Consider the following 123,036-nt stretch of genomic DNA (forward strand, 5'->3'; position numbering starts at 1 on the left):
AGTTGTCTCCACTTCATCCTGTCTAGCGCTTGATCCAGGTATATAAGATGTGTTATATACTTGTAACAACAGCATGTCGGTGACATGTGACAAAAAGTGCTCAAAGCTGTTAAAGAAGTTTATTTCACTTTAAAAAACTTTTGTTTGTCTGTAAAGATGGTTTACGGATGATAGTTTTACGTGATAGCGTCATAAAGAAACATTTATGAAAAATTGCTATTGTTTATGAATTGAATTGAATTACAGTCAAAACCGTTTACTGCGACATCGTTTAGAACAACATGCCGGTTATAATAACCTAGAACAAAGGTCCCGGCTGAATGCCATATGACAATTTCAATGTAGTCCAGTTCTGATAATGGCATCCATGTGAAAACCAATAAGTCTTAAGCTTGCATTAAGTACGTGCACGACATATAGATGAATAATTCAATAACTCAATATCACGCCAACCGATTTCGATGATTATTGTTTTTAGTGTACATTCATTTGTTATGAAATATCTTTTTTTGACGTGACAACGTTTTATAATTCGATGGAGCCGGCTGCACGCACGAAAAAACATGACTCATGCGGCGTTACTTCGCTCTGAGGCGTTCCATTTAAGGCTTGAAGTGCAAGCGAAAGCGCGCAATGAGCGACAAAGAGGCACAATCGGCCTCCGCGCTTGGCAGCGTTCGACATCCGCTCTTTTGAAAAAAGAAACCATTCCATCAGTATTTTCTTATGACGTTGTCACGTTCAACTATCGTCAGTAAACCGACTTTACAGAAAACCGAGTTTTTTCTATTTGAAGTTGGTTTTTGTTAAAGCATGTCTATTTACAATTATTTTGTATAATACAAAGAGGGAGTCAATTGAAAAACACATTTTTTTTCAATAAATTGACACTGGGGCCGATCGCTTGTTCCGCGCTCTCGCTCGCACGCTCAGGCTCGGGCGGAACGTGACACTTTTTCGTGCGTGCAGCCGGTATTCATCGAAGTATAAGACGTTGTCACGTCAAAAAATAAACAAAAAAAAGCTTCCATTTATTTATTTATTGTTAGCTTTTGTGTTTCGTTTGAAACGCCATGTAAATATTCTTTTTAATGACATCTTCATCGTCGCTGTAACTCGAATCGCGTGCTATGTTATTAATGTTTTTACTATCATAGCTTCGTCTTTGCACGCCAAACAATTGCCTTTCGTGTCTTAAGTGGTCGTGTAAATTAATTTTCAGCAATTCCTCATCGCTTTCGTATGATTCGTAAAAAATATTAGCGATTTTCTTCGGGATTACATTGTTAGCGTCGCTTTTTGATGGCGCCAATGACTTTGACGTATGTTTTCTCCCGAATTTGGTAGTTATAATTGGAATGGTAGTTTTCCGTTTCCAATTATCTTCGATCGCGTTATACTGCAGCGTATTATCGGAAGATAAACTGATGTCTGCCGCCATTTTGACTTTTTCATATTTTTGCGAATACAATTCATTTCTCATTTTCTTAATGGCGTTTTTTAATGGATTCACGGATTTCTTTGAGCGTTTTGTTTCGCGTTTAGTTATTAGCCCAATTGTGTTATCTGAGAACATAACGATTATTATCTATATATTAATACGTGAAGGAAAAACTTTGTATCCCTTTTTACGAAAATTGCGCGGACGGAGGAGCATGAAATTTCTCACACTTATAGAGAATATAGAGAAGGAGTGCAAAATGTTAATATTTTTTTAAATTATGCTTAAAAAATACATTAAATCAATAAATAAGAACATTACACACACTACCATGTATTTGACGCACACACGCATGCATACTTTTTGTCTATTGTCAAACTTTTCTTATTGTTTAAAGTCTGTGGTCAAATTGAGAATAGATTAAATATTGTTTGTCTTTATTAATATTTTTCTATAGTCCAGTCTTGGTGAAATCTGTGATTACAGAAGAATAGTAGTATTTGACAATAGAATCATAACAGTATACAAACATGTAATTTCTATGAATTATAGTCGAATTTCGACTACAGGGGACCACTAGTTAAGGTAACAAGATTACGTATTAAGGCTCCGATTGTCGCGAGTCATAGATGACTTTGAAGTCGTCCCAGCCTTACTTACGGTGCGTTCGTATCGAGCGAATCGTGCCGATCCCCGAATGCCGAATCCCACAGACAGTTACCAATTGTTCTAATCAGATACGTATGTGGTTTGTTATTTGTATTCTCGGGATATTATGCTCCGAACACATAAAAGTCAAACACACCAATTCAACAATAATATAATATTATGTGTACAATGTTCTAATAAAAAGTAAAAAAGAGAAAACAAGTTGCTAGGCACTACAAGACACCAATTAAAACTAAAAATTATAATACGTTTTAAAATCAACTTAAATCGACGCGCGCGAATCTCGCAGTGTGACGTCACGGGACACCTGCGCGTTCGGGAAATCCGATCGCGACCGATGACGCCCGAGTACAACCGAATGTTGCACGCTACATCAGCCCCCCCGGAGACCGTTACGGTCGATAAAAATCGGGAAAGCGTACTTGACGTCCAGATTTCGTTCTTTGCACTGAACGTGAAATGCTTGGAGATGAATCAGCAAAGTGAGATTCCGAGTCGCTTAAGATGTACGCCGGCTTCAATCTGTCTAATGACACCGTGGCAGGCTTTCCTTTGATATCTATTTTGTAATATTTATCTCGACGTTCTAGTACCGTATAGGGTCCTGTGTATAGCGGCTGCAGAGGTTTTCTAATAGCGTCTTGGCGGAGAAAAACTTGATTTGAAGATGATAGCTGTTTACTTATGAAAACTGGAGAAGTACCATGATGTATCACAGGCGTTGGTTTGATCTTTCGGATGTAGGCTCTTAGACGGGAAAGAAAATCATTATGGTCTACGACTTCTGTTGTCGAGGTGTTGAAAAATGTACCCGGTAATCGTAGGGGCTCTCCATACACCAACTCTGCAGATGACGAACCAACATCTTCCTTCCATGCCGAACGTATTCCAAGCAGTACCCAAGGTAGAACCTCATACCATTCATCGTTCTCGTGGCACATAATTGCCGATTTGAGCTGGCGGTGGAATCTTTCGACCATACCATTTGCGGCTGGATGGTACGCTGTTGTTTGAATATGATGGGTTCCTGTTAATCTAGAAAGTTCTTTAAACAAATGTGCATCGAACTGTTTACCTCTGTCCGTCGTAATTTTCTCTGGGCAGCCAAAACGTGATATCCAGCCCGTAACGAAAGCTCTTGCCACTGTCTCAGCTTTGATATCATAGAGCGGCATAACCTCTGGCCAACGTGTAAATCTGTCCACTACTGTAAGACAGTATTTAAAATCGTGTGAAGCTGGCAGAGGTCCAATGAGATCTATATGTACGTGACTAAATCTATTAGATGGAGGAATAAACGCATGTACCGGAGACTGTATATGCCGTGTGATTTTTGCGCGCTGGCACGGGAGACAGGTGCACCCAGTTGCTGCAGTCCTTCTTAATGCTAGGCCAGACATATTTCTGTGTCATCAATCTTACAGTAGCTCTTACTCCTGGATGACTCAACCCGTGAATATTATCGAACGCTTGTTTACGAAACTGTGACGTCAGATAAAGTCGAGGAGAAGCGCTACGAGTATCACAATATAAGCTCTCACCCGAACCAGAAATGTTGATTTTCTGTAGGTCAAGTGAAGAGCCGCATTCTAGCAGTTTTTGAAGTTCTTGGTCGTCTTTTTGCGAAGATGCTAAAGCATGCATATCAAGCTCACTCGTAATTGCTTCTGTGCGGGAAAAAGCGTCTGCCACTACGTTTTGGTCTCCTGAAATATGTCGTACATCGGTTGTAAATTGTGACACAAAATCAAAATAGCGAAATTGCCGCGGAGAACAGTTTTCTGATGCTTTTTTGAATGCTGAGACTATTGGTTTATGATCTGTAAGCACAGTGAAAACTCTGCCTTCCACCATATGTCTAAAGTGCTTTACTGCTTCATAGATAGCTAACAACTCTCTATCGAATGGGCTATACTTTCTTTGAGCTTTATTCAATTTTTTTGAAAAAAATCCGAGTGGTTGCTGTCCTTCATCTGTCTTTTTCTGTAGTACGGCACCGATTGCATTATCAGAAGCATCCGTACAGAGTATCAAAGCTGCCGATGGGTTAGGATGAGCTAGCAATGTCGCTTCAGCTAAACTTTTCTTACAAGCGATAAAGGCTTCCAGCAGTTCAGCTGACCAGGTAATAGGCGGACGGGGTTTTAAAGCTGGGCCGGATAAAACATTATGGAGCGGAGCTTGGATATTTGCAGCTTTAGGCATGAAACGTCTATAGAAATTAACCATACCCAGAAATCTTCGTAATTCTTTAATAGTTTTCGGCTGCGGGAAGTTCTGGATCGCCTCCACTTTCTGAAGAAGCGGTCTGGTGCCCGAAGATGATACGGCGTAGCCTAAAAAATCTACCTGGGGCTCACCAAACACGCATTTCGAAACATTAATAACAACGCCGTGGTCCTGGAGACGTTGAAATACTTTCTTCAGATGTTCCAGGTGCAATGTCTCGTTCTGGCTCCCTATTAAAATATCATCGATATAAGGATAACAAAAGTCAAGGTCTCTCAAGATTTCATCCATGAAGCGTTGAAATGTTTGAGCTGCGTTGCAAAGACCGAAGATCATAAACGGAAATTCAAATAATCCGAAAGGAGTCGTAACAGCTGTTTTCGCTATATTTGCTGGGTTTACTGGTAATTGATTATAAGCTCGGATCAAATCGATCTTGCTGTAGACGTTACACCCAAAAAGGTTATGTGAAAAGTCGCCTATATGGCGGACCGGGTATCGGTCAGGTATTGTACGCGCATTTAATGCCCGATAGTCGCCACAGACGCGCCACTCATTATTTTTCTTCGGAACTAAGTGTAATGGCGATGACCATGGACTGTCTGATCTTACTGCAATACCTGCTCTTACCATATCCTCGAACTCACGGGTGGCTATTCGGAGTCGATCCGGTGCTAGACGACGAGGACGACTGAATACTGGTGGCCCTGGAGTGGTACGGATGTGGTGAAACGTATTATGTTTAATTTTACGCTTAGACAGGTCCCCAGCCGGACGAGTGATGTCCGGAAACTGAGAAAGCAAATCATGATAGCATGAAGTACCTGTAACAGACTTAATTTGATACAAATCGGTTGACGCAGGCTGAGCGTGAGCACTGAGCGACGTTATATTGTCTATCAAACGGTGATGTCTAGCATCCACTAATAAGTTATAATGCGACAAAAAATCTATGCCTATAATAGGCTTGCCGACGTCCGCTATAACGAAACGCCAAAAGAATGCACGTCTAAGTCCAAAATCTAAAGAAATGTTTATCCAACCGAACGTGTTTATGGTTGAACCGTTTGCTGCATACAGTTTATAGTCTGTTTTCACACATTGTCGATTTTGTACGCACTTATACGGGTAAACACATAAGTCTGAACCGGTGTCAACTAAATATTGCACTTTTGTCTTACGATCGGTTACAAAAACACGGCCAGCTGTCACACTACCGCAGTCAGGAGTCGCCGTCTTCACTGACTGCTTGTTTCGTTTCCCTCTCTGAAGGAACACGGCTCCCGGCACTTCGTAGATTTGTTACCAAAACGTCGATGGTACCAGCAGAGCCTTGTATCTACGCTGGAGCGGCTTCGGGATCGTTGACGCCAGCGCGGGGACTGTGCTCGAGTTCTCGAGCGCGAATGGGAAATAGCCGACAGCTCATCCATCTTCTTTGCGAGATCATCAATGCGGCGTGTCAGTTGTTCCATAGTAAACGTAGAAGAAGAAACTTCGGTTGTGGGAACTGCCGTAGACGTTGCAGCCACTTGATTGTGAGGTTGGATGGTAATCTCATGAATTTTGTCAACAATTTGAGCGACTGAGTCTAGAGGGAGATCGACTTGCGCTGCTATAATTGCTTGTACGTGACTAGGTAAACGACTCGTCCATAATGACCGAACGAACTCGTCAGGTACATCTGATCCAGCTAGATTTCGTAAGTGTCGCAGGAATTGTGACGGTTTTCTGTCACCCAACTCTTCATGTGTAAGAAGCTGTCTCACTCGTTGTTCTTGGGACGCAGATAACCGCGAAATCAACTCCGTTTTTATCTTCTCGTATTTGTTTTCCGTTGGCGGATTAGTTATAATGTCTTTAACTTCACACACGTATTTATAATCTAGATTTGCCAAGACGTGGTAAAATTTTGTCGCATCAACCGTGATATTTGAAAGCGCGAACTGTCCTTCCAATTGTACGAACCACAACGCGGGCTCATTAGGCCAAAATGGCGGGACTTTAACGCCAACACGACAAACCTCGCTCGCATTTTCCATCTTGTCACTATTTGAAGTCATCACTAAGTCTTTCTTGTTAATACAACGATTTACTATATTTATAACTTGTACACTGGATCACGTCGGGGTCACCACTGTGGTTTGTTATTTGTATTCTCGGGATATTATGCTCCGAACACATAAAAGTCAAACACACCAATTCAACAATAATATAATAATATAATATTATGTGTACAATGTTCTAATAAAAAGTAAAAAAGAGAAAACAAGTTGCTATGCACTACAAGACACCAATTAAAACTAAAAATTATAATACGTTTTAAAATCAACTTAAATCGACGCGCGCGAATCTCGCAGTGTGACGTCACGGGACACCTGCGCGTTCGGGAAATCCGATCGCGACCGATGACGCCCGAGTACAACCGAATGTTGCACGCTACACGTACCTTACTGACTGTACCTGACAAATGTTCACGATTGAATTCCACGGTGAAGGAATAACGTCGCGTAATAAATGAAGACTTGAGTGGATGGAAGGGGTGTTAGGTACCATTTTTAAGATTTTTGAGTTTTTACATTGAATGAAGGTGTTCTGTACCTATAAACCATATTAGACTTTAAAACTCCGGGCTTAAGGGCTATTTTTAGAATTTGCGTCTGATGAAGGAGTTATGTACGAAGAAAAAGTATAAGTAATAAAAGTATCAACATACTTTCTCAAAATTAACAAATTGTATCATATTCCCTTCACCCACTCATGTCTTCAAATATCAAAACCACAAAAAATATAATTTGCTTAATTACTGGTGGTAGGACCTCTTGTGAGTCCACACGAACCATCTTTATAGTATTTTTTCCAATGATAAAAAAGGGATAAGGGACGTTAGTAATATATAATAGGCAGGGCTGGATGTTGGATAATCCAGGAGAAAGTTATTTACCCTCAGCATTGAGAATTATCAACGCAAGGCAGATGAGGACATTGAAAAAACACAAGACTAAATCCTAAAATTGTTTTTTACACGATAACTAGGTAAAACTCAGAACTATCTGAAATAGCATTAGTTAAAGTTATTCACGCGCCAATGTGTTACGATGAATTGACGCCATGATTTCAAAATGGCCACCCGTTCCTGCCACTTTAGCGCCATAACTTCGCTCACCTCTATTCCTCGCTGTGTACAATCTTCTACCTGGAAAATTATCTTCTATCTGTTTATTGATATTATCGAATAGAATTTGCCTTTTCTCTGTGTTTCCTAATTTTCGGTACGGAAGCAATATGGCTTGCGTCGTTTCGTCCATTATCGATTTGGTTGTTTTATTGTTGTGCGGATACTTGGCTATGTCTTCTAAGGCCTAGAATTTGATTAATATGACGTTTAGCACGTTGGTTGTGGAAAGTAAAATCGTAAACGTTCTTCCCAGGTGCGGCGGTGGGTCGAAATGTGCTCTTAACGATATTCCCACCGGTCCGTGGCAAGTCTTTCTCGACCCACCAGCACTAGGGTAGGTTAAAATGCTATTCGCTTGTTCTTTTCGTTCGCACCTTCGTTCGACCTCTTCCGCTGTGAACGTGCTAACTTCAAGACGGTAGACGACGCGATGAGCATCCAAAGAAATAGGAACTTGTTGCTGGTGGTAGGACGTCTTGCGAATCCGCATGGGTAGGTACCACCGCCCTGCCTATTTCTGCCGTGAAGCAGTAATGCGTTTCGGTTTGAAGGGTGGGGCAGCCGTTGTAACTATACTGTGACCTTAGAATTTATATTTCAAGGCGCATTTACGTTGTTGATGTCTATGGGCTCCAGTAACCATTTAACACCAGGCGGGCTGTGAGCTCGTCCACCCAACTAGCAATAAAAAAAAACAGCTCCTGACCATTCTCCGGTAAAACCTTTGATCGCTTCAAGACCTCTTCGAAATGAGATGAGGGTAGTTTTCTAATAAAAACACTAGTAATATGGGTGGGTATATTCAAGTAATTACTAAAAACCAAGTTCATGACAACTTGAACGTATAATGATTAGGTAAATTATGAATGTTGCGAGTTTAATTCGCATTGCCCGATGTTAATGCTTTATAAACATAAGTTTTTTTTTATTGCTTAGGTGAGTGAATGAGCTCACAGCCCATCTGGTAAGTGGTTACTGGAGCCCATAGACATCCACAACGTAAATGCGCCACCCAGTAGAAACTCAGTAGGTTGTGTCAATAGGCTAGCTAGTCCACAGGTCGAAAATCGACGAGCTTCGCGAGGGCGGTGACCGGTGCTTGAAAGCCCTAATAGCTGCTAGAGCGAATCGGACAAGACATGTTTCGGGCGACGACGGCTTAGTAGGATATGACCACATTCCACTGGCCGTCTTATCATCTAAACCATGAATATTATAAAAAGTTGGACTTTAAATAACTGTTTCCCGTCATTCTCTTCATAAAGTGAGTCCGCGTAATCAATTATCGCGTTGACTTCATCGGTCGCCGTAACGCCTCTGTTCACTAAATAGTTATAAGTGAGAGCGGCGTAGCCTGAAAACGAAAAATGATTTGGACTTCAGTTAATAAATAGACAAAGACCTTACTAGACAAGAACTTTACTTATACATATAATATGTATAGGCTGATCCTGAAACCGTGTTAAATGTTTACAGTACCCGAGTACAGAACATCGAGTTTTAGAAAGAGACAGTTATATTTCGCCTTTGTAGAGCGCTATCTCTGTTGCACATTGCCTGTGTGACAGTTTTCAGTCGTTGTTCGATTGCTGTTTTGATAGATATCGGCCTGTTAGTGTTCCTCGCGACAGAGATAACATTCTACAAAATTGATATTTAGCCGACTGTCTAATTCTTATCTTCGATGTGCGTCATTTATTGCCAAGTCAATTGAAGTCGTCGTGGCCTAACGAATATGACGTCCGGTCCATTCGTGTTGAGCGATGCACCGGGTGTTCGAATCTCAGGCGAGTACCAATTTTTCTAATGAAATACGTACTCAACAAATGTTCACGATTGATTTCCACGGTGAAGGAATAACATCGTGTAATAAAAATCAAACCCGCAAAATTATAATTTGCGTAATTACTGGTGGTACGACCTCTTGTGAGTCCACGCAGGTGGGTACCACCACCCTGCCTATTTCTGCCGTGAAGCAGTAATGCGTTTCGGTTAGAAGGGTGGGGCAGCCGTTGTAACTTACTTGAGACCTTAGAACTTATATCTCAAGGTGGGTGGCGCATTTACGTTGTGGATGTCTATGGGCTCCAGTAACCACTTAACACCAGGTGGGCTGTGAGGTCGTCCACCCATCTAAGCAATAAAAATAAATAAATAAAGTACTGTAATGTCATCGGAACTGGGAAAAGGATAAATTAATATAGTCGCTCCGAAGTTCCGGTTGTATGAAGGGGGATGAATTCAGTAATTTCCTTGGTTTTCGCCGTTCGAAATTAAAATTAAATAATTAAAATTACTATTCTTGAACTAGTGTTTTTTCTTTATCATATTTAAATTTAAATGCTTCCTTTAAAGTAGTGACCCAGCGCACGAATCACGCATTTAGTGAGGAAGCTCACGACAACGGTAATGTTGCTTACGAGAATCCTCCTTAATACATGAGGTCGAAGGATCAATTATATAGCAACTTTGCCACGCTTCAAAACGGAAATAATAACTATTTTGCGACAGAAATAGGGGAAAAGGTGGGAAGATAATAATCAAGTCAATTCAGTAAAAAAAAATTGCTTTTTTAAATAATAACTTTTCCCGGTTATTCTAGTTAAGATAAAGAAAGTTCTATCTTTGTCTGGTGGTTCAAATTTCAAGTTAACCGGACGTCTTGTTGTCTTCGTGGCAGACGGGCACATAGCTCATCATCATCATCAGCCTGGGGCAGTCCACTGCTGGACTTGGCCTCCCCCAAAGAACGCCACTGAACCCGATCTTCGAGCATGCGCATATGGCTCATCTTACATTAACCAGTCAATGTGGCTCGTGCACTTCAGCAATGCCAGGGGCACAGCCAAGTTGCTGCCTGCCATTGAGTACTCTTCGCAAGCCTCGTTTAAAGAAAGACATGTCATAGCGCTCGGAAAACATTGTGGCGGGAAGCTCATACCAAAGCCGGATGGTACGTAGTAAACAAGATCTGTGGAAACGCACTGTGGATAAACGCAGTGGTTACTAGGTAGAGTGAACTGTGCTCCCGTAGTAGGAGGCGGCGATGGTGAAAACCAGATGATAGCATCATCATACCAAACAATTCCTCAGAGCACTGTGGAGTTCGTGAGAATTATATTACAAGATGCGCGCATATGGAAACTCACTTTGTACAACGTCAATTGGGGATCCGACCATCATGTGGACGTTTTTTAGTAATTTAGAGTGGAGGGGCTCGCCGAATCCTAGCAGCTGTCTAGTTTCATATAACCTAGAAACGAAGAGAATCAGTTGTATCGTCCCGACAATCTCTTTGCTTGCACATTAGCAAAAATTCGCGGCAGATGCAGACGACTTGAAATCTGTCAAGTGGTACGCTCAAATCCTATCGGACCTTTTACACCAAAATTAAAAATCTTCGGTAACGAAGTCGTTAATAAAAAAAAGAACAATCAATCGTCTAGAACAAGAAAATTTGTCTTCCATTTTAAACGAGAAAAGTGTGGTGACGTAATAAATAAACGTATCCTGCGAAGTACCTAAACCGGACCGTGACCAGTACCGGACAGTAACCAGGCCGTGAGAGCAGATCGAGGTGAGTGCCACTTGCTTAACTGGCGTGTTTTGGATGTAAATTGTAAAAAACAAAATAGTTTTTTCCCTTATGTGCTGATCGTACACCAGTACTTTAGTGAGCTTTGTTAATTCGTTTAATTCGTCGTGTACTGAAGGTACGACTCCAGTATACTCGTGTCCCGTAGCTTCAGCATACGACGTAGCGTGGTTAGGTCTCCCACAAGATGGACCGACATCCTATTGAGGTTGGCGGGGATCCGCTGGATGGAAGCAGCGCAGGACCGATCCTTATGGCGAGGCTTGGTGGAGCCCTATGGCATTTCTTGTTAATTTATATTATTTTAATACACGTACTTATATTACTAACATAATTTAAGCTAACTTACTAACAAAAGTCATATTTGTTGTTTAATGTAATATTATAATCCACCTAAGACTGTAAAACCAGAAATAAAAAGTCTTATTATTATTAAGCTATTGCATAGCTTTTATCGCGGGCTTTGAGCGCGGCGACCGAATCAAGAAATTCCGTAACGAAAATAAAACCTAACACTTCCCACTCCGCCTTCCATGTAGCTCGCGTTCAACACATTCACACGTTGCGCTTGTGTAGTGTTTGTAATAAACGCGCGGCGTGATATCGCACTGCATGCGCATCATAAAATGTCTGCCCACCTCTCTCTCGCGCGGTCTAGCTTATGATTGTGAAGGGCACAGTTAATCTTTTACTTTTGTTTATAGTTTATAAATATAGCGTGGTCTTATTTTACTATTGTTTTAATATTAAATTATTATTTTTTAATTACAATTGCATAAGTCGATAAAAAATGCTATGCAATAGCTTTACCGCGGCAGTCCCCTAGTGCCACACGTTGTTTTTATTATTATTATTATGCAAGCAATGTGACCGGTTTTTGAATCCCGCAGGCAGATATTCCTTATGAAAGACTTCGAGACCTGGCTACATTAACCAGCATCAGGTAAACCGTGTTCACGTGTTTATGCGAAAGCTAGAACTGCGTGGATCGAAAGCTTAAGGTCGGCTGTTTACAGTTCAGGAGCTGGACCTCTCACCCGTCGATTGCGGCGGCGAAAGCAAGCACTAATGGCAGTGCATCCTCCCTCCGCCTGGAAGCGACTATTTCGAAGAATTTCAGCAAGAAGGTTGTCAGATATCCGTTGTGCTTAGTTTTCATCTCGCCGTACAGCTCCGAGATAAATGGATTCTGTGTTGTTGTCTTGGGTTTTACGATGTCTGAAATAATATGATCATAAAAATATTGGACTGGATTAAGAGAGAGTTATTGTATGATTAACTTAGATTTAATAGTTATCACTTCTGTCGGAGGTCTCGAGAGGCACATTTTTTTTTATTAGCGGGTAATACTTTAGATGGGTGGACGAGCTCACAGCCCACCTGGTGTTAAGTGGTTACTGGAGCCCATAGACATCTACAACGTAAATGCGCCACCCACATTGAGATATAAGTTCTAAGGTCTCAGTATGGTTACAACGGCTGCCCCACCCTTCAAACCGAAACGCATTACTGCTTCACGGCAGAAATAGGCAGGGTGGTGGTACCTACCCGTGCGGACTCACAAGAGGTCCTACCACCAGTAACGCCAGTAACTTGGCTCTGACTCCGGCATTGCTGACATCCATGAGCGACATCAAGTGGACTGTAGGCTCGTCTGCCTACAAGGGTAACAAGAAGAAACAATTCATCGCTTGGCATAAGCACAGCGGGTCTTATTCGGATGCGCCATTTATATCTTCATCATCAGAATATTTAATTTATTATGGCGGTAGGTACGCACCACCACCCTGCCTATTTACCGTGGGGCAGTAATGCGTTCGGGTCTGAAGTGTGAGGCAACCATGGTATGGGCTTCGGTAACCTTTAAAAAAAAGTAGGCGTGGGTGTGTTATGGACACGGCCGTTTGTTGTATGTGAATACGTCATTATATATATTTTTTTTATATATATTTTTTAACACCTTATTAGATTCACAATCACAGCTTTCACAATTCAACTACAGTATTAGCTATAGAGTAAACTTAATTGAAGTTAAATTAAAAACATCGAACTGTTAATGCTAATCTATACAAATAAATAAAATGGGAGTGTCTGTTTGTAATAATAAAATAACCACTTTTTACTAAATGAGTAAGTCAAGGTATATATACCAAAATAACATATATTTTTTTTATTTTTGTCTATCTGTCTGTCTGATTGTTCCGGCTCACCTCTGGAACGGCCGGACCGATTTTGACGGGACTTTCACTGTTAGGTGACCTGTGAATCTAACACCTTATTATATTCACAGTCACCATTTGTTACTAATGTTATTATATATAGAATTGATAGATTTTGATGAGAGCTGACGATTAAAACTTAAATGAACATCGTAGTTTCAGCGAATCGAAAGTTATACTAAACGGAAATCTCCCCCACGCGCGATTTGTTACAGTCCTTACTTATCGTTCTTTGATTCTTTAGCTATCCAGTGATATCATTGGAATTTGGGTGGGGATGATAGATATATAGCTACAACACGAAACTGTATCCCCTGATTTTGTTATCATTCGTTTCTTTGAATTGCGTCCCTATGTAAGCAATTTTAAAGACGCATTCACGTCAAAATAAACAATACTCACGATGTAAAAGGCTGCCGATTTCATAGTTCGTATCGGTTGCTGTCTGGTTTGCGACTGGTGAATTGGGCTCTCCTTTCGGTCCGTCTGGATGCCCAGGTGGCAACGGCAAGTCAGGAACGATGGGAACTCCGTATGGGTGGTAAGAATTCGGATGTGGAATAAATGGGCTCGGTGCTTTGGGTGCATTCGAATATCCCGGAGGCACTGGTCTCATATTGGGCGAACCCAGTTGTGGAACAGGGGGGGTCGTGGTCAGATCTGGATTTGCGAAATTTAGTTGGTCCGGCCTGGGTGATTCGCTTCGAGAACTGTTTTCGGTTCGATTATCCAGTGCCTTAGGTTTGTTTTCTGTTAAATTCAAATTTCTCCCAGACAGAGTTCCGTAGAGAGCTTTAGTTTGGACACTATTATTAACTGTTGTCGAATTATAACCCGGAATATTGGCAATACCGAACTTTTTGACGAAATTCTCCATTGTTGCGTTCAAATCTAGGTTGCTGGTACCGGTTCGGCCTTCTGAATTGATGAAGAGATCCCTCATCTTTTTATATTCTTTCATAGCATCAGTACCGTTCACAGACAAAGCGTCGTAAGTTTTAACTTTGTTCGTATGACAATTTTTATTGTTTCTGGAGTTCGTACCGGTCTTTATATGTCTTGTTGGGCTAAGTTTATGCGAATCAATATTCTTATTGGTTTTTTTATTGGATTTGAAGTCTCTATTGTAGTCTGTGCCGAATACGTCTCTGAAATCCCACGGACTGAAGTCTGCGAGATACGCAGCTTCATTGTTTTTATACAAATGAATTGTTCCCTCTGAAATATAAATGTATATTGACGCGTGAAAGCCTATTTAGTTTAAGCAACATTTTCGCTACTTCACAGGAGAGCCATTTAAAGTTTAAGCATTTGTAAAGAATATCAAATAAACTATACGTGAAGCAAAAACTTTGTGCCCATTTTTACGAAAATTGCGCGGACGGCGGAGTATGAAATTTCCCACACTTATAAAGAACTAGCGACCCGCCCTCGCTTCGCTTCGGAAACATTAAAACAGACATGAAACAAACAAAAAAAAAAAATTATAAAAAGTAGCCCATGTTCATCAGGGACAATGTCGGCTTCTAATGGTAAAAGAATTTTTCAAATCGGTCCAGTAGTTTCGGCTTCGATCAACAATAGTAACATTGTTGATCGAAGAGTTTCGGAGCCTATTCGAAACAAACAAACAAACAAATCTTTCCTCTTTATAATATTAGTATAGATATATAGAGGGAGTGCAGAAAGCTAATATTAAAAAAAATAAAGCATTATTAATACGTTAAATCAATAAAAAAAACATTACATACACTACCATGTATTTGGCACAACACATACATATAAATATACTTGTTGTTTATTGTCAAACTTTTGTTTTTTAAAGTTGAGAATAGATTATTTAATATTATTTATCTATAGTGTAGTTTTGGCGAAATCGGCGATTATATTCTATAAGTACAATAGTGTTTGACAATAGAACCATAATAATGTTTGCACATAAATTTTCAATTAATTATAGTCGAACTTCGACTACTGTGGGACCACTAGTAACAAATAAAACTTTTTTTTTTTTTTTTTTTTTATGATTGAAAGTTTACTGGTGGCCCGAAGGCCTTTCCAGTTTCACCAGGACAGGTGGGCGAGCAAAGGCTCAGCCAAGAGGGGTGGGATTTGCTAACAACTGCCCGAGCGCCTCCGAAGGAGACCTAACAACTCAAGAGCAATTGTTTCGCGAATGAATCTACTACCGGATCGGAATCGCGACCCGCTGAGAAGATCCGGCGAGAAACTCAGCGGGCTGATGCGTGGGTTAGGTTGCACGTCGACCTCTTTGTCGAGTTCGACGAGTACGGTTACCGGGGTCCCTAAGCCTGCCCCTAGTATTAGAGCTGAAGGCATCTAATGCAAAGGTTATTGGATCTGATGGATCCGTAAGGACGTGGAAATAAAACTTCTTCGGCTACAGTATTAGCTATAGAGTAAACGTAATTAAAGTTCAATTAAAAACATCGGACTGCTAATGCTAATCTATACAAATAAATAAAATTGGTGTGTCTGTTTGTAATAATAAAATAACCACTTTTTACTAAATGACTAAGTGTGTATACACAGTACATATACCAAAACAACATTTCTTTTTATTTTTGTCTGACTGTTTATCTGTCTGTTTGTTTGTTCCGGCTAATCCCTGGAACGGCTGGACTGATTTTGACGGGACTTTCACTGATAGGTAGCTGATGAATATTTAGGATAATTTAATTCATAATAGAACCACAGTAGAAGTTAAGAGAGTTTTTTTTTTAAGTCATAAAATCTCCGTGGTACGCGATATACCCAATTCAGTTCGCCTTCAAACGAGCCGGTCTCGCTGCTGACGTCCAGCTTAGACGGGCGACTGTAGTTAAATAAGACCAGAAGATCAGTCACAAGGTCCGTGTCCTCGTCAGCCAACCACGATCCTGGAAATCAAAGCACTCACCGATAATGAAACAATTTCGCAAAAAGAAAGTGAGTGCCGTGATCGAAATATGAAAAATTCGTTTTAAAATCATTCTCCAGAGTGCGGACTACATTAGTTCCGCGAATCGAACTGTAGAGCGTTTAATGGCATTGAAATCAATTATTTACAATAAACTGCATTTCGTGCGTAAACATATTACATTGCTCGGTCAATGTATGTATAGTTGTGAGTCCCTGTGACCGCTTTTTCTCTAGACCTGTTCTTTAGTCTATCACTGGTAGTAGGACCTCTTGTGAGTCCGCGCGGGTGGGTACCACCGCCCTGCCTATTTCTGCCGTGAAGCACTAATGCGGTTTGAAGGGCGGGGCAGCCGTTGTAACTATACTGTGACCTTAGAATTTATATTTCAAGGTGTGTGGCGCATTTACGTTGTTGATGTCTATAGGCTCCAGTAACCATTTAACACCAGGTGGGCTGTGAGCTCGTCCACCCATCTAAGGAATAAAAAATAAAAAAAGACTGCGGAAGTCGCGAAGCTCATTACGGGCTTACGAAATTCGATGGTAACAAAATGATGCATAGTTTTTCCTATGAACATTAGTTTTGGTTTAGTTAGAAGCAGAACGGGGACTACGAATGGAACTTCAATTCCCTCTGTATATTGTAACGTATGTTCCATGGGGAGTGCTCTGAGGAATTGTTTGAGATGACACCATCATCTCGTTTTTACCATCGCACCGCCCACCACTGGAGTAGAGTTCATCCATACTACCTGGAGCCACTGCGTTCATCCACAGTGCGTTTCCAGAGATCTTTTTTGCCATCCGGCTTTGGAATGAGCTCCCCTTCACGGTGTCGCCTGAGCGCTATGAAATGTCCCTTAAACGAAGCTTGTGGAGAGTATTAAACGGTAGGCAGCGGACTCGCTTTGCTGACGTCGATGGGCGACGGTAGCCACTGACCATCAGGTAGGCCACATGCTCATCTACCTACAAGGACAATAAAAAAGAATGTTATTCTATTTTTGAATTCAGAAGCGGTTAAAAGTACTGGAAGCTAGTCTTTGTTAAGTCATACTACGTCACGGCCTGTGTGTACGTGTTCTGCGCGCTTAATAGCCGGAGTCCGTGGACATCACCACGTGGATGTCACCGCCCAGCTTGAAACAACGACTGTGCTTGACTATAACACACTACAGAATCAGCAGCAGAATAGGCAGCACGGCGACATCCACTAAAATTTGCTTCAATTTGTTATTCTACACGCTCCATTCATTTTTTATATCTAATCTGTACATTTTAGAAGTTTTTGAATTTACAAATGTAACAGTTACACAATACACAGAACGGACTTTCGAAGGAAATAAAATTCTATCAAAATACAAAAATAAAACTTAAAGTAAATTAAACAAAAGCATATATTTCTTTGCGAAATATTCACGTACGATCTTTCAAATCCAGCATCGTTTTCGATATGGAAGTTAATATTTCGTTCGAATTCCACTGGACAACGTAAGGTAGTATGTACATTAAACTGTTAAAGAAAACTGTATTTGAGTACATCGAAATAAAGTCCTTTATCGCATAATTACGAATACGTGTTTGTTACATTATGAGTCGAATTTTTTATTTTATTTCTCAGCACTAAAACGAAAATAAATCAAAGAATTCCAAACAATATGTTGCTGATGGTGTATGTTATATTTCAAATTTTCGGTAAAATTATTCATAAATCTATTTTATTTCGAAAAAGCACTGGTCTAATGCTCATTTGATGTTAAGTGACTGTGAATTACAAGTTTATCTTTACTTACTTATACAATTCAGTTGAGACTTCAACTTTGTATGTCAAGGTGACGTCATGATGTCCAAGGGCTACAATAGCCTCTTACGAGGAGATCAACGACCAATCACACTCACTGAGCTCGGATGGCGCAAAGCTTTTATATCGAAAAGCTCTTTACGGTAATTTAATGTAGTGTGGTATTTTCTCGTGGAGAATACTTAACGGTAGGCAGGGGTTTGGCTCTGCCCCTGGCATTGCTGACGTTCATTGGCGACGGTAACCACTCATCAGGTGGGTCACATGGTCGTCTGTCTAAAATCGCAATAAAAATATGTACATATATCTAACTAAAACCAAAAAATTTTTGTTTATAGCAAACGTGGTCACCATCAAACCAAAGACTTTGAATCTTGCCATCGAAACAATCATACAAATGGACAACAGCGACAAACAGACAAACCTACAGATCATAGAAAACCTTCAGAGGTTCCTAAATAAAATACGAACCGCCATAGACGGTAAGCAGAGCAGGCGAAACGCGGGAAAAGATTTCTTACTCACAAAATATCTACAAGAAATCATAAGGTTCTTGAAGGAAATCGACAAGGATGACTTAGAAGACATCATTATTATACTGAATGATAAAGTTCGTGAAACTAATTCCAATGATGAAATACCCGATGAGGCAGCGAGAAAGTATTGGAGGAGTGTTCTGAATAGAATAAAGAGTTGGAATGTCGAATACCTGCGTGAACAACTCGAGGCTGCTGCCGTTTTGTTAGAAAATCCCAATAACAACGTCGAATTAAGGAATCTTTTTAATTTCGCCAATGACGCTTACAAAAACGCGTCCGCTGACGACTTCTACAAAGTTTTGGATCAGTTAAGATTAAACCCACGAAAGAAGTCAACCACGGAACTAGCTAAAAACATTAACGAATGTATTAACATTGTTATTGGTCATTACAAGAGTATGCCTAAGAAAACTAAGAATAAATTCGAGAAGAAATTTAAGAAATTTATCGAGTTTAATCATGACGCTATGGATGATAAGGGTAAAAAATTATATATCACCACAGAAACAATACATGTTTTCCGTAAAAATCCTAAAGTCATCAGCGCGGACAATGCGAATAATATCTCTCTAGCTACCGTAGACTTGAGTGATTATTCTGACATCAACAACAATGATATTAACGATAAGCACGCCAATCGAATCTCGCTCGAAGGTTCATCCAATCACGACAGTGATATATCCAATGACAGCAAAGAATCAACGCATAAGGTAGCTCACGACAACAGCCGTGAAAAAAATTATTTAAATAACAAAAATCGAGTTTTACAACGTAATTTAAAAAGAAACAAAGATAGCGTCATTCACAAACGTGATTCTGAAAACGAAATTATTGCTACAAACTCTAAACATAAAGTCAAAGCAACAAAACACATTTCTTTCACCAAAAATAATACTAAGCCCTACATAGACTTAAAGACGTTTGATAAAGGAATGTCTGAATTATTACACCACAGGAAAAGTCGTGGAAAAAAATATATTAAAAGGTATGTTCGTATTATAGAAAATATCTCGACTAGTACGAGCCTGTAACGATACAATACCAGTGAGGGAAGTTGATTCATAATAAAAATCAAAGAATCTTCAGGTCGGCTTTCGAAAAAGAGTTTAGCAGCGATCCTGGTGATTTAGCTGTTTCAAAATCACTTCATCCTGTCTAGCGGTTGTTCCTTAACCTCGCTCCAGGTCAAGCCGGCAGTCCTTAGGGTGCGTCGCCAAATGTGTACAGGGCGACCAGGTGTTCTCCTCCAATCTTACACGCATTTAATCAAATTTTCGTTTAAAAATTCGTTTAACTATTTTATACTGACTCTTTAGTTTTTTTATTTAATCATTACTTAATACAAACACCAAAAAGGTATGATAAATGGAACTCCAACTAGGTGTCCATAAGATCTCTCTTTTCCTTCATAACGTGATTATTTCCTATGAATCCTGGAGTTTCCTTGGATCCTCCCATCCTTGAAAATTCCTGCCTTAATAATTCGCAGGTTGATATTTGAAAACCTGAATAAGACCAAGGGTTCTTACGTCTGCCTTGCATAATGAAGCTGAAATTTATATTGCTCACATAAAATCCTTCACAGGAGCCAGCACGGAAGTAAAACAACTGAGAAACTTAAAAGGAGAAGCCAATTAAATAGAAATCACAACAGAGAACTTAACGTAACAAAGGTAATGGATGAAGATTTAGCAAGAAATATAGTCCACAATGCCACTATCGATCGAACTTATAAAATTAATCGCATTAACACACCAGACAATTTCAATGAAGACTCATCAAAACTCAGGAACACTACGAAAACAATTACGAATAGCTCCGTTATGACTATTACGACAGTAGCAGAACATAAAAACGCCAGAATAAATACATTGATTGCAGAGCATGCAAATAGCACGAAAACAATTAATGAAACCAATGTTGAATTCGTAATGAATAGCGAACAGAAACTATTGAACAACACTAAAAAAGTTGACCTCGCTAAGGTCACTACAATAAAAACCACAGCTCCCATCAGAAATGATAACCAGAAGACCACATCTAAAGTCTCCAAGTTCACCTTAAACTTAGATGAAATATTCAAGGACAGCGACGTAGGAGACGGCAAATCGAGTGTTATAAAAATGAAGATGCTAAAAGACATGGACGATATATTGAATCCAACGACAGAGATGCCGACAACTAAACAGTTCATGGACCCTTTCGAAGACATCAATGAGGACATTGAGTAATTTCTTCTTCTTCTATATTTTTTGGCCCGGTACGGTTTGTGCATTAGCCAGCGTCAAGTAATAAGATTTTTATAATTCGCTGTTTTAATTAATTACAGTTTATGAATAATAAAAAACAAAAGAAATTAATCGCGACATAACATAAATCATAAAAAACGAATAACATGTGATGAAATGAAATGATACGGGATGAAATATAATCTCAATAAAATGGTGGTCACAAACTGAGGCTTTTTAGTGGACTTTTTGGAGGATCCCAAGAAATTACGTTCAACGGTTCTATTTCATATTCCCACTAAACAATTAATAAACCATCGTTATTACACATTTAAACCTGAAGAAACACTAAATAGACAAATTAAAACAAATCATACAACTTCAGTTTTTGCGTTCCCGCCCAAAAGTCCCATTGAGTAATTTAAAAATTCAATTACGAAGGATGCAAAATTCCTGTAAACACAGTTTCTTCAAGTAATCTAGATGGCGTTGGTAGCATTTTCCAATAAATACATTTTTTTTTTCGTGTTGATTTATTGATTTATTAGTCAAACATTTTATTCGTCGAAGCAAACATAACAGTGCGTCAGTACCGTCGGTTGTTGGGTTAAAAAAATAATTGGTTTTCTGTAAAGTCGTTTTACGGACTATAGGTTTATGTAATAGCGTGAATAGTTTTATTGGCGGTAGGACCGGGACGGATAGGTACCACCACCCCGCCTATTTCTGCCGTAAAGCAGTAATGATTTTCGGTTTGAAGAGTGGGGCAGCTGTTGTAACTGAGAGACCTTAGAACTCATATCTCAAGGTGGGTGGCCGCAATTACGCTGTAGATCTCTATGGGCTCCTGTAACCACTTAACACCAGGTGGGCCGCGAGCTCGTCCATCCATATAAGCAATAAAAAAATGTTATATATACGAATAAAATGTAAAATAATTATCAAACTTTGTATCGCTATGATCTTTACTAAAACCTACAATAATTACCCTCTTCCCGAAATTTTACATTCGTCTCATTATCTTGAAGTCAAAATTTTTGAAGGTTTCACTTCTACCACGTGTGAATTGCACACATGTTTTTCGTCATTTACTTTTCCATACAAACTGCTCTTCTTCTTCTTCGTGTCCTTACCCAAGATGACGTGGAGTCAGCGCATTAAGTCCTCTTATCATGCTCCGTAGGGACTTGCCATAAGTTATACGACCAGCCAATGTCAACCCTCCTCAGGTTATATCTCCAGTAGTAAATCCATCCTAAGACTTGGCTAAACTGTATAAAAGCGAATATCCGAGAGAAGAGTGTGAGTGCAGAAATGTCGTACCATAGATTTGAATGGAAAAAAGAAGAAAATCACATAGAAGATGAAGAAGTATTAGTGTCTGTACGCTATTTGTCCCCCACCAAGAGAAACTTTCACTTGAACTACTTTTTGACTCGACACTCCGATCAGATACGTCTTCAAGCGAAGTATACACCTTCTTATATCCTTAGTAATTCGATCGAGTAATTAAACAGTATTAAAAACAGTACGTTCAATCAAAAACAGATTTTAACACGGCAAGGATGTGCGCAATTAGACGCGACCTTATAAATAGCAGTGTTGTAGGAGTGTTTGATTCAATCAGGAGTCATGTTACGTGAGACAGCGGCTTTTCTGTTGACGGTGAGCCTCGCGTACTGTGCCTTCTACGACACGTACTCAGGAGAGCTCATAAGCGATCGGAGAGCGGCCGCGTTGGGCGAACGAGGATTAGTGCCGTGAGTATGACGAGAGTTTGCTAAAACTGGCCCTAACGAGAGCAGTGCTTCACTGAAAGTACCATCGGATCGGAATCGCGACCCATTGAGAAGAACCGGCCAGAAACTCAGAGAGCTGTGTCCAAAATAAGTCGGATTTTTGTGAAAAAAAAAAACAAGTAATTAGCTGGATCAAAACTCCTTAAAAGATTTTTTCGTGCACGAAAGTTACGAAATATGCGTTAGATTGTGAAAATTACGCGTTTTTACCTTGAACACAAACTAATTAGGTAAGATAATTGTTTACCGTCTCACGAAAAAACCGATAATCGTTTAGTATCGATTCTGTTATTTCTTTATCAATAGCTTGATGGATTTTTGAAGATTTATCACAAAGGGGAAATTTTCAGGCGAGCTCCTGAAATTGCTCGAGAGAATTTTATAGTCCCAGAACTTTGTATACATGCTAATTTGTCTTGATATTGTTGTTGAAGAGATTCAAACATCTGTCAAATAACTATAGAATTGTATTCGTAGCGCATAAAAGAAAACTATTTCCGGTCCTCCTCCGTCCAAAAGAAAACCGTCCTCGCCGAACCCGTCGCTTGCGACGAAGGGCTCGACGAGTAAATTAACCCATAGACACAGAGTCCACTAAGTTTTTCGCCGGATCTTCTCAGTAGGTCGCGTTTCCGATCCGGTGGTAGATTCTGCGAAGCACTGCTCTTGCTAGGGCCAGTGTAAGCAACATTTCCGGCTTGAGCCCCGTGAGGTCACCTACACGTTAGGGTCAAGCTGAAATAATCTCTCAAGGCTATCTGCACAGGTAGAAAAAAAAACTCACTGTTGCACTTTTATTGTTCTCTTCCAAAATCTTCTAATAATATAATATAACTGGAAAAATATGTCGGTGTTTTAATGTTTTCTCTCATTGTTACACTTTTCTCGCTCTAGCCCGAGTCTGGGTCTGCGAACAAAATGCGCGATGTAGTTCGCTCCAAAAAACTGTATTTCCGTTAGATGGTGTGCTATCGAAGTGGACGCTTGTAATCCACACGAAGGACGGCGGACGGATGCTTCCTGCAACAATTTGAGGCGGCCTTCGAGGGGAGCGTCGCTGACTCCCTACTACAGGATGCTGCCCGCACAATACGGTGCTGAGGGTAGACCAAGGGTGGCCAAGTCAGGTCGGCCCCTCCCCGACGTCAGGACTCTCAGGGTTTCCATAATGTCTGACGGTAGAGTCGGTAAGAATAAAAAAAATTATTAATTTCCGCATGGTTAGATAATGTACCTTCGTGCCAAATTTTAGTCTCCTTGTAAACTCGGAAGATTGTGTCGCTTTACAGGTCTATGTTCCAATGTCATTCTTCAGGATGTTACTTAAATCTGTATTTATAATAGTTTTATTTATGTTATTTATTTATTTATTGTTAACATAGAAGTAGAAATACAATCTTTAACACTACAAGTCCGACTGGCGGGCTTTTGTGAGTTTTCGTGAGTTCGTTGTTCCGGGCTGTTGGCGAAGATGATATAGAAATAATGTTTACGCCGATTTGGTATGAGGTTTTAATATAAAAGCGACACAATAACTAAAATAAAATACAAAATGAGTTGAGAATCGTACACTTAAACTAAGACTCGCAATATCTTACTGGTCGTCGTCGCGCGCGCTGAGGGCGTGTGTTTTCGCGCTCAGAGAGCTCTGTCTCAGCGGGCGGTAAGGCGGCGGCGGGGGCGGTATCGCACGTTCGGAAATTACGTTCCGTTATATCCTCCCCCTCCGAGTCACTAGAACGCCTCGTTAGTGGCTCGGCAGAAACAACAAGACGGGGCCGTCCACGCAGGCGTCGAGGCTGTACTGGAGCTGAGACCTGACCGGTTTGATTATGATACGGCTTCAAATGAGAAGCATGAAATTTCCCTAAAACCTGCGAATTCAAATCAGTAATCTCATAGGTAGTAGGACTAACGATATTACTAATCTGGTAGGGTCCGTCACGCTTAGGCATAAACTTCTTCGTTCTACCTTTGGCGGCATCACTTAACAAGTGCGTTGAGAGAAGGACTAGATCACCTACTTGGTAACTGGGACCAGATAACTGAATTTTGTCGGTTTGCTACTTCCTATCATCCTGATGATGTTCAGCGTAAATCATTGGGGCTCCCCCTGGTCTGAAGACATCCTCGTTGCACTGCAGAAGAGAAGCTAGGCGGTTAACGCTCTGGAGGACACAGCATAGTTCCCTCGTCTTCTCTTAAGAAATCAGCAGCAGAACAAGGCGTGAGGTCACTGGGGTACTCGAACTCCAATGGAAAAACTCGTTCAGAACCATGGTAGCGCCATGTCGAAGTATGGAAGTCGATGGCTAAACCAGCTGCTACTAAAAAGTCTACACCCAATAATGTGTCATTATCCTGGGCGTCCGGGAATACGACGAATTCTATGGGAATTATCTTATACGGTAATAACTTCACGTCAAGTGTCGTTGTCAGCATTTGTCGTGTTAGCATTGAACCATCGGCGAGCTTAACACGCATAGAATTACGCACAAAAGGTTGATTATGCTGTTGCAATAGGGCGTAGAGTGAAGAACCGGCAACAGTTCGCTTGGCTGCGGTGTCGATTAAACCCCTACCTCGGATTCCTAAAATCTCTATACCTAAAATAGGTCGTCGCGCGTTGCAATTTTGCGAAGAAGTTACAGACGAAAAGGTGACAAAACTATCACAATTAAAATTTGTGGTCCCCTTAACCGGTGCATAAATTCCTAGTTTTTGTCCTGAAAAAATTTTGGTCACCCTTCTTTTAATATCAAATTCCTGGTTTTGTCCTGAAAAAATCATGGTCGCCCTAGTTGGTAACGGACCACGTGATGGACACTGACGTGAACGTTTCGTTTTCCATTTATGTCTATTATTTACGACGCACTGATTAACACAAAATTCCCTAGGAGATACTGATTTCAATTCGCTAGGTACATGAGTGCGGTTAAAACACTCCCCCTGCTTAACAGGACGAGATAAGTATGTAAACAAAGGCGTATCGTCGGAACGCGGCAAATTTGAAATAATTTGTTTATCAACACGTTTATGGGACGAGTTTACATTACATTTACGGGCAAAATTATTATTTACGGGGGGTGTACTTACATTATTAAGTGATACCAAACTTATCTGAGCAGTGTGTAGCGATGAATTAACATAATTTGGGCGCTCGGTATGAACACTACTGGATAAAAACAAGTCAGGTACAGCCCCAGTAAAAACCATAGGTAAACTTGCCAAATTACTCACCTGGGCGGACGGCTTACCAACAGCTGATGTCTCAGCGGTCGTTGTACTTCGCGATCGTGTTCGCGGTATTTGAATAAAATCGACCGCGCTAAAATTTGAACTACATTTGGAACAATTAGAACGTATGACTCCGCTCGCGCCGCAACCGTAACATTTAATATTATTTACTTTATTACTAATTACGTTGTCATTACTGTCATTCGCGGTTTGTTTTAATAACAATTTACGACACTGATCACGCGTATGACCGTAACTTTTACAATAAACACAGTATCGACGTTTCTCGAGTTTTTCGGCGGTCGGAGTGGCGTCGGCGTTATCGCCTGACGAACGTTGGCGCGGGGAAACTTCTACAGTGGCCGTAGGTACACGCTGCGTTGTAGGCCGCGGCGGCTCGAGTCGAGCGCGGGCGGCGGCGGCACCCTTTGATGTCTCGGCGACGGCGTTTGAAGTATGCGCTTCTTTCGTAGAATCCTCAATACTTCGTGCTTTTTGCAGGAGAACATTGAAACTGGTGATTTCCTCTCTACGAAGGCGTTTACGAATTTTATGATGCAGTAATCCGTATATCATATCAAGCTCCACTTTTTCACATAGGTCGCCTCGAGGTAGCTTCGCGAGGAGTGCTCGAGCCCTGGCGACAAACAGATCGGTTTTCTCCATAGGCTGCTGGCCGTCTGCGAATAGGTCGACATAAATTCTGTGGGGTGGGCGGCGATCACCAAAAGCACTTCGTAGATTTGAGATGACGTCTTCCCATGTAGAAACTTGATGCTTGATACCCTGCCACCAGGTAGCGGCGGTGTGTGTTAGCAACATGGAAATACCTTTTACGGCTACGTCATCGGGAACATTGGCGGCGTCTCTGTACGATTCTATTGCGTCGATAAAACCTTCTACTGACTCGTCTGCGCGTCCGCTGAATACAGATTTGCAGCGGCTGAAGTTGTTGGCGGGCCGATGGTCGAATGTAGGAGTCGCCGACTGCCTGACGCTATCTAACAGCTCCCGGAACGCGTCTAGCTGCGTTCGTTGAAGGGTGTCGATCAGCATGGTGATGTCTTCCGAGCGGAAGCAAACACTGGCGGGCGGCGCGTCACTCGACGGCGCGTGGGGCGGCGACGCGGCTCTCGCGTCGCGCTCCTCGGAATTCGGCATCTTCTTTGGCGGCATTATTTGACGACGGTTTAGTCGGTAAAGTCAGGAAAACACAAATCGTTCATGTAGGCACAATAATTTCATATATCACTTCACAGCTAAACGTTCGGGCGCCATTTTTAACACTACAAGTCCGACTGGCGGGCTTTTGTGAGTTTTCGTGAGTTCGTTGTTCCGGGCTGTTGGCGAAGATGATATAGAAATAATGTTTACGCCGATTTGGTATGAGGTTTTAATATAAAAGCGACACAATAACTAAAATAAAATACAAAATGAGTTGAGAATCGTACACTTAAACTAAGACTCGCAATATCTTACTGGTCGTCGTCGCGCGCGCTGAGGGCGTGTGTTTTCGCGCTCAGAGAGCTCTCTCTCAGCGGGCGGTAAGGCGGCGGCGGGGGCGGTATCGCACGTTCGGAAATTACGTTCCGTTATAAATCATAATTTGCATCTCTGCTTGAACTAGGTGATAAAACATGTAATCTCAAGCAGCAGTGCTCTTCGTCCAAAGAATACAGCAGCTTTACTTCAGACCTTACATTATAATATTTCATTATTACGTGTTATATTATGTTTTATTTTATATTAAGCAGTATGGCTTATCCTTGTTATTTCAAAGGCTAGCGAATAATTATCAGACCCATGAACTGTTGCAATTTTTTTTGTCATTTACCCCAAATCTTTTTTAAGCGTATATGTTCCAGCACATCCTCATTTGACGCAAATGGTGACCAACTACAACGTTTTCATCGCCGGAGACGTGACTTCAGTTCACGACACAGTGAACTATGTGGCTGTCACGACAGCTTGCTGCTCACCAGGTAAAGAGGTCTTTGAGGTCTTCTATCATGAGCTATGGCGTGCTATTTCATTGTGTATTACTAGTAACTTCGAGGTTGCTAGCTTCGCCGTATGGGTTTACGGGACTCAGCCTGAAAAACTGAATCCTCAAAGACTGTTACTGGTGGTAGATTTGTAACTGTAACTAAACTTGAGACCTTAGAACTTATGTCTCAAGGTAGGTGGCGCATTTACGTTGTAGATGTTTATGGGCTCTAGTAATCACTTAACATCAGGTTGGCTGTGAGCTCATCCACTCGTCTAAGGAATAAAAAATGCTTTCGGATATGCAAGCGGCATATCCTTTGACGTTTAATAACCGTAACAATTTATATCTATCTTTATTAGTTATTTTATTATTTATCTTTATTAGTTTATTATCTATCTTTATATCTTTATTATTTATGTGAGTAATAAGCACAGGAGAGTATACAATAGAAAATATATTATACAAGTTAACTCGATTTGTCCGTACGTATTGTTACACCGGTAAGAGTAACGCCATCTATCAACGAATAGCCGAACGACTATCGAAGGATCTATTAGCATCTAGAACGCTCGAGAAGTAAAGCGCTATCTATTGCCAGATAGCGGAAACACACAATACACGACTTTTGCGGAATATTCTCGATAATTGTAGGGATGTCGTACCGACTATAAAAGCGTTGCAGAGATGGCACGCAGTCAGTCAGTAATCACCTGAAGCGAAGTGGAAGAAGCGAATTAAGAACTTTAAAGCGTTTGTCAAGTGTTTTAGGTGCTTTAAATGCTAATACGGTGTTAATTTGTACTTTGGTGGAACTTTTTGTTTATCCCAAACCCCAACGCGTAACCGTATGATAACTTCTTAGGAGGCTTAGGAGGTTTAGTTAAAAAGAAATCAAAACCATACTGTCGTATTTTTAAATTCCGAAACATATTCAACAATGGGTAAGGATACGCAAAGGTAGTACCAACCAGCCTGTTTCTACCGCAAAGCAGTAATGGGTTTTCCAAAAGTGAGGCAGCTGTTGTATTGTAAAATTTACCTAACGAGTTCGTGTCTGAAGCTGGATGGTAACATTTAGATTGTTATTGTTTACAGGCCACTTAGAACCAGGTGAGACGCCGATATTAATCTAATTTTAAGTTTGGGAACTACCCGTCAAAACGACCATTTTTCAAAGTCAAACTTTTTCTAACTACCCGATAGTTGAGCGCCGAATAAAAGCTCCCAGTTAAAAGCTCTACACGCAAGCCAGTTTTTTTCAGGTGGAGAGGCAGACCCGAGATGCCTACCGATCAGAGTGCCCGATGATGATGTGCATCTTCGTAGAAGCAACGTGAGATGTCTGAATTTGACACGTGCCATCACGTATCAGCGTCTGGGCTGTGTATCCAATAATGTGCCTGGAGAACGGGTCAGTTTTGTTCTAAGTCACAACCAGGGCATTGGCTCTCAAACTTTTTCGCAGCGCGCACCTTTAATGATGTAAATTTACAGCACAAATAACCTGAAAGAGGTTTTGGAGAAACGAAGGAAAGCCATGCGAATTTATCATTCGGTTAGTTGTCTTTTAATGAGACGAACGAAACTGTATGGATCATCCAATTTCTCATTATTTTCTTAAATTTTACGTAATGTTTAATTTAATGTTACCCGCAAATCGCCAAACAAATATCTTAATGTATTTTTTTAACAATTTAAAACATTTTGCCGACTCCCTTGATTGTTGCTGCTGGCTATTTGGGAAGTATTTTTATTTATTTTTATTGCCCTTGTAGGCAGACGAGCATACGGCCTACCTGATGATGAGCGATTACCGTCGCCCATGGGCTTCAACAATGCCAGGGGCAGAGCCAAGCCGCTGCCTACCGCTTAATACTATCCACAAGCCTCGTTTGAAGAAGGACATGTCATAGCGCTCGGGAAACACCGTGGAGGGGAGCTCATTCCAAAGCCGGATGGAACGTGGCAAAAAAGCTTTCTGGAAGCGCATTGTGGATGTTCCTAAATATCAGAATGGCTTTACGTGCCATTACTGGTGGTAGGACATCTTGTGAGTCTGCACGGGTAGGTAACACCACCCTGCTTATTTCTGCCGTGAAGCAGTAATGAGTTTCGGTTTGAAGGGCGGGGCAGCCGTTTTAACTATACTTGAGACCTTAGAACTTACGTCTCAGGAAGGGTGGCGCATTTACGTTGTGGATGTCTATGGGATCCAGTAACCGCTTAACACCAGGTGGGCTGTAAGATCGTCCAGCCATCTGAGCTATTATTAAAAAAAAAAAAAAACGTGCCCATGCGGGATTCTACCTACCCACTTCCTTCTACTGAGCTAACTGAGACAACATTCCACAGATCAACACAGCAACGCCCATGCTCGATCTCTCGATCGTGTACGGCAACAACGCTATGGCTGCAGCCCGAGGAAGGCAGTACGAGGGTGGTAGACTCCGTGCTGACATATTGAAAGGCAAGGACTGGCCACCTTCAGGGTCGGCATTCTGCATCAACAACGAAGCCAATGAGACAAGATGCCACGACGCTCGTAAGTTAACGGCGAGGCAAGATTTAACGCCTTCCAGTAACCACTTAACACCATAAAAAATAAAAATAACCTCTTAACAGACTACGGCCTCCGCAAGGGACAGTTTTAACAATGCATGTACGTACCCATTTAGAGTCCTTGAACTCCTGCGTCGTCTTATACTAAGACATTCAGAAGAGAATGATACGCTGGTATAAACCAGCGTATTGCAATGGCCAAGTGGCTTTTTTTGGCGTTGGGGTACATTATCCTACCTCTTTCTGCCACGAAGCAGTTCTGAGTTGAAGGGTAGGACACCTTTAGTGCAATGCGACAGTGGCACTCACGATTTTCGTGTTCTTTTCCAGCGACGAACGGCGCCAATTCGCTTTTGGGCATCAACATGTTGTTCCTCTGGCTGTACCGGAACCACAATTCTATAGCCAGACGGCTTCAGACCCTGAACCGATGCTGGGACGACGATAGAATCTTCTTCACCGCTAAAGAAATCAACATAGCCATGTATTTGCAAATCCTGTACTATGAACTCATGCCTGTAGTTTTAGGTGAGAATTGAATCAACGCTTGTTATGAGCAGTTTAGTTTGACTAGTTTATTATTATTTAATTAAAGCCATATTGGCTAGCCAACATGACCTGGAGTGGTGTCAAGGAGAAAATGCAAGATAGGGTCAAGTGGAGATAACTTGTGAGGGCCCTAATTACCAGCGAGGTAACCTAGGACTACAACAACAACACCAAAATCTAAAAGACTACAACAACAAAATCATATTAAGCAACCTCTACTGTTGACTGTGGGTCAAAAGAAAACCCCACCTCTTCCAGTGGGCTTAGTATAGTGAGTAAGGTATACATGGGTGAATGGATTAACTGAGCATACCGTGAGCTCGCACGGACCACCGTCTTGGATATGTAAGGAAATCCAAGCATGGTAGAAACTATCAAAGTAGACGATCAGGTTTTGGAAGGTTTAACGACAAACCGAAGATTTTCTAAAGACCGGGTGATGTTGCTCGGTAGTCGACGGTCCGAATGTTGTTCTTCGGAACTTGTATATACGCGAGCTTATCTTGAAATGAGATTCAGGCATCTTGCGTTGTATGATGTTTACCATCACAAGGACATCTGCCGATGCGACACAGCACACACTAGCTGTTCTTAATTGAACTATAACATAAATTATTCCACAGGAAAAGAATTTCTACTGAACAACAAAGTTATCTTTGACGTTTTGGGTCACGTCAATGACTATGACGATCGTCTAATGCCCACTGTCAGTCTGGAGTACATTATTGGAACTAGATGGTTCCACACTATACAGGAAGGGAGGCTGAGGTAATTTCGGAGCTCTTCTCGTGCACAAACAGACACAGATCCGACTTACATCTAGCCTGGGGCCCTATACCACACTACTATAGACACAAGTCCTCTGCAGCTCTGTACTGATCCCGAGCCATTCTCAAACAGAAACACACACAGATCTAACCTACATCTAGCCAAGGGTCCTATACCACACATCTATAGACACAAGTCCTCTGCAGCTCTGTACTGATCTCGAGCTCTTCTCGTACACAAATAGAAACAGATCCGACCTACATCTAGCCGAGAGTCCTATACCGCACTACTATAGATACAGTCCTCTGCAGCTCTGTACTTGCACCTAGCTGAAATCATTTAACTCGCAGATTGTACACAAAAGAAGGGAAGATATACGATGAACAGCCAATAGTCGATTTGACTCTTCGGACTGGTGCATTACCCATTAATAATACCTTGGAGGGCGTAACCCAGGGGGCCTTCAGACAGCCGTGTGCCGACACCGATAATCTGGTAGATCCTGATGTAAGTTATACCGGTAGCTAATCCTAAAATACATGCAGGCTAAATATCAAATCTAATTAACATTTGATTCGTCGTGGCCTAAAGGTTAAGACGCCCGGTGCATTCGTATCTAGCGATGCACCGGTGTTCGATTCCCAGTCGATTTAATGTCGCAACCTGTATCTAGAGGATAACAAAAACTTTTTTTTTTATGGCTTAGATGGGTGGACGAGCTCACAGTCCCCCTGGTGTTAAGTGGTTACTGGAGCCCATAGATATCTAAAACGTAAATGCGCCACCTACTTTGAGATATAAGTTATAAGGTCTCAGTATAGTTACAACGGCTGCCCCACCCTTCAAACCGAAACGCATTACTGCTTCACGACAGAAATAGGCAGGGTGGTGGTACCCTCCCCGTGCGAACTCACAAGAAGTCCTACCACCAGTAATAACGCAAATTATAATTTTGCGGGTTTGATTTACACGATGTTATTCCTTCACCGTGGATATCAATCGTGAAGATTTCTTAAGTACGTATTTCATTAGAAAAATTGGTATCCGCCTGAGGAATTCGAACACCGTTGCATCGCTAGATACGAATGCACCCGACGTCTTATCCTTTAGGCCATGACCACGTAGGGAAAAAAACTTGGTTCTTTTCTTAGATTGGAGAAAGGATATTAGGAAGGTTGCAGTTTGCGTCAGACGTGGTGTCCAGTGACATCATGAAAGGCAGAGACCTAGGTTTACCGCCCTACAACGATTATCGTCGGCTGTGCGGTCTGCCAGTCGCGAAGAAGTTTAAAGATTTGCTACGTTGGATGAGAAGTGAGGTATCCGTCAAGTATATAAGACTTTTTAACCGATTAGCATCTGCGAAAGTGTATTTATAAGTGCTGGGAGATTCAACAAAGTCGTTGAACAAAAGATGTAGCTTCTCTAAATCTTCTAAAGAGCGCAGTGAAGATTCGGTAAATTACCATTATTTTACTGGGACGTTGTTTCATTTTAATCAATTTCATCTCAATGGATTCCAATTTGAAATCAACAAAATCAACTTTTTTCTGCCACATTTTCTATATAGTATAGTTTGTATAGGATCTTTATAAATTTAAAACGGGCAACAAAAGCAACGCGAGAAAACAATTACCATACAAAAAAAAAGAAGGAGAACGTCTATGACGATGTATATAAAAAACATCTAATATATAAAATTCTCGTGTCACAATGTTAGTTCCCATACTCCTCCGAAACCGCTTGACCGATTCTCATGAAATTTTTTATGCATATTCAGTAAGCCTGAGAATCGGCTACTATCTATTTTTCATACCCTTAAGTGATAAGGGTTGTCCACACGTTTTTTTTTTGTCAGGAGGAAATCGCCGGACTTCCGCCCTTCACTGGGGATGGAGGGCGGGGCATGTCGGAGTCGAACCGACTAAAACCTCCTGTCTCTCAACAACCAACGTCCAAACCTCGCATGAGACAGAATTCATGAAACGGCAAAAGGGGTAAAGTGAAGCGTTTTTGTCCACCCCTAAGGTTTATTTTTTATTTTTTGGACATTTTTTTTTTGTTATAATGAGACATTATGTGGTTGAATGAGGTATTGTTATTTTTATATTCCTTCATCGTTCACAGCGCTACATGCCTCTTTCACTCATCTACCACATCCTTACACACTTACAATAAGTTAGTTTTTTTTTTCTACACTAGAAATTCCCTAGAAATCTTATATATGGCAAAACAACGTTTGCCGGGTCAGCTAGTTTATATATATAATAATATATATTTTATAATTCTTTATTTCCAAAGCAAGTTGAAGCGATGTCGCTTCAGTATGAGAGCACGGAGGACATTGACCTAATGGCTGGTATAATAGCGGAGTGGCCAGCTAAAGACGCGGTGGTTGGACCGACGCTGCGCTGTATCATGGCAACACAGATGAAAAGATGGCGGCGCGCCGACAGGTTCTGGTATGAGAACGACATACATCCGGGTGCTTTAACCCAAGGTTAGCATTCGAACAAGTTTTTATTTATTACTAGCGACCCACCCTCGCTTCGCTTCGGAAACTTTAAATTTTATTATTGATAACTGAGTCCCGCGATGTTACCCGCGGTTATTGTCGTACCGTGGGTGAAGCCGCGGGGCGAAGCTAGTCTAAAAAAGTAGGCTGTTACTTCTTATATCATCAGCTACCTATCAGTGAAAGTCCGGTCAAAATCGGTCCAGCCGTTCCAGAGATTAGCCGGAACAAACAGACAGACAGACAAAAATTGTAAAAAATGTTATTTTGGTGTATGTACCGTATATATATTCATATGCATGTAGTAAAAAGAGGCTATTTCAATATTACAAACAGACACATTTTATTTATATGTATAGAATATAAACATTGTAATCAGCTAAGAAGGTTATCACTGGTGGTAGGACGTCTTGTGAGTCCGCACGGGTAGGTACCATCGCCCTGCCTAAGCTAAGTAAGATCGCTTGTCGAGTTAGATCGTTGGACGAGCTCACGGCCCCTCTGATGTTAAGAAACAACGTAAATGCCGTCACCCATCCTGAGACATGAGTTCTAAGTCTCAGTTTTAGAGTACAACGACTGCTCCACTCTTAAACCAAAACGCATTGCTGCTTCACGTCAGAAATAAGCAAGGCCGTTGTAGCTACCGGTCTGGGCTTACAAGACATCCTACTACCAATAAATACTTGCGTTTATAGTTAGAATATCACATTAAAATGCATTAAAAGCCAGTGAAGAGGCATGCATTTCGCTTTGAAAGACGCAATACCTACATTAAGTCCCTTTTGCCTGTCTAATTCGATTGAGACCATGGAGAGCGGAAGTAAGGAGCATCATCTTGAATAGGGGATATATTGATAAAGTGTCCAAACAGTAAACAGCGAGTTATTGTTGTAAGACTCGCCGAAATAGCGCTAATGTAGCAAGTGGAAGTGAAATGAATATAACATTACAATTTTAAACAGACTGAGGTGTGCTGGATTGAAAAGAATTAATATTTATCGTGACTTGCTTAGTTAAAAAATATGCAGTACATGTTTCTCAACCATTTATTTTTATTATTAGTAACGTAGGAAGTGAATCTTTCCTCCTTATTATAGTATCATGCTCTGATAGTCTATGGCGCTTATTTTTAAAATCCTTCCACTTGCTACTGTGGCGCCACCTTAATTGGCTAACTTTTTTTAATAAACTGAGATGATGCTCCTTCTACTCTCCATAATTGAAACGAACCAAAATCTATGGCGGCACTTTAATAAAAAGTGTTGCTACATTTCAGATCAATTGGTGGAAATAAGGAAAATATCTATGGCCAAAATTATGTGCGACCACGGGGATCAAGTTGAAGATATACAACCAAATGTGTTCATCTTACCTGGATACGGGTAATTATATTAATAATAATAATAATAGAATTATTTATTGCCTTTCACACAGATTTAGATTAATACATTCAGATAAACTAGTGTTATTGTAATTACTATTGTGTAATTACTGGTGGTAGGTCCTCTTGTGAGTCCACACGAGTAGGTACCACCACCCTGCCTATTTCTGCCGTGAAGCAGTAACGCGTTTCGGCTTGAAGGGTGGGGCAGCCGTTGTAACTATACTTGAGACCTTAGAACTTATATCTCAAGGTGGGTGGCGCATTTACGTCGTAGATGTCTATGGGCTCCAGTAACCACTTAATACCAGGTGGGCTGTGAGCTCATCCATCCATCTAAGCAGCAAAACGATACTTCAAGTCGCGCTAAGAAATTTAATCCACAAAGGTATATTACCCAATGCGTATGGAGGGTAGAAGCAGGGAGCATTAGTTTAGCGTAGTAAAAAGTGTCCACTAAAAGGGAGCAAACTAAGGTGGCGTCACAGTAGCAAGTGGAAAAATTTAAAAAACAGCGTCATAGACTTGACTCTGACTTGACTCTGTTTAAAACTGATAAATTCATTAAATTTCCACTTCCCACACTAGCGCTTTGGTGATTTTTCCAACAATAACTTGCTGTTTACAGGAGGACACTTTTCAACTCGCCCCTATACATGATGGCGCTTTTTACCTCCACCCTCCATACTCATGTTTTAAGTGTACAGACCATATCGAGGGGTGAAAGTTTATTTGGTTCAAGCGACATTTTTGCAATGTTACGGGAACTTGTAAATAGTTTAAACATTTGGAAAAAAATATAACGACAAAAACAATTCTTCAACTATTTCTATGGAGTAAGCTTAATTTAAGTTCAATTAAAGACATCGAACTGTTAATGCTGATATCAAATAAAAGGCACCTTTAATTACAAAGATAAAGGTCGCGCATTAAGCGAAATACGCTTAAATCAAATAGCTTTTCACCCTAGATACACTAAAGCAATCCAGACGTCACCCAAACGGCTGTATGTTTACGATTTCTTTGCACGTTCACAGAACTATAATAAAACTGTTTCAGAAATGAATTAACGAAATGCTCATCGCTGCCGACTCTCGACTGGCAGCTCTGGAAGGATCAATCGTGCGATAAAACATACAAGAAACAGGACTCGGATTTAGACGAATACGGAAACGTATACATTTACTGACGTCATTGAATCAACAGAATATACTTTCAATTCAAAGCTTCGTTAGCCGTCCACTAATCAAACTTATTTGCAGTGAATTCCCCGAAATTTTACACTAGAACGATAATTAATTCAATTTCATTCAATAAAATAAACGTTTTCAAATAAATCCGTCTTCATTTAATTGAGATTCATTTTTATTTTTATTTTAACCATTCGTAAGTTTTTTTTAAAGATTTTTATATATTATGTATAATAAAAACTAGCAACATTGGTAGGTATAGCAAGAATAATTGGCATTATAAAATAAATGACGCAATCCAAAATTTTAACGAAGAAGAATATGTAATGCCTTCAATAAAATGAAGGGAGTTTAATTATCATTAATACAGTCGAATTCAATTAAACATGCTTTACATGGTAACACAAAAACCACCAACGCTTGCGCCGTGCTTACCTATCGCTTGTTCCGTGTTCTCGCTCGCACGCTCAGGTTCAGGCGGAACGTGACACTTTTTTACGTGTGCAACCGGTGTTCATTGATTTATAAGACATTACCTATATATTAATACGTGAAGCAAAAACTTTGTATCCCTTTTTACGAAAATTGCGCGGACGGAGGAGTATGAAATTTTCCACACTTATAAAGAACTAGCGGCCCGCCCCGGCTTCGCTTGGGTAGTAGCGCACGCGATATAAAAAAAAAGATGTATTTTTTTTACACGTTGGATTACATTATTAGAGTTTCAGTAAGGATCCCAAATTTTTTTGAAAATATAATAAATTTAAGCTATGTCACCCGGGGATAGCGTAGCTTTCCAACAGTGAAAGAATTTTTCAAATCGGTTCAGAAGTTTCGGAGCCTATTCATACAAACAAACAAACAAATCTTTCCTCTTTATAATATTATATAAGTATAAGTATAGAAGTATAGATATAGAGAAGAAGTGCACAAGGCTAACATTTTTTAAAATAATGCATAAAAGATACATTAAATCAATAAAGAAAATAAAAAATGTGTGCGTGTACTAGTGTACACACGTAAGAAGTGAAACTTGTTTATGGCCTTATTTTTCGAAAAATGATCTACATGCAACTTTCTAGAAATTGGTTAAATAAAGTTAAATTAGATAAAGTTTAAACAAAAGGATTTTATTATCATAGACATGAATACAAAAAAGTTAAATTAGATAAAGTTTAAACAAAAGGATTTTATTATCATAGACATGAATACAAAACAGATGGCGCGTAACGGAAAAAAGTGACGCGTAACCGAAAAATGTGACGGTAAATTTTTTTCCAACGCCGATAAGGAAGTTTCACTTCAAAAACATTACACAACTACATAATACCATGTATTTGACGCACACACGCATACATACTATTTATTGTCAAACCTTTGTTCTTGACGTCTTTTTTTTAAGGGATTTTATGACCTGGTCATGTCTTATTTTAATTTACATATTATTTTCATATTTTTATGAAAAATTATAATATGGAGTGAAATGAAATGAAATGAAGATGATTAATTTAAGACATTAATCAACTGGGATGAAATTAAATTAAATGAGATGATATGGGATGAAATATAATCTCAGTCAAATGGTGGTCATTTACTGAGATTTTTTCAGTGAACCTTTTGGAGGACCCCGTAAAGTTACGTCCAGTTCTTGACGTCTGTGGTCAAATTGAGAATAGATTAAATATTGTTTGTCTTTGTTAATATTTTTTATAGTGTAGTCTTGGCGAAATTTGTGATTATAGAAGTATAAAATACAATCATAATAGTGTACAAACTTACAATTCCAATTAATTATAGTCGAATTTCGATTACTGCGGGACCTCTAGTCACGTTAAAATTATGATTAAATAGCAAACCGACACACACAAAACAAACATAGCCAGCTAATAAAACAAAAAATATTTTCGTCGTTATAATATGATCGTCCAATAGGACGATCATATTAAAATACTGGGTTGTTCTGATTGCAAGCTTTTTTAAGCCAAACCTTACCACAGCCAAGTCGAATGTTTGAAGGCTCTGTCAAAACGGATCTCATTATTGGATTGCAAAATGTTTGGGAGATAGAAAACTCTAAAACATTTGACCCGCAAGTATGCTTTGGTAGGCGCAAGTAAGACCGGTAGGCAGCGGCTTGGCTCTGCCTCTGGTATTGCTGAAATCTATGAGCAACGGTAACCACCCACCATCAGGTGGGTTGTATGCTCGTCTGCTGTTTTATTTAGTTAATTAAATGTTTCAATGTATGATAACGTTGGTTTGTTAACTGTTTAGCGTCTGTGAAAGTGCACAAATCTGGGAAAATGACACAAGCCATTGGACGTAGCTTCTCGGGATCTTAAGATTCATTTCATTGAGACTATATGCCATCCCATATCATTTCGTTTCATATACTTTCAATGTTCAATCAATCAAGTTATGTCTTAATTGATTAATGTCTCAAATTAATTAACTTCATTTAATTTCATTCTTTATATCATTTTTTATAAAACAAAATGTATTAAAGATTAGGATGTATTGTGTGACACCTTCGCCTTACCAGTTGGAAAAATGTAACTACAACTATCAAAACATTCCACTTTGAGGTTATATTTTTGTTTGTGCACAAATACAATTTCAACGTGATAGTACAAATAACAAATTAATTTGTCTGTTTACAACTACAATGTCGCAGAAGAAAGACCCTTTGGTTTGTGTTTTTGTTTATCGATTAATCATCATTATATGCACGATATCAAAGAAATGCAAATTTTTCCCTTATTTAAATCTATAATTTAATCTAGTGTGCTCAAGACTGCTTACCTGTGACTTGAGATGCAATTTTTACGACGCATTCGATACCATACTATCTTCAAACAAATATAAAAGAGACCTTAAGTACAAGTCGTCGTAGATTTTTTTATGATGAGTAGAATTTTCTATAAAACACAATGTTACAACAAATTAATTCTTGTATCACTAACAGCGTTGAGGCTCAAAATATTTGCTGAAGTCTTTCCTATTGGTATACTTAGTTGTGCAGTAGCACTCTTGACTGGTGACTGGCATGCTGAGGGCTGTGAGTTCAATTCCCACATTGAGCAAACATTCATATGTTGAACAGGTTTCTTGCTCTTCTTTTAGGAGTTTATTATCTATATACTAGTGTTCCCTCGTAGTCGAAATTCGACTACAATTCATTAAAATTATAAGTTTGAACATTATTATGCATTAATAAACTATATTAATTTATTCTCAATTTGACCAGACTTTAAACAATAACAATAGTTTGACAATAAACAAAGAGTATTATATATATTTGTTTTGTGTCCAATACATGGTAGTGTGTGTAATGTTTTTTTTATTGATTGAATATATTTTTAAGGATAATTAAAAAAATATCAACATTCTGCACTCCTCTGTAAGTGTGGGAAATCTTATACTCCTCATCCTATGCAATTTTCATAAAAAAAGGGTTAAAAGTTTTTGGTTTGTATTTTTTTTATTGCTTAGTTTGGTTTACGAGCTCACAGCCCACCTGATGTTAAGTGGTTACTGGAGCCCATAGACATCTACAACGTAAATGCGCCACCCACTTTGAGATATAAGTTCTAAGGTCTCAGTATAGTTACAACGGGTGCCCCATGTTTGAAACTGAAACGCATTACTGCTTCACGGCAAAAAGAAAGAAAAAGAGAAAGAGAAGTGATTGCTACTAAAAATCAATTTAGTTTGTTTCATTACTTGCATAAAACAAATCAGCATTGTCCAATTGATATTTGAATATATTTAGCGATGATAACATGTCAAAGAAATGTGGACCACTTGACAGGTATGGGATGCTTCTGATGACATGGCAGTTAAAAGTGGTTACTCACAACACTCCCGACTCAAGAACTATGGTGAGGACAGTCTTCGGAGTTTCCCTGTTAGATCAAATCATTGAGATGATGCATGGGAGAATCAAAATAAACAGCAAGCCTATGTTGTTTCTCATGATTCTCCCAAGGTAGATAGACCTTCCATTAGATGGACTGACCACCTGATGCTGGATGCAGGCAGTGCAAAACACTTTATTATGGTGAGCTCTAGGGAGGCCAATGTCAAGCAGTGGGCCTTTTTGAGCTGATAAATAGAGTACAATGAAAAGGCTAAATTCGAAAGGATTTCATGGAAGACAGTTTCTGAAATGCTAATATTAGTTTAACTATTTCCTTTCACATTTCATATTTACACAGAAATTTTGCACTTTTGATTTCAGAAAAAAATTAGATCCCTTTGTTATGTGACAATCGGAGGAGCTATCGCCTACCAGTATATTTATTACAAGAAGGACTTTAACAGTTATTACGAGAACGTCCTCCAACCTCTCAGTCAGTATCTGAGTCCTGAAGTCGCTCATCGAATCGGAGTGGCAGCGATCAAACACGGACTATTTCCACCTGATCAAAATGAAGACCCAAAGATTTTAGTAAGTACTAGCTGACCCGACAGACTTCGTAGTGCCTCAATCGATAGATAAAAGACCTAAACTTTTGTATAAAATACTTATACTTAAAACAAACTAAAGGAATCCGTCCGACAAAAAAAAAACAATTACTTTTTTCCTTTGATGTACCCCGTACATCCCCCCCGTACATCAAAGGAAAAAAGTAATTGGTTTTTTTTTATTCCGTGCATTTTTATATTTATCTACCTTTTAAACCTTCTCCGGACTTCCACAAATAATTCAAGACCAAAATTAGCCAAATCGGTCCAGCCGTTCTCGAATTTTAGCGAGACTAACGAACAGCAATTCATTTTTATAAATATAGATTGTCATATCATGTAATTTAGTTAATTACAACCTTAAGCATGAGTGTTTAATAACATGTCAGTGTATTTCTTTTAATAATATATAAATCACGTGTCACGTTCTTTGTCCGCGATGAACTCCTCAAGTACTTAACCGATTTTAAATTAAATTTGCACACCGTCTGCAGTTTGATCCAACTTGAAAGATAGGATGGTTTTTATTTCGATTAATGGTCGCAATATTTATTAATTAACAATAACATTATTTCTTATGTTGATTATTGTTATTAATTGTAAGTTTCATAATTCTAAAACAGATGGCGCCTTAAATCAGTTCTTACCGACAATTGTAATATTGTCTGACATTAATATCTCATAGATGGCGCTGTGCTAAAAATACCAACGTGTCACATAAGCTACAATTTAATGGCATAAACACCACGTGTTGGTGAGGCTCACGCAATACATTGAATTCCAATTGTTCTTACTTTGTCAATTTTTGGTATTAGCATAGCCGGCCACGTGTTATTTAACAACAAAAACCTTAGCCACATCAACGCGTGGCCGGGTCTGCTAGTGTTTTAATATAAACCGCACTTAGTAATCCATTTTATGAAAAGAAGAACAAATATCTTATACACTGCAAAAACTGAGGCCTTAGAACTCACATTCCAAAGTGGTGGTGAAATCTACGTTGTAGATGTCTATCTGAGGAGCACGGCTAGAAAAAGTCACAGCAGAGTGTGACCAGATTTAATAAGTATTGTATAATCGTTGCAAAAAATTTCAGAAAACAAGATTGCTTGACTACGACCTAAGCAATCCACTTGGCATAGCCGCCGGGTTCGACAAGCACGGAGACGCGGTCGTGGGCCTGATGAAACTGGGCTTCTCGATCATCGAAGTGGGCTCGGTCACGCCGCAGCCGCAGCCCGGGAATCCCAAGCCGAGGGTCTTCCGACTCCCGGAGGACGGAGCCGTCATCAACAGATATGGCTTCAACAGCATAGGGCACGACGAAGTATACAAAAAGCTGGAAGGAATCGAGAAGGCCGTAATGAATCGGGCACTCCTCGGCGTGAATCTGGGAAAGAATAAGCTCTCCGATGATGCAGGGAAGGATTATGTGTCCGGCATTGAAAAGTTCTCGGATGTGGCTGATTATTTTGTTGTGAACGTTAGCAGGTCAGTGGGAAATTCATTTACTGGTGGTTTAAATTTCATTAGGAGGCGCCAATGCCTCGACTTCATGGAAGGCGACAGATTCGTTACGGCTTGAGAGAAAACTTACAGAAAGTACAATTTAAAACTCTATTTAACACTTAGAGTACTTAACAATTCGTAATTACCTTCTTCCGTTTCACTTCAGGTGATCCGTTTGCTATTTCGCTTCGAGTAGTTCAGAGTACTAACTGCCTTCATGTCATCTCTGCAACGCTTTTATAGTCGATACGACATCCCTAGAATTATCGAGAACATTCCTCACAAGTCGAGTATTGACAATAGATGGAGTTACAGTAGTCGAGAGCTCTCGATATTACTAGGACTTTTGATATTCATTTCTGTTATTTGATGACATATAGCAATGTATTATGTACCAGATATTGAGGATTATTTAAGTCCAAACTAAAAATGTTTTTCTTTTCTTTTCTTTTTTTGCACAGCCCTAACACCCCCGGCCTGAGATCATTACAAAACAAGAACGAACTAGAAAACTTATTGACCGAAATAAACAGAGCTAGAAAACGGCGGAACTCGAACAAGCCGCTGCTCCTCAAACTGGCTCCGGACCTGAACGAGGACGAGCTAAAAGACGTGGTCAATGTCATTGGCAAACAGCACAGCAAGGTTGACGGCCTGATCATATCGAACACGACCGTCGAGAGGCAGAGCCTCAAGAATAAGGAGTTTGTGAACGAACCGGGCGGCCTGAGCGGGAAGCCGCTGACCAACAGATCTACGGAGATGATCAGGGACGTGTACAGATTAACTAAAGGTTCGTAAGTTGGCAACACTGCTGTAGTCTGCTCGTTGTGATCAGCTGTCTACGCTGGGACTTTTTGGCGGGAACGCGAGGAGTGAAGTTGTCTGATTTGTTTTGTCTACTTAGTGTTTCTTCAGGTTAAAATGTGTAATAATGGTGGTTTATTAACTGTTTAATATCTGTGAAAGTGCATAAATGTGGGAAAATGAAACAAAGCCGCTGGACGTAACTTCTCGGGATCCTCCAAAAAGTCCACTGAAAAAATTAGTAAATGACCACCATTTACTGAGATTATATTTCATCCCATATCATCTCATTTCATTTCATTTAATTTCATCCCAGTTGATTAATGTCTCCAATTAATCATCTTAATTTCATTTCACTCCATAATATCATTTTCTATAAAAATATAAATATAAATTAAAATAAGACATGACTTAAAGGTCTTAGTTACCAGGTCATAAAATCCCTTAAAAAAAATGTCTACGCCGGGGTTTCGGTGACCCCGCACGGGTAGGTATCAATTATTTTCCTGTACCTGCCGCGAAATTTTAAACTTTAAGGGACCATCGGATCACCCAGCCGTTTATAGTTTAAAATTTGGAAAATATATCATAAAAAAAACTTCTTGAGCTAATTTAAATGAAGTAAACATAATTGAAGTTCAATGAAAAATATCGAACTGTTGATACTTATACCAAATGAAGTGGACCTTTAATTACAAAGATTTCGTTTTAACCGAAATGTCGCTTATTTATTTGGTATTAGCATCAACAGTTCGGTGTTTTTAATTGAACTTCAATTAAGTTTACTCCACTCAAATAAATAGCTCAAGAAGTTTTTTTTGTTCAGCAAGTTGACCATTGTTGTATTAATCGACTTCAAATAAAATTAGATTACCATCATCAATTCAAGTTGTACTTTTTCATATGCTCGTGTTGCCTCAGAGCTTTGATAACTATATCCGATAGATGGCGCTTCTGGTGTGATTCTCGAGTCAGCCTCGATAATTCATATTTAGTCGACTACATTGACCAAATACTCATTTCAATTTGTTGAAATCGGGTTTTATTTTTCATATTATCGAAGTGTGAATATGGGCTCCGGTAAACATTTAACACCAGGTGGACTGTGAGCTCGTCCACCCATATAGGCAATAAAAAAAATTTTTTTCAGGTAAAGTTCCGATAATAGGAGTAGGGGGAGTGTTCACGGGGCGTGACGCGTATGAGAAGATCCTGGCGGGCGCCGGCGCCGTGCAAGTGTACACCGCGCTCATCTACCACGGACCTCCGGTCGTGAGGAGGATAAAGGACGAACTGGCCGAGCTACTAGAGAGGGACGGATATACTTCCGTCAATGACGCCGTCGGTAAAGGAGTTAAATAGAAATGCCAAATCTATAGTATGATCACTATATCAATATATTTGAATTGAACCTGACAATAAAAATAAATAATAAATTTTTTAGATGTATTTTGACTATTGTTGATCTATTTGAGCGTTATTAAGTGAAAACAGGCGCAATGAACTCCGGTGACCACTTAACATCGGATGGGTCGCGTCTCCACGTGTACAGATAGTGAAGGCAGCAAAAAAATTTAGTATTAAAAAAATATATATTATATTGTTCTAACAACGACTCCATTTCTAATATAGTTCTTCATTTTTAAATGATATAATTATATTTAAACATAATATATAGGGTATGTTCAAATAAAATTTAAAGTTTTCACCTTTAACTAGTTTTATGATTAGAAAAAAAACAATGCAATCACAATAATTCTTTTTTTTGTAAATGAATTTGAACAATAATAAAATACTCGTAGAATAAAACAATATTTACAATGAATCTTCGTTTTTTTGCTTCGGATTACCTGTAAGACAAATTAATTATTTGGATGTGACAGTTAATAATGATTATGAATGATGTGACTTCCAGTCTGGTAATGGAAATGTGATCGAAAAATAAATAGTTTCAAATCAGATCAAAAAGATTCATCAATCCTGTGGGACATGGACGACTCTGACCAAAATTGGAGAATTTCTATAAAATAACCTTTGAGTTGATGATCCCAACATTAAACAGGTAGAAGTGGAAGTAAAAAAACATGCTTCTAAAGATAAACTGAAATAAATAATATTATGTAAGTCAAGTCGTGATTGTCGTGATTCTCCTGCCCTCCTCCCGGCCTTCCGGGGTCGGCGCAAAATGCTTTCTCCTTCCATACACTCTATCATATACCATTTCTTCGCTCACTCCCCTCTTACAAATATCGTCTTTCACGCAATCCATCCATTACTTCTTTAGGTCTACCTTTTCCTCTAAGCCTTCCACATTCATAGTTAACCTCTCTTACCAACCTCATTTTTTCTTCGTCTCATCACATGACCTTGCCATCCCAAACTCGCTCTTCTCAATTTCTCTGTCACAGGTGCCACTTTCAGACTTCCTCTAACATATTCATTCCATATTCTCTCCATTCTTGTTGCTTCACACATCCATTGCAACATTCGCAATCACCTTTCATCCATCACTTTTAAAATTTTTGCCAAAACCTACAGTAAGTATTCTGTAAGTCAAGTAACAAAAAGAATTGTATTTTCAGCGATCCTTGATACATGTGCAAAATTTTGAATCCATCAAAGGTTGAATTTAATGACAATTATGTTGAAAGACTCCATTAAGACCGATAACAAATTAAAGGATTTTAAAAGATGAGCCTATGGTAGATCTACTAGATCAGTGAGGTGATTAATCTTGTTATATAACTATTGTGATGTTCTGGTATGAGTTCCAAAACGAATGTAGTCAGAGACCAGAAGATTCAAAGTGTTAAGTGTTCCACAAATGTTTGCTCAGCCCCTAATAACGTAACTTAATAGATATAGTAATAAAGAGAGAATTACCTTCAATATTACATTTAGGAATTTGAGACTTCAGATATTTTTTACAATCTTCCAAATCGTTAACACTCTCCAAATTAAAGAGTATCAGGTGCTGCAGTTTCTCCAATATGTTGAGTTCTTTAAGACCGGCATCGGTGACATTCACACATTTTGAGATTTGTAAATGCGAAAGTGTGTTCTTTGCGTACGATAATCCTTTCAGAGCCCGATCGTCTATATAATTATTATTATGCAGGATAATTTTGCTTAGCATCGTACAACCATCTGCAAATTTAAATTCACCTTAAAAATCAAACACGACTACATGCTAGACATGTGTAAGTAATGCGAGTGATATTACTCCGGTAATATTACTCTACGATGTAATGCAACATCACACATTACGCGAAGGAAACAAACCATCACACTATCACAGGTTTCGACGCTGCAACGCGATGGCTTGACGTGCAGTGCTACAGCACTACGCAAAATGAATGAGCAAGCGACACGGAATTATTCCTAGTGATTTTGAACCGTATGCCCTGGCCGCTAGGTACATTTTTATACCTATGGTACGTCTGAATTTTAATATAGGTATGTGTTTATATTTTTCATGCGGCCAGCCGGTAGTTCCCCGCAAGTACTTGTTTTATATGTTTGTTAGGGATTGCTGGCCCATTAACGGTGCTTTGCACCACAAGCACCGGTCACCGTCTTCGTCGAACCCGTCGCTTGCGACGAAGGGCTCGACGAGCGAACTAGCCCATAGACACAGCCCACTGAGTTTCTCGCCGGATCTTCTCAGTGGGTCGCGTTTCCGATCCGGTGGTAGATTCTGCGAAGCACTGCTCTTGCTAGGGTCAGTGTTAGCAACTCTCCGGTTGAGCCCCGTGAGCTCACCTACAATCGTTAGGGTGAAGCTGAAATAGCCTCTCAAGGCTATCAGCATAGGTAGGGGGGAAAAAAAAAAGGGATTGCTGTAATACATTTTGCCAAGTAATCAACCTTCTCATTGCCAGCAACACCAATATGCGATGTTGTCCAAAACAAAATTATATTTTTATGATGATTATTAATTAAATTATAGTACTTTTCCCTGATATAAAAATAAAATAACTGGTGTTGGTAGATAATCTTGGATTATCTAATGCCTTCAAAATGCTCATACTATCAGAGATAACTAGCCATTTCTCTACTGCCTCAGCTTCAATATAATCAAGTGCAGATTTAATAGCATGACCCTCGGCTGTAGATATACTTGTTAAATGAGGGAGTTTATAACCATACCCCTTTCGAGCTTTGCAGTCATATACTGCCATGGAAACAGTAGTACTATCTTTAGCACCATCAGTAAACAATTTATTATAACTTTCGTATTTCTCTAAAGCCAAATATCCTCCTTACACTGTAAAGAATTATTTATAATAATTTGAATAGGATTCAATTTAGTTTTGTAAGTTGTATTATAACAAGGCCAAAGATCATTTTCAAATAAATATAAATTATAGTCTGTTTTAAATTTAAAATTTAATTTAAATAATAAAAATTTTAATTTTAAAATTTCAGGGTGATCCTGTGCCAGATATGGAACATAAGATTGTACATTATTTGAAATACTTTGTAACTTCAAGATGAGAGGATGTCTTGACACAGATAAGAGCTTCAAAAGAAATGTTGATTTAAGATATTCAAATATTAATGACAATGGAGGAATGTTAAATTCCACTTGCATGGAAATAATTGGAGTGGGCCTCATTGCACCAAGAATAATAAAAGCATTTATTTTGAATTTTATCTAATTTATCAACTACATTTTTATTATCTGAATAACATAAAAAACCATATTCAAAATGACTACGAACAATAGACTTATAAAAAAAAAAAGTGTGTGTGTCCGCTCCGACGCACGACTGGAGTTTACTGGATATAAAAAATTAAACGAAACAATACGAGAAATAGTTCTATATTACGACAACACGATACACTACAGATTATTAACAAATTAACGAGACACAAAACAAACGACTAACAAATATATGAAAATACAATAATGAGAGAAACGCGCGATCAGTACGAGGCTTTGTGGCGGACTGCCGGCGCAGGCGCATAACGCATTTCGTGTGACATGCTAGTACGATTTTGGTCCCCATAATTTTCATACCCCGGGCCTATATATGTAAATCGATTCTAAAGGAGTAAACTCCAAAAATCAATAAGATTTTTGGATGAGCACCCCACAATGAGGCCGGTCAAAGATTTTAATAAGTTAGTAGCTTTTAATGTACGATCAGTTAAGCAATCAATATATTTGTTAAATTTGAAACTACTACTGAATATGACACCCAAAAACCGAACAGAATTATCAACAGGTAGTTTATTATTATTATAGAAAATTTTAATTTGAGAAACCTAATATTCCAACCAAAAAAACAACCTTGCTCTTGTCAGTATTAATTTCCAAATTGAGTTCGTTGAAATAGCTAAGCAAATTTTGTAAAGCAACATTGATTTTTTGTATAATAAGATACAGATCACCACCCCTGCAATAAACTGCTAAGTCATCAGCAAACTGCAAGTTAGACACATCATTGCCCAATTTAAGATTAAGCTAATGAATATACATAATAAATACAAGCGGGCTTAAGAGCACACCTTTTTTTTTCCTACCTAAGTTGATAGCCTTGAGAGGCTAAATCAGCGTCGCCTTAACTAATAGGTGAGCTCACTGGGCTCAAACCTAATGACGTTGCTAACACGAACCCTAGCAAGAGCCGTGCTTCGCAGAATCTACCACCGGATAGGAAGCGCGACCCACTGAGAAGATCCGGCGAGAAACTCAGTGGGCTGTGTCTGAGGGTTAATTTACTCGTCGAGCCCTTCGTCACAAGCGACGGGTTCGACGAGAACGGTGACCGGTGCTTGAGGTACCTAAAAGCACCGTTAGTGGATCGGGAGGATCCGAAATGACGTGTTTGGGGGTGACGTCGACTGCTTTCCATTATTTCCGCAGGATCGGGAATGTAGTTACCGACGGCCACGATGAGAGGGTTCTCGTGTCGTGCCGCTTTATCGAAGTGGCGCATCGACGTCGACTGCACACCGACTGCACTGATACTTACTGATGGATTCTAAGTCCAGGTCGTCATGAAGGGCGACGTTCCTGACGAACAACGGAGCTCCGACGGGCTATCCTGCAAAAGCGGGATTTAATGACTTGGAATGATTTTAAGTTAGTGCGGGCCGCGTGAGCGAACACTACACTTGCATAGGTCATGACGGGGCGTATGCAAGTTTTGTAGTGTCACCTTATTTCTAAAGGACATTTTACTTCGCCTGCATATCATCGGGTAGAGACCTAGTATGAAGGCGGCACGGTCGCGTACCGTCTGTATGTGGGTGCGGAATTTCATCCCTCTGTCGAGGGTGACGCCTAAATATTTGACCTTCGGGGCCCACGGTATGGGTTGGTCGTACATCGTGATTGGGCAAATGGCGGAGGCGGAGGTGTTGACGCGCCTAGTCAGGAGTGGGATGCTCAATGTGGTGTTCGGAGGGCGACCCTTTTTGAAGAGTACCGCTGTGCTTTTCGTGGGGTTGATGTCGATGCACCACTTCCGGAACCACTGTCCCATGGTGTTAGCTGCGGGCTGGAGCCGAAATCCCACCTTGTGAAACTACGATATGAGTCTCCAGAATCTGGATTCCTACCAGATTTTGAAATTGGCACAAGACAATCTATTTTCCATTGCATAGGAATTATCGAATTACACCATAGTGCATTAAAAATATGTAACAGTAACAATAGATTATTATTGTTTAACAATTTAAACATTTTATGAGAAATCCAATCTAAACCACATGCTGTATCTTTTCGAGATTTTAAGGCTGCTTTTAACAGCCTGGCCACGGGACATTCGCCAATACGAATATTCGCGCGGTGCGAACAGCGAAGCGTCTAGCGACTAAAATAAGCGCATAGAAATGTACCTAACAAGCCACGCGCACCAGCGACCTTCGAAGCGACCGGCGAAATGTACTGAGCGAATCGCGCGGGCGACTTACGGCCTGGCCACGGGGATCGGCGGGGCGAACAGCGAAGCGGTGGACGAGGCGACCATTCGCGCAGCACCGTTTGCAGGCCACGGGTACTCACGTTCGCCGCCGCGACTAGTAAGGAAGTCCGTCAGCGAAATGTCTATATCGAAATTATGTCGATATTGCTTACAAATTAATAGTTTTTTGGTTCAGGACCTATTATTTGGAAAATATTGTTAAGTACATGATTTGAATAAGAATCGGAGTATACCTATAGATGGAGAATTCCACAAGAAGTACGAGAAATACTTTGGGAGGCTAGACTTCCAAATAGCTGGTCTAGCTAGTATTTCAGCTAAATTTTTTTTATTGCTTAGATGGGTGGACGAGCCACCCACTCGTGAGTCACAGCCCACCTTGTGTTAAGTGGTTACTGGAGCCCATAGACATCCACAACGTAAATGCGCCACCCACCTTGAGATATAAGTTCTAAGGTCTCAAGTATAGTTATAATGGCTGTCTCACCCTTCAAACCGAAACGCATTACTACTTCACGGCAGAAATAGGCAGGGTGGTAGTACCCACCCGTGTGGACTCACGAGAGGTCCTACCACCAGTAATTACGCAAATTATAATTTTGAGGATTTCATTTTTATTACACGATGTTATTCCTTCACCGTGGAAATCAATCGTGAACATTTGTTGAGTACATATTTCATTACAAAAATTGGTACCCGCCTGATATTCGAACACCGGTGCATCGCTCAACACGATTGCACCGGACGTCCGTTAGGCCACGACGACTTTAAAAATATAAAATAAAAAATAAATAAAAAATATAAAAATTTCGGCGTTAATTTTTCGCGGCGAAAACAACTAAACTCATTTAATCACTGTACTATTCGCCGCGACTACCGCTCGACTCCGTGGCTCGCGCCGCACACTGTATTATTATCGAGATCTAGCAGAACTTAATTCAATCTTGCGTGAATTTATCTTTTTTTAATTTTACGTGTCATAAAATGTTAATATTAGATGTTATTTCGTATTTCTAAATAAATAAATAACATTAATTATTAATAAAAATCATTTAATCTTTATTTTCTTTAAAAATATTATTTTTAATACTGCAACTTTGTTCTAAATACACAAGAAATATATTTTACACCCCTAAATATATTCAAAAGACTAAAAAAAATTCGCATATCCTTCTACCCATCTTCCTCCGTCGAGTAAGTTTCTTCTCCCATGTTCTATTTTGCACTGTTGATTTGGAAGATAGAAGTGGATCTGAACCTATCAGAAATCGGTTAAGTACGTCTCGATTGGTGTTAATTCTGCTTGTTTTACTGCTGAAATACTCGCGATTCCTCCTATATTCCTTATTGTTCGCTTCTTGAGCTTCTTCTGCTAATTGGTCCAAAGGTAAAACGCATGTTTCAATTACTTCTATTGAGTGTGAGAGAATTTTGTGTATACCTACTAGAAGGCATGTAGTAGGTACCAGGAACAATGTACTAAATAAAGTTTTCTTGTCTCTTCGGCATATGTCTTGTGCCTCTAAGATAACAGAAATGTTTGACTAAATCCAGATTGATCCCTGTTATTTTCGCTTACATTTCTCCCATTTAGATTGTATTTTTGCTGTAAGACTACTTATTAACATTTGAAGTGATCGTGGAGGGTTTCTACAGTCCTCTATGTCATAATATTGTAGTATTTTTTCAATTATAAGGTTATTTTGACCTTTTTTTTATTACTTGGAAACCATATATTAAAAATATGTCGCCTTTTCATTGCGCTGAAAACAAAAAAAAATTTATGAGCGGGGCAAATAGGAGCAAGGGATTCCAACTAAATTTCAAAGAACATTAACCGTAGAATGCTATAACAGTGATTTCCCGGTGTATACACTTGCATACATTTTTAAAAGTCAACACTAATACAAAAAGAAATTTTTTTTCAAGGACTACAGCAAAAACGTTACTAATTAATAACATTTCAATATTATAAGGTTCAAACTTACCTTAACGTATCCTCGATGATATAACAAACGATAAAAATGACCAATTATAGCACTTTAAACGACAAGAACAGACCTGTTCGCATTCTGCAATAAAGCAAAACTAAACAATACACTCGTGCTAGTACGCATAACCTATGTTTCGAGACTTCCCTTGTGTTGTATGGTGTTACACACTTATTTATTTTTTTCAATATCGGTTATTTAGTTATACACCTGTGTAATAAAGGGAGTTTTAAGAATATTTAGAGGAGTATTATTTTTAATTAAGTTCTGCTAGATCTCGATAATAATACAGTGTGCGCCGTCCGTATTCATGCATTTGTTTTGCTCGCCCGCCGCATCGCGCGATTCGCTCGGTACATTTCGCCGGTCGCTTCGTCGGTCGCCGGTGCGCGTGGCTTGTTAGGTACATTTCTATGCGCTTGTTTTAGTCGCTAGACGCTTCGCCGTTCGCACCGCGCGAATAGTCGTATCGGCGAATGTCCCGTGGCCAGGCTGTTACGATGCGGCGGGCGAGCAAAACAAATGCATGAATAAGGACGGCGGAGTCGAGCGGTAGTCGCGGCGAATAGTACAGTGATTAAATGAGTACTGCCGTGAAGCAGTAAGGTGTTTTGGTTTGAAGGGTGGGGCAGCCGTTGTAACTATACCAAGGTGGGTGGCGCATTTACGTTGTAGATGTCTAAGGGCTCTAGTAACCACTTAACACAAGGTGGGCTGTGAGCTCGTCCACCCATCTAAGCAATAAAAAAAAATTAGCTGAAATACTAGCTAGACCAGCTATTTGGAAGTCTAGCCACCCAAAGTATTTCTCGTACTTCTTGTGGAATTCTCCATCTATAGGTATACTCCGATTCTTATTCAAATCATGTACTTCACAATCTTTTCCAAATAATAGGTCCTGAACCAAAAAACTATTAATTTGTAAGCAATATCGAGATAATTTCGATAGACATTTCGCTGTCAGACTTCCTTACTAGTCGCGGCGGCGAACGTAAGTACCCTTTTTTTTCCTTTTTTTTTATGATTGAAGGATTACTGGTGGCCCGGAGGCCTTTCCAGTTTCACCAGGACAGGTGGGCGAGCAAAGGCTCAGCCAGGAGGGGTGGGATTTGCTAACAGCTACCCGAGCGCCTCCGAAGGAGACCTAACAGCTCAAGAGCAGCTGCTTCGCGAATGAATCTACTACCAGATCGGAATCGCGACCCGCTGAGAAGATCCGGCGAGAAACTCAGCGAGCTGATTCATGGGTTAGGTTGCACGGCGAACTCTTTGTCGAGTTCGACGAGTACGGTTACCGGGGTCCCTAAGCCTGCTCCCAGTGTTAGAGCTGAAGGCGTCTAGTGCAAAGGTTATTGGATCTGATGGATCCGTAAGGACGTGTCTAGGGCGTCGACGGTGACTGGCTCCTGCGTGATCAGGATTCGGGGAGTAGTCAGCGGCGGCAACGATAAGGCGATTATCATGACGCATAGCCTTATCGAAGTACCGTTCCGACGCTGACTTCATGTATTTCTGGATAGATTCGAGGCCCAGGTCGTCGTGTAGGTCAACGTTTCTCACGAACCACGGAGCTCCGACGGCTAACCTGCAAAAGCGGGATTGTAGAGATTGGAGGGTGTCTGTGTGTGCGGGCCGCGTGAGCGAACACTACACTCGCGTAAGTCATGACAGGCCTTATGCAAGTTTTGTAAAGTGTCACCTTGTTCCGAAGGGACATTTTACTCCGCTTACAGATCATGGGGTAGAGTCTACCGAGAATAAACGCGGCACGGTCACGGACAGATTTTATATGCGGGCGGAATGTCATCGATGCATCCAGGGTAACGCCCAGGTACTTGACCTTCCTGGCGCAGGGTATGGGTTGTCTAAAGAGAGTAATCGGGGGTGTGAGATTCCTCCTCCTAATCCGGGAGGAAATCCGTGTGGAGCTTCCCCTCTGAATTATCACCGCAGTACTTTTCGCTGGGTTGATGTCTATGCGCCATTTTCGGAACCACTGTCCTAGGGCTAGGGCTGCGCTCTGAAGCTTCTTCGCGATTAGGGACTTGCTTCTACTGGAATAGTAAACATTCGTGTCGTCGGCGAATAAAGCTAACTGGTTCGACGGCGACCGGGGAATATCGTTGACGAATAAGCTAAATAGGAGGGGTGAGAGGACAGAGCCTTGTGGGACTCCAGCTGTGAGAGGTCGCGGGGAGGAGCGGGTTCCTTCGACTCGATATCGAAAAGAGCGGTTCGACAAGAAGCCCCGTATGATGAGCACGAGACTATCCGGCACGCCCATGTAAGTACCCGTGGCCTGCAAACGGTGCTGCGCGAATGGTCGCCTCATCCACCGCTTCGTCGTTCGCAACGCCGATCCCCGTGGCCAGGCCGTAACTCTGTAATTGTGAAATCATTTATAAGGAAGGAATTTGATGAATTAATGTTATTAGGATTGAAAGTAGAAAAATTTTGTACTGTATCTGGAGTGTATTTAAGAACAAAATCATTAATCCATTTACAATTATTAAATGCTGCAGGAGGAGTAAAAGATTTATTAAGTTTTCTTGTTTCCAAATGTAATTCATTGTTTAATAATTCGTTTTTTTAAAGCTTGTAAACGTTTAAAATTGATAAAAGAAAATTGACTAGGATAAGCTTTGAAATATGAATATGCCTGTCTGCAATCATTCACAGCAGCACACTTGTCATTCCACCAAACTAATGAGATCCTCTTTTTCTTTTTCGGATCATTATGCGAATTTTGAAATTTATTCTTTGTGCTTACTTTAATTTCTGACAAAGTAATAGCTTTAGTAACTATAGAACAAAACCTATTATAACAGTCCAATCTGAAAACCATTGAGCAATTCATTTACATTTTTTCATAGAAATCCCAATCTACCAGTTTCAGGTTAGCATGCTGAGGAATGTTAGAAGAAAACTAAGGAAAATTAACTGATGAAGACACTGTATACTTTGTTACAGAAGGCAAATGATAACTTCCTAGCGAATCAGAATAAACCTGTCAAGAACAAGATAAAGCCAATGAACATGATACCATTGTTAAATCAAGACCATTTGGACGGAATACATGTAAGCCTACTGTTGCAGGTTGTCCGTCGTTTAAAAGCACTAAATCATTATTGTCAATGGAATCCATGATTAATCTGCCTCTAATGTTAGTTTTACTATAACCCCAAGAAGTATGAAAAGCATTAAAATCACCAGCAATAATCAATGGTTTTGGAATACCATTCAACAGACTATCAAATTTCCTTTTTTCAAAAATACGTGTACATTGGCCAGGACTGTAAAAGCTGATTAATGATAACTCTTTATTATAAACTTTAATTATAACTGCTACATTTTGCAGTGAATCATCAAAAAAGGTATTGATTTTCTTGTATTGTATACTATTATGAATTAAAATGGCTACCCTGTTATGAGAATTGCCATGGTCATTTCTCACAACTGAGTAACTTCTAATATTATATTTTATGTGAGATCTTAACCATGTTTCAGAAATTAAAGCAATATTTTTTTTTAATAGTTTATATAGGTGGACGAGCTCACAGCCCACCTGGTGTTAAGTGGTTACTGGAGCCCATAGACATCTACAAAGTAAATGCGCCACCCACCTCGAATTAAATAAATTATTTATTTTTTTTAAATATTTTACTCCCTTGACGAAACGAGAAAAACACGAACTTAGGAGCATCATATTCCCATCCCCTATCGGTTTCTCCACTTTCAAACTATCAATAAATACAGGGTATTCATTGCCCGCAATTAGGTCGTCGGGATATCTGCGACAGTAGTCTGCGACCCTATAAGCAGCATACTTATCATCCTTTCTGCAATCATCATATTTGTTGGAATCATTTTAATCTGTCGATACCGATTCGGCATGAGAATCCATAATTTCAGTACTTTTTACCTCATCAGCTTTATGTTTTTTACTTACGGATATTATTTATATACAAATCAAGACAAATTTACAAATATAAACAATTTCTACAATAAAATTTTTTTGTTGCAAAAAAAATCAGACCATAGATATCTACAAATTAAATGCCACCACCCATCTTGGGACATGAGTTGAAAGGTATCAGTACAGTACAAACGGCTGCCCCACCCTTGAAACCGAAATGCATTATTGCTTCAAGACAGAATTAGACAGGCCGTCCTACTACCGGTAAAAAGTAACTTAATAAAACTTTATAGCTATTTGCAGTTGGTTTGGTATTGAGGGCATATTTATTCAAAACAATGGCATTTATAAGCCTATAGCTCGAACCGTGAATTATTAGATTTTATAGTATGTAACCAAATAAAAAATTGAGGGTACTTACAAATTTGCAAATACGATTTTCGTTGTCGCGTATATATGTTTTTTGGTTAGTCTAATGAAGGACCGCGACGTAAATTGCGTCATGCACTTTTATAGATGATGTCAATGCTTTGCAATTGATCATGATGATGCAAATGATGTGCAATTGTGTAACGCCACTAGTCTCTATCTTCAAACCGGAAAGCACGTTTGTTTCGCGGCAGAAACGAGCAGGCCTTCGTACTTATCCATGACAACCCTACCAATACTAATTTAAAGAGGGTTCCAGTATTAGGAGGAAGATTTGACGCGGATTGTAAATGTCAGAAAACTTGATTACTTAAATGTGGGAATCCGTAGTGAGATATAGCTGAATCGGTTCCATCGATTTCAATTATTTTGGGTAGGATCGTATCGTCGGAAGGAAGTACATTGTAATCCTCAATTCGTTTCCCATCCGCCCAAACGATTTTACCGCCATTTTTCAAGACCCACTCAGCGCACGCTCGATCAGCTCCGACGGCCTTGATCCTGTCGGGATCAGGTTTGTTGAACATCATATTCACGTACTCCCAGAACGACCTTTTTTGATCGATTCTCGGCGTATATGGATAACGAGAAATCTAAAAACAAACAATATAGATATAGATGCGTTCGAGGAATATTATGCACTTGATAACTTGGAATACAGTTTAAGGAACGTACGTTACGTAAAATTTTTTGCATTTTGATTCTGTTAGGTGCTTTGTATGTGAAGAAATACGTTGAAATAAATAACACAAACAATTTAATCAGCTGTTTCGTATTTGACGTTTGCGTATAATTCATTTTCTTTAAAGATTTTATGGCTTGGTACCGAGACTTTTAAGTCAAGTGTTTTATTTTCTTTTTTTTCCTACCTAAGCTGATAGCCTTGAGAGGCTATTTCAGCGGAACCTTAACTAGTAGGTGAGCTCACGGGGCTCAAACCTGACGACGTTGCTAACACTAACTCTAGTAAGAGCAGTGCTCTGCAGAATCTACCACCGGATCGGAAACGCGACCCACTGAGAGGATCCCGCGAGAAACTCAGTGGGCTGTGTCTGAGGGTTAATTTACTCGTCGAGCCCTTCGTCGCAAGCGACGGGTTCAATGAGAACGGTGACCGGCGCTTGAGGTACCTAAAAGCACCGTTAGTGGATCGGAAGGATCCGAAATGACGTGTTTGGGGCGACGTCGACTGCTTTCCATTCTTTCCGCAGGATCGGGAATGTATAGTAGAATCGTTTTGTCCGTGCAGTTTGAGTCATAAAACATAGCCCGAGTAGGGCGGTGAGCATGTTGCGCGGGCGCAAGGCCATTTTCGATAAAAACATGAGTCATCGGAGGCAGGTACATGGCGGCGGGGTGGTATACGAAGGGTAGTGAGACACTGTTATGTTATGAGTCATTTGTACTTACTTGCAAATTATAGTACATTATGTCGAAGAGAAATGTGTTTTTATGCATTCGTTCTATGAATTTCTTTAGTTACACAATGGCTACTCCTATGTTTTGTATCAAAATGGCAGAATTTATTCAAAATAATATTTGCACGTGTTATCAACAATGTGTTAAATTTTTTCACTCAAAATAAGAATAGGTCCCGAAAAGTTACAAAGTGTTAATTTCTGCCGTTCTCGTTAACTTGCTGCGGCGATATGTGGTGTAAGTGTTCGATTAGTGATTTTTTCTTTCATTTTTATCGCTAACCCACAAAAAGACAAAATTAAATATACTATCGATAACGCTTATCGACAACAATAATGTGCATCACTATGCCCGTCCATAAGGCTCGTGAGTGGAAGAGAGAGCGAAATACTCGCTTCACCGCTCCGATTTTTATGACCCAAACTGCACGGACAAAATAATTCTACTATAGTTACCGGCGGTCGCGATGAGAGGGTTCTCGTGTCGTGCCGCTTTATCGAAGTGTATTTTCTTCGTTAATTCTGTTTTAATATGAAAAATGATTGCTTAATATATTGCTTAGATGTGTGGACGAGCTCACAGCCCACCTTGTATTAAGTGGTTACTGGAGCCCTTAGACATCTACAACGTAAATGCGCCACCCACCTTGGTATAGTTACAACGGCTGCCCCACTCTTCAAACCAAAACACCTTACTGCTTCACGGCAGTAATAGGCAGGGTGATGGTACCTACTCGCGCAGACTCACAAGAGGTCCTACCACCAGTAATTACGCAAATAATAATTTTGCGGGTTTGATGTTTATTACACGATGTTATTCCTTCACCATGGAAGTCAATCGTAAACATTTGTTGAGTACATATTTCATTAGAAAAATTGATACCCCCGCCTGAGATTCGAACACCGGTGCATCACTCAACACGAATGCACCGGACGTCTTAACCTTTAGGCCACGACGACTTCAAACCTTGCCTGTTACCAGCAGCTTTTCTAAATTGTCGCCTATCTTTCCGGTAATGTGTCCAAGGAATTTGAGACTCCTCTGCGGGCATATAGTGGTAAGCTGCATCGGAATCTTAAGCTCGATAAGAATGGATTCGTCGGTTCTGTGTCCTTGTGGTCTTCCTAACATTAGTTAAATAAAAAAGCAGTAAATCAATTCAATATGAACAGCATCGATATATACGAGCATTACGAATACTACCTACCAACAATATTCTCAAATATTTTACAATAGAAATACACACATACACAAAGTTTTACTAATTTATCACTAGTTTTTTAATTTAAGTGTATGTTTTATGATCTGTGGCACTTAATATTTAAGATCTGTGGTCTGGCCTAAAGGTCTAGATACCAGGCCATAAACTACAAAAAAAAAAAGATCTGTGGTCATCGTATTGATGTTAGAATTGTTAGACACGCCTAGAGCAATTGTTTTCCATTTTACCCATTTCTTGCCTTTTAAAATTGTGTTATTTTACGAATTTAATTAAAAATAAACTTGTTTTTTATTGAAAAAGTAGTGTTAGTGTCGTATTTTCATTGCAACGGTGTGAAAACAAGGTAAAAGTTATTTTCTTTATGTTGACATTATACAAACCGATGAAATAAAATCGGCCTTTCTTATTACCAACTATTTATAACACTAATGTCAACCGATTTTGTCTGTATAATATCAATAGCATTCAAGAAATACGTGTTGTATACAAATTCAAACAAAATAAACAGTATATTGTGAGTGAAAAGATAGAAAAACTAGTAGAACGTGATAATTAATTTATTGTTCTGATTTCAACATTTCCGTAAGCCTGGTTTTTATGAGTCACCATTCCCATGAATAGATCATTATTGACGTGAAAGTTAATGTTGATATTAACACCTTTATCTGTTTTTGTTAAACCGATAATTAAAAATAGCCTGTAGGCATTGTCCGTGTCGATATGCGATGTGATCCTAAGCTCGCTACCACCAGTAGCAGTAAAAATCTTCATTTTACCATTATTTCGCCGTAAATACTGTATGAATTTAGATTTGACGTTGTTTTAAAATCAAGTCAAAATACCATGAAAGACTCTTTAATCAAAACACTCTAGATTGTTGCAAGGTTCTGAAATTGAATATATTCGGAGTAAAATTCAAACTGCTTTTTAATATAGCGTTTTTAATTCTGTGACTCATGAAAACTGAAGAAAATACAATATTGTAATTATGGTTGGTAGGGTGCATGCGGCAGAGATCCGAATGTTGAGACGGATGTGTGAAGTGACAAGAATGAACAAGGTAAGGAATGAGTATATCAGAGGAAGTGTGAAAGTAGCTCCGCTAATTAATAAATAAAAAAACGAACAATTAGTTTGGTATGGACATGTGACATGTAGAGAAATGATGTATGTGACTAGGAGATGTATGGAAATGGTAGTGCAAGGTAGAGAGGAAGAGGTCGACCGAAGAATACATAGATGGAATGTGGGAATGAGAGAGAGAGAGGAGTGAGTGTTGAGCTGACTGTTGATAGAAGAGAACGAAATAGAAAAATAAGCTGTGCCGACGTCATTTAGTGGGACAAGGTGAAGAAAAAGAAGAAGAGGGTATTATATGATGCAGAAAATATTGACGTGACAACGTCTTATAATTCGATGGAGCCGGCTTCACGCACGAAAAAACATGACATCATGCGGCGTTAACTCGCTCTGAGGCGTTCCATTTAAGGCTTGAAGTGCAAGCGAGAGCGTGCAACGAGCGACAAAGAGGCACAATCGGCCTCCGCGTTCGGCAGAGTTCGACATCTGTCTCTCTCCTACTTGAATGAGCGATGCACCTGCGTGGACAGTTGCTATATAATAACATTTACATGTTTTCGTCAAGTATGAAGTTCAGTGAAAAGTGAATGTGGTGTCAATTGCTTATAGCAACGATAATTGAAAAATGAAACCATTCCATCAGTATTTTCTTATGACGTTGTCATGTTCAACTATCGTCAGTAAACCGACTTTACAGACAACTGATTTTTTTTTATACATGGAAGAATAATATTTTGATTTTATGAGTTTTGTAAATTGATTTCTATAGAAATTAAAACAAATAGTGTATCAAAGTGACATCTCAAAAATATGTATTTCTGTAAATTTATTTAGTGAAGACAAGTATTTTCGACCAAGAAGTGATTTAATTGATTTTGGGATCTTAGTTTTAGTTCTTTCTTCTTTTACAGTCAACGATGGCGACTATGACGGATCAGTATGGCACAACAGGTACCTTGTCCCTGAAATGGGATCCTCGCAACTTGGAGATCAGAACCATGTCAGTGGAACGCACACTGGAACCTCTAGTGCTCCAAGTCACTACCCTAGTAAATAACAAAGACCGGGACGCCAAAAAGAAGAGACGTGAGTACTTACTGATTTTACATTGGCAATATATAAAACAACAATAAAACTGAATATTTTTTTATCATTGCTTAGATGGTTGGATGAGCTGAGAACCCAGCTGGTGTTAAGTGGTTTGGAGCCCATGGACGTCTACAATGTATATGCTGTACTCACCTTGTTTTAAGTTTATTTTATATAAAAGCTTAGATCTTTTATTTATCGATTGAGGCACTACGAAGTCTGCCAGGTCAGCTACTATATACATAAAGATTGACTATCAGATAGACAGATCACCATTTCTTCCACTTAATAACTGAAATGGTTTTATAGGGTTTGATGGGATTTTTACTGGCAAGTGGCTTAACCTATAAGCTGTCACATAGAAATTAGACTCGGTTGAAAGAAATTATAATTGTGGATAAAATTAACTTCGATTGAGACTTCGTATATCAAGGGGGATATTCTGATACCTGTATAAGGCCCTATTCTTATAAATATCATTCTTGGAATGTTGATGATTACGGTTTGTGAGTTTTGACGTCATCATGGCCTAAAGGATGAGACGTTCGGTGCATTCGTATATAGCGATGCACCGGTCTTCGAATCCCGCAGCCGGGTACCAATTTTTGTACTAAAATACGTACTTAAAAAATGTTCACGTTTGACTTCCACGGCGAATGAATGACATCGTGTAATAAAAATCAAACCCGCAAAATTATAATTTGCGTAATTACTGGTGGTAGGACCTCTTGTGAGTCCGCACGGGTAGGTACTACCACCCTGCCTATCTTTGTCGTGAAGCAGTAATGCGTTTTGATTTGAAGGGTGGGGCAGCCGTTGTAACTATTCTGACCCCTTAGAACTCATATCTCAAGGTTGGTGGCGTATTTACGTTGTAGATGTCTATGGGCTCCGGTAACCACTTAACACCATCTGGGCTGTGAGCTCGTCTACCCATCTGAGCAATAAATGTCATTGAAGTATGTATGTGTTCACAGCTGGCAAGTCAAAGCGTGCGAGCGCATTAGTGGCTACTGTGGAACGAGCCACGGAGATCTTCATAGAACGAGGTCAGACCATAGCCTATGAGAATCCAGAGATCACTCAGCAGATGCTGACGGCTGTCGAAGATGTAAGGAAAGCCGGTAAGTTTGATACATGGATAATTGTTTGTTTTTAATCTATCCTTCGATTGCCATGTAGGTCATTGGTGCCCAGTGCTCATAATTATGTCGATTTCTGTTACTAAGCCCCTGGGTTGCTTACTCTTCCTTATTTTCTTTTTAATTGTATGTCTCAGTCATTTAGTCGCTTAGAAATAGATTCATTTTCTGTACCTTTATATTTGCCTTTCCCATACTGCATAACAGTAGACTGTGGGCATAACAATATGTTGCATGGGCTAGTTTATGCGTTTCCAAACACTCACATAAACTAATGCGTTTATCGGTGATGGGTCAGGAGCGACAATGAGCGTCTCGGCTCGCGAGTTCTCGGACCAGCCGTGCGCTTCCTCGGTGCGCTCCGGCATGGTGCGCGCGGCCCGGGGGCTACTGTCCGCCGTCACGCGCCTCCTCATCCTGGCGGACATGGTGGACGTGCATCTGCTGCTGTCCAAGCTCACTGCGGTAAGTTAAAGAGGAAAACCTTGTATATTTCGGGTATACCATCTGAAAATAATGCAATATGAGACAGTTTGGTGGTATATGATGAGATTTAATTGTGCATTTTCAGGATTTTAAAAAAAAGTTTTCATGACTTCAGTTTTTTAGAGGAAGTCATCAGTAACCTGATGTTATCAGAGAAGTCAACAGTCTGTTGGGATGAAGTAACTATTGATTTTTGTTTTTCGTTACTTCCCTATGGTCAGTGGACATTATGTTGTAGATTAATTTCTGCCTTCAGGTCGGAATCAAAACAAAATGTTCAAGGTGTACTGCTTGTGTGAGGGAATGCGAGTAGATCAATTTGTCAAAGATTTGAGGCCAGTGACGCTCGGCTCTAACCTCGGAGCTGTCCTCAGGTGGAGCAGGATCTGGACAAGTTAAAGGCTGCGTCGTCCCAGTCGGAGGTGGTGGAGCTGGCGCGGCAGTTCGGCCACTCCGCCGCGCAGCTCTCCGCCGCGGCAGGGAAGCGGCAGAACGAGCTCAAGGTACACATTACTCTTCGAAGATAAATATGGGTCTATTACGAAGCATCACGCACTGCATATGTTCCAGGAGCCCCGCATGAAGGACGAGCTGGCCGCAGCCCGGGCCGTGCTGAAGAAGCACTCGACGATGTTATTGACAGCCTCTAAGGTAATTCACATGGCAGAGGAGCGTCCCCCCCGCCCGGCCCGCCCTCACCGCGCGCTTCCGTCCGCAGGTGTACGTGCGCCACCCGGAGCTGGCCGCGGCCAAGGCCAACCGCGACTACGTGCTGCGCCAGGTCTGCTGCGCCGTCGACACCATCGCCTCCGTCGCCAAGGGACAGCCACTGCCCGACGGTGAGCCCCCAACCAGTCCCCGCCCGTGTGGGCCGAGGTGCGTTCGTGCTCACGCTGTGTTGTTGTTCCAGGGAGCAGCCGCGCGACAGACGGCCCTGGGGAGCTGGCCCAGGCCCTCGACGACTTCGACGTGAGTGGGGGAGGGGGAGGGAATAATTAGAACATTTAGATTAGCGTGCACTGTCTCTGAAACAATAGGACGCTCTCTTTTGAGGTCTGCGGTTAGACTTCGTGAGGTTGATGTAGTTTGATGATGGTCAGAGGCTTAAGAAAATTTTTTTTGTTGGAACTTGAGATGTTGATATCAATTTGCTAACCTAGTCAAAATAATATCTACAGCTCTCACGACTTTTATTTGATTGACACGTGGAGTGACGAATAAGACGCATCTTGAGAATTTTAAGTGTTGAGGTCGTTTACTAATCGAATGTTGTCAGGAACGTATGGTCATGGAGCCCTTACAGTATTCGGAGCTGCGCACTCGACCTTCGCTGGAGGAGAGGCTGGAGTCCATCATCTCCGGGGCCGCACTCATGGCCGACAGCTCGTGCACCAGGTGAGGTCCCCCGCCCCAGTCCCCCTGCCCCCACCCCGGCCTCCGCTCACCACCCCCGTGTTGCAGGGACGAGCGGCGCGAGCGCATCGTGGCGGAGTGCAACGCCGTGCGCCAGGCGCTGCAGGACCTGCTGCACGAGTACATGGCCAACGTGAGTCGTGTTTGAGGTCTTCCTAGTACATGAATCAATGACATAGTGCAGTAACCACGGCTCCCTTCCGTGCCCCCCAGGCCGGCAAGAAGGAGCAGTCGTCGGGGCTGGAGCGCGCCATCGAGTCCATGTGCCGCAAGACGCGGGACCTGCGGAGACAGCTGCGCAAGGCGGTGGTGGACCACGTGTCCGACAGGTGCGGTCCCCGGAGGACGACCCCCCTCGTCTACTGTCTACAGTGTGCTCTATATATACATTGTCTTGTAGTTTCCTGGAGACGAACGTGCCGCTGCTGGTGCTGATGGAGGCGGCTCGGAACGGCAACGAGAAGGAGGTCGAGGAGTACGCCCTCGTGTTCACGGAGCATGCCAACAAACTCGTCGAGGTGAGCGGCGCCCCCGCAGCCGCAGCGTGCTGGTGGTTTTGATATGGAATTTATTGTTGTTGTTGTCGTTGCAGGTGGCGAATCTGGTGTGCTCCATGTCGAACAACGAGGACGGTGTGAAGATGGTGCGCCACGCCGCCGACCACATCGAGGCGCTGTGTCCGCAGGTGGGGACCGCGGGGGACGTGAGGGGGACCTCAAGAAAATTAAAGCCTAATTACTACCCTCAAAAACTAACTTGTTAATCGCTTTGTCTGATTGTTGACAGCTTGAATTAATACAATAAAAGAACCGTTAGGCATTCGGTCAGACGCGACAGAGCAAAATAAAAAATAACTAATCCGTTGAACCCATTTTCAAACAAAAAATACGAGTAATGATGCGATCGTATTACGGCGAATGTTATTAAATTTGACCTTTATTGCAAAGACAAAGGAAGCTGTTTGGTGTGTCGACACGGTGGGAGCGGCGCCGGCGGAGTGCCTCAGAGGCCCGAGACTTTTGTGCGATTTTGTTTAGCGAAATTGGAGCTATCGTTATTACTTTACTCCTGTAGTTGGTGAGGGTATGGTCACCCGATGTTAAGGGGTTATTGTACTGGAATTTACAAATATAACGTGGATAGCACCACCTACTTTGACATATGAGGTCGAAATCTCTAATCTTAACGGTAGGCACCGGATTAGCTTGCCCCTGGCATTACTAACGTCTAGCGGTGGGCTGTAGCGGCATTTTCGGTTAGCGAAACGAAACTAGCTATCAAATGTCAATAGCGGCTTTTGAAACGCGCTATTTCATTAGCGAGCAATAGCGGGTTTTGTTTAGCAGTAAACTAATGTGCACACGAACGAGCTAGCGTCGCGATTAATATTTCAGTAATTACGACTTTATTTGTAATCTTTATGGATAGGATATGTTGGCTTTACTTCTTTAAAGCGCCTTTAAAGAGAGTAAGTAGTACTTTATAATAGATTTTTACAAGGTCTATAAACTTAATTTATTACACAACTATACACTTTATATTTTTAACTATTCAATTGGTAATTAAACTTAAAACTTCGCCTCGTTTTTAAAACACTTTGTCGCTAAACACGCGACTCGTGAATAACTGGTTCAAGGCCACAAAATTCGACTTCAACTTGCACTTATAATTTAATTTTTTAAATCTTATTTTAAGAGCTTTAAGGGCTAAAGTCAAAGGTCAAATGCATCTCAGTCGTGTGCGTGAAAGAGACAAAATGATGATTGTCTATTTCGATCGAACCGATGTTTGCGCTGCGCGTCGCGAATCGCGATAGCTGCCGACCGAGCGGTACGAAGTTAAACGAATATTACCGAACGCTGTGTGATTTGTGTTCGTGATCGGTGACGGGATTGAGGTAGTAGATGTTAGCAGGTTATTGCAGGACGGCGAAACTAGCTAACCGCTATTTTGTCTATAGATAGTTTCAATAACCATTTACGTTGCGCAAAGACCATGCCTACTAACGTCCATGAGCGACGGTAACCATTTACCATCAGGTGGGCCGTATGCTCTCGTTTGCCCGCTAGGACAAGAACTAGTACCTACCTATGACTTAAAACAAACACTCGTCTTGTGAGCTCGCACGGGTCTGGACCACCGTCCTGTATATTTCTGCCGTGAAACAGTAATTTGATGGGTGGTGGCGGCATTTACGTTGCTGATGTCTATGGGCCACTTGTCTGACCGCTAACTGTGGGGCGGGGCGGCAGGTGGTGAACGCGGCGCGCGTGCTGGCGGCGCGGGCCCGCTCGCGCGTGGCGCAGGACAACGCCGCGGCCTTCGCGCACGCCTGGGAGCGCGCCGTGCGTCTGCTCACCGAGGCCGTGGATGACATCACCACCATCGACGACTTCCTCGCCGTCAGCGGTGAGTCCCCCGCGCGCACCCCGCCCGCCCCCCCGCGCTCTGCTCTCACCGTCTGTGTCCACCCCCCCAGAGAACCACATCCTCGAGGACGTGAACAAGTGCGTGGTGGCGCTGCAGGAGGGAGACCCCGACTCGCTGGAGAGGACCGCCGGCGCCATCCGGGGGAGGGCCGCCAGGTACGCGCGTCCCCCTCTGAAGGGACCGGAGTCCCATTGTGTGAGAGTGTCAGGTGCCAGGTAGACTGACCAGTCGCTCGTGCCGCAGGGTATGTTCCGTGGTGACGCAGGAGATGGACAACTACGAGCCCTGCATCTACACCAAGCGCGTGCTGGAGGCGGTCACCGTGCTGCGGGACCAAGGTCAGTCCACCAGATCTACTTTAATGCTCTCACTCATACAAGGTTCGTGTTTTTGCGAATTAAATAAAAAACATCTTTTTAATACGCTTTTATTAGCTTCAGACGTGTATCTTAGTATGTAACGGAATCTTTCAACATGATTTTGACCCATTTCAAAATGTCGGATTAACTCGAAATTTGATATAGGTACTTACTAAGGACTGATGACAATTGAACATTAAAAAAAAATTGAAAAAGTTGAATTTCAACTAAAAAATTAAAAATATAAAATTGTTTAAGAAAACTAACAAAATACGCTTTTATAGAAAATCCACCAAAAAAATTTAAAATAAATTTTAATTAATTTGAATTAAAATAGTGTAAGAAAAAATGATTTTACTGTAAAAAAAGCGTGGGGTGCATAGTATCAGTAGTTATAAATATTTTATGAACAGATATGAGTAGAAGGGTTATTTTGATAATATCCTGAAAAGCACCCCGCGCTTTTTTTACAATAAAATTCAATACAAAATATTTCAAATTTATAAAAATTTATTTTACTATATAATTATTGTAACTTAACATATACAAAAAATCTATTAGTATGTGTGGTCGGTCGTATGTTAGTACAGAGTCGCCTCGTGACAATGAATCGGTAGTGGCTCCGGCACTCGTGACGTCATTTGAGGTCAAAACGCGCGGCGACATATGACGTCATCGTGAATTGTGGTCTTGAATTCGTATATAACATTTCTCGTCTTTGCCGCTGATGGGCGAGGAGTTCCCTGGTCAGCTCCCGGCCCGGTTGAGGAGTTGGTATCTGGAGTCCCCTCCTTTTATTAGCCGTAGCTAGGAATGCAAAGTATCAATGGAATGAATGAAAGTACGAGAGGAATAAATGCGTGAACTGGTATGATAAAGAGGCTCGGAATGAATGCGTGACCTAGTTTTTAAGCCCCTTATGGGCAGGAGTATCAACTATAATTAAAATTAAAACAAAAAATGTAAATATGAATCTCTGGCTTTGTTGTTTGCTAGAGATACGGATATAAAAAAAAATATGTTAAGATGCGCTGTCATCGAAGCTGTACGCCATTGGACAGGTTAGGATCTGACTGCAAAAATGACGGTCCCCCTGTTTGTTTGTATCCCACTGATGAAGGAGCTGGTGGAGTGGGGAGGTGGCCCCCTGTGTGGTCCTATTAATTCTTCTGCGTGGCCGGAGGAGGGTGATCCTGGATGTATTGGAGCGCTCTCACGATGGCTTCGGGTATCGGAGGGGGCGTGGGAATGAAGGATCCCTGGAATTTCCAAGGCATTTAATCACAAACGAATCGTAACATCTATATGTCGGAGACGGTCATTACTTTAGCTAAACGAAACGCAGCACGATTCCCGAGAGATGGCAGCACGATTGCGGTATCGTCGGAACTCGGCTAACTTCGTGCTACGACAAAACCTAGCCGATGGAGGCGCGTAGACGCCATTACGGCCTGGCCACGGGGATCGGCGGTGCGAACAGCGAAGCGGTGGACGAGGCGACCATTCGCGCAGCACCGTTTGCTGGCCACGGGTACTTCGCGACTAGTAAGGAAGTCCGACAGCGAAATGTCTATTATATCGAAATTATCTCGATATTGCTTACAAATTAATAGTTTTTTGGTTCAGGACCTATTATTTGGAAAATATTGTGAAGTACATGATTTGAATAAGAATCGGAGTATACCTATAGATGGAGAATTCCACAAGAAGTACGAGAAATACTTTGGGTGGCTAGACTTCCAAATAGCTGGTCTAGCTAGTATTTCAGCTATTTTTTTTTATTGCTTAGATGGGTGGACGAGCTCACAGCCCACCTTGTGTTAAGTGGTTACTGGAGCCCATAGACATCCACAACGTAAATGCGCCACCCACCTTGAGATATAAGTTCTAAGGTCTCAAGTATAGTTATAATGGCTGCCTCACCCTTCAAACCGAAACGCATTACTACTTCACGGCAGAAATAGGCAGGGTGGTAGTACCCACCCGTGTGGACTCACAAGAGGTCCTACCACCAGTAATTACGCAAATTATAATTTTGAGGATTTCATTTTTATTACACGATGTTATTCCTTCACCGTGGAAATCAATCGTGAACATTTGTTGAGTACGTATTTCATTACAAAAATTGGTACCCGCCTGATATTCGAACACCGGTGCATCGCTCAACACGATTGCACCGGACGTCCGTTAGGCCACGACGACTTTAAAAATATAAAATAAAAAATAAATAAAAAATATAAAAATTTCGGCGTTAATTTTTCGCGGCGAAAACAACTAAACTCATTTAATCACTGTACTATTCGCCGCGACTGCCGCTCGACTCCGTGGCTCGCGCCGTCCGTATTCATGCATTTGTTTTGCTCACCCGCCGCATCGCGCGATTCGCTCGGTGCATTTCGCCGGTCGCTTCGCCGGTCGCCGGTGCGCGTGGCTTGTTAGGTACATTTCTATGCGCTTATTTTAGTCGCTAGACGCTTCGCCGTGCGCACCGCGCGAATATTCGTATCGGCGAATGTCCCGTGGCCAGGCTGTTACACTCACCAACCAGCCTTCTTGAAGAGCGGTGCCTCCGTTCTAAGAACTGTCATTCGTTTTCGTTTGCTAACGTCAAGAGAAGATTTCTATATTGTTCTAAGTCAACAAACGTGATTGGTGTACTCAATATTTCTCTTAGCTCGATCACCCTATTCGCCCCTACGATGTCTGACGACAGTGTTAATAGTTATGGCTTCTCCGACATCTATATGTTAATAATACGTGAAGCAAAAACTTTGTACCCCTTTTTACGAAAATTGCGCGGACGAAGTATGAAATTTCCCACACTTATAGAGAATATAGAGAAAGAGTGCAGAATGCTAATTTTTTTTTTAATTATGTATAAAAAATACATTAAATCAATTTTAAAAAAACATTACACACGCTACCATGTCTTTGACACACACGCATATATACTCTTTTGTTTATTGCTTAAAATCTGTGGTTATATTGAATGTGGATTAATATTGTTTTATTTGTCTATAGTGTAGTCTTGGCGAAATCTGTGATTATAGAAGTACTTTGTCTACCAAGTCTTCAACAATAGAACCATAATAATGTTCAAACTTATAGTTTTAATTAATTATTATAGTAGAAATTCGACTACTGGGGGACTACTAATTTAAAATTCACGTTCGCCACGACACTAAGCCGTAGTCCGGAACGAGGAGTGTTTAGGAGGAAACTTTAAATATGTGATGGTCACCTGCGGCTGGTAACCGTTCTCGTCGGCTACGTACTGGATCTCGACGAGTTGACCGTCGGGCGCGGTCCAGCTGACCCTGCCCTGGACGCTCGGTATCGGGTTCTCCTGAAATTGAGAATCAAGAGGATCTGGTTGAAAAATCGGACGACTAGTCTCTGGTCTGGAGTCTATATCGTTGTCACAGGCCCACTTCTCTAGCGTTGTTTTCTTTTTGGAACAAAGTTCCTTATGGGACGATTCGGAAGGGTACTCTAGCCGGGAAAAAACGTCCGTAACGTAAGATTTTTATTAGTAATGCAAAAAATGTACGACTTAACTTTGTAATAATATACAAATTAGTAATGCACACAGTGTACGACTTAACTTTGTAATAACGTACAAAAAATAACAATTTTTTTATTATTATTCATTGACCACGATCTCAGAGCGTTCGTTTGCGCAATACACTAACTCTTATGCAAACAACCGTGAATAAAGTGTACCACAATAAGCTCGCACATTACTGAATGACCGTGGGTGGTTGCGAAACCTCCAGTTTTAACTTATATCTCTAAACGAGCAATTCTTGTATATTAATATATATAACCTGAACCTCGGAAACGGCTCCAACGATTTTCATAAAATTTACTATACAGGGGATTTCAGCCACCTGGTATTTAGTGGTTACTGGGGCCCATAGACATCTATAACGTAAATGCGCCACCCACCTTGACATATAAGTTCTAAGGTCTCCGTTTTTACAGTACAACGGCTGCTACTGCGTCACGGTAGAAATAGGCAAGGTGGTGGTATCTACCCGTGCGGATTGACAAGAGGTCTTACCGCCAGTAAAAACGAAATTTACGAAATTCGGCATTGAAATAGTTTGAGAATCTTGGAGAAGAGACGGATTTGGTTTAGAGAAGTCGTCGCGGCCTTATGGATAAGACGGCCGGTGCGTTCGTATCTAGCATCGCCTCTGTGCCGGGGTTCGAATCTCGCAGGCAGCCACCAGTTTTTCTGATCAAATACTTGACAAATCTTCACGATTTAGTTCCACGGTGAAGGAATGAAATCGTGTAATAAAAATATATATAATAAAAAACGATGCGCGTGCAATTTGGTGCGCGTGAATGAAGTGAAACTTCTTTTTCGATGTGTAGTATTGTGTGGCTCTCTTCATTTTTCATCTTTAAATCAGATAGCTCTTGTAATAGGGAATGCTGTGTACAAGAGATGCGACATCTTCAACATTTATATTATATGTATTTTAAATTATAGATAGAAAAATAAATATGTATATATTTCGAAATACTTCATTAATATTTTGGACGCTGCCCGTTGCTAACGTTCGCGCTGGCCTGTATGTAACAGGTATAATACGCTCTTGCGTTCGAGTGCCACGTATTCACTCTCGCTCTGTCTCTTTCTATTCCCCCTCCCCAGGAGCGTTATAACGCAACGCAACCGTAACGTATAACGCAACCTTGTTGGAAGTTGGAAGTTTCACTTCAAAAACAAATTTCTATTTGCATAATTATAAGATCTGGGAACGTCTTGTGAGCCCGCACGCATGAATAGCACCACCCAGAAATAGTTTACCAAATTTATTTCCATTTAACCACCGATCGAACTCACATCCTGAGGATTCTTCAAGCCGCCAGTTTCGTCGGCTACTATGCCGTTTTCCGTTTCGTACGTCCAGTGGTAGGCGCCGTCCGGATTCACGTCCAGTTCCTGTCTGATTATCTTGGCGTCTCGATTGGCATTGGCATTGGCATTGGCAATGACGTGCGAAACGTCAGCCGCGACGCAGCCAAGGGCGAGTGTGACTAGCAGACAGTTCTGTAAAATGGATTAGTTCTTACAATCTCCCTGGTTATTAATTGTAAGGTACTAGACCTTACAATTAATAACCAGGGAGATGATTGTCTAACGTGATACAACGGAACCAATTAATTAATAAATATATCGAGGGGTGAAAGGCCATTTGGTTTGAGCGACGTTTTTGCAGCTTTACAGGAGAGTCATTTAAAGCTTAAACATTTGGAAAAAATTGCATAAAAAACTTCTTCAGCCATTTGAATGGCGTAAACTTAATAATAATTGAAGTTCAATTAAGAACATCGAACTGTTGATGCTGATACAAAATAAAACGCATCTTTAATTACTGGTGGTAGGACCTCTTGTGAGTCCGCACGGGTAGGTACCACCGCCCTGCCTATTTCTGTCGTGAAGCAGTAATGCTGAGACCTTAGAATTTATATCTCAAGGTGGGTGGCGGATTTACGTTGTAGTTGTCTATGGGCTCCAGTAACCACTTAACACCAGGTGGGCTGTGCGCTCGTCCACCCAAGCAATAAAAAATGTGTGCGTGTACTAGTGTACACACGTAAGAAGTGAAACTTCTTTATGGCCTTATTTTTCGAAAAATGATCTACATGCAACTTTCTAGAAATTGGTTAAATAAAGTTAAATTAGATAAAGTTTAAACAAAAGGATTTTATTATCATAGACATGAATACAAAAAAGTTAAATTAGATAAAGTTTAAACAAAAGGATTTTATTATCATAGACATGAATACAAAAAAGATGGCGCGTAACGGAAAAATGTGACGCGTAACCGAAAAATGTGACGGTAAATTTTTTTCCAACGCCGATAAGGAAGTTTCACTTCAAAAAGTTAAATTAGATAAAGTTTAAACAAAAGGATTTTATTATCATAGACATGAATACAAAAAAGATGGCGCGTAACGGAAAAATGTGACGCGTAACCGAAAAATGTGACGGTAAATTTTTTTCCAACGCCGATAAGGAAGTTTCACTTCAAAAAGAAAAAATGTGTGCGTGTACTAGTGTACACACGTAAGAAGTGAAACTTCTTTATGGCCTTATTTTTCGAAAAATGATCTACATGCAACTTTCTAGAAATTGGTTAAATAAAGTTAAATTAGATAAAGTTTAAACAAAAGGATTTTATTATCATAGACATGAATACAAAAAAGTTAAATTAGATAAAGTTTAAACAAAAGGATTTTATTATCATAGACATGAATACAAAAAAGATGGCGCGTAACGGAAAAATGTGACGCGTAACCGAAAAATGTGACGGTAAATTTTTTTCCAACGCCGATAAAGAAGTTTCACTTCAAAAAAAAAATACAAAGATAAATGTTGCGTTGTAAGCGAAATGTCGCATCAATGAAAACGCTACCCGCTCCGCTTGTGACAGAGTTTTTATCTCGTTACGAATGTCAAAACAGATTTGTGATATTGACCGCGACCTTTGCTTATGTTAATTATGTTGTGTTGTAATTCGTATTTTTAAAAAAGTCCAGTAAATTCTGATCCGTTATGACAATCGCAGCGTAAGTCTGTTGAAACTAAGCATGCGTCATCTGTTATCGCCTGAATAAGTTACCAGGTACGAATAGGTACCGACAAACATACTTATATATGTTTAAATATACTAGTGGGCCCCTGGTAGACGAAATCCGACTATAATTAATTGAAATTATAAGTTTGTACACTATTATGATTCTATTGTCTATTTCTTCAATTTCAATTTCTATAATATAATCACAGATTTCACCAAGACTCCACTATAGACAAATGTTAATAAAGACAAAACAATATTTAATCTATTCTCAATTTGACCACAAACTTTAAGCAATAAGAAAAGTTTGACAATAAATAAATATTATACATGCGTGTGTGTGTCAAATACATGGTAGTAGTGTCTGTAATGTTATTTTTATTGATTTAATGTACATTTCTATGCATAACTATTAACATTCTACACTCCTCTATATCTATACTCCCATACTAATATTATAAAGAGGAAAGATTTGTTTGTTTGAATTGAATAGGCTCCGAAGCTACTGAAGCGATTTGAAAAAATTTTTCACTGTTCGGAAGCTACACCATTCCCGAGTGACACAGGCTACAATCTTTTTTGAAAAAATTTAGGGATCCTTATTAAAACTCAAATAATGTAACCCAAGGTGTAAAAAAATTACCTAAAATATTCTTTACATCGCGTGCGCTGCGAAAACTATTGACGATAGAATAAAATAATGTACTACGACTTTGTAGAACACATTATTATTTACAAAAAGTGTCGCGACAGCATTATTATAGTTATGCCGCAATAGGCGTTCTTTTATTTTAAAAAATAAAACAACGTCAAATATCGTTGAAATTTTTGTTAAAGACCCGAGCGGAGCTGAAGCGGGCCGCTAGTTCTTTATAAGTTTAGAAAATTTTATACTCATCCGTCCGCACAATTTTCGAAAAAAGGGGTACAAAGTTCTTTCTTCACGTATTAATATATAGATTTCAATAAGATTGCCTACGGTTTTGAAACAAAACTCACCATTCTTTCGAGTGATCACCGTCCCAATGAGCGATGGCGGTCTGACCCGGCTCTTTATAAATACGAGCTTCTCCAATGATCGCATTTGTAATGAAAGATAAACACGGCGAAACGAACTTCGGCATTGAGAGTACGCAGTGAAGTACCACGTGTTAGCGTTAGGGAAATATTTTGCTACGAAAATATAATGAAAGAAGCAAAATTTAAATTTAATTTTTATTTATTTATTTTTATTTTTAATAATTATTATTATATTATAATACTTTGTATTGATTGTATGTATATTTACGGAGATATGTATGTGTATATGTATGTGTACATATATGTATATGTATTTCACTGGAATGGTACACCGCGCGTAGTTCGTTTCCAAATGATTCTTGTCCACCTGATGGTTGTCTGGAAGAGATCGCTCTTAGCGATAAGACCGCCAATTGTACTTTTTTGTTTTTAATGTATCGCACTGTTTATTTGTTTTTTGGTGTACAATAAAGAATACTCTCTCTCTCTCTCTCTCTCTCTCTAATGTTGTTACACATCACTACATATTTACTATACGCATTGTATCTTTTTTTCCTACCTAAGCTGATGGTCTTGAGAGACCATATCAGCGTCACCGGCCGGGTAGTTGAGCTCACGGGGCTCAAACCTGACGTTGCTAGCATGAACCCTAGCAAGAACCGTGCTTCGCAGCATCTATCACCGGATCGGAAACGCGACCCACTGAGAAGATCCGGCGAGAAAATCGGTGGTCTGTGTCTGTGGGTTAATCTACTCGCCGAGCCCTTCGTCGCAAGCGACGGGTTCGACGAGAACAGTGACCGGCGCATTGTATCTCTCCACTGCTGGCCTCTCTTATAGTCCGCTGCTATGAACGGTCCCCCGGGCAGGAGGACACACAACGCCCAAACGATTACTTACATATTACCAACAAGCTCAGCAATTGAGGTCACGGTAGCAGAGATACCGCGTAAAACTGTCCAGGGTACCGTCGTAAACATCCAAAGAATGTATTTATAACACGCTCGGCTATGAGAACGATGGTGCCAAATCTCTTACCGGATTGCACGTGGCAAAAAGACAGAACAGAGAAATGCGAGAGATCTGTGCTCAGCCTTGAAGGCGTTTGAATTTTATTTTTTTTGCTTAGATGGGTGGACGAGCTCACGGCCCACCCGGTGTTAAGTGTTACCGGAGCCCATAGACACCTACGACTTAAATGGGTGGTGGGACCTACCCGTGCGGACTTACAAGACGCCCTGCTACCAGCAATAAATAAATAATGAACTAGGGAATTTAGAGTAGACGCAGCAGAATTAGGTCGGACCGCGGTCCCCTCCGCGGGCTTAGAAGCCACCTCCACCACGAGATGATATATCTCGATGTTGCCACGTTAAGCTCTTCGATTTTTATGCATGTATAAACATTAAACAGCCGGACAATGGATATGTCGTCGCATGAATATGTTTGCCCGATGCGGGAATCGAGCCCACGACCCTCGGCTCGGCTGTCACCGAGTCATATTTCGGCGCATTCTAAACATGCACCTCCGAATTGTTTGTTTTAATCAAAACATTTTTTGTGTATTTCGATATTCAGGAAATACACTTTTAAAAGAATAAGGCACTAAAATCATTTTCCTTCGAACAAGCGCATTCCTGACGTTACGACCTTACGGTTCTGCGATCGATTTTTTATTTAACACGTTGCCTAATTACCCTTGAATAGGTAAATATTAATGGGAGTCTCTTGAACTTTGACCTCTCGTGGTTACTTAGAAACGTAATTCGACCTCAAGATCGTATTTGCATATTCATAATGCTCGAAGATCTAAGGCTGGTCGACCTCACGTGAGAAAGTTATTATGAAACGCAATAGAATTTGGACTATTGAAGTCCTTACGGCCTAATTGATAAGACGCCCGGTGTTGGTGTCCCGCAGGCTGGTACCAATTTCTCTAATGAAATACGTGCTTGACAAATGTTCACGATTGACTTCCACCCTGCCTATTACTGTCCTGAAGCAGTAATGTGTTTCGGTTTGAATGGTGGGGCAGCCGTTGTAACTATACTTGAGACCTTAGAACTTTATCTCAAGGCGGGTGGCGGATTTACGTTGTAGATGCCTGTGGGCTCCAGTAACCACTTAACGCCAGGTGGGCTGTGAGCTCGTCTATCCACCTAAGCAATAAAAAAAACCTATTACTGCAATTTAAAAAAATATTCGATAAAAATGTTCCATTAAAACTTGGTTGAACGGTAATTGTGGTCATTACGGATCCTACCGATCCACTAAGGGTGCTTTTAGGTACCTTAAGTACCAGTCACCGTCCTCGCCGGAACCGTCGTTTGCGACGAAGAGCTTTGAGGTTAAATTAACCCACAGACACAGCCCACTGAGTTTCTCGCCGGATCTTCTCATTGGGTTGCGTTTCCGATCCGGCGGTAAATTCTGCGAAGCACTGCTCTTGCTAGAGCGTGTTAGCAACACCTCCGGCTTGAGCCCCGAGAGCTCACCTACACGCTAGGTTAATTCTGGTATAGCATATCAAGGCTATCAACAAGGTACGAAAAAATAAAATAAAAATAATAGTGAATTGATTTTCAAGGAGTAGTTTTTACGATTCCAGTCATGTCCAAGTTCGCGGTGCGCGTGGACGCGGCCGTGTCGGCGCTGGGAGGCGGCGCCGGTGGAGCCCTAGACGAGAACGACTTCATAGACGCGTCTAGACTCGTCTATGACGCCGTCCGGGAGATACGCCGGGCGGTGCTCATGAACCGGGTGAGTGTTCGCTCAGGGAATAGTCGTAGCGGGGATCTACACAGCGTTCAGCAGACTGACTAGTACAGAGACTAGTATGTCTAGTATTAGACAGCAAATAACTAGAACAGATAACCTACCTTCATCAGCTTTAGGTTAGCTTCGCCGGCTACATCAGCATCCCGAAATCCTAAACATCCAATATGTGCCCTGATTTAAAGAAAAAAAAAACGATCATGAATTGTTTTCCCGATTCAGTTATGTGGGAATCACTTGCGCATTGTATCGGAGACTAAGTTAGTCTTACTTCAGGCAAAGATACATTATCTTAGGCACTTTAGCACTTTTTTATTTTTTCCTACGTATCTGGGTGAACCTCGATCTTGGGTTAAGCGGTCGCATTCCCCATAGACACTATAGCGTATAAGGTGATTTAAGACAGGCTGGATCGATATAGGGAGACGTCACTGTACCCTGACAGAGTAACATCCACTCGGGGTAGAGTGGTGCTGGTCTGTTATGTCCTACCCTTGTGCTTGGTATTTGTAAATCCTTTCTCCTTCCACACAATGTCCTATTTAGGTAGCGAAGAGGCTGTAATAAGATCTTTCGTTATCATTATGGCCGTGGTCCTCAGAAAGGTTAACTTCTTAGCTGGTTCCCGGAATCTATAGACCTTGAAACATGAGGTCGAGGTCAAATGCAATGAAATCCTCAAACCGTGAACTTATAATGAAGGTTCGAATCCAGAAAAAACATTATGATCTCAGGATGAAGAAGATTTGGATCCCGAAGACGTGGATCTAGATGAACAGTATACTCTGGAGACGAGAAGCAAATGTGAGCGTTCATAAGTAATATGAGCTTTTGTGAAAGCTTCGTGTCGTCTGTCATGTGGTACCATTAAAGCATGTTTTCTTTCAGCGTTTTCGTTTGTACTGTTCCCATGTTCTAAAAGAGGCAGGATTATTTTTACATCGTCACAAAATACGTAATAATAAAAATAAGCACCTTTAGTGCTTTGAGAGTATAGTATAAAAAGCCGTAATCCACTCATTTGTGATCAAAGGAGTGGAGGGGGCAATTTGGTGATCATAAATAAAGCATCTAATTAGTTTTGTCGTAGAAAATGAGAAGTTTTTGAATTACCTCCTCTTACGGAACAAATAGAACGTACTTCTGACTAATACTAAAAGTTTGTTTAAAAAACATTCATCTCATTTTGTGTTCGTTAGACAAATGTGACCCAAATGTTTTTGATTAAAATTTCCCCGGGGATTTGTTTCGGACGAAAAGTTCTGAGAAAGCTCTCCGCGTCGAGTGGAGCTTTTAATCTCGTGTTTTTTATAATAGAGCTTAAATCGAACCGGAATTATCGGTCGCGCAGTAATAACTGCGACATTGGAAACTAAAATGCTTTGTTGATAGAATTGATGGGAGCCATGTGGGCTCAGGATTCGCCATAATCAAAGGAGCACGAGATTAAACCTGTTCTTAGGTCGATTTGGTCTAGAGGAGTTTCCGGTATGATGTTGACGGGACACGCTATAAGCGAGAAGATGCTTCTGCCCAGTTGAAGCTAAAGAATCCTTGTAGTTATCAACTTTGGAAATGTGATGTGACAGATCAGGTCCTTCATATTGGCAACTTCAAACAAAAGACCATAACAAGGTCCTAGTTTGCTGATAACGAGGAATTCTTTCGCCGGCGTTCTAGCCTGTTCTCATTAAAAAAACTCATCTGGCTTGAATTGACTTTGTCTCTGAGCCGCGTTCGAATCATACTATAATTTCGCCTATATAAAATTTGGGTTACAATGTTTGATGTGAATTGCATGTTCGCTGCATGTTAGACCAGTGACGATTTGGACACGGACACAGAGTTTGAGCCGGTCGAGGACATGACAATGGAGACGAGGAGCCGATGTGAGTATCTCGATGGTGAAACGCGGCATTTTTGGTGCGGCAAAGTTCTTGAAGTCTTTGAAGTTCGATTCGAGTATATTCAAAGCGATATTTAACTAAAGCATGTCCAGGTTAGCTAATTCTGTCGCTGCCATATCAATTTAACTACTTAACAGTAGATGTGGCGCCTGAAATTTAGAGTTAAAATTTGTTTTTGATAAATACGCAAATTTTTTATTTCATTACTTTTTATGGGAGGGTAAGCCGCTTCGTTACGTAACGCATTACGGCGCCAGTCTGTCTGGCTTCTCTTTCTCTTTCGCACACGGCAGCGGTAATAACGTAGTTCGTAATAAGGTAGAGATGAACATTACGTTCCTTTGCCCCATCAGAAAATGCCGTGTCTAAATATTAAGATGTCTACGGACGTCGAGCATGCCTTGTGTCTAAAATTGGGCCTAATTGTTGTGACTAGATCTAGTTTTTAGTTCGAAATTTATTTTTGTTGATTGTATAAAATGTTCCTTTATTATCTGCGCAGTAATTTTTGATTAGGCATCATGAAATGCGGGCTTGGCTTACCTTTGCCCGGCCAGCCTGCCTATTTGACCTCAATCCTTTGATCGAACAGGGGGAGGTTTAAACCGGATACTAAACTGAAGAAAAATGAGTTTGGCAAGTGACGAACGCCCATAGATATCGTGGTCACGAGGATCCTCCGCCCTCAATACCATATGACGTCACTTGAGACAAAAAAAAATTGCTGTTGATTTTTTGATTGAGCATCGTATGACGACATGCATCGCGACGCTGCTCGGCTCTGATGATGCCTTAGCTTGCGTCCCCCCATCGAGATTTGAGATCGTAATGTTTGTTCGAACAGCGAGCGCTCACACGGGCGAGCACGGAGTCGACGAGTACCCGGACATTAGCGGCATCACTAACGCCAGGGTGAGTACCTAACTTTTTTAATATTTTTTTTGCTTAAACGGGTGGACGAGCTCACAGCTCCCCTGGTGTTAAGTGGTTGCCCGAGCCCATAGACATCTACAGCGAAAATACCGCCACCCACCTTGAGATATGAGTTCTAAGGTCTCGGTATAGTTACAACGGCTGCCTCACCCTTCGAACCGAAACGGATCACTGCTTCACGGCAATAATAGGCAGAGCGGTGGTATCTACCCGTACGGACTCACAAGACGTTTAACCACCAGTAATTACGCTAATTATAATACTCTATGCTAATTGTAAGCGATTTGGCCTAATGGATAAGAAGTCCGGTACGTTCGTATCCCGCAGGCAGATACCAGTTTTTCTGATGAAATACGTACCTAGCTCAAATTCACAAGTGAGTTATAAGATCGCGTAATACAATCCCTTTTATGGAGACGATATTTCTGGTGGGATGGTGCGTGTAATTAAGAGTTTTGAAGCCGGCGTTTAATGCCGAAAAGCCCGGAACTAAGTTGTCTGAAGTCTTAAAGTCCTGCTTCTCTGCAACTCTGTATCGTGTTTGTTTGTTTGTCTTGGATATGATCTTAAACGCATTCATACGATTGCAATGAAGCTTGATACAGCCGCGACTGGTGCTCTAGGGAAGAGAATCATCAACTGACGATAGATAGATAGATATCGCACGAGTTGTTTCGAGGAATCGATGATTTTCGTGCAACTAGTTTTCCGGTCACGGTGAAACGTGATCGCACTTCACTGGAAATTCATTTGGGGCCCGCGACGGCCCGCGTCACCTGTGAGGATGCCTAAGGTCCTTTAAATGGGTATCTCGGAAGCCTAACTAAGTCTTTTATTGGGTTGTGACCTCACAATACAGTGCACCCAACGTGTGTTGATTAACACCGGTCAATTTCGACCCTTCCATCTCGAGAAGCAATCCGTTCAAGGAAACAGACGCAGTAATTATAGCACGATCAATGCCATATTGACTCTTGGATATCGGTCCATGAACCACTTCGATAAAGCGGCACGACACGAGGACCCTCTAATCGTGGCCGCCGGCAACTACATTCCCGATCCTGCGGACAGAATGGAAAGCAGTCGACGTCGCCCCAAACACGTCATTTCGGATCCTCCCGATCCACTAACGGTGCTTTTAGGTACCTCAAGCACCGATCATCGTTCTCGTCGAACCCGTCGCTTGCGACGAAGGGCCCGACGAGTAAATTAACCCTCAGACACAGCCCACTGAGTTTCTCGCCGGATCTTCTCAGTGGGTCGCGTTTCCGATCCGGTGGTAGATTCTGCGAAGCACGGCTCTTGCTAGGGTTCGTGTTAGCAACGTCGTCAGGTTTGAGCCCCATGAGCTCACCTACTAGTTAAGGTTATGCTGATATAGCCCCTCAAGGCTATCAGCTTAGGTAGAAAAAAAAAGGTCCATGAATAGTTCGGTTGCTGTTCTCGCTTTTCATTGGTTCCCACTTTTCTTGAGGGGAAGTTGGTGTCTAAATTCCTACGTCTCGTACGAGATCCAAGACAGATTAACTTCCCTTCGGGCACCGTGAGCTCTGCCACCTGGACACAGCAGCGCCGTGACCGTACATTTGATCCCCGACCTGACGATCGCCCGTTTCACTTCCAGGAAGCGATGCGTAAAATGACCGAAGAGGACAAGAGGAAGATCCTGCAGCAAGTCGAGCTGTTCAGGCGCGAGAAGATGTCGTTCGACAACGAGGTCGCCAAGTGGGACGACGCCGGCAACGACATCATCATGCTCGCCAAGCACATGTGCATGATCATGCTCGAGATGACAGACTTCACGAGGTGGGTGTGTGTGTATGCGAATCGCGCTAGTGACATTTTCAGCATTAGCATCTGGAGCCACGATCGGGAGGACCAGAAAGCCGTCGACTATCGTGAGGCGTGAGGTCGAACGTGACCGTCCCGCTCTTTAAACCGTCATGATACGGCAGCAATGGGCAGGACGGTGGTACCCATCCGTGCCGGGTCTTATTATTATTACGTTTTTACGTTATAACAAGACTTAAAAAAATTACCTTTATGGTGTTTCCGAGCGCAGAGGTCGCGGCCCCCTCAAAACCACCATGGACGTAATCAACGCCGCCAAGAAGATATCCGAAGCCGGAACCAAACTGGATAAGCTGACCAGGGAGATCGCCGAACAGGTGAGTTTAAGCTTTTGTACTCTGGGGACGCGTGATCCTTTGTGAGTATTCATGAGCGTTCATGAGTGTTGGTGAGCATAGTTTTCTTTAGCCCTTGCTTACTTAATTTCTTGTTTTTTTTCAGTGTCCCGAATCCTCTACTAAACAAGACTTGCTCGCCTACCTCCAACGGATCGCTCTGTACTGCCACCAGATACAAATAACCAGCAAAGTGAAGGCGGACGTGCAGAACATATCAGGAGAGCTCATCGTGAGCGGGGTCAGTATGCGCGGTCCCTTTCCGCCCCCTCCGTCCCCTCTGCCCCCCCTCGGCTCCCACCTGACGTTTACTATTGTGTGTGTGTGCAGCTGGACAGCGCGACGTCCCTGATCCAGGCGGCCAAGAACCTGATGAATGCGGTCGTGCTCACCGTGAAGGCTTCGTACGTCGCCTCTACCAAGTACACCCGCCAGGGGACCATCGCGGTTAGTGTAGTAGTAGCAATAGGCAGGACTGCGGCTCCAGGGCGAGCTTTGAGCCGTGCTCAGTAGAGGACAGTGAGCTTTTACTCGCCGAGCTTTAAGTCGGATCTTTTCAGGACAGCTTAGGTAGGAGACCAAAAAAAGAAGCTTATCTTCTGGAAGCAGAATCACGAAAGCTTCTGCTAGGTGGTGCTAAACTTTTAATTTTTTTTTATTGCATAGTTGAGTGAACGAGCTCACGGCCCACCTAATGTTAAGTGGCTACCGGAGCCCATAGACATGTACAATGTAAATGCTGCCACTTACCCAAAACTCTAATTAAACTGTATGAATCCAAAAAGAACGTTCGAAGCTCTTTACGGGTTAAGTTGAGGGTTTTAAAAAAATGTGTCCTTTAAATTTGCATAAAGTAATAAAAATGTCATGTAAAATTTGTAACTGACACTTTGACATCATACCTCAAAGCGCTTGGCGCAATCTTAGTGTTGTAAAATTCAAAATAATTCTCTACGCCTCAAATATCTCTGCCAATATACAGTGTGTTCTATTTCGAATCAGACTATCTATTGGTCTGTCGATAATTGGATTACTTATCGATAGGTGAAAGCTTATTTGGGTTAAGAGACTTGTTTACAACTTTACAGAGAGCCGTTTTCAAATGACAAAAAAATTTGACAAAAAAACTTCAGCTATTTGAATGCGATAAACTTAATTGAAGTTCAATTAAAAACATCGTACTGTTGATGTTAATATCAAATAAAACGGAGCTTTAATTACAAAGATAAATGTTGCTTATTAAGCGATACGTCGCTTAAACCAAATCGCTTTTCACCTCTCGATATATTATTATTATTATTAATCTATGGTACCCACTTCGGAATGTTTCCATACGATTGGCGGAGAACCGACTCGTGCCTAAGCCAACATCGAATTCGATCGATCAGATAATCTTAAAGAACTCGCCTAATTTACTTTAAGCTTACATTAATAGTCTTATCTATGTATGTATTGTTTATGTATTTGTTTTTTTTTGTAATGCTTTCCGTATCTCGTCACAGAACTATGTAAGTCTGTAAATTTGTAAAGTGGATATTAGTGTTGTCGACGTCAGAAACGTAAGGAGCTTGGGAGTGAAAGAGAGAATGGAAAATAAGCGGTAATCCACCAGACCCAGGGTCTGAGAGACGGTTCGTTGCGATGCCAAGTCGACGTGTTTAATTCTTGCTTAAAAGAAAATTTAACGCGGCCATAACCGCAGGGCGTGTCTAGTATGTAATTGTTTAGATGAAAGGACGATCTTACGGCCCACGTGGTGTTAAGTGGTCACCGGAGCCCATAGAATTCTACAACGTAAATGCCGCCACCCACCTTGAGATATGAGTTCTAAGGTCTGAGTATAGTTCCAACGACTGCCCCACCCTTCAAACCGAAACGTATTACTGCTTCACGGCAGAAATAGGCAGGGTGGTGGTGGTACCTACCCGTGCAGACTCACAATTCCTACCACCAGTTATATATGTATAATATATTATATGCGTTAAGTGTATATTTAAAGCAGTCGTTTAAAATTGATTTTAGTAGGACCCGAAATCCTTACGTTTTTGACGTGTCTTAATACTATTATTAAAGAATTAGATTTGTTAGTTTAAGAAGGTATGTGCAGTAAACTGGGGGAAAAGGAACAAATCTGGGTCGTCACAATCCTTTTGTGAGATTTAAATTTGTTGAATCGAAAAGAAATTTTATTTAGTGTTTTACAGTATTAAATAGTTTAATTTAGTCATCAGAGTTTTGTAACTGATTAAAGGATATTGAAAAGTTAATTACCTAGCTAACAACTAAACAGTGCCAGCCCTATCGAAAAACTCTATTGTCCCCATACGTGACCCGATTCAGCCCAAAAGCCAAGGTGGATTAGGTCAAGCTAGTTTTTAAAATTTTCGTGTATATTTTTCAATGAACTATGTATAATAATTAGAGGTCGGAGTAGGTAGATTGATTTAAGGTCGTTGACGTCAAACGTAGAGGATAATATGGATATGCCTCCAAAATACCCTAACTTCATATTTATTGTGATATTTGTTCCGGAATTTTGAAATTAGCATGAATATGTGTTTAAAGTGAAAAACTAATTTATAATATTAATAAGGTGAAAAACGTATTTATAATATTAATCTACGCTACTAGTGCTAGCTAATAGTGAAAGAAATCAGAACACCTTGGATAGTTACACCGTATTTTGTCTCTTTCTGTTGAATTAGAAATGACGCTTGTCAGTATGAGGCAAAACTTAGACAGGGCGTTACTATATATCATAAATACAGAAATTGTATCCGATGAGGATTAAAAATATATTTTTTCTATTTAAAAAAATATTCTTTATGGATAAAATGTCATGTCCGTATTATAATATCTTGACGCAAGTATATAAAATCAATCTACCTACTCCGACCACTGATGCATTGTATATGAAAATTTAAACCACCGGAACCGTTTTAATCTCAAATTTATTGGTATTATTACCCTAAGAGAAATCGCTGAAAATTTGTGTTGGAATTGGAAAGCGTCCTGATTGCCCCCGCTCTACTGTAGCAGTTGTTGGCTTGTTGGTTAAGGAAGATTCCCGCGGCTTGCTCCCGACATCTGCAGATCGTTATGTTGACCAAACAGTTTATGATCTGCCCTCGGAACCGAAAGGCGGAATTGATTCGCGACCGTAACGTGTCGGAGTGTGGTAGCGATCCAGACGAGTCTACAACACTAGAGATGCGTCGGATTTATTAGAACAGACCCGAGTATTAGATATTTTACGAGATTAGGCTGCACCTAATCTCATTTTGTCAATGTGTATAATCTTGAGATGGAACTTGAGATTAGGAATAGGCAGATTGAGATTGCTTACTAAGTACAGTATTGGTTGTGAATGAGATTAGGAAGATTATGTGGATTAGGTATTGCTTAAGATTAGAAACAGGTGGACCTAGTATCTGATTTACCAAGTACGACCCATCTCTACGCAGCACTAATGTAACCTATATTTGGAACGTTTTGTCTGTCCGCCCGCGCAGTCTCCGATAGTGGTTTGGCGCATGAAGGCCCCCGAGAAGAAGCCCCTCATCAGGCCCGAGAAGCCGGAGGAGGTGAGGGCGAAGGTCCGCCGCGGCAGCCAGAAGAAGCAACCAAGCCCGATCCACGCTCTGGCGGAGTTCCAGAGCCCCGCCGACAGCGTCTAGGTGAGTCTGAGCGAGGTCAGCACCAGGGACCTTATACTTCTATAATCACAGATTTCGCTAAGACTACACTATAGACAGACATTCTCATTTTGACCATAGACTTAATAAACAAAGGTTTGACAATGGACAATAAGCAAAGAGTAATTTTTTATGTATGTGTTGTGTCAAATACATGGTAGTGTATGTAATGTTTTTTGAAGTGAAAACTTCTTTAGAATCGTGATTTCAAACCGGATGCAACGGAAAAAGCGACAGTAGAAAGAGACACAAATACAAAAATGTGTAGGATGAAGCCAGCAAAGAATGAGACAGAAATATACATACTATTTAATACAGCGCCATCTGTGAGATTTTTTAATACTAACGTGTGTATGAAAGCTCTTGTAGTGAATTTTAATTTAGGATTATACGTGAAATTAAAATATCAATTCACAGAGGGCGCTACCTTACAATTATTTACTAATGACAAATTTTACATATACTTAAGACGTTTAGGATAATTGTATTTTAATTTTGGAAGGTTTCACTTCTACCACGTGTGAATTGCACACATGTATTTTTTTTTAATTGTTTTTATGTATTTTTTATGCATTATTAAAAAAAAATAGCATTCTGAATTCCTTCTCACTACATACAGCGTGTTTACTTTTTCTTTTAATTTATGACATTTTTCCAATTTCAGGTACAAAAATCGATTGAAATTAATATCGAAAATGTATTAAACAAAAAATTATATGTGATTATTATTATGACATTTTAGTATTAAACTTTTTAGTATTATATCTAATATATCAAAAATAAAAACAGACTGTTTGTTTGTCACGAATTCTCGTCTCGATTAAACCCGAATATGGATATAGGGCTATAAAGTTAGTGCATACAACAGCTTAGTTCTCGTATAACCTCCCCGTGTGACATATTATATTGTACTAGTTTGACAAGAGCATCGGATTGTGCGTGCCGAGCTGTGGACCGTGGACTCCACGTGTACAGGCCCTGATATACACAACATACAGAGCGGGTTTCGATTGAAATCAAAGAAATTTACATTCAGATGCTCGGTAGGGTCCTGTGACGTCACGAACGTGCGAGAGAGATGCCGAGATGCGTGCTCTCTCTCTCTCTCTCTCAAAGAAATTTACATTCCGATGCTCGGTAGGGTCTTGTGACGTCACGAACGTGCGAAAGAGATGGCGAAATGCGTGCAGTGCTTGCTCTCTCTCTGTCTCTCCCTCAAAGAAATTTACATTCGCATGCTCGGTAGGGTCTTGTGACGTCACAAGCGTGCGAGAGAGATGGTGAGATGCACCGGATGCACGCTCTCCTTCTCACTCTCTCTCAAAGAAATTTACATTCAGATTATGCTCGATAGTCCTGTGAAGTCACGAACGTGCGATAGAGATGGCGAGGAGCACTCTCTCTCTCTCTCTCTCTCTCTCTCTCTCTCTCTCCCCCCCCGCCCCCCTCTCTCTTATATCTCTGGATCACAACCGTAAAGTATTAGTGTAGATTACGATGCACGAAGCCAAGTTATTGATGTTCAAGTTATAAGAGGGGTTAAATGAAGTGGTTGTGATGTGGTGGCCTCTTGAGAGCCTCTCGGTTAAGAATTCGCAGATTTGAGACCGAATCGAGGTGTACACTCACCGATGATCACGAGTACTCATCGATGCTCACAAGCACTCATCGATATATATTTCCAATAATACGTTATTTTAATATAAGATTGGTAGTATCTGTTTAAAATTAGTGATTCCTCAATGTATCGAACAATAATGATTGTTAGCCAAATTTTATAAACACGTATTATTAGTATAGCCTTGTAGTCTGTTAGATGTATGTTAGCAAGCAGGAAAATGTAAGTGGAGCGCCCAGAACTAGAAACTGTGTCCGTTTCTATCGAGGGGTGAAAGAGTATTTGGTTTAAGCGATATTTTTGCAGCTTTACAGGAGAACCATTTAAAGCTTAATCATTTGGATTAAATAGCATGACAAAAAAACTTCTTTAGCTATTTCAATGGGGTAAACTTAATTGAAGTCCAATTAAAATCATGGAGTTTTTGATGCAGTCTTTATAATCTTTTTATTCTTCTCTCTTCTAAGCCATTTAAGGTTTTTTTTATTGCCCTTGTAGGCAGATGAGCAGACGCTGATGGTGAGTGGTTCCGTCGCCCATGGACTTCAGCAATGCCAGGGGCAGAGCCAAGCCGCTGCCTAAGGTTTAACAAAAAAATTCTTTTGCTGTTTGAACGGAGTAAACATAATTGAAGTTCAATTAAAAACGTTGAACTGTTGATGCTGATACCAAATGAAACGGACCTTTAATTACAAAGATACATGTCGCTTAAACCAATTAGCCTTTCACCCTTGGTGATTTTTTAAAGATTCAATTTTTAACCGCATTTTTTTTTTGTCGAATGAAAGACGCAGCCAATATGTAAAACATTTAATAATTTATACTCTTTTAAACGAAAATTGATTTTGCAATAAAATATCCAAATTAACATCCTACAATCAAATAATTTTCAGCTAATTTATGTCGTCAATACGAACTAATGTTTAGATTCTAAGAATTTAGTTTAGCGTTTTGAGATTTTCAATTTTTTACATAAAAAAACATTTAGGGTTAGTCGCAATTTATATTAAATAAAAAAGTATTTATCTCGATTTATTTGTGTTTTATTTAACACCTTCAACGCGGAACAGGCTCGTAACGGCCCGCTGCTTTACTTTCGGCTGGTGCGGACGGTTGCTCTTGAATTGTTAGGTCTCCTTCGGAGGCGCTCGAGCAGCTGTTAGCAAATCCCACCCCTCTTTGCTGAGCCTTTGTTCACCCACCTGTCCTGGTGAAACTGAAAAGGCCTCCGGCCCACCAGTAATCCTTCAATCTTAAAAAAAAAACACGAAGAGAACCATGTCTCTCGTTGATGCGGACCGATTATTTCACGTGTTTGAATGGGTTCGACAACTAAATACTATAAATGGTGCAATATGTCGGTTCAATTTCACTATTTAGTTAACTAAAATTAACTGTTTCCTTATCATTACGCATATCAACAACTGTTTGAGACGGTATTCATGAGGATTCATGACTAAGCTACCGCCACTTTCTACTATAAATACGAGTGACTATTATCGCACAAAACATTCCGACTCGAGCAGCCGAACGGAGCGGAGCTTTCTATAGTTGTATACTTGAAAAACAAATAAATGAAATTATTCTTTGAAAAAGTGAGTCTTAATTACTGTCACTGTGGAAAGCAATGATAATGATGAAGAGAATGACATAAGCGACGCATCACATATTATTATCGTCCTTAAAAGAACTAGGGAACCAGCCAAATCCGTCATATATGTTTACGCAAAGTTATAGCATTTTAACCTACCCTAGTGCTGGTGGGTCCAGAAAGACATGCCGCGCACTGGTGGAAATATCGTTGGGAGCACATCTCGACCCGCCGCCCTATCAAATTACGAAGGTTTATGATTTTATTTCCGCAGCCAAGGTGTGAATAGCGTAGTAGGTGTGACTTAAAAGATTAAGGGGCTATGATCGCGGAAACGTCGCGAATCTGGTCGTAGTGTTGACTACAGGAATTCTCCTATTCTGACCGGGTTCTGACCCCAGGCGGAGATCAGATGTTGGATGAAAGAGTACAAGGGGAATCATTTTGTGGTTAACCTAAAGTTGTTGCTTTCAAGATATCTGCAGTCGACTAACATTTGCAGACTATCAAGACCCACATACCCAACGCGACCCTAGGTGTGGAAGCCGTGACCCTCTGCCCGAAAAAATCTTAAAGAAAGGACCATTAATACAATTCCCACGAGGCTAGTCTTCGAAATGAGCGGGATGGTCATGGTGAAAATCAGCTGTTCGCTGGCGTCTTCAGAAAAATACACGAATCCCAAAACGACTAAAAAATACCATACCCGATCCTGTAGACCGAATGGTAAACAGTCGACGTCGCCCTAAATACGTCATTACGGATCCTCCCGATCTATTAATGGTGCTTTTAGGTACCACAACTACCGGTCACCGTTCTCGTGGAACCCATCGCTTGCCACAAAGGGCTCGACGAGTAAATTAACCCATAGACAAAGTCCACTGAGTTTCTCGCCCGATTATCTCAGTGGGTCGCGTTTGCGACCCGATGGTAGATTCTGCGAAGCACTGCTCTTGCTAGGGTCAGTATTAGCAACACTTCCGGTTTGAGCCCCGTGAGCTCACCTAGATGTTAGGGTGAAGCTGAAATAGCCTCTCAAGGCTATTAGCATAGGAAAAAAATGTACACTTTAAATTAAGTAGGTAACTTGAGTTGTTTGGATACGGTTTCGAAATGATCGAAAACGTCATAAGACAATGTTTACGCTCGACTATCAATAAGCAGGATCGCGATAGGATTCCTGTATGAGAACTTCTCAATACAAGGTTTTTTTTTGGTTAAATCATTCCCTATCTAATCGCTGATAACCTAAGGGGTTGTTCCCACTACACACGGATCGGTAGGTGAGCTCACAAGCTCAACCTGAGAGTTAGTCAAGAGCAGTGCTTCACTGGCTTCTACTACCGAATCGGAATCATGGACCCACTGAATAGATCCGGTGAGAAACTCACTGGGCTGTGTCTATCGGCTAGTTCGCATGAAGAACTCTTCGTCGTAATCGAAGAGCTTAAAAGCACCGATGCGGCCACGATAATTAAAGCAATGCGCCACTTTTACAAAGCGATTAGACTTCGCAATTTTTAAAGTTGTCTAAGTTCGTCTATGTTTAAAACATTAACTCAATAAATCAACACATCTCACATAATGTCAAAAAAGTATTTTAATTCAAAAATAAACACATGAATCTATACAGCAATCATATCAAGCTTAATATAAAGAAGACTGTAAATTAATTATCTAAAACTATAAATACTAAATGATACATTCAGTTTAGAAAAAAGACCGTTGACAGTTTGAATATTGGCGGGAACGGGAAGTGACTAATTCATTTAAAGCCGACATAATTCATAATTCATCATCAGTTGCAATGGATACATACAAGATTATTAACTTAAATAGAATAACGACTAATCAAACGGACATTGTTAATGAAAACATTACATATCAAGTGTAAAAAATGGTATACTTTTCGATCCATCGCGAACGTTTCTCTCTAGTTTAGTTGAATACTCATCAATAATCCGCCATTAATATGTGAGCTTGTTTTTGTTTTAGCCATTAAATGAACTAATGACCAGTAATCTGTGTATATTAGTAATTGTTTTACGAATCAGACATTTAAACTAGGTACCTATCTACTAATTAGTTTTAGTTAGCTTAGTAAGTTTATACTATTACGTCGGTAAGAATAACGCCATCTATCGACGAACAGTCGAACAAATATCGAAGGGTCTAGTAGCACCTAGAACGCTCGAGGAATACAACGCCATCTATTGTCCGGCATCGGAAACACAATACTCGAAATGTGTGAAATATTCTCGATAATTCTAGGGATGTGGTATCGGCTATCAATCAAGGACAGATGCAGACACAATAATTTTGTAACTTCGCTCTAATATCCCGACAGGAATCGAGAGAATAATTAAAACACATTAATTTCTAAATATCGATGTGCAATATTTATTGCCTGGTACTGTACAGTGGTTAGTGGAGGCTATAAACTCTATATTTCTCTAATTTCGTTAGCGCCATCAGGCCAATTGAAGATTTATATTTCATATTGCTGACAGAAGATAGCGACATTGAATACGAAGCTCGATGGTACGAAGGAGTCATATCTCACAGCGCCCTAAGATTTACAAAAGATTCTTGTAAACATTGAATTACGCAGATGAAAAGTTTAACGTGAAATCTAGATTCGAATTTATATAGTGTTCTCGATAGGAGCTCCATTTTTATGTTTTTTGACCGTATTGAAGGAATTTGCGGGTAGTATTGAAATTTCGACATCCTTTAACTATGAGAGGTGGGAGTAAGGAGCACCGTCTAAATGTATTAAAAAGTGTCCTCAAATTAAGGTGGTGCCACAATAGCAAGTGGAAGGATTTAAAAAATAGCGCCATAGACTACCACACTTCACCCTGTTCAAAACTGCTATATTCATATCATTTCCACTTCCTAAACTAGCGCTATTTCGGTGAGTCTTCCAACAATAACTCGCTGTTTACAGTTTGTAACTTTATCAACGAGCTCACAGCCCACCTGATGTTAAGTGGTTACTGGGGCCAATAGACATCTATAACGTAAATGCGCCACCCACCTTGAGATATAAGTTCTAAGATTTCAGTATAGTTACAACGGCTGCACCACCCTTCAAGCCGAAACGCATGACTGCTTTATGGCAGAAATAGTTAGGGCGGTGGTACCTAGCAGTGCGGACTCACAAGAGGGCCTATCACCCATAAAACTTGTCCCCTATACAAGATGGCGGTCCTTACATCTACCCTCCATGCCTTTAACATAGATTTCGCCACACGTTTCCTCCTATCAACAGTGTTTAGGGTGTGACCTCACTCCTAGACTCGAAGATAAGTTAGTTAGTTTTTCAGATATTTAACTAAGAAAGACAGCAATGTAATGAGAGAATGGTAATGCAGTAAGAAATATATCATTTCATTATATTTGTCGGCCTGAGGTAACAACACTTCAAGTTATACGAGAACCAAATAAAGGGGACGGCCCATTTCAGGCCCAAAGCGGACAATAGATTAGAGAAAAAATACTTAGTGCATTAATTTTGTCATAAATAAATATGCATTTACTTTCTTCCAAATAAGCGCCACTACAGTTTACAATAAGTAGTTTAAAAAAAGTAACTCTATTGAAAAAAACAAGAATTTTATTTTTGCGGGAAAAATATTGCCAACTTAAAAACCTTTTACGTATTAAGTAAACATTTTAAGTATATAAAAAACCATATAAATAAATCATTTTAAATATTATCATTAATCAATCGATTTTAATCGATTTTCAGCACATAAAATAACATCAAAGACATACCCATTGGACTTTAACTTGTTACTATACTTGAGACCTTAGAACTTATATCTCAAGGTGGGTGGCGCATTTACGTTGTGGATGTTTGTGGGCTCCAGTAACCACTTAACACCAGGGTGGCTGTGAGATCGTCCACCCATCTAAGCAATAAAAAAAAACTTAACTTGTATTGTTATTTAAATATGTACAACTAAAACAAAAACATAAAAAATAAAATATAATGTGTACTCGTAAAAAAAAGATTAAGAAATAAATCCAATATCGGTTATTTAAAAAAATGATCGATATATGAATTTCATGTAATTATTTTTCTTTATACTGACAACACTGATTTTAATCTGACTGACTGACACTTCGCTTGCTGCTTGTGCTTGCGTTCAAAATGGATGTGTTTTGATTTTTCTTCGATTTATTTTGCTTTTATCAATAACGTTTCATACTACGGCTGAAAACCATTGTGTGAATTGTGGTTTTAACCTGACCGAGATTTAAAACCGTGTATATGCTCTCCTGTGCTATTTTTAGATGATTTACTAATTGTGTATGAAGATGAAGAAAATATAGAATAATATAGATATTTAAAGAAGTATGTGTGTTTTTTATACCCTAATAACTACAATTGGATAAAAATACATTAGGAACATCTTAAACATTAAAAAAAGAAAAGTTCTTGAGGTATTTATATAGAAAATTAACCTTAAAACGAGTTTTTTATTTTTATTATATTTTCTATAATAGTGGCGTCAATTTCAATATATTTTTTAGATATCTAATACATTTAAGAATTTGAATCAGTCCATTTTTATAGTAATATTTAATGTCCACCTTGGGCCTAGCACACTATGGAGAGTGGGCAATCCCCTTTAGTTTGACTTTTAAAAACTAATCGATAATTTTTAAATTTGCAATTCGAGGGTTGAAAGGCTGTTTGGGTTTAGGCGATACTTTTTCAACTTTACACGAGAAAACTTCTTCAGCTATTGAATTGAAGTTCAATAAAATAACATCGAACTGTTGATGCTGATATCAAATAAAACGGACATTTAATTACATAGATAAACATCGCGTATTAAGCGAAATGTCGCATAAACCAAATGCCCTATCACCCTTCAAATTGATTCATTAACGCTGCCGTGCGAATTTTAAAATTTTAGCCGTCGATAAAGTATTCTGTCGTTATCATCAACCAAGCGAGGGTACTTCGAGATTTCGCCTGTGTGCGTGCAAAATAAATAAGAGGTATCGATCACTCTATTTCTCTGTAAACGAGTAGCAATAAGCCAGACAGGACTAGTTGAATACGGCCGCGCAATGGAACTCGACGTGTGACTTCATTTGTGTTCAAATTCTCCGATCTTTTTTTTATTTTTATTGCTTAAATGGGTGGACGAGCTCACGGCCTACCTGATAATGTTAAGTGGTTACCAGAGCTCATAGATATCTACAACGTAAATGCCGCCACCGACCTTGAGACATGAGGTATAAGATCTCACCTTTAACAGTACAACGGCTGCCCCGCCCTTCAAACCGAAACGCATTACTGCTTCACGGTAGAAATAGGCGGGGCGGTGGTACCTACCCGTTCGGACTCACAAGAGGTCCTAACACCAATATAAACAAAACTAAGTAAATTGTATAATATTATAGAGGCATTGTGCTCCCCAATTCATATAGGTGTAAGATCTTACGCGCAAATATGTATATGGGAGGTCGAGACAAACAGAAAAACACTAGATTATATACATAGATACAAAATCGGAATTTGTTGTCTCGACATTACGGGAACGACAGTCACCAGTGGAGGGGGAGCGCACAGGGGACCCCTCCCACCGAGCGCCGGGGGGTCCGGATATTGTGCAATTAAACGCTGCGTCGCAAATTTAAATCACGGCTTTATACGATGACGTCACTGTATTAATCAGCGGACACTGTCTGCTCGTGTATCGCGCACGCAAATCGAAAACTTCACCATTTTATTTTCATTATCATCCGTCCGTACCGGATGTTGCAACAAAACGAGATACATATACCGGACTCATGACGCTCTTCACAAACGAATCTGTTCTGCTGCATCCCGCAAAATTAATCGACCGTCTTCTCGATCCTCGTGGAGCTGACCGTTCTGGACTGCAGTCGGTCGGCGGCGCAGTGCTCCTCCACCAGCATCTCTTGGAGGCGGACGGGGGTGCCGTGGTGGCTCCGGACGTGGCCGTGCAGCTGCGCCACCAGGAACTGCAGGCCGCACAGCTTGCAGCCGATGTACTCCGCCTCGCCCAGCCGCTCGTGCCGCGCCACGTGGCTCCGGCACGAGCCCTCGTCCGTGAAGTGCACGTCGCACTCCCGGCACTTGTACAGCTTGAATTTGTACTCGCCGTCCGGGCCGGGCCGGGGCCCGTCGGTGGGGGGTGCCGGGGAGGGGGCGGGAGGGACCGGCGAGGGGGAGGCGCCCGGCACGCTGGAGCCGACTGGGCCCGCGTCGCTCGCGGCCGAGGACCTCCCCTCCTTCTTCTCGCTAGTGCTTCTAGCCAAAGGCAACTTGACGATGTTGTTGAAAAAAAAGCCGTACTCGTTGGTCTCATGTTTGGCGGCGTGCGTCTCGACGGCGGAGGGGTGGAGCCGCAGCCCGCAGCGCGCACAGGCCTGGGCGCCGGCGCCGCACTCGTGCTGCGCTAGCTCGCGGCGGCTGTGCAGCAGCAGGCGGCAGACCTCGCACTCGTACAGCACCAGCACGGGCACGTTCTCGACCTGGATCCTGGCGGGCGCAGTGTGGTGCGCGCGACGGTGCTGGGGCAGCGCGGCGGCCGGGAACAGCAGCCCGCACGTGTCGCAGGTCGCGGCCGGGCCCCGCTCCAGCGCGCAGTCCCGCACATGCTGCTCGGCGGCGGCGGGCGACGGCAGGTGCAGGCCGCACGGGCACTTGTGCACTGTCACGGAGACCAGCTTCTTCTCGGCGTTGGAGAAGGGCCGCTGCACCACGCGGTCCCTGGACAAGTCCGGGAACTTCCTGTGCAGCAGCTCGTGCCGGGGCGCTCTCCGCGCGTAGTAGTGGAGCCCGCACTGGTCGCAGGCCACGACCTCCTCATCGTTGCAGCGGTGCTTCGAGGTGCTCCACTGGAACCTCATGGCCACCTTGCAGTTGCCGCAGCTGTAAAAGGTCAGCTTGTCTCTTTCGGGAACTTCTTCCCCGTGCTCCCGCGTGTCCGTCTCGTATTTGAACTCGACGATCCTGAAGCGGTCCGTGGCCCCGTGGTCCCGCTCGTGCCTCGCGTAGTTCTCGCTGTTGTCGAAGTGCAGGGCGCACCTGCTGCAGTGGTACTTCCTCTCATTCTTCCTGCAGCTCTTGTGCGCGTGGCGGGACACGTTGGCGTCGTCGATGCAGATCTCGCAGCCGTTGCAGAAGTAAATCGTGTACTCCGCGGGCCCGTCCTCCTTCAGCCGCAGCTTGACGCCGCGGTGGCTCCCGTGCAGCGAGCGGCGCACCACCTCGCGGACCGCGGCCTGCGGCAATCGCCCGAACAGCTGCAGCCACTTGTCGTGCAGCAAGTTCTTGTAATCAAAGTTCAGGATGAGGAAGTCGCTCTTGTTGAGGGTGCGGTTCTCGTGCAGCCCCCGGTGCCGGTCCATGCAGTCCAGGTGCAGCTTGAGGTCGCACACCTCGCAGCGCTCGCACAGCTGCTCCGTATCCTCGCACAGCAGGTGCTGCTGACTGTGGGCCACGGCATGGTCGTAGGAGTCGAAGCCGAATTCGCAGACCTCGCAGTGGTAGACCATGTTCCACATCTTGTGCAACTCCTTGCTGTCGTGTTTGGTCTTCAGCTCGTGGAACGGACGATGCAGCTTGTACGCGCCGGCCGTGAACCTGGCCCGGCAGTCGCGGCAGAAGTGGCCGCGCTCCTTGCAGCTGTGGCCCGTGCGCAGGTGGTGCAGGCCGCACTTGCCGCACTGCTCAAAGCGTGGCGGCTCCGGGACCACGGGGTCGCCGTTGTGCGATTGGAACTTGATGTTGTTCAGCGAAAGCTTGTATTGGCTGTGCCACCTCTTGTGGGTCCTGAGACCCTTGTTGAGGAAGCACAGGCCGCAGATGTCACAGCGGTGGCGCGGCCGGTTGCGACAGCTCCTACTGAAGTGGATGTCGTTGTTCATGAGGCGGTGGCTGCAGCAGCGACAGGTGCTGCAGTAGAACAGCCTTAGACTGGTTTCGTCTCTCTCTGAACTGGACTCCAGTTTGATCTTTTTGTTCGCCAGCGCGAGGTAGCTAGACTTGCGCTTGGTCCCGATGTCCTCGTATTTCCTGAACTCGACCAGGACTATGTCCTTGCGCTTCAAGTTGTACAGCCGGTGGTAGTTCTTGTGGAACGAGTAGCAGGACTTGTTGATCTCGATGTGGCACTCCTCGCAGGTCCGGGACTCCACCTCGGCGGGGTGCTCCGTGTAATGAGTCCAGAAGCGGTACTCGCTGAAGTAGATGTTGCACTTGGGGCACAGGCACATAATTTTCTTGTAGAAGTTCCAGTCGATGTTCGTGTATATCTTGAACTTGTCGGCGAAGGCGTGCTGGTGGCGGTGCATCTCCACGTCCTTGCGGTACACCTTGCGGCGGCAGGTGGCACAGGTCTCGTGCGGCGTGGTCCGGCGGCACTGCTTCAAGTGGTTAATGATGGAGTAGCCCACCACGAAGTGCACGGCGCACTGCAGGCAGCGGTACAGCAGCGCGTGCTGTATGGGCGGGTTCCGGATGGGGACCCCGCGGCTGAAGCGGTAGAGGAACTCGCCGCTGTTGGCGACTTTAGTTGCGGCCGGTGCGACGACTTTGGTGGCGGCCACAATCGCTTTCGACTTCGCGGCACTCACTTTATTGTTTATCACTGATTTACTCGTTTTCGGGTTGGTTTTATTTTTGCAAACATACTTTTTGAACAAGAATTGACCGTATTTCTCGGGGTGTCGGTAGGCGCGGTGCGTCCGGGCCAGGTACGAGCTGTCCAGCCACATGTGGCAGCTGGTGCACTTGTACTTGAATACCTGAGTCTGCGGAGACCGCTTGTCCCCGGCCGACTCCTCGGGGGCTTTGGCCGGAGACCGCTCCGCCTTGCCCACGTGGTTACTATGCTTCCTGTATATTATTTGAAATATTTTACGTCTCTGCATATTCGGGTGTTTCGAGTCCCTGTGTCTTTTAGCCTGAACTTTACTTTGCAATATTTCGTTGCACAAATCGCATTTAAAGCATTTGCGGGGTCCGGTCCAGAGAGGTTTCTCTGCGGGGGCCCGCGGGTCCCCGACGGGGGGACCGACGGCCGCGTTCTTGGACGGCAGCAGCTCGTAGAGGTGCTTGATGAGCGCGGTGCCGTCGGCGAAGTACGTGTCGCAGTGGTTGCACTTGTTCGTCCTGACGTCGCACAGCTCGCCGCGGCCCTTCTCGGACAGAGCGGACGTGCTCTTCTTGGCGACGTTATTGTTTATGGCGACCAGGAACGAATGCGAGGACATTTTGTGGGCGTCCAGGGCGTTTTCTGTCGGGAAGAGCGTCCCGCAGTCGCTGCAGAAGCACGGGCTCCTGCTCAGGACCTCCGCCCAGTCGACCAGCGGTACGCTGACCGGGAGCCTCTCCTTAGGCAGCGACTCCGACGACGGCTTGGTACCCAGTATGATGACGTGGCTCTGGGTGGCGTACGCTTGCGAGTAGTTCTGCGCGCTCTCCGGCGACTGCGAGCCGTAGGGCAGCGCGTCCGCGTTGAGGTCGTACGTCGGGGCCACATCGTCCGCGTGCTCCGACTCTTCGTACAACAGCGCATTGCCGAAGTGCTCGTGGTCTGCGTACGAATCTGAAACGTGAGCAACATTGGGTGGTGGCCGCTCTGACTGGACCCACTACATTATGTGTGTGTGTGTCTTTCAATGGCCCTAGTCACTTATATACACTAATCCCAAATATTAATTATTACAAGTAATAGTTTTTTTTTATTGCTTAGATGGATGGACGAGCTCACAGCCCGCCTGCTGTAAAGTAGTTACCGGAGCCCATAAACATCTACAACGTAAATGCGCCACCCACCTTGAGATTAAAGTTCTAATGCATTATTACTTCACGGTAGAAATAGGCGGGATGGTGGTGCTTACTCGTGCGGACTCACAAGAGGTCCTACGACCAGTAATTACGCACATTATAATTTTGCGGGTTTGATGTCTACTATCACAGGATGTTATTCCTTCACCTTGGAAGACAATTGTGAACATTTATTTGTTAAGTACATATTTCATTAGAAAAATTGATACCCGTCTGCGGGATTCGAACGCCGGTGCATCGCTAGATACAAATCCATCGGACGTCTTATCTTTTAGGCCACGACGACTTCAAAGAACTCCAAAATTATTATCCAATTTTAATCTATTGACACTAAATGAAATTAAATGTTCTAAATAAACAAAATGAAGTCTTTAACTGTTTTGGGATAGTTTTCAAACCCGAACCCATGACATCAGCCCATGTAAGATCAGAATATATCCGATAGCTGACAACCGTTAGAACCATACCTTGGTCGCTGTATAATTCTTGGGGTTCCTCTTTAACAATTCCCAGGTCCGGGAAGATGTCTCTGATCCTCGGGTTGTCCAGCAGATCGTGCTCTTCAATGTCAATGTCGTCTTCCATTGTCTCCATATTTATTTCATACCTGAAAGGGGCATATGCACAATTTCAAGTTATAGTACTTCCAGTGGTTGTTCCTACTTAGTGGCTACTGGATCCCATAGACATCAACAACGTAAGTACCAACACCCACCTTGACACATGAGTTCTAAGTCTGAGTTTGATTGTACGACAGCTGCCTCATCCTTCAAACCGTAATGCATTACTGCTTTGTGGAGGAAATAGGCAGGACAGTTGCACATACTGAGAAGTAAATTATCAATAGTATAGACACTGGAAATAATTTCACCAAAGATCTGAATTCAATTAATTAGAAACAAATATGGAACTTAAAAAATCAGTAATTTTCTTATTGATAGAATATTGAATGTTTTACAAAATAGCGACCAGTAACCCTGTTATCAAAATAATGAGGGTGTAATTTTTTTCATGTGGTTTCACCAAATTATTTTGACATAATTGAATTAAAAAAAAACAGTACATATTTTTTACTGGCTACTGTAATAAGAAAATCAATATTTAGTCGGATGTGCTTTGACTTCTTACCAGCATCAGACCACACCTGAGCTGGTCACTTGTCGGATTCAATCTTCATAAAAAGTTTTTTTTAGAATAATATCCAATCTTTATTCTGCAATTAAGTTCCTGCCAAAGGGGTTCTATTGGATTCGAATCTAGACTTCGACTGGTACACTTTAAAACCTTGAGGTGTCAAAATATCACTAGAGACCTCGAACTTGAATTTGGGATCATTATTGTTATCATTGGGTCGCTTTGTTTAGCTTATCGTATTGTTTAGTGCAATCTCTTTATTTCTAATTATTTTTTTCCTATCTATTCTGGTAACCTCGAGGGGTCATACTAGATTTTTTTTATTACCCTTGTAGGCAGATGAGCATACGGCCCACCTGATGGTGAATTAGCTCTGACATCTGTACACAACTTAACCTAGGAAAGAGATCAGTAACACAAGTCTTTGAACCTAGTACAGACTTCAGCCCTTTCAAAGGTTAACATAGTAAGTTTTAACAATTAATTGATCTACATTACACTGCATTTATGATCTACCTTTAAGAGGAAAATGAAATATGTAAATATCAATATAAATGTGTTACATTTTCTGATTTGTTTTATTTTCCACATTTTTCATGTAGCTGCTTTAAATTTTTGTTTCACTTTTAAACTTTGTTAATAGCTGCCAAAGAAAAGTTTTTGATGAAGAGATAAGAAATCAGTACCTAGCTATTTTAGTTTTGTGCAGGACAGAAATGACAGAATTAAAATAAGACACTATAATTCAATATGTGAAGCAGTAACGTGTTTCGGTTTGAAGGGTGGGGCAGCCGTTGTAACTATACTGGAGACCTTGGAACTTATGTCTCAGGGTGGGTGGCGCATTTACGTCGAAGATGTCTATGGGCTCCAGTAACCACCTAACACCAGGTGGGCTGTCAGCTCATCCGCCCATCTAAGCAATAATAAAAAATAAAAATAAACATATTGTAATATTTAATGCATAACATGTAGGCTTATTGTAATATTTTATGTATAACATTTATATTAAACATTAAATTCATTAATTATAAACCTTGACATGTTATAGTAAAAATGTTAAGACACTTTCAATACCGTAAATAGCTGAGCTAACATACGATTATGTAATTGAGTACACGTATATAGGGGAAAATTTATATAAAAATTAATTATGCCAGGCTCTGAACAACCAAGGATTACAATAAAGAATCTGGACAATCAAAAATTTGTCTTTAGAAGTGTTCTCTCTCTCTCCATCACACCAAGCATAATCTGTTCAGGAACAATAATAGAAAATAAATCCTTCAAATGGCGGTTCTCCAGCTAGCAACAGTCCTATTGTAGGAAGAAAGACTTGGCACAGTAATACCCTACAAAGCAGGTCATTCACAATTTTAAATACATTAATATATAGTTTTGATGAGAATTGTGAGCTAGCCCACTGAGTTTCAGCGGACCTTCTCAGTGGGTCGCAATTCCGACCTGGTGGTGGTAGATTCGGCGAAGCACTGCTCTTGCTAGGGCCAGGCTTAGCAAATTCTCTCAGGTTGAACCAGTATGCTCAGCTACCCGCTAGCTCCTTAGGTTATCAGCGAATACGTAGGGAAAAAAATAGAAAATCGAATGATCGTTTCTAATTATTATTGTATTAGTTTTGTTATAACCATCATCATTCTTTCTTATTACTCTCTGCTAGGGTGTAGGGCTCGAATAAAATTTTTCCATTTACATCAGTCTTGGGCAGTCTGTTCTAGCTCCTCCCGCGTCATGCCCAAGACCCCTAGCTCCTGCTCCACCGAGCGACGCCAAGTTGTTCTGGGGCGGCCTCTCTTCCTTTTGCCAGACACTTTCCAGGTCATAATACTGCCGTTAACTTTCGTTTGACTATTAGTGATATTATGCAAGTTTCGAAAATTAATTTGACTTTAAGCTCTACTGTTAAGTGTTTTAAATCCGGTTTAGTTAACTTCATTTAAGAATATGTGGATAAGTAATTAATTTTACGACGATATAAGACTCCATAGGTTCGCACGGATTGTAAACTAACTAAACTTCGATGTCCTAAGATAATATTTCGGGTAGCGTTTACAGCGAACTTTTTATGTACTTTGTTGAACGTTTTTAAAAATTTATTTACGATCTCATTTTTATTTTTAAATTTTGGTAAATATTAAAAACAGTTTCAAAAATTTAAAACGTAAACACTCACCTCGTAACGAACTCCTTTTTATTAATGTATTTACGAATACGGTATATACACAAAGTAATAAGTTCTTTTTTAATTTGAACGCAATTTAAATGGAATAAAATCACTTTACTGATTTTTTATTTCTACAAATTTTAATTTTTGCTGCCAAGCCTTTGGTAATTTAACGTACAAAATATCGAAAGTTACATTGGGCATACAATTTAACCTTATTTTTTGAACGGGAACTATGAATGAAACGAATGAATGAGAACGAGAACATTAATTTGGTTGCTTATTTCCGAGATTGAGTGGGCAAAGGAAATATGGCCAATACATATTACAATACATTACTCATTACAATACGTCATATAACACGTAGTGACGATGGCTACATACCTCTATTTGGGTATGTTTGCCTCCAACGGAAATAAAAAAAGACAAATAAGCCAAACTTCAAAAAGGCCCACAGGCTACAATAAAACTTTTGTTGTATTTGACATTTTTATTTAAATCCACAACTACGGTGGTACGGTACTATAAAACTGTGTCAAACAGTACGGTAATATAAATATATAATTGAATTATAAAACCTAGGCCTATGAAATATATATATTATTATATATATATGCTTTTGGGGTTTGGACTTTTCGGCGGGAACGCAAGGAGAGAAGTTGTGTGATTGGTTTGATTTTGTCTATTTAGTGTTTCTTTAGGTTTAAATGTGTGATAACGGTGGTTTATTAACTGTTTAGTATCTGTATCCCACAAATGTGGGAAAATGAAACAAAGCCGCTGGACGTAACTTCTCGGGATCCTCCAAAAAGTCCGCTGAAAAATCTCAGTAAGCGACCACCATTTTACTAAGATTATATTTCATCCCAAACAGTTAATAAACCACCGTTATTACACATTTAAACCTGAAGAAACACTAAATAGACATAATAAAACAAATCGCACAACTTCACTCCTCGCGTTCCCGCCAAAAAGTCTCACTACCGGTAAAATGGGGCGATTAGGAATTGAAAGGCGAATCGGGAAAAAACCGGGAAAATCTTTCGACGCTCAATATAAGTTTTATATTCGTTGCAAAATCTTCCATTTTTTTGTAGTTTAATAGTAGAATGTTGAAAGTTCACAAAACAACTCTGAATATGCATGATAATAGCTGCTAACTTATAAAAAATTGCGTTTCAAATTAACTTCCTGTGGTGGTAATTATTTTAGTGCTAGAAACTTTGCTCTCTTTTATTTATTTGATAATAATAGAAGACGACTGTGATTTATAAACGTTATTTAGTGTTTGAACCAGCATATATATTAAAGGTAAGTCTCAGTTGTTATTGGTTTTAATGTATTTGATTAAATAAAAATACATGTAAAAATCTGTTGTTTTTGGGGATATTGGGGACGTGTTAGGTGCAAATAACAACGAAAAAGGGGTCAATTGGGATGAGAATACGTGAAATGGAAACGACCTAAGTATAAATAGGTACAGGTTTGTAGGGTTGTCTATGTAGTTATAACAATATTTTTTAAATTTGTTGGTAAAAATCTGGTTTATCGAAGCGAAATTGGGAATAAGTCTTTAGTTGAAATAGATAAGCAATTTAATATAAGTAAGTCGATTTTGCAGAGACATGTAACAAGATCAATGAAATCTCAAGGTGGACAAAAATGTCTAAGTAATACATAATAAAATATTTAATATTTGTTCAGAGTGGGGGTATTCATCTGATTAATCCATGGAATAACCGACACACCTAATCTCTTAACCCAGATGGAAATATCAGCCCCTAAGTACTTACCAAGAACGGAGAAATATAAACCGTTTCTAAGAAAGCCCACTATATATGTATAAATATATATATATATATATATATATTTTGTTGTTACTGCACTGTCGATTGCACCTATAATTGAGGTGATGTCTGCCATGTACTTTTGTCAGTTTTTCAATTTTTTTTATTGATGATCACTTTGTTGGTGCAACTAAATAAATAAATAAATTAAAACTATATATAAAAATAAAATTAGTGCCAACCCTAGCAAATTTCTCATTTCGTCCCAATTAACCGCAATTTTCGGGTAAATAGGGATTACACCTATTTTTGCATTTTTTGCTTAAACTGGAATGCTACTTGCATAATTTTAAATTAGACAACAAAGATGCCCCCAAGACTCAATCATTTTGATCCTGATATAGCATTATATACATCAACAACTACCTTAAAATTGCTCATAAAGTTGGAATTTGTCCCTAATCGCCCCATTTTACGGTACTATAATGTATTGTGTGGAGTGTGTAGACCATAGATTATACGCTTAATATGTGTAGACTGTAGGTGTGTAGGTGTTAATTAGGTTGTCTACATAGATTATACACTTATTATGTTGTCTAATTAGCAAAGTGCAAACAGTAGATAGGTGCCGTATGTTATTGAGTGTGTATTTTCTTGTCGTTGTTGTTCACAAAAAAATATAATTAAATTGATACGAAATGGACAGAGTCAGTGTTTTAGAGACGGAAATATCAGAACTTCGCAGAATTTTAAAGGAAAAGGAAAATGAACTTCAGGAATTAAAAAGTTTGATTAGTGTAAGCAGATCTTATTTAAATTGCAAATATGTATATGAAACAACTGTGTATGATCGACAAACACAACAGAACTGTTAAACTGAGCTGTTAAAAATTAAAACTCTATTGACTTAATTTTAAAATGTAATATTTCCAGAAATTTAACAAAAACAATTAAAAAAAACAATTTTGTCGCAAGTTCTTTAACTCGCGGTTCGCTCCTAACATTTATGTATTCATTTATTTGGGAAACGAACAGTTCAAAACAAACATATAATATTGAAAAAGATAGCTAAAACTATAACCAAACAAGTTTCCACCATTACAATCACATATAGGTAGAAAGTGAACAGAGAGAAATTTGGAAATTTAAGTTTACACAAAAAACAGAACAAAAAAACAAAAGCAACACAATACGCACATATGTACATTTACTTACACTTTAAAACTTAATAATACTCATCGGACTTAATTAATTTATAAATATTCCAAAATATCATTTCTATATGCTGGGAGTAATAAACAAAAGATGTCAGCATTAGAGAATTTAGTATCATACAACCTACAAGATCTAGGGACAAAATAGTTAGAAGCATTTTTCGTTCAAGCCAAGGACAAGTAGAAGGTCTGTTTAAAACTTGCGGAAATGACATCTGCAGAACATGCAGTCCCACATCCCCTTCATGGCGCAGGAACCTCTTAGGAGGCTCTGCCCCCTGCCCACATAGGGGTTCCACGGTGTAAGAATACTCTTTAGCAAGAAAATTCCAAGATTAAATTTGAGTGAAGTTCTTGTTATATCGAAAACTTCGTCACATTTACACAGTAAATATGCATCCAAATTTTACATTAGTAGTATAATAATATGAAATACTTCAGAATAAATAAACAACAAATTGTGTTTTCTGTGATGTATTAAGGAAAGAAGATTTAAAGCAATGAATCTCTTTTAAAACAGTATACAAAACTGAACGCTCTTTTTACTCAATGACAGACAAGTAAGTGATATAGATAGATATAGATAAGAAAACCCTTTTTTTAATATTAAATAGTTTTAAAGGTTTTTCTTTACATTAATACATAAATATAGACACATAATACACAGACATTTCAGACTGAGGTTTGATTTTGAATGGTTCCTGCACACATCATGCAAGTTAATATTTAAATTTGATTTCCAATCAAAACTAGAAGGCTTATAGCCTTTGGAAAAAGTTTATTAATTGGTCTAAAAAAATTTACCACTTAGAATTATCAGTGCCTACTGATGATCCCATTCCCTCTCTGGATCTTTGGAACCTCTGGGTCTGCTCAGGGGCTTTGGTGCCCTCTGTATTTTGTACTGTATGTTCCATGGGGAGTGCTCTGAGGATGATGATGATGATGACGATGACTCGTCGAGCCCTTCGTCGCAAGCGACGGGTTCGACGAGAACGATGACCGGTGCTTGAGGTACCCAAAAGCACCGTTAGTGGATCGGGAGGATCCGAAGTGACGTGTTTGGAGCGACGTGGACTGCTTTCCATTCTGTCTGCAGGATCGGGAATGTAGTTACCGGCGGCCACGATGAGAGGGTTCTCGTGTCGTGCCGCTTTATCGAAGTGGCGCATCGACACCGATTGAAGATACTTACTGTCATCCACAGCGCGTTTCCAGAGAGCTTTTTGCCACATACCATCCGTTTTTGGGAATGAGCTCCCACTCTACGGTGTTTCCTGAGTGCTAGAAGAGACATGTCCTTTTTCAAACGAGACTTATGGAAAGTGTTAAGCGGTAGGCAGTGGCTTGGTTCCTCCCCTGGCATTGTTGATGTCCATGAGCAACGGTAATCACTCACCATCAGGTGAGCCGTATGCTCCAGGCAATAAAACCAACAATGTTAAACTGAGAACAGTGCCATTGCTTATCCAAACAAATCATTAATTTCTCTGAAGACGTGGTTTGCTAATATAATCAACTAGCGGGCGGACCCGGCGAGCTTTGTGCCGCCACACGGTTTGTTTCAAACACATCAACCGGTCAACTTCAAAATTTAACCATAGAACGTTTAGCTGTCAGTTGCGTTTTGTTATACCACGTTTTATGTCACGTCCCACGGAATGTGATAAAAAGTATCCTATGTCCTTCTCCTGGCTCTAAGCTACCTCCTCACCAATTTTCAGCCAAATCAGTTCAGCCGTTCTTGAGTTATAAATGGTGTAACTAACAGGACTTTCTTTTATATATAGATATTACCAATGAGATTGTCTAGGGATTGTTTTAATCAACTGTTATAAACATATCTGTAGCGGAAGTAACTAAACTGGCATAAAATTTACTTTTAGGATCAACAATCAAGTAAAGAATTAAATAATCACAGTCAGCCGATAAGTGATGCTTCAAAATCATCAGTAGATGCCTGTCTTCCAAAATGGGCGATAGAAAGGTAATAGGTATTCATGACGGAAATTATTACTAACTAATTACCTACCAATGTATAAATTGTATGAGCGACATTAATAAATTAATAATTTTTTTACTGGTGGTAGGACCTCTTGTGTCCGCATGGGTAGGTGCCACCGCCCCGCCTTTTCTGCCGTGAAGCAGTAATGCGTTTCGGTTTGAAGGGTGGGGCAGCCGTTAATAATAACATAACTATACTGAGACCTTAGAACTTATATATCAAGGTGGGTGGCGCGTTTACGTTGTAGATGTCTATGGGCTCCAGTAACCACTTAACACCAGGTGGGCTGTGAGCTCGTCCACCCATCTAAGCAATAAAAAAAGCTATATTTATATTACAGCGATGCTCCAGTCAATCTCTGGATTGGTCAGTCTGTCAATGGCATGTTGCGTTTTAATTGTAATCCTTATGATCCGAATGTACTTTAGTCAGTTATCTGCCTCACTAACTTTACCCAAGTACATATGTCTGTATCCTTTGGCACATTGTAGCCTGTAAAACTGTAGGCAGCCGCTTGGCTCTGCTCCTAGCATTGCTGAAGTCCATGGGCGACGGTAGTCACTCACAATCAGGGGGGCGGTTGCTTGTCTGCCTACAAGGGCAATAAAAATAAAAAACAACATTTTTCTCAGATTAATCATCATCAACATGTATACAAGCGGTGAAAAGTTATATTAGCCTAATATGCGACATTTATCTTTGTATTTAAGGTCTGTTTTGTTTAACATTACAGGAGATGTTACAAAAATGTCGCTTAAGACAATAAAATAGTCTTTTATCCCTCAACATGATAGTATAATTCCAATGTGGTGTCCTTTAAAAAAAAATGTGTGGTGTCGTGGGACACCGGATAGGAACGATGTTCCTTATTATAAAAATATTAATTTTAAGTTCTATTCGAGGTATAAAGAAAATAAAACTGGAGGTTTCGCAACAACCCACGGTCATTCGGTAACATGCGAGCTTATTGTGGTACACTTCATTCACGGTTGTTTGCATAAGAGTTAGTCTATTGCGCAAACGAACGCTCTGAGATCGTGGTCAATGAATGATAAAAAAATATGTTTTATTTTTGAAGTGAAACTTCTTTATCGGCGTTGGAAAAAAATTTACCGTCACATTTTTCGGTTACGCGTCACATTTTTCCGTTACGCGCCATCTTTTTCTTGCCCCTACCACGGTTGGTTCAGACGAAGAGTACTTTCACTTTCTCCAACGGAGTAGGGATAGCATTAATGTTTCACTTCTTACGTGTGTACACTAGTACACGCACACATTTTTTTTGTATGTTATTACAAAGTTAAGTCGTATACTGTGTGCATTACTAATAAAAATCTTACGTTACGGACGTTTTTCCCCGGCTAGGGTACCCCTCCGCATTGTCCCGTAAGGAACTTCGTTCCAAAATAAAGCATTCAAATAACTAAAATCGGCAAAAAATAAAACAGAGAACTATTTTTTTTTGATAGCATTGTTAATGCCGAATTAAAACCACATTTTTTTTAAGTCAATTTTCTCTCGCTTATCTTAATTTCATTAAAGCATCAGACTTGTTGCTCTTTAGATCTGACTGGCTTGGTATACTTTTGCAGGTACAGTCGTCAGATCCTTCTCTCGGACATCGGCGTCGAAGGACAGGTTAAGATCTGTTCTGCCAAAGTACTGATTGTGGGAGCCGGCGGCCTGGGATGTCCGGCTGCCATGTACCTTGCCGGGGCGGGCATTGGTAAGGTCACTATAAACTGGCCTCATGGTTTTAATCTATCTATACTAATATTATAAAGCTGAAAAGTTTGTTTGTTTGAACGCGCTAATCTCAGGAACTACTGGTCCAATTTGAAAAATTCTTTCAGTGTCAGATAGCTCATATATTGATGATATAACATCACGGCAAGACCAATACAAGTGGAACACCAATAAAGAATGTTTCAAAATATTTTCACTTTTTACGTAAATGGAGTGGGGGGTAAAATTTAGCGTTATGCCAAAGTAACTATTCCACGCGGACGCAGTCGCGGACAAAAGCTAGTTGTATATAAAATCCAGCAATGTTGCATGACTTGTCTTTATATTTGTTGCCATGATGAATGGTATCATAATGTGGAGGCTCGTTCGAAGTCTCATTTATATGCATACTGGCTGACCTTTAATTGAAATTGTGATAGCCTGATAGCCTTGAGAGGCTTTGTTAGCGTAACCGGGCGAGTAGGTGAGCTCACGGGGCTCAAACCGGATTGCTAACACTGGCCCTAGCAAGAGCAGTGCTTCGCAGAATCTACCACCTGATCGGAAACGCGACCCACTGAGAAGATCCGGCGAGAAACTCAGTATGCTGTTTTATATTTCGAAGGTATTTTTATTGAATTTTCAGGCGAAATAGGCATCGTGGATTATGACGCGGTGGATCTGACCAACGTGCACAGACAACTGCTGCACCATGAAAGCAACGAGAACACCAGCAAGGCGTTCTCGGCCGCTGAGTCTCTGAGATGGTGCGTTACGTGAACACTCCGTCGCGGTCGGAACATATAGCGATGACAGATGTCAAAACTGACAGCTATCAAACTGACGTCGCTCGTTAGGCGCGAGCAAATTGAGATGTCAAAAAAATATAATACAAAACGTGTGCAATTCAGGCGTGGTCAAAGTGAAGCCTTCTAAAATTTTGTGGCTTCAAGATAATGAGACGAATTTAAAAATTTTAGGTTTTATTAATTATCATAGTGATACAAAGTTTGATAATTATTTTACATATTATTCTTATAGTGTCTTGTCTCTTTTTCGTTACATCGACTTTCATTACATTTCAAAAAGAGACTTTTTATTAACAAAAATTACAAAAGTGGTAGGTATTTAGCCGCATCAGTGCACACCCACCATTGCTGATGTCCACGGGCGACATTGCCACCTATCTTGCGATATGGGATATTGGTCTCAATTGTATATTATAACGACTGTCCCACTCTTGGAACTGGGACTTGTGACTTCGCAGCAATAGGGAGGGTTGTGGTAGCACCCGTGCGGGCTCACAAGAGGCTCTGTTGTGAGCGCGGTGTATGTAGTTCCGCTGAGAATACAACAAATAATATAATACATATGTCTTCCTTATTTGGAACCAATGATACTATGGAGGGTAGAAGTAAAGAAAGCATATTAAAAAAAAACAAAATGTGTGCAATTCACACGTGGTAGAAGTGAAACCTTCCAAAATTAAAATACAATTATCCTAGACGTCTTAAGTATATGTAAAATTTTGTCATTAGTAAATAATTGTAAGGTAGCGCCCTCTGTGAATTGATATTTTAATTTCACATATAATCCTAAATTAAAATTCACTACAAGAGCTTTCATACACACGTTAGTATTAAAAAATCTCACAGATGGCGCTGTATTAAATAGTATGTGTATTTCTGTCTCATTCTTTGCTGGCTTCATCCTACACATTTTTGTATTTGTGTCTCTTACCTGTCGTTTTTTCCGTTGCATCCGGTTTGAAATCACAACGATTCTAAAGAAGTTTTCACTTCAAAAGTGTCCGCTGTAGGGTGGCACCAGAGTAGCAAATGGAAGCGCCATAAACTATTAGAGTAAGTTTTCAATCACGAAAAAAATAAACACCCTACGTGAATAAATAAATAGTTGAGTTTTTTAATACTGCATATTTTGAAACCATACAAGTCACAAAAAAAATAAAGTTTTTCAATCCAGCACTTATTTTCACTTCATTTTGTTTAAAACTGCTATATTCATTATATTTCCACTTCCTACACTAGCGCTATTTCGGTGAATCTTCCAATTACTCACCTTTTACAGGGGAACACTTTTTCAACTGGTCCCTCCTATATAAGATGGTGCTTCTGAGTTCTTTTTTCTTATTACTTAGATGGGTGGACGAGCTCACGGCCTTCCTGGTGTTAAGTGGTTACCAGAGCGCATAGACATCTACAACATAAATGCCGCCATCCATCTTGAGATAAGAGTTCTAAGGTCTCAGTATAGTTACAACGGCTGCCCCGCCCTTCAAACCGAAACCCATTACTGCTTCACGGCAAATATAGGCAGGGTGGTGGTACCTACCCGTGCGGACTCACAAGAGGTTCTACCATTAGTTCTACCCTCTGTAAAGGATATTAACCTAATCGCTCAATCGTGGCGATTTTTCAGTATAAACTCGAAAATTAAAATCACACCATACAACGTTCAGTTGGACTCGAAGAACGCTCAGCAAATCGCTTCAGCTTATGACTTGGTGCTCGACTGCAGCGACAACGTCCCGACCAGGTATCTGTTGAACGACCTGTGCGTTATGCTAAAGGTGAGTGGCGCTCACGGTCGCCGGAGCTGCAGCTTGTGGCTCAGACATACCACTTAGCGGTGGTGGGGAAGCTTTAGATGTCAAAGTTTGCACATTAAAAGTGACGGTGAATATTGGTGTTGTGGTACCTACCAGGACTTCCTGCCACTTCTCCAAAGACAGAGAGCGACCTTTGAGAATAATCTGATTGAGGAAAGGGTTGTGCTATGCTGCTGTTGCGAACGAGGTTAGGAAACGTGGCAGTGGGAGGGTGAGGGATGTTGTCGATATCAACACTAGATTATGGGTCACAAAGATCGTTTTTTCGATCGCTACCTACTGTCTTAAATATGTGCGGAATGCTTAGGGTGAAAGGGACGTATTTATAGGTAAGAAAGGGACGGAGAACAAAAGGTCAAGATGGCGATGGGGCTTAATAAAGCGAACAACGAAGACGTGTGTTTATTTCTTACGTGGGTGGACGAGCTCACAGCCCACCTGGTGTTAAGTGGTTACTGAAGCCCATAGACATCTACAACGTAAATGCGCCACCCACCTTGAGATATAAGTTCTAAGATCTCAGTATAGTTACAACGGTTACCCCGCCTTTCGGACCGAAACGCATTACTGCTTCGCGGCAGAAATAGACAGGGTGATCGTGCGTGCTACATATACTTACCCAAGTTTATCATATTCCGGTACTGGTCTGCGGAGTTCGAACCTCGGCATAGCCACCAGGCCACGGCGACTTCAGTGGTTGTGTATGTTCGCAGATCCCTCTGATATCGGGAAGCGCTTTGAAAATGGAGGGGCAGCTCACGATATACGGGTACAGGAGACAGGACCATCACCAGGTCAGTGGGGGGTTGGGACAGCTGCTTGTTAGCTTTGTACGTGGAAAATGTGTGATCCCCGCGAGGTGAGCTCAGGGCTCCCCTGGTCGCGAGTGGTCACAACAGCAGCATCACAACGAACCCGAGGTCACCAGGTGCAGCATCCAAGAAAAGAGCACGATGAGCACTCCCCACCATATGTAGTGCGCGACCAAAGATCTCTAATGGCAATTTGTGTATTTAATTAAGAGTTTTACCTTTTTTTTTGCGCTTTGTGCTTTTGGTAATTATGATTTTGTATGTCAGTGTAAGTTCAGACAAAGTTAAGATAAACGCTATTTAGTTATTTATTTATTATTAGATACGGGTTCACTTGCTGAACATTGATTTACGAGGTTCATATACAATATTGTTACGCCGGTAAGAGTAGCGCCATCTATCGCCGAATAGCCGAAACGAATATCAAAGGATCTAGTAACACTAGAACGACCGAGAAGTACAACGCCATCTATTGTCAGATAGCAGAAAGACACACCGAAGCTGCTCGACTTGCCCAGAATGTTTTTGATAAATCTAGGGATGTCGTATCGACTATTTATGCGTTGCAGGGATGACACGAACGCAGCTAGTAATCGGTACTACTCGAAGCGAAACAGCGAACGGATCACCAGAAGCGAAGCGGAAGAAGTGAATTGAGAATTTTAAAGTGTTTTAATTGTTCTAAACGCTAATACAGTTTTAATTTTCCACTTCGGTAGTTTTTTTTTGTTTATCCCGAACTCCAGCGCGTAACAATATATAACGCGACTGTATGTATATACTTAGTCTGGCCATAAATACTGTTACAAAGGAAAAAAAAGATTATATTGCAAATAACATTTATTACTTTTACAACGCTCAGACACAGCCCACTGAGTTTCTCGCCGGATCTCCTCAGTGGGTCACGTTTAAGATCCGGTGGTAGATTCTGCGAAGTACGGCTCTTGCTAGGGTTCGTATTAGCAACTTCGTCAGGTTTGAGCCCCGTGAGCTCACCTACTAGTTAAGGTTCCGCTGAAATAGCCTTTCAAGGCTATCAGCTTCGGTAGGAAAAAAAAACTTTTACAGTGTGTTAGTTTAATACATAAATATAAAACAATTTAAAATATAAAAAGCTTATTCGAAGTGGTCTCCATTGGCTGCAAACAGTCCTTTAAGCGTTGAGGCCAGTTATCAATAGAAGCTCTTTCCATGGGAAAAATTTTCACTGCCAATCGTACGGATTGTTTTAGGGACTCCAAATTATCACGACGCTTAAGAGCAAGGCGTACTCTCTAAAACTGACCATAAATCATAATCCAGCGGATTAAGATCGGGACTAGACGACGGCCAGTCTTCAGCTCTGATGAAGTCCGAAACTTTCGTTTCCAACCAAGACTGCGTAGACCGAGCCTTATGACCTGGCGCCGAGTCTTGCTGGAAGGACCATTCTTGATTATTGAATATGGTGTTGTTAAGGGCCTTCACTACCTTCTCTAGAATGGTATCTTGATACACTTGTGCCGATGTTTTGATACCTTTTTCACAAAAGTATGGCTCAGTCACTCCTTCATAGCTAATACCCCACCAAACCATCACTGAAGTCGGATAGTGCCCACGTTGCACTCTCTCGACTAATTGGGAAGCTTCCTTAGAGCTTTGAGCATAGATACGGTCATTTTGTTTGTTAAAATGTTGCTCAATTGTAAAAAACTTCTCATCCGTAAACAAAAATTTTCTATGACCTCCCTTTGCGTACCGCTTCAGTAGTTGTTTCGATTTTACCACCCTATTCTCTTTTAAATTATCAGTTAAGAAATGACCAGTACGTCTCTTATAGGCTGCAAGTCCTAAGTCATCTTTTAAAATACGCGACATGGTTCTAGGTGCTATCTTCATCTCCCGAGATAAAATCTTTTGCTTTCGGACAGGATTTCTTCGAATTCTTTCCCTTACTGCTTTGACCACCTTTTTCGTACGAACACTACGTGGACGGCCAGATCTTTTTCTGTCACAAACAGAGGAGGTCTCATTGCACCTATTAATAGTCCGGTACACAAACATTTTACTAATACCAAGCGTATGGAGAGTTTTAAAAATTGCATTTGTCTCCATACCTACTTTGTGTAATGTAATCACAGCGATTCGGTTCTCTTTATCACCTCACTCCATTTTAATATCGCAAAATATTGTACAATGTATTGGCGCCAAAATGAGAAAACTCAATGAGCAATCATATAAAAATGACAGATTCCAAATTCAAATGTAATATTTTGTTTATTTTTAATTGTAACAGTATTTATGGCCAGACTAAGTATTACTTGACGAGTTATATTCGACTGACTTCCTTCGTAATGGCTCGATACATTGCAACCTTACCTAAATGATAAGCTAACCTCAGTTGGCACAGAGGTATTCTTGGTCCGAGTCTTACAGTGTGATTTATATAATATCCAAGACTTCTTAGTGATAGTTTTTTTTTATTTCAGGAGACGTACATAGGGCCTTGCTACCGCTGCGTGTTCCCCACGCCCCCCCCTCCCGCTGCGGTGGGCAGCTGCTCCGCCCACGGGGTGGCCGGGCCCGTCCCGGGGACCGTGGGTGGGTGCTCCGGAGCGAGGACGCTCATATTTGTGTATATAGGGACTAAATAGAGCATTGGATTTTTTATTGCCCTCGTATGCAGGTGAGCACGCGGTCTCCACCTGATGGTGAGTGGTTACCGTTGCCCACGGATTTCAGCAATGCCAAGGGCAGAGCCAAGCCGCTGTCTACCGTTAAGTACTCTCCACAAGCCTCGTTTGAAGAAGGATATGTCATGGAGATAGGTATGTCATGTGCTAGTGGTCATTGGAGCATGTAAACATAATGACATGTGCACTTTGGGCCGCGGTCTAAGTTCAGTCTAATAAAACGATCAATGCTTAGCTCTTCGTACTGTTACCCACGTGTGACGTCATAAGTAATGACCTGACTTTAAAAAAAGTTCTGACTCCCCACGTTTATGTCGCTCGACACAGGAACCCTGCAGGCCCTGGAGGCGATAAAGTACGTGATAGGCAGGACCGAGAGGCACCTGCTGGTCGGCCGCATGCTGCTGTTCGACGGAGAGGACGCGACCTTTAGGGCAGGTGAGTAGCACGGCGGCTGTCTTGACGACGGTTGCCATGGCAACGGTTGCTATGCGACGCTACCGTCCGCGCGAGAGTAGGTGAAAAAAAATTCGTGTCGAGTGAGCGGCTTCCTCGTGTAGAGAGCAAATATTTGTGACGAATATAAACTGTTGTGAGTCCGCACGGATAGGTTCCACCGCCCTGCCTTTTCTGCCGTGAAAGTATGAATTGTGGGGCAGCAAGTGTGTTATAAGAATTGAGACTTAGGACTCGTGTCTCAAGGTGGATGGTGGCATTTATGTTGTTAATGTCTATGGGCTCTGGTGACCAATAAATACAAGGGTGGCTGTGAGCTTGTCCACTTATTTAACAAATAATAAAAATAAAGTCCCATCAGACGGACTGTAATGCTTGTATAGAGCAAACTCCTACAAATACACATAGATAGCGCGGAGTGGCTGCCCCCCCGCCCCCTAGCGGGACAAGGCCCCCTTTCCTTGAGACCAGCTCGTGACCCAGCTTGAGACGTGGGATCGCAATAGCGCCGCGTGCACACGATCACTTGCGGATCATGCGTGTTGTTACGCGCTGAGGCTCGGAATAAATAAAACTTTCACCGAAGTACAAATTAAAACTCTATTTAAAACCTAGAACACATAATTTTTATTTATTTATTTCATTTACATCAGATTTTGCATCCATATTACACTCATTAACATTTCATTTATACTAGAATGAAGTAAATTTACATCAAAACTACCTTAACCTAAAGGCTGGTTTGGATCCAGAGTGCTCTACATGCACACGTGTACAATATTGCATTATTGGGCAGTCCAGAAGAAACGCTTTAAAATTCGCAATTCAGATAATCCGTTCGCTGTTTCGCTTCGAGTAGTTCAGATAACTAATTGCCTTCATGTCATCTCTGCAACGCTTATATAGTCGTTACGACAAATCTAGAATTTTCGGGAACATTCCCGGTAGTGCGATATGCGTTTCGATATGCGTTTCCGTTATTTGACAATAGATGGCGTTACACTTGTCGAACGTTCTAGATTTTACTAGTTCTTTTGATACTCGTTTCTGCTATCTGATGACAGCTGGCGTTACTCTTACCGGCGTAACAGTATCCAATTGCTTTTTAGTAAAGTTGCGTCCGAGGAGACCCGCGTGCGTGGCGTGTGGGGACCGCGGAGGGGGCCGCCTGATCGATTATGAGCAGTTCTGCAATGCGCCGGCCAAAGAGAAGGTACTGCCTCCTACATTGCGGGCCGACATACTGTGTGTAACATCATCATTATCATCATCATCACGGTTCCAAGCCGGTTTCGACCATGGTGACCAAAATGTTCGCCCTTCCCCCCTAGAGCGAAGGTCGCTACGCCACCTGTAGTCGACAAGAGCGCCTCCGCCTCCAGGTCCCAGGGAGGCGCCCCGGCGAGCAAGCATGCCGCCTCGTAGGAGACGGTGCGGTATCCTCGGATGGCTTACCTCCTTACCTTCCTTAACACGCTTTTTATAGGGAGCCGAAATAAAATGTGTTTTTTTTTTGTTCGATTCCTGTCGGGATATTAGAACGAAGAAATGAGTGAAATATCATATAGAACTAGAGGTTCCACAGTAGTCGAAATTCGACTATAATTAATTGGAATAGTAAGTTTGTACACTACTATGATTGTATTTTATACTTCTATAATCACAAATTTCGCCAAGACTACACTATAAAAAATATTAACAAACAATATTTAATCTATTCTCAATTTGACAACAGACGTCAAGAACAAAAGTTTGACAATAAATAGTACGCATGCGTGTGTGCGTCAAATACATGGTATGTAGTGTGTGTAATGTTTTCTTTATTGATTTAATGTATCTTTTATGCATTATTTAAAAAAAATATTAGCATTGTGCACTTCTTCTCTATATTCTCTATAAGTGTGGAAAATTTCATACTCCTCATACCAACATTAGTTATTATTAGAAAAAAAGTGTCAGTTTCCTAAGCGACTAGTTGTAACCGTCCGCTTCGCTGGGCATTTAAAATTAAAAATAATTGATTATTTATATATTTATTATTATTTCTCACTCCCACAAAGATTCTCATCATTAACGCCCCCGCAACTGGTGTACGGAGTTCAACACTCGTATAAACATTAGTCTATCCATTAAGTACATGTATTTTCTACATGGATAACAAGTTTCAAGTCAATCGGATGCATGGTTCAGTAGTTATAACGGAACATCGTAAAAATTCATTGTAGATTTATACATTAGTATAGATTGGGATTTCCCTGAAAAGTCAAAAAGATGTCGATTTTTTTTGTGTCGCTTTTCATTGTTACACTTTATTGAATAATGCGAGCGACAAAGAACTCCCGTTCGAATATTTGATATGTGTATCACTAACACGTCAAGTGATGAGAAATAAAAGAGATGGACTATTCTGTCGTCTCTTTCTCAATAGGGAAACTCCAGTTTTTGTTACAAATATGTGTTTTTGACGTGATAACGTCTAATAAATGGATTAACACCGGCTGCAAGCACGAAAAAGTGTCACGTGCCGTCCGACCCTGAGCGTGCAAGCGAGAGCGCGGAACAAGCGATAGAGAGGCATGATCGGCCCATCGTTAATTTATCGAAAAAATGTTATTTTCAATTAACTCCTTCTTTGTATTATACAAAATAATAATAATTCAGTTCAATTCATAACAGTATGCAATTTTTCAGCAATGTTTCTTTATGACGTTATCACGTAAAACTATCGTCCGTAAACCGACTTTACAAACAGTTTTTTGTTTTGTACTTTAAAAAAATCGTTCCCGAAGAGGTTGCAGCATCAACTGATCCGAACCACTGCTTATAGAAACTGTTTTCCTAGAATTAACTGATCTTGGTTTAGTAACAGCTTATCTGGGAAGCATTTTGTGCGCAATTCTTCCGCAAAGCAGTCACGTGTTCTGGTTCAAAAGGCGTATTGAAACTTGAATCTTATGTCTCGATATGTGTGGCGGTATTCGCGTCAGATGTCCACGAACTACGGGCAACTCCAATCACCCGCCTGACCCATCTCGATCACGCGTCTCTAACTGGCCCGTGGTTTTAGCACAAATTCGATTCCAGGACTTGGATCTGGAGGTGCTGCCGCCGGAAAATCGGGTCAGCGCCAACGAACTGAACGTAATGATGAATAACGAGGAGCGAGGAGGACGTCATCTCGTGGTGGACGTTAGGAACGAGCAGGAGTACGCGATGTGCCACATTCAGGGCTCGGTCAACTACCCCGTGGAGAACTTGCACCGGAACTTGGAGGAGTTGATCGAGAAGACCAAGGAGTTTGATGGAGGTGAGCTTTTTTTTATTGCTTAAATGGGTGAATGAGCTCACAACCCAAGTAAATGCGCCACCCGCCTTAAGATATAAGCTCTAAGGTATCAGTATAGTTACAACGGCTGCTCCACCCTTCAAACCGAAACGCATTACTGCTTCACGGCAGAAATAGGCAGGGCGGTGGTACCTACCCGTGGTGCGGACTCACAAGACGTCCTACCATCAGTAATTACGCAAATTATAATTTTTTCGGGTTTGATTTTTATTACACCATTGTATTCCTTCACCGTGGAAGTCAATCGTGAACATCTGTTAAGTCTGTATTTCAGTAGAATAATTGGTACCCACCTGCGGGATTCGAACACCGTTGCATCGCTACATACGAATGCACCGGACGTCTTATCCTTTAGGCCACGACGACTTCAAAGCTCAGTGTTCTCAGCCGCCAATTGATAAACGCAGTGAGGGACGCCTTCGGGCCCGGTGGAGTGATGAGCTGTGCAGGGTGGCTAGCAGAAGCTGGATGAGAGAAGCTGAGGATCGTGCTCAGTGGCGAGCAATTGGAGAGGCATATGTCCAGCTGTGGACTGCTATAGGCTGATGATGAGCTCAGTGCGGAGGGCACGTTGCCCCGAAATTCGTGCGTAAGGTTTGGTCTGGTAGCCTATCCACTTGGCTCCGATTGTGCTTTTTGTGTAATTGACTCTGCTGCTGGTAATGGATAATGTCGATAGAGTTATGAAGTTTTTCAACTTGTCTAGCGATGTAGGATGCGATGGTGCGCGGTCCACTCAATGTTAAGTTCAAGGAAATTACAGCGCGTATGACGTCACCCAACTTGCATATTGAAGTCGAAGTTTCAATTGGGTCATACAGCGGCTGGTTCGACGCAGATATATCCAGGGCAGTGGTGTGGGCTCACGGCGCGCTTCATCATCAGTAATGACGCAAATCTAATCGATGCGACTCCCATATCATTCATGAACTAGTGTTAGCTATATTTTACTACGGTCGCCTCAGTACGAGACTTGTGGGCGACTCGTCCATTAGGCGACGGCGACTTGTGATTGCGGTTGAGTGTCTGTTTGTTCTCTTCCAGTCGTCTTTGTATGTAGACGGGGAAACGACTCTCAAGTCGTAGCAAAGAAGGTTCTAGACGTGACGGACAAGGAGAGATGGAGTAAAGTGAAGGATCTGGTGGGAGGATTACATTCCTGGTCGAAAAACGTCGACCCGGACTTCCCAGTCTACTGAACCGATTCCGCGCGGATCGATTCAATAGTGACGCCGGGAAATTGAGCTTTTAAGTTCTAGACCAAAAACCTTTCGTTGTTTCTTTATGAGCTGGATACGAGTTTGTGGTTCTGCTGCCGAGGCTGGTCCGGAAGCGGAAATAAGGGTTTAGCACTCTCTAGTGAGTGCGCGATCAAAATAAGCATGGTTCCATTAAAAGCAATGGCGCCCCTCAAACACCTAAACCCGCTTCTCTGAAGAGGGCAGTCATTGTACTAAGACTTACCGTCGGCTTAAGACTGCCGTGTCACAACGTCGCGAACAACATGGCGACACTAGCCAAGCTATGTTGCTCTCCCCCACTGCCAAGCCAAGCCCAACGTGTGGGGGGCAGCGACGGTCAACCTTTACAAACCCTTAATATGCTAAATTCGCTCGGAGCCGCCTCGGCACGAATGACAGCTGTAAATTTTGACAGGTGTCACTATTGAATTAATTCGTCACATCGATAATATGGAGGGCAGAAGCAAGGATCATAATTTTAGTGTATTAAAAAATGTCCGCTGAAAGGTCGCCAATTAAGATGGCGCCACAGTAGCAAGGGGATGTATTTAAAAAACAGCGCCATAAACTATCACACTTCACTTCAATCAACACACATCACTTCACATCACATCACACATTTCCACCTCCCACACTAACGCTATTTCGGTGAATCTTCAAACTACAAATTGCTGTTTACAGTTTGGACACTTTATAAACCTGTCCCCTATACAAGATAGAGCTCCTTATCTCTACCCTCCATAAACGATAATTAGATTTAAGAGTAATGAATATGTAATCATTTTACATAGGTAACTTTTTGCAATAAACTTTAAATACAATATCGTTGTTTTTTTCCCGGCAATATTATTATTATTAACGGACTTCAAAGGAAAGAAGGGGGGAGGGTTCTTATTTCGAGATTTTTCTTTTAAAATCTAAATTTAGAACCAACACGTAAGTATCTTAATGTAGCGTCAGAACGCTACTTCGACAGAGCGGCGCGACACGATCTTATCGTGGCCGCAGCTAATTACCTATCCGGCCCAGGCGACCGGGCTACGCAAAGCTGCCGTCGTCCGAAACATGTCTTGTCTGATCCCCCGGATCCAGTCTTAGATACCGTACTTAATATTTCATACACTTACTAAGTTCATCACTAGAGGGCGTTATGTGCATTTATGAATCGCACCACAAATTTATGGCATTAATAAATATAAATTCTCAACGTTCTTCACCATTCAAATCCGGTCATCGTTCTCGTCGAACCCGTCGCTCGCGACGAAGGGCTCGGCGAGTAAATCAGCCCACAGGCATAGCCTACTGCATACAAGTTGAGTTAACTTTTACGCTAGCGAGAACGTTAAAAAACTCGCACTAAGCACACTGACAGTTTTGATATAAGTAAGGTCTATTTTATGGTTGTCTTTAGTTTGTATTGTGCGTTCACGATTTGGATAAATCGTCTTAGTGAAAATGATTTAACTAGCAATGTCCATTCAGCTTAAAGAAGAATCGAGGTATCAATAGAATAGAGATATCGAGAATTGAAATTTTGTTTACGATTCCGAACTATTGTAGTTTGTTTGTGTTTTGTTATATTGGCAAAACTGTTTTCCATTTTGGCGCGGAATTCTATTTGCATCTGTTGCTTAAATTAAATACAAGTGCTTTTTTTCATTTCTTTATCGTATCTAGTATGTATTGGGAATTTCGTAATGAACAAAAACATCGAACACTGAGTTTTTTTCATCATGAAAATTTTCATCGCCAATGCAATTTCGTGTTTACTTAAGGAATAATTGCTTGATGTAATTTAAGATCATTTGGTGAACATATCGAGAGGTGAAAGGCTGTTTGATTTAAGCGACATTTCGCTTAATAAGCGACATTTATCTTAGTAATTAATGGTCCGTTTTATTCGGTATCAGCATCAACAGTTCGATGTTTTTAATTGAACTTAAATTAACACGTTAACAGTCCCCATACAAGCGTTCCGAAACACGCCATATGTCCAAGTGTGATTATATATTTTTTGGCCATTATTAGATGTCCACCTATCGGCTGATGCATTAAAAGTAACAAAATATGGTCGTTGACCCCGGATATACCCGTGTAAAGCGGGTGGTACACGGACTTATGAATTAAATTACCGGGTAACTTTTACGTGTACCACAGGCTCA

General features: G+C 41.0%; 8 protein-coding genes and 1 long non-coding RNA gene across 16 annotated transcripts; 4 read left to right on the forward strand and 5 right to left on the reverse strand.

The window, feature by feature from the left end:
- Window positions 1-1,018: 1,018 nt before the first annotated feature.
- Window positions 1,019-14,824, reverse strand: LOC134199654 (fibronectin-binding protein A-like). Its single transcript, XM_062671023.1, has 5 exons — window positions 13,734-14,824; window positions 12,150-12,330; window positions 10,667-10,770; window positions 7,506-8,871; window positions 1,019-1,566 (listed from the first exon to the last, which is right to left on the reverse strand). The coding sequence occupies exons 1-4, from the start codon at window positions 14,290-14,292 to the stop codon at window positions 8,717-8,719; spliced, it is 999 nt and encodes a 332-aa protein (XP_062527007.1). The 5' UTR covers window positions 14,293-14,824; the 3' UTR covers window positions 1,019-1,566; window positions 7,506-8,716.
- Window positions 14,825-23,061: 8,237 nt separating this feature from the next.
- Window positions 23,062-36,974, forward strand: LOC101741424 (peroxidase). The gene is made up of 11 exons (XM_004924171.5): window positions 23,062-23,807; window positions 27,723-27,839; window positions 29,110-29,258; window positions 30,200-30,389; window positions 30,737-30,934; window positions 31,579-31,723; window positions 32,074-32,230; window positions 32,875-33,042; window positions 34,025-34,223; window positions 35,518-35,623; window positions 36,682-36,974. Exons 1-11 carry the CDS (start codon window positions 23,696-23,698, stop codon window positions 36,809-36,811), a joined length of 1,671 nt encoding a protein of 556 aa, XP_004924228.3. The 5' UTR covers window positions 23,062-23,695; the 3' UTR covers window positions 36,812-36,974.
- A 2,369-nt stretch (window positions 36,975-39,343) lies between these two features.
- Window positions 39,344-45,420, forward strand: LOC101737574 (dihydroorotate dehydrogenase (quinone), mitochondrial). Of its 2 annotated transcripts, XM_021346699.3 has the most exons (6): window positions 39,398-39,501; window positions 40,624-40,693; window positions 41,053-41,262; window positions 42,376-42,770; window positions 43,250-43,581; window positions 44,746-45,420. In XM_021346699.3, exons 2-6 carry the CDS (start codon window positions 40,631-40,633, stop codon window positions 44,955-44,957), a joined length of 1,212 nt encoding a protein of 403 aa, XP_021202374.1. In that variant the 5' UTR covers window positions 39,398-39,501; window positions 40,624-40,630; the 3' UTR covers window positions 44,958-45,420. The 2 variants fall into 2 exon arrangements, with proteins under 2 accessions (XP_004924203.1, XP_021202374.1); XM_004924146.5 differs by lacking the exon at window positions 40,624-40,693 and having other exon boundaries at window positions 39,344-39,501.
- LOC101737433 (ATP synthase subunit s, mitochondrial) lies at window positions 45,343-57,674 on the reverse strand. Its single transcript, XM_004924145.5, has 4 exons — window positions 57,542-57,674; window positions 57,177-57,459; window positions 46,479-46,742; window positions 45,343-45,445 (listed from the first exon to the last, which is right to left on the reverse strand). The coding sequence occupies exons 1-4, from the start codon at window positions 57,662-57,664 to the stop codon at window positions 45,411-45,413; spliced, it is 705 nt and encodes a 234-aa protein (XP_004924202.2). The 5' UTR covers window positions 57,665-57,674; the 3' UTR covers window positions 45,343-45,410.
- LOC119629116 (uncharacterized) lies at window positions 51,566-52,678 on the reverse strand. Its single transcript, XR_005245202.2, has 2 exons — window positions 52,519-52,678; window positions 51,566-52,293 (listed from the first exon to the last, which is right to left on the reverse strand). It is a non-coding gene; the product is annotated as an uncharacterized LOC119629116 (long non-coding RNA).
- A 1,982-nt stretch (window positions 57,675-59,656) lies between the features above and the next one.
- Window positions 59,657-89,267, forward strand: LOC101741145 (catenin alpha). 3 transcript variants are annotated; one of them, XM_038013821.2, is made up of 25 exons: window positions 59,660-59,850; window positions 61,499-61,673; window positions 62,654-62,800; window positions 63,117-63,283; window positions 63,679-63,807; window positions 63,875-63,955; window positions 64,023-64,143; window positions 64,215-64,273; window positions 64,581-64,699; window positions 64,766-64,850; window positions 64,931-65,046; window positions 65,118-65,235; window positions 65,310-65,402; window positions 66,970-67,126; window positions 67,197-67,302; window positions 67,391-67,485; window positions 77,731-77,882; window positions 78,632-78,701; window positions 80,649-80,716; window positions 82,362-82,543; window positions 82,800-82,905; window positions 83,030-83,164; window positions 83,254-83,370; window positions 86,436-86,600; window positions 87,283-89,267. In XM_038013821.2, exons 2-24 carry the CDS (start codon window positions 61,505-61,507, stop codon window positions 86,598-86,600), a joined length of 2,757 nt encoding a protein of 918 aa, XP_037869749.1. In that variant the 5' UTR covers window positions 59,660-59,850; window positions 61,499-61,504; the 3' UTR covers window positions 87,283-89,267. The 3 variants fall into 3 exon arrangements, 2 of the variants coding, with proteins under 2 accessions (XP_037869749.1, XP_037869748.1); XM_038013820.2 differs by lacking the exon at window positions 78,632-78,701 and adding an exon at window positions 79,714-79,786; XR_009974226.1 differs by lacking the exons at window positions 82,362-82,543; window positions 82,800-82,905; window positions 83,030-83,164; ... (1 more) ...; window positions 86,436-86,600; window positions 87,283-89,267 and adding an exon at window positions 79,714-79,786 and having other exon boundaries at window positions 59,657-59,850; window positions 80,649-80,717.
- On the reverse strand, window positions 67,561-75,249 carry CPR6 (cuticular protein RR-1 motif 6). 4 transcript variants are annotated; one of them, XR_009974143.1, is made up of 5 exons: window positions 75,102-75,249; window positions 72,365-72,571; window positions 70,748-70,852; window positions 68,509-68,765; window positions 67,561-68,284 (listed from the first exon to the last, which is right to left on the reverse strand). XR_009974143.1 is itself a non-coding variant. In XM_012688663.4 (4 exons), the coding sequence occupies exons 1-4, from the start codon at window positions 75,102-75,104 to the stop codon at window positions 68,667-68,669; spliced, it is 414 nt and encodes a 137-aa protein (XP_012544117.1). In that variant the 5' UTR covers window positions 75,105-75,249; the 3' UTR covers window positions 67,561-68,666. The 4 variants fall into 4 exon arrangements, 2 of the variants coding, with proteins under 2 accessions (XP_012544117.1, NP_001166742.1); XR_009974142.1 differs by having other exon boundaries at window positions 67,561-68,297; XM_012688663.4 differs by having other exon boundaries at window positions 67,561-68,765.
- Window positions 89,268-91,409: 2,142 nt separating the features above from the next.
- LOC119629129 (zinc finger protein 91) lies at window positions 91,410-103,223 on the reverse strand. 2 transcript variants are annotated; one of them, XM_062671024.1, is made up of 4 exons: window positions 102,997-103,223; window positions 100,387-100,496; window positions 100,139-100,278; window positions 91,410-99,429 (listed from the first exon to the last, which is right to left on the reverse strand). In XM_062671024.1, exons 3-4 carry the CDS (start codon window positions 100,263-100,265, stop codon window positions 95,687-95,689), a joined length of 3,870 nt encoding a protein of 1,289 aa, XP_062527008.1. In that variant the 5' UTR covers window positions 100,266-100,278; window positions 100,387-100,496; window positions 102,997-103,223; the 3' UTR covers window positions 91,410-95,686. The 2 variants fall into 2 exon arrangements, with proteins under 2 accessions (XP_062527008.1, XP_037869946.1); XM_038014018.2 differs by lacking the exon at window positions 100,387-100,496.
- A 2,052-nt stretch (window positions 103,224-105,275) lies between these two features.
- LOC101737191 (adenylyltransferase and sulfurtransferase MOCS3) lies at window positions 105,276-121,695 on the forward strand. Its single transcript, XM_004924144.5, has 11 exons — window positions 105,276-105,571; window positions 107,875-107,975; window positions 109,586-109,719; window positions 110,365-110,485; window positions 112,158-112,308; window positions 113,061-113,141; window positions 115,628-115,739; window positions 116,159-116,269; window positions 117,397-117,500; window positions 119,372-119,594; window positions 120,678-121,695. The coding sequence occupies exons 1-11, from the start codon at window positions 105,473-105,475 to the stop codon at window positions 120,830-120,832; spliced, it is 1,392 nt and encodes a 463-aa protein (XP_004924201.1). The 5' UTR covers window positions 105,276-105,472; the 3' UTR covers window positions 120,833-121,695.
- The last annotated feature ends 1,341 nt before the right edge of the window (window positions 121,696-123,036 follow it).

Source organism: Bombyx mori, chromosome 11 (genome assembly GCF_030269925.1).
Source record: "Bombyx mori chromosome 11, ASM3026992v2".
NCBI classification, from domain to species: domain Eukaryota; kingdom Metazoa; phylum Arthropoda; class Insecta; order Lepidoptera; family Bombycidae; genus Bombyx; species Bombyx mori.

Bases quoted from the DNA above. Each gene is read 5' to 3' on its own strand.
- LOC101741424 (XM_004924171.5), top strand. From the start codon at position 23,696: ATGCTGCCCGCACAATACGGTGCTGAGGGTAGACCAAGGGTGGCCAAG. The intron at 23,808-27,722 runs GTAAGAATAAAA...TATATGTTCCAG, and splicing joins AATGTCTGACGGTAGAGTCG to CACATCCTCATTTGACGCAA. The intron at 29,259-30,199 runs GTCAGTTTTGTT...AACATTCCACAG, and splicing joins ATAATGTGCCTGGAGAACGG to ATCAACACAGCAACGCCCAT.
- CPR6 (NM_001173271.1), bottom strand. From the start codon at position 74,174: ATGTTTGTCGGTACCTATTCGTACCTG. The intron at 72,572-74,147 runs GTAACTTATTCA...TCCATTTTACAG, and splicing joins TCGGTACCTATTCGTACCTG to AACTGTCTGCTAGTCACACT. The intron at 68,766-70,747 runs GTGACCATCACA...TGGAAATTCCAG, and splicing joins AGAACGGTTACCAGCCGCAG to GGATCCTTCATTCCCACGCC.
- LOC101737574 (XM_021346699.3), top strand. From the start codon at position 40,631: ATGCTTCTGATGACATGGCAGTTAAAAGTGGTTACTCACAACACTCCC. The intron at 40,694-41,052 runs GTGAGGACAGTC...TTTTGATTTCAG, and splicing joins CTCCCGACTCAAGAACTATG to AAAAAAATTAGATCCCTTTG. The intron at 43,582-44,745 runs GTTCGTAAGTTG...AATTTTTTTCAG, and splicing joins CGTGTACAGATTAACTAAAG to GTAAAGTTCCGATAATAGGA.
- LOC119629129 (XM_038014018.2), bottom strand. From the start codon at position 100,265: ATGGAGACAATGGAAGACGACATTGACATTGAAGAGCACGATCTGCTG. The intron at 99,430-100,138 runs GTATGGTTCTAA...CTCACGTTTCAG, and splicing joins AGAATTATACAGCGACCAAG to ATTCGTACGCAGACCACGAG.
- LOC101741145 (XM_038013820.2), top strand. From the start codon at position 61,505: ATGGCGACTATGACGGATCAGTATGGCACAACAGGTACCTTGTCCCTG. The intron at 63,808-63,874 runs GTACACATTACT...CATATGTTCCAG, and splicing joins AGCGGCAGAACGAGCTCAAG to GAGCCCCGCATGAAGGACGA. The intron at 83,165-83,253 runs GTCAGTATGCGC...GTGTGTGTGCAG, and splicing joins GAGAGCTCATCGTGAGCGGG to CTGGACAGCGCGACGTCCCT.
- LOC101737191 (XM_004924144.5), top strand. From the start codon at position 105,473: ATGGACAGAGTCAGTGTTTTAGAGACGGAAATATCAGAACTTCGCAGA. The intron at 110,486-112,157 runs GTGCGTTACGTG...GCGATTTTTCAG, and splicing joins GCCGCTGAGTCTCTGAGATG to TATAAACTCGAAAATTAAAA. The intron at 116,270-117,396 runs GTGAGTAGCACG...ATTGCTTTTTAG, and splicing joins GGACGCGACCTTTAGGGCAG to TAAAGTTGCGTCCGAGGAGA.
- LOC101737433 (XM_004924145.5), bottom strand. From the start codon at position 57,664: ATGAATTATACGCAAACGTCAAATACGAAACAGCTGATTAAATTGTTT. The intron at 46,743-57,176 runs GTAATCAAGTTT...TTAAATTTGCAG, and splicing joins CTACGGATTCCCACATTTAA to ATGGTTGTACGATGCTAAGC. The intron at 45,446-46,478 runs GTAATTCTCTCT...TTTGTCTTACAG, and splicing joins TCCTAAATGTAATATTGAAG to GTAATCCGAAGCAAAAAAAC.
- LOC134199654 (XM_062671023.1), bottom strand. From the start codon at position 14,292: ATGAAAGAATATAAAAAGATGAGGGATCTCTTCATCAATTCAGAAGGC. The intron at 10,771-12,149 runs GTGAGAGGTCCA...CTTCGTTTCTAG, and splicing joins TTCGCCGCCGCAATCGACGG to GTTATATGAAACTAGACAGC. The intron at 8,872-10,666 runs GTGAGTTTCCAT...TTTCGTTTTCAG, and splicing joins CCCAATTGACGTTGTACAAA to GCTACGCCGCTCTCACTTAT.